The sequence below is a fragment of the Meleagris gallopavo genome, chromosome 6 (assembly GCF_905368555.1).
Source record: "Meleagris gallopavo chromosome 6, MGAL_WU_HG_1.1, whole genome shotgun sequence".
Classification (NCBI taxonomy): domain Eukaryota; kingdom Metazoa; phylum Chordata; class Aves; order Galliformes; family Phasianidae; genus Meleagris; species Meleagris gallopavo.
The window spans coordinates 14100563-14222458 of record NC_139409.1 but is presented as its reverse complement, the minus strand read 5'-3'; the positions used below and the strand labels follow the sequence as shown (position 1 = coordinate 14222458).

At 39.9% G+C, this 121896-nt stretch overlaps 2 protein-coding genes across 18 annotated transcripts in view; both read right to left on the bottom strand.

Annotated features, from left to right (window-relative positions):
- Positions 1-1422: 1422 nt before the first annotated feature.
- ARHGAP12 (Rho GTPase activating protein 12) lies at positions 1423-73502 on the bottom strand. Of its 15 annotated transcripts, none has more exons than XM_085227111.1 (19): positions 73343-73502; positions 65721-66475; positions 41310-41573; positions 37217-37357; positions 35572-35652; positions 27474-27599; positions 24025-24099; positions 21768-21829; positions 20487-20568; positions 18339-18461; positions 13822-13926; positions 13404-13502; positions 11677-11779; positions 10692-10811; positions 7728-7826; positions 5901-5978; positions 4652-4786; positions 4283-4385; positions 1423-3880 (listed from the first exon to the last, which is right to left on the bottom strand). In XM_085227111.1, the coding sequence occupies exons 2-19, from the start codon at positions 66387-66389 to the stop codon at positions 3706-3708; spliced, it is 2640 nt and encodes an 879-aa protein (XP_085083237.1). In that variant the 5' UTR covers positions 66390-66475; positions 73343-73502; the 3' UTR covers positions 1423-3705. The 15 variants fall into 15 exon arrangements, with proteins under 15 accessions (XP_085083237.1, XP_085083239.1, XP_085083232.1 ...); XM_085227113.1 differs by lacking the exon at positions 73343-73502 and adding an exon at positions 67200-70344; XM_085227106.1 differs by lacking the exon at positions 73343-73502 and adding an exon at positions 66887-67094 and having other exon boundaries at positions 10692-10808.
- A 7927-nt stretch (positions 73503-81429) lies between these two features.
- The window catches only part of KIF5B (kinesin family member 5B), a 45102-nt gene continuing 4635 nt past the window's right edge, over positions 81430-121896 (bottom strand). The window contains exons 2-26 of one of the 3 annotated variants that reach the window (XM_085227096.1): positions 118324-118411; positions 116656-116729; positions 115951-116055; positions 115585-115633; positions 115242-115297; positions 115071-115158; positions 113505-113629; positions 112796-112900; positions 112211-112356; positions 110580-110728; positions 109079-109272; positions 108221-108289; positions 106868-107074; positions 106002-106145; positions 105064-105252; positions 104221-104338; positions 103825-103886; positions 103620-103729; positions 103166-103267; positions 101567-101627; positions 101401-101472; positions 101126-101230; positions 100419-100635; positions 99218-99350; positions 81430-81756 (exon numbers count right to left, since the gene is read on the bottom strand). In XM_085227096.1, coding sequence (XP_085083222.1) covers positions 81750-81756; positions 99218-99350; positions 100419-100635; positions 101126-101230; positions 101401-101472; positions 101567-101627; positions 103166-103267; positions 103620-103729; positions 103825-103886; positions 104221-104338; positions 105064-105252; positions 106002-106145; positions 106868-107074; positions 108221-108289; positions 109079-109272; positions 110580-110728; positions 112211-112356; positions 112796-112900; positions 113505-113629; positions 115071-115158; positions 115242-115297; positions 115585-115633; positions 115951-116055; positions 116656-116729; positions 118324-118411 — 2775 coding nt within the window. In that variant the 3' untranslated portion in view covers positions 81430-81749. Of the gene's footprint in view, positions 81757-93983; positions 96874-99217; positions 99351-100418; positions 100636-101125; positions 101231-101400; positions 101473-101566; positions 101628-103165; positions 103268-103619; positions 103730-103824; positions 103887-104220; positions 104339-105063; positions 105253-106001; positions 106146-106867; positions 107075-108220; positions 108290-109078; positions 109273-110579; positions 110729-112210; positions 112357-112795; positions 112901-113504; positions 113630-115070; positions 115159-115241; positions 115298-115584; positions 115634-115950; positions 116056-116655; positions 116730-118323; positions 118412-121896 lie in introns of those variants that run through there. The other 2 variants (XM_085227097.1, XM_085227095.1) reach the window with 2 other exon arrangements.

Genomic DNA, 121896 nt, shown 5'->3' with positions numbered 1-121896 from the left:
TCTATCACACCTGCTTTGTCCTGTTGCCTGCCCTGCTTTGCATTTGCCCATTCCCACACTCGGGACCTGCTCTCCCCTTCCCTGTGAGTGACAACTGAGTGCAGTAAGCCGCAAGATTCAATAACCCCGGTGCTATCCCATAACTGTTCCCATTTGCCGCTCTGTGTGCTGAACACAACGTAAATTTCTTCTTTTGAAAGAGAGCAGCAGCTAAGTACCTTAACAAACAGTGCATCTGGGGAAGTCCGAGGAAACTCTAATATTAGAGCTGCCATTTAAGTCTCGAGGAAATAAAAAGGACCAGGAGGCCAAGCTCCCTCTGCACGTCTTTCATGTTGGTTTGCTACACAGCATGATCTTGTTTTACAAGTGCTCTGTTTACAAGAATGCTATGGAAAAAAAAAAAGAAAAAAAAAAACACGTTCATTTAAGTCACACAATCACATAGGGCTACTTTTGAGAAAGGGCTGATCCAGCCCTACCAGCTGCTGGCCCACAGAACTTGGCAATTGTGGAGGCTAATTAAGATTCCTCAGAGCTGCTCTCCGCTCCTCATCAGACATGCTGAGCCTCCCCCTGCGCCCCAGCAGAACGGCCACTGCGCGGCCCGCTCATGAATTCACCAATTGATTCTGAAAATATCATTACTTCGGGGCTAAATAAAGCCGTTCCCTTTAAGAGGAAAACATCAGCGCTCTGCATAAGAATGAAGCAACGGTACAGCCTGCACCCACAGCCTGCCTTCTCTCTTACGCTGCCAGAACCAAGGATTGCCAGAGGGTTCGGTGCACAGGGAAGCCGTGCTGGCTGTCTGTGAGGGGGGGTGTCAGCAGTGAGCACAACCAGCAGTGAGCACTGAGGGGACCAACTTACACGCATCTTTGATTGAAAAACGTATTTGTCTTGTCTGTGTGCTCACCTCTAGCTTTAAAGACAAGAAACTCCTACCTGGTATGGATCAAGGCTGAGAGTGGGTAACAACACCATGTAGCTGAACTGCAGAGGCATGCAGCTGTTACTGCAACATGACTTGAACTGGCAGCAAAGCATGAGACCTCCAGTCCCTTTGTGACTGCAAAGGTTTATATTGCTGTAAAACAGGTTTTACGCTAGAATCCAATCTGCTTCATATATTCCTCAGTTCAGGCTCTGTTTCATCTAACACAAATTGCTTTCCCACCCCACGTTTGTACAGAACTCCGGGTTTGATTTTTACAGGAAATAACAGCTAACTGTGGGAAGAAGACAACACAGTCCAGGTAGTGAGGAATCCCAGTATGCTGCCATGCAGAATCTCAAGCACACCCTCAGTTTGGGCAGCCACCTCTTCCTGTTTAGCTGCACCGCTGTCAGTTAAGGAGTACTTTCCCAAATGAGACAATTAAAACTCAGGACAATTTCATTGCACAAAACCGTACTATGTATTGTAATAACAAAATGCTTTATTTTCTGGGAATACAAGGAAAAATATGATGTTCATCCTGGTTATCAAATGGTTCTAAGGAGGAATTCTTTCTCTGAATACAGAAACACTCATACAGCTTCTATCTCCTTTAGCAATGGGAATTCTTTATTTTACAGCTGAAGTTGGGATTTCAATGATCTACAACAACAGATTTCAAGTTTCTCTACTAGATGGGGCACATCTGCCACTCAGCACTGCTCTTGTTTGAAAGCCTAACAGAAGGCTGAAAAGACAACACAGATGTAGCTATCACAATTCTCACTCAGGTTGCTTTGCAACAAACCACAAGACTTCACCATTACCACAACAAAACAGTGAGAAAGCCGCAAGGTAGGTTGCTTTCTCCTATCTATGAAGACTTCTCATTCAAGCTTTATGCTTGTGAAATTCTCATACCATTCATCTGACTACATCTCAGTACTTCACCACACATTCCCTTTGAGGAATCTGGAACTCCATCGTGAGAAGAATACAACAGGTTAAAAGTGAAAGTGAGTTATTTCCCAATGTATCTGCTATCTGTAAGTTAGGTTGAGAGCTGAGATGTTTAAAAGACTGCAAACTTATATCCATAAATTACTTCTGTCTTCTACAAATCTTAAAGTAAGAGATTAGCTTGTTAAAGAAAGGGGATGGGAGGTTCCTAAAATTGTCAGGTTATAAAGTAAGCTTTCATCTTTTAACGTGGCACAACTTCTTGCTGCAAGCAGTGTCCATGCTAAGCAACAAGAGGTGTCAGTCTTACTGTGTAAAGAGGGTTCACGATGTCTGAAGCGGGAATGGCAAACTCCAAAATAACTAATGGTTTTCTTTATTCAGGTTAGACATAACAAACGTCAGATACAGCAGTTAGTCTAGAAAAATACATTAAAAAAAATCTGCAGCAGACCGTGCTCCCTGTAACAAAATCTTTCAAAACCAATTTTACAAATTATTCTACATTAATGTAAAAAGAAACTCTTAAATTTAGCATCATGGATTCCATCAAAGTTCTCTCTATCAGAACATGAGTTTCACTTTTTGTAGATGTTAGAATTTGTAATATATTTTTCTAACGTATCCTGTACATATTAAATAACCTGAAAGGCTCCTCTTGTAGTGCATTAATTCAGCAAGCACACTCAGTATTTTTCCAGTACCATTCGTATTACAGTTATTTGCCCGCAAATGTAATTAATATCTAAAAGTGCACACAGTTAGGCCCCCCCTCCCTCTCCATAACCTGTTTCAATGCTGAAACCCAGACATAGACTGGAAACGTTATGCTACTGCAGCTACTCTACCCATCGTTAGAAATGTGTGACTAGAACGTTCTTAAACTATACAAGAACTGAATTATATACAAGAACCAAAAGGACAGGCTGTATTTACATAAGAAACTTCCACTACCACAGCATTATACCAAGAGCTCAAAACAGTGTTACAGTCGGTATTTACTTAGGTTTTAGCTGTAAATCAGTATAACACAAAACCTAGCTCAGGAAACAACCTGAAAAAATGAACATATGTATTAAATATGACTTTGTTATGCCACAAGACAAATATCCATTGCTGGATACACTTACAAGTTCAGTGTTTGCAATAGTATGCTGCTCTATAAAGCAACTAAGAAGTTCCAGAAAGGTCACTGGGGGAAAAAAAGAGAAAAAAAAAAAAAAAAAAAGGAAAAAGGACAGCAGATGTCATGTGAGGAATTAGACCTGAATAACTAAACCAAACTGTTACATGAGACAGTCACTGCATGCAGAAACCCCTCGGAAAAGCATCATACCAACCTGCATAGCGTGCTTTCTTGTAATACACATGCCTAAGATGGAACTTCACTGATTATTTTTTTCACAGAACTTTTCCATACCAAGTGGGAATATTTTAAGGTTAAATTTCAGATTATCCAGTTTGAGATTAAGAACTTTACTCTCCAAGAAATCCAGTGTATGAACCTATACTGTAATTTTCAAATGCTACTGTAAAAAAAAAAAAAAAAAAAAAGGCAAACTATAAACTTTTTAATTCACTTTTTTTACAATGAATTTTTCAAGAAATCCAAACAAGGAAAGTGTTGTGTCTAATTTGCTTTAAAGTGGTAAAACACTTCTCCTGTTTTTTCCCTCCCCCAAAAGTGCAAAAATCAAGTTGCTTCTTGGTCCACAAACATAATACATCATATACAGTGAGAGATTTTCCTCCTGATGGAATACTGCTTCCAATCCATCACTTCCAGTTTCCACTCCATGAAAATGTCAGCGTCCAAAGACGGCATTCAATTCCAGTAGAATTAATTCTACAATCTGGTTCTGGTACACTGTATGGACTGCTATGTTACCAGTCTCTTTCTCTGGCTTTAATAAGGTTGGACCAAAAACTATTGCTACGCTCTGATAGGTCATTCGGTTCTTTTCTCCATTTTCTACAACTCTGAAAAAGAAAAAAATAAACACAAAGAAGATATATCAGTGCTAGAGTAATGGGATGACAGAAAAGTCCAAAGCAAATGACTATTCATGATATTTAATGATTACTAGTCTTGTTACTAGCACAAAGCTGCTGCGATTCCCTTCTCTACAAAAAAAGTTTTGTTCTGTGATACTATTCTTGAAATCCTCACAATTTCATTAACATAGGACAGTAAGCACCACAATTATGCCACATACCGTCCTCTTGATGCTCTGCAACCTTGTACAAATACAGACTGATACTCTGCTTTTATCAATATACGCAAGAAAAGCACAGTGGGCAGTGCCACCTCCTTTTTTTAAACTTGATTACTTAGTTTTAAGAGAGTATTGGCAATACAAAGCCTTTCCCTCTGATTCTTACCTCTTCAGGTGCCTGAAGAGTACTTGCATAGTGTCCTGATTTGGTTTTGGCAACTGTTTGATTAGATCTTTAACAGCATTGACACGCTGTCTCGGTTCTTGCTCTGCAGAAGGAAGAAGTGTAGAAACAAAACCTCAGTAATTCTGTACAAAACTTCATGATAAAAATTAACAGACTGAGGCTAAAAGCTTTGATTTCGCAGGGCTGATATCAGAGAGTATGCTGCCACCTCCTGGGCAGCCTGTATTTTACTGACAGAACTTCAGGTAAGCCTTGCAAACTTTCATAACCAAAACATTCTGCAATAACCAAATTGCTCCTATTGATCAGAACTTGTATCAAAAGTACAGAACTGCTTTCCATACTTACTAATCGCATTGACAAAGTCATTGAAGTGGTTATAAGTGAACAGCGGCTCTGGCAGTTCTCTGAAAAACATCTTTAGAGCTCCTGTGATGACGTGTATATCTTCCCATTTGCTGTCATTCAAGTCAAGTTTCTCATCTGAGAGAGAAAAATGAATAATTAATGTTAATAATTTAACTATAAGGGCGTAGTTAAAAAATATTAATTCCTTTTCTTTCCTGCATTTATTGCTTTTAACATATGGAAGACCGGTATCCTGCTTCAGCCTCTTCACTGCTGGGTACTGAGCTCCAACAGTATGAAATCTTTTACATTTATAGGTGGCTGGGAGAATACTTTTCAGAACAAATACTGTGTGAGATGCTCATAAGGCTGCATTACAGCAACCTTGCATGCTCTCTTAGAAGGGTTAAAACACTGTCAACAATCCAGTCCTTGGGAGAGCTACAGCAATGCAAAGTGTCCCGAACTACCCCAAAAGGAACCAACAAGATGAAATTCAACAGTAATTCCACCCCAACTTGGAAGCAGGTTCTCTTCAGAACCTGTATGAAAAGAGGCAGCCAAACTCTGCCTACTGCACTACATGCAGCTGTCCTACCAAGGAGGCTTTCCAGAGAAGAATCCCAACTCTGGAGGTAACACAGAATTTACTTTAAGAACTGATTTATCAGGAAATGACTGATCAAACCATAGTGCTCAGATGAGCTACTGTTCTTCTTCCCAGCTGCAGGCTACCTATTGATTCCCACTGAACCAAACACTAAAGTACAGATACATAAAGAGGTTTTATACACGAGAGTACTGTCAAGCTAACAATCCCCATTCTAATCTTGCTAAAAAACGTTAACTTACAAGTTTAACATTAGTAGAAGCTTGGCATTCTGTTTTCCCATAAGGTATGCAGTTTGGGGTTCTTTAGCCATTTTTTCCTTCTTGAATTCTATTACCACCTTTCTTCAGAAAAATGCTCTAGCAATGCCTCCACGTAAGATCAAACCTCCAGGCTGTTAGGGTGGTGGTTTTTTGTTTATTTTGATAGGGATTGGTGGTTTCATTGTTGTTTGTGTGTGTGTGTGTGTGTGTGTGTTTACACACTAAATTCTGCAATTTTGAAATAACCTTAAGGATAGCAACCGTTTCTCAAGAAAAGCTGCAGTTACACACTAAGAAATCATTTCTCATGAGTTCGCTACAAACTTCAAGCAATCTGAAAAGCTAAGCAACTGTAATGTAGTTGATGAAAACTTACCATGATTGACTGCAAATCTTAGCTTCTGTATCACTGCAAGATTACCACTAACTCGGTATAAGCCATCAACATCTAATCCTAAAATAAAGGGATAAACCAGTTTTAATCTTTCATGCATACAGGTTCTGAAATCACTAGGCTCCTTACTCAGGTCTACTCTGTAAAATCAAAACCTAAAGCTGCCCAGTTAATCTTGTGCTAACGATCACTTGGTTTGGCAATAAACATTTCTCTAGATTTTTTGACGGGCAGGGCACATCAGAGAAGGTTTAGTTTGCTGAAAAAGGTTTTGTAGTATCAAGCTCAAAGTAATCTTTAAAGCTTCCTGTGCAGAAGAATAGTAGTAAATGAGGTAATGGCTTCAAGTTTTCCCAGTAAGACTGGAGATGCCATTTAAAATGCTTTTAGTAGGTGGAGGGAGGGATATATGCAGAGTCCAACGTGCAAGAACCAAGTATTTTGTGGAGGTTCCATTTTTTAATTTATGGTTAAGAAATATCAAATCAGGCGTAAGAGAGCACCTTGAAGTTGTCAAGTGACCAGGTTTGCAAGAAGGAACAACGTGCCTGCATACTCACTATCCAACAGCCTTTAGAAGTAAACAGGTAGCCCTTGCTTTTACAGTACCGTAATGCTCAGCAGGGAAAGAAGAAAACTGTCTCTGTGGATGCTACTGCAATTAGTCAGAATTGATTAGAAGGTAAAGAATTAAATTGAAATGCTACTTGACTCATGTGCTGTGTTCAGTGCCCCTGAGAGGGTGAGTGTTGCCAGAATACCTTCAGTCCCTGTAGCTCATAGAGTAGTCTGATGCAATACAGCACAGTTATCAGCACCATTTAACATATCCCTTTTCCCCATAATCCACTAGCCACTTCTTTACAAAAAGAATATATTTGATGTGTGTTGGAAATAAGAAGAGTTGAAGTAGGAAAAAAAGCTGCTCATTTCGGTCAGCTTCCCCTCAGGTATTTAAAAAGGGAAAACTTCACCACCATCTTCACTGCAGTGCTGTCTTAAAATATAAAAAAATTAAAAAAAAAGAAAAAAGAAAAAAGAAAAAAAGGAAAAATAGCCTCTCTCTATCAAACTGTGGATCTTCTCAAATGGGAATAAAGTCTGCTGTTACAAACAAGAAGGCAGTTTGTTCAGTTTGTTGACCTACAGTATCACAATGGAAGCAGTTATTTTGTCCCTTCCAGGACACAAGTCAACAATACTGAAAAAGAAGACAACATGCTGCAAAAAATCCTAAGAAGTTCCCATGGAAAATGCTTTAAAATTCACTTCTGGTATTCCCTTGTAAACACCCTGATCTCAAGATTATATTCTCAAATTAACAGACCATCTGAGCAATAGCAAGAGACAAGCAAGAAGCCCAACCTAGAGTACAGACAAGTCAGGAATTACAACCAAGAAATTTCCAAAAAAAACTGGATAAGTCCTTGGTATCAGACAGCCCACAGTGTCACATGTAACTTCTGAAAGTCTCTCTTCACCTGCAGTAAAACTTTGATGAGATAAGCTCTTCTATGACTTCTTGTAATTTCTCCTCCTTTAGACCCTTATTGCCAAAAAGCTGTTCAGCATTCTCCTCATCTCGAAAGATACTGAAGATGATCAATTCCTCTGACGTAAGACTTCCTTCCCTCTCCCCACACTGGATTCCACTGGATATCTTTCCCACCCTCAAAAACTCATTACCTACAGACACATCTCAGATTATTTTCTGTAACACATCAAGAGCATATTAAGGATTAAAACATTCAAAATTAGACAGCGTGGTGAGCAAGAGGGGTTTAAAGACAAACATAAAATTCACCATACCATGTTCCTCAACATGCTCAATGCACAGCTTCACGAACTTTGGCACCGTGCTGTTTTCTCTTTGACACAAGCTGGTGAGATTGGAACCAAACACTTGATCTGGAACCAAGTAAAGAGACTGATTTACAGTGGAACAGGACTCGAGTGACAGAACTAGTTCAGGTTAAAACAAACCTCTACAAAGGGCAAAAAGTACTGGATACAATTGTTGCATTATTAGAGTGAAAGGGAGTAAAGTTCTGAAAAGAGTTCTCAACAGCTCCCAGAAAGAAAAAGTGTCAGCAGTCACCCAAACATGAGTCTTGGAGGGAGGAACTTTGGTACTGAAATCATTTTAATCCATCAGAAGAAAACTTAGAAGAATCACACAGTCATTACTGCAGTGAGAAATTTAATGGATTCAAATGTTCTGTTGTACTTCATTCCCCTCTGGAGTTCAAAATACATTTACCGTAATCTTTGATTAAAAAAAAAATCTGAACTGAAAAATTTTAACCCAAATGAAAGCATTCGGGGAGAAAAAAATGTTATTCTCCATTACACCTACTGTTTAATTCGGCATTACATATTCATTTACAGAGAAAGGTTTCAATATAGAGCTTAATTTCTAACACATTTAAGTTGTGAAGCGACTACATAAAAGATAGACCTTTACACAGCTCTGGCTGCATGTGTGACTGCGCACAGGCAACGTGGCCACAAGGTTGCAATTCAAATACAAGTCCTTATGGACAAGGTCCATCTTTTCAGACACTTTGTGTCTTGCCCTCAAAGTTACACAAAAGGCAGTGGGACTAATTCTCTGTCATAAAATAGAGCAAAAATGAAAATCAGCTTTGGCAGAGAACATGTTATAAAGTCTTAGTGTGTTTCATGGACATGTTAATTCCTCTTGTTCAGATCAGATGGTAGCACTGAAACGTTCCCCAGACTCATGTGGTTTCATCATATGCCCAAATAACAGATGACATCCCAAGTTCAGATGCACGAGACTGAAACAAGGTCTTGAAATAGAGAAGCAAAGCTCAGACTCAAAAGGAAGAAAGTTTTATTTTATCTTTTAAAGGCAGCATGTAAGTGACCATCTTTGCAGTATTTAATACATTTTACTTCAGAGCTTACGCAAGAGAGAAACTGCTCTTGCATTTGAACCATGCATAGCATCTAGCCCATTTTTCATGTTTAGTAACAACATTCACATTTGATAACTGCTTTGGGAAATCCAAACAGCACACCAAACCAATTATACAGTAAGAAAATTGGTATTATTAGCTGTATGCATAAAGGCCAGTGCCCCAAAACATCTCATTCTTGCTGCTCCTACTCACACAGCCAGCTGTATAAGCAGAATCAGTAGCAAAGGATTGAAAAAGGCCACGCAGCAGAAAGGCAGACTAGCAAGCAGCTGTAGCAGGTAAAACAATGCAGATTAGAGAGGACAAGAAAATACTGGTATGTAACAAAATTATTTGCTGCAACTGCTTCTGATCGTAACAATTTCCACACACAGGAGAACCGTATTTGTTTCCCCCATTTTAAAGCAGCTTTTGTAATTCTGTTTTTCCATGTAAAAAATGTTTAGCACAGCTACTTCTCAGTTTGATGCATGCTGTTTCAAGGGTGTTTTATAAAATTTTTTCATTTTTTCAACTCATATTCCATTTGCCAAGCTTTCATTTACTAAGCTTAATAGCAGCCACAAAGTACACTGGGCTTCAGATAAACTTCTGTATTTTTCACTCATACAGTAAATGTAAAACTATACAGCACAGATCCAACTTTTAAAGTTTACATCATGCTTTTAAATAAAAACAAACTCTTTGTTCCTTAGTGTCTTTATTTAAAAATCCAATCATTAGCATGCACGTGTACAAGTTAAACTTGGCTTAGCATTTACTGTTGCTCATGTCAGAAGTTATGTCATTGAGAATTCACATGAATTCTAAGCTGTAAAGCATGGCAAAACATCAAAGTCTGGGAAAAATGCCTTCTTACTTCAAACAAAAAATTCATAACTTACAGTTAAATTATATTTGCAGATACACAAATATATCAAATGCTACATGCAATAGAAGCACATCTGTTAAAGTATGCAGTTAGGCAAATCACAGTCAGATTTGCTCTGATATTTGCCTACCCATCTGCTATTTTGACCTAGTAGAGCACCACCTACGAGTCCTGCTAAAGCATACAAACAAATAAATTAAGTTTTACAGTGAGTACCAGGAATTACCAAGAAGAAATTTACACAATCACATTAATTTAGATCTGTGCAAAAACTGTTCTCTTTCAGAGTTTTTACAAATGTGATAGATGGAAGTATATATTAAGCTATCAATCATTTCATAAGTTGGATTCAAGAATATCTGTAAAACTCATTCTTTGTGAAAAAAAAAATCCAAAAAAAAATGTATACATTAAAAAAAAAAAAGGTTAGGGAAAAAGGATGTTGGAGTTGAGATTCCTTTAGCCTCATCCTTTTTCTGCCTAAACATTTCATTTCTAATGAGATGGCACATACTTCTCTGGTTCCATCCAGACTAAAAACACCCCTGTAAAACATAAGCATGTGTTCAGCTCTGTAACAAAAGGACAATCTTCCTTTCCCTTGTTTGCACAAACAATTATTTGGCTATACAAAATTCCCAGCTGAGAGCAGCAGACCAAATGGACTTCCTAGCTCAGAAGCACTGCGACTCCATAGAGGTTCCTGGGCTCTCATTTTCCACTTCAGTTTTGCCAATAATGGGATGGAAAGGACATCCTTGACAAAGTTTAGTAGCTAACAGCTTTGCTCAGAAGACTCAGAAGAACAACAAAATCACCAGTTTCACTATCCAAGACTTGTTAGGCAAGCTACATTCATGTTTTACTCTAAAACTAGATAACAGGAACCCCATTTTACACGTGAATTATCAAATTCAGTTTCTCAAATTATTTCCTTTGTTAAAAAGGTTCATTTACCCTTAATGTAGCCTTTTTCACGGACAGCTTGTAATGTAGGTCGTCGTGTGAGAAACTTCTTGAGCTTCGTTTTGGTCTTTTTCTGATCTGTGGCATCTATATTGCTAGGTATTTTCACTGCTGGAAATAAAAATACACTCAGTATGAATATTCACAAAAACAACTTTTTTTTTTAACATTGGTTCCTTGGAAATTTGACAACAAATACAGAGCATAGAAAAGAAGAAAATAAAGTATTCAAATTCACGTCGCATTCACATTTTCCTTTTTTTTTTTTTTAATTTCTTGTACATAGCATCTATTTTTCAAACTGCCAAGAGGCTAACCTGTCACCAAGTGCTGTCTGTGAAAATAACTAAATAGTAACTAAAAATGAACATGGAATTTAAAACTTATTGCTATGTTTCAAAACTAGCCCTGTCTCTCACCAACCATTTTAAATGAAATAAATACTTCCTTGCAATTTACATACGGCCTAGAAGTAAAGGACAAAACAGACTGCCTGATTAATATATTTCTTTGCAAAGAAAAATTTCTGTGGCTAGAAGAAATTTCTTTCAAATTCTGAAAGTGTGATTAAAATTTTTTCATTTCTGTAAATGATCCAATATAGGGTTAGCAACTTAGTGAAACTGAAGTGTAAGTGAAAATATTTACAGATGCTGTACCATGGACAAAAAAGTAAAACTATCCAAATCTGTTTTGAACAAGGACAAAGAGATTCTTATGTGAAACAATTTATGTCAGAGAAAACACCCAATTACTTCTATACATTTGACAAAAGTGAGTGTACCTTGAGAATAGATTATTTCTTTACTGCCTGTTTTATTCTACTTTTTAAGTATGATTAGAAAAACACAGATAAAAGTCAGTAACCAAATGGAAAAAGGCCTCTTGAATTCTTTTCCATTTATACACGAGTGAAGATGAGGTAATTATTTTCTTTGCATTCCTAAAATCAATTATTGGAAAGTTTTCTACTCACAACGAAGTTTCTTAGAGTCTTTATTCTCTTTTTCTTTGTCTTGTTTTTCCACCCCAGGAGAATCTGGTACCTCATCTTCTAATGCTTCATCAGATTCTACTACCTATTACATTTAAGAAGATAAAGGTAAATTTACCAATTCACAGAATACACCATTAAAAAACTCATTTCATGTAGACTGCTCAACAACATACTTTTATTTTCCCTTTCACTTAATTCTTTCCAGAATTCTAGATGCTAAAATTATCTTCAGAGATGATACCATTCTCGCTGGCAGTAACTTTGAGAAGTATTTGGTCGTAAGACCCAGTACAGTACAGACAAAAGCTTAATTACATTAACTTTTTTCTTCCTCCCAAATTCAGTAGACATCAGCTGTTTCATTCACATGACCTGCAACAGAAGCACCTGACTGATAAAGTCAAAATCAATTTCTACAACATTTATCCTGTTGCTAATCTCCCTAGTTTAAGTTTTCTGTGATAGAAACAAACTGCCAGTTGGAGAATTAGACCTCTGTCAAAGTACACTCTGAATTCAGTCCAACAGAGTAACTGTACCAGGGTCCAAAAGCCTTGCTCTGTGGATTAATGTTCTTTCAGCATATTCTCAAAAAGAATAAAAAACCCACAGTTAAATGGAAATGCAAATTATATTGCTGTATGATGGCAGATGCTGAAGTTTAAGAAATTGTCCGCTGCCTCACACCTATGTTGCATTCCATCAGGAAATGAGAAGAAAGCTTCCTTTGGTCTCAATATATAACATCAGTTAATTTGCATTTAACTTGCACAGCAGATGTGAGCTTTAAACAGCCCTCATTCCTCATTGTTTTTCAAAAGCTTCAGATAGACTTTTCAAAATGTCAACAGTCAGTATATTCAAACATTCAATTAATGTCCCTGCCAAGGATCCAACTGCCACTGACATCATGTGAACAGGATTCTCTTCCTCAAAGCTTTTTAGGACTGTTAAATTTCAGATCTCCTAGATTTGAATATATCACCTAGAATTTAGGTTTGTAAAATGGACCAATTCTAATCTAACAACTTCAAAATTTGTGTGTGTAAAAATAGAGCAGATATCCTTCACAGATATTCCTTCTATATAACATACTGACATAACAGCTCCCTGAGGGAGGACAGAGACATGAATCTAAGCTGTAGCCTTCGTTTGGGCTTCAGATCTGAGCAAGCCACAGCCATCATAGGAAAAACATTCACAGCTAGTATTACAATAGAGAGTTTTTCTTCAAACTTAAGTTTGCTTCAGATCTGATTGATTTTTGTACCCAAAACTTTCAGTGCTTCAAATTATCAGATGGTCTAAATAAGGTATATTTTTCCCTGTGCAGTATTAGGTCTCTTGGCTTTTGATTCACACTTTAATTTAGTCTGAAGGGAATAGCAATAGCAGATGCTAAAGCAAGCATTCTTTTGTTGGTCGCCCTCCCTTTCACTCCCCATCTCTTTTCTTGAGAGAAAAAAGCAGCTCATTTCTGAGGAGATCAGTCCACACCTCCCAGTTCTTAATCCAGCGGATCACCGCTCTTTTCTTGACACAATTTAATTTTATTTCTTATCACTGGGAATCATCATATCCCCATCCCATTCCCAAGAAAACGACAAAATGAAGATGTATATGAACTACTTGGAGTAATTACATGAATTATTTTGCTAAAAAAAATACTACCTTGAAATCACAGCCTTCATGATTCAAATACCTACCTGATTGTTGATGGTGTAGTTAAGGACTTTATACCATTCATTAATGAAGCTGTCATTATCAGACTGAATTAAGAGCTCAGTTCCCTGGCGGGTTTTTAGCTTTAAAGAAACAAAAACAGATGTCATCAGAACTGATAAACATACTAAGCTGAACTCCAAAATCAAATTACATGAAGTTAAACTTCGCTCTGGCACAACTTTCAGATGATAAATAGCTACTCTAAAATCAGTAAAAGCACAAAGTAAGTCGTCTTAAAATTGAAAAGTATATCCTGTGCAAATATATTACGAAAGGACATCTCTTGCAGATACATATATTTAAAGAGAAGAAATGCAAAAATCCTGAACTAAGTTTTTAGAGATGATTTTTGAAGTTGCTTGAATGCTTAGAGTTTTGCATTTAAGTAAAATAATTTACCTCAATAACATTCTTTTTGCTGGATTTGTCCTTTGAAGCCCAGTCAATCAATGCCCCTTTGAGATCCACTGTAAATTCTGGCTTGGACTGATTCACACCAAACTTCTGGAAAAAAAAGGAACAATGATGATGAACTTTTAAAAAAATACAAATAACAAAAGCTTCCAAGATATATAGACTTGCAATTCCTAAATGTAACACACTATCACTTGATTCACAGCCTACACGACTTAAAGCAAACACAGTATCCTGCCAACAAAAAAAACTAACATAATACCAGGAAAACTGAAACAAACAAAAAGCACCAAAAGCTCTTTATTCATTCCTATTATGAACAGCTCAGCCTAAAGATTTTAAAATTCCAGTAGTTTTAAATTCTGATCAGATTTCAGCAGACTTGTTCCTACTGAAAGTGGTAGAAGTCTACAGAGAATTTGATCATAGCTTGATTCTTGTAGAAAGTCTCAAGCATCTTCAGTTTTTACATTCTCAGAACAAAATTTCTTTTTAAATGTTCCCAGTGCCACTTTCATACTAAAGCTATTCAGTATTTTCCTTTAATGTTCCCTTAGTACGTTTCCTTTAACATATCCTAGTAAGTAAACAGAAATCAATTTCACTGTCTAGCTTCTAAAAAACAAGTAACCAAAGCAATTAAGAGGCATTTAACTCATTATCAACCCTTCAACCAGTTTGGAGGAACACAGCACGAATAAGAGCTATCTTTACCTCCTACTTTTACTATTATGCTAGGTATAGCCAAGTACTTCTACCAGGGTCACAGTCTACATCCCATAGCTTTAAAATATAATTTCTCAAGAAAGACAGTTCTCAAAAAAAAAGCTAATTGTTAGTAAGTTTTGTTTGTTTTTAATGTATAGAGAAAGTATTAAGTCAATTGGCTGCAGAACAAAAAAATTTATGTACATTTGGGGACAGTCTGCAGCATCAAATCCATCACAAAGGTTCTTTTCTAGTTATTAAATAATAATAATTTAAATCTATAAAATCTATATATTTTGTGCTCATGTGACAACACTCAGGCTGACCCGAGTCTCAGGACAGCCTCCTTGCTGCAAACATCACAAGGCTTCCAGTCGGTACCACAACAACCATACCTGAGGTATATGAGAAAACACAGTTCAGAAAACAGAACTAATCTGCTGCTTCTGATTAAATTCACAGCAAGGATGTTAATTAATGCCAGCAGTGTTTTAGAAAGGCTGTTTACAGCTAGAAAATATTCCTGCCTGATTCATAAAGGCAATTAAATGATGATCAGAATGAAACAACCTAACCTGTGAAATATCAGAATGAAAAAATACTTCCAATTTACACAATGTCAACTAACATCTGAAAAAACCGCCTGCTTTCTATCTTGATTCTCAGATTTCTCATCTAAGGATGTTTCTTAATAGCTTTTGGTTGAGTCCCAGCTCGTAAATGGAGTTCACAACAACCTTGGTGCATGTTGGAAAACATTTAGGGTTTGCCACTGGAGAGAGATGAGACTAGAGCTGAAGTCCTCTGCAAGATGAGGGATTTGTTACCAATGACTTCCTCATGATGCTGAGCAGCAAAGGAGATGACCTGCAATAGGTGAAGTCAGTTAACAACAGCCACAGGTGTTTAGACCACAAGGAGTGGTTCCCTGCTGCCTCTGGTATGCCCCGGTATGCAGAACTCCAGGTGGCAGCTCCCACTGCTACCTCAAACACCGCTGTACTTTTTTTTTTTTTTTAAGCCTGACTACCTTAAGCACATCTGAAAAATACAGGACAATCCCCCTCAAAAAAAAGAAGAAAAAGAGCCAGCTATTGCTAATGGTGGGAGGGAACAGCCAAGCAAACACTCTAAGCCTCTCTACAAAGCACCTGTGATATACCAGTGTATCACAGACTCATCACAAACTTAGAATTTCCTTGAAGAAAGAAGTTTAACCTTCACTCTCCTACGAGCTTCCCTGCCACAGCTCTTATCTGTTTCTGCCTGCGTGGAAATCAGAGACCAGCCACCATTTTCCTCCTCAAAAGCTTCCAGGAGCAAATCCTGTAAAGGCTGCCAAGATGCTCAGCTTACGAGGGTTAGCTAGAGGCAACTGAATCCTCCCGAAGCACACAGGTTTTCCTGAGTGCAATAATAAGAAAAGTTGTCCCTTTAGCATCCTGGAAACAGAGCACATTGCTAGGCCAGCACTGGTCAAGCTACATTCAGTCCTTACTCCCGATTCTGACTGCAGTTCTCTTTTCCGCTGTTCAGGGAAGCTGCAGAGAGCAGAAATGAAAGAGGGAAGAGGTCTAGAACATGGTGCTGAGAAAAGCCCTAACATAGTAAGTTGTCCTAGAGTCTCTTCTGACAGATTTTTCTAGGAGAAAGAAGTCATGGGATGTGTTTATTCAAGGCAGAGATAATTTCCCCTTTTTGGAAAGCGTAACAGCTTTTTTCTTTTTTTTTTTTCCTTCGGACAAAGATGCTGAGTTGCATGAGGACTGCCTTGGAGATACGTGCTGACATCAGAATCACGCTTTTCCTTGTTTTCAGGAGTTGTCTCCACATCATGGGAGCATGCATAGGACAAACCACGCAGCCCGTAGTGGGATATATTTCAGCTTTTTTTGGAAAGTGAACTGGCTTTTATGTATAGGAAGACATTGGGAGACACAAATGACATCAGCCAGTCTAATAATTCTGTTCCTAATCAGTTTCATACAACTTTCTAATTCCATGTCTTCTTCAGAAACAGTGCCAAGGGACAGATGCTTCTTTGGGACTGGTAACAGAACTTCAGAACTTACAGCTCAGATGAGAAAAAGAAAAAATGTGAAGACATTCTATTTTACCATAGCAGAATTAGAGAGATTTTCTGAAATCTAGTAGAAGTATTTACATTTCAAACATTTCTCATTATTATCAGCTGAGCCCTGTATACTCAGCTGTGCAATACTGATGAACTACAGCAATGTACATACAGCACTCTTGTCTGCTGTAAGGAGCGGTATGACACAGTACACAGAGCTTGCCCACATGAACTGTGAAGAGCTTATTTCCTTGATCTTTCAGTGGGAAGTTTACTCACTTCTGGTTTACCACCAGCACACCCGACACTGAAGAAATGCAGCTATGAAATAAGGTTGACAAACAAATCCTTCTAGCAATTACTATTTGCTGCAGTTGTTTTTCTTTTTGAAGCCTCATCACTAATATCCATCAATAGCTATTACATCTCATTCACAACAGAAGAGAAAAGCTTTCAACATACTGAAAGAATTGAAAGAGAGATGAGTGAAATCCACTATTTCCCTTACAGAAAACAGCATCTTAAAGAATATAATAATACATAAAAATTATATGGCTTCCACACACACAGGTTCATTGGACAGAAATAAAAAAAGCTGCATCATTTTTAGCACAAGTTTAATTGAAAAAGCCTACAGTTACTACCTCCTTACAAAAAAAAAAAATAATAATAGAGCTATGGTAATCAAAAAGTCTCACATTTTCAAGGATCTTAATGGAATCCAAAATATTTAGCACTCTCTCCACTCTGCAGGGAACACAGGAGAGATACCAATGTAGTTATAGTGACCACCAGATTATAGTCCTCAAAAAGTCAAGTGATACATTGCTTTTAATGTCATATGAGATTTATATATATATATATATATATATATATATATATATATATATATATATATATATATATATATATATATATATATATATATATATATCTTTCTTTACTGTGAAAGTTTTAGTTTGATTCTGGTTAAATTAATAATCAGCACTAAGACATTAAAAACTGCTTATATAGCCAGTCAAGCCTGTTTCTTTCTTCTAACAAGAGTCTTAACTATTTTCTTCCTTTCCACCATGAAACTACCATATTAGCTACCAACATTTTTTCAGTTTCCAACAAAGAGTACATCCAAGCTTGGCAGCTACACTTCAAAATATGACTAATACAGATGCTTAAATTATACATAAGGAGTTCTACAAATTTATATCAGCTTTCTGTATGCAGCATGTAGCCAGAACACCATTGAGCTCTTTTTTTTTTTTTTGAATACATAACATTTTTATTTCAGTTATAGCTGAAATTAACCAATATCATATACATCAGTGTATCAAAGGCACCACAGGAGCCTTAAAAACAGTCTGAATTAGTTCTGTTAGAAAGAATTAGACATAGTACCTGTTAAAAAGAAACAAAATGTGACCACATCATGCTGTTTATTAGTTAAGACACTAGTGGTTCAAACGTTAGGCAAATCTGGGATTATAATTCAGGCGCTGATGAACCAGACAATCTTTGTTCCATTAAAACAACTGCAGCATTATTGCAATAAACTTGTTAATTTGCATCTTAAAAAAGGAAAAAACTTTGAAAAATAGCAAACAGGATACATAAGGTGTTATTTGAAGTGATAAAACTTAACCTTTGGAATGTTTAAATTTACTTTCAAGATTAGTGGCAAATGGCCTTAGAGTGACAAGAGGCATGCAACAAGAACACATACACTGATAGCTGAAACTTGGGCAGAGTTTACATAGGTGACAGCAGGTCGACGACTGAGAGCATTTTTCCAAGAAGAAAGCAGCGAGAGCAAGAGCTCAGGGATTGAGCCCCCTTGGCAAAATGACTTGATGAGAAAAAGGAAGAAAAGTGATGAAGTCACAAAACAATGCACAAAAGATGATATGGTTACATCAATGACTAGACACAGCTAAAAAATATTCTTCTGCTAGATGAAGAAGCGAAGAGGAAATTCTTCTCTCATGTCACATAGACTTGACTTTACTCAATTAAAACATTGATAAAGATCAAAGCTTCTGACAAGAGAGGTGGAATTTTTAATATCCCCCCCAAAAATCTTGTGTGCAAAGATCAAAAAGAGCACGTGTTGAGTAAGCCAAATGCGAACATGCACACAGTTGATGCTCTCCCTTGACATTCTCAATTTAATTATAAATATGACTAGTACCAACAGAATAAACTTGTGCATACTGTCAGTATTTCACTGTTTCATGCAGAAATATTCTTACTATACATATAGTGATCACAATACTTTTGCTGCACTTAAGTTATCAAAAGAATTGGTAACTTGTTTTTTCCACTAAATGGCTGTTTGAAAGATGTAACATTGGTCTCCCCAGCCAAGCAGAGTTACACGACTATTATTATTATTATTTTTTTTTTGAACAGATCATTCAGTCTGGCATACATTTATTCATTTATAACTGTATCATACAATCAGGAACAGTGATATAGTAAACAGTTAAAATTACTGTGCTGTGTTTTTGTTTTGCTTTTTTCCATCAATTGTTAAATTTGGATTAAGAGATTAAATTTTTTTAGAATAAAAAAGTAATAGTATTCTTTGTACACAGAGACCAAATATCAAACCTCATCCCTGTATGGCTGGGAATTTTCCAGTTCATGAAGTAGGATGATGAAAATGGACTTGACTGAACAACAGACAGTGACTAAAGGGCATGAAAGAAGATGAGAGCAAGTTTTAAAGCTTTCCAAATCCTAACACTTCCTGCTTTAGAATTCACCTTTTAAGATTCTCCAATATTTCTTCAATATATTTTGTCAGTGAAGTTAATGTATGAAAAAGTAGTTCACCAGTTTTTTTATTATTATTATTATTATTATTATTATTTCTCTCACTTGTGAATAATACTAACTATATACCAACATTTACAGGTGGGAAAGCCATTAACTTTCCAGGTGTACATGTTTCTGTTCATTTTTCTGTGCTTGACCCTCTGATGTGCATCATACCCTCTTCCCCTTCTCACACTCAGTATGGGCAGATCTCCTTAGGTTACAAAGTCCACTTTCTAAAACAAACAGTGCAGTTCACCTTATCTTATGCTTCTAATCCATATTCTTTCTTCCTTCCCTACTGTTTTCCACCTGTTTGACCACCCTGTCCAACTTCACCATTTCCATTCTCTGCTACTCCCAGTGTTTTTATTCAAGCAAGTTTACCCACTTTTGTGCAACCACCCCTTCTGCAGCAACAAAATGGCAGAAAAAAAAACCAAACTCAGAGCTTTGGGAAAGAACAGTCAATAACAATTTGCTGCCCAAAAAGAACTGTAGCAGCAGAAAGTGAGAAAGATCAGCAAAGCACAGCAGCATAACTTACGTCAGTAAGATGAAATTTTGTTGGGCAAGATGCAATTTTGTTGTTATCAGTGTGACAACATCCTGGAATAACTAACACTGTATATGACTTCTCCTTAGCTATTATAGGAGATCTACATTTATTTTTAATATCAAACTTCCAAAGTAAGTAGGTAAGCCATAGGTAACAAACCATTTTTATACTGATTCATGTAGGAATGTAGCAGGATTATAGCCAGTTTAACTACAACGTTATTAAACTAGAAATGATATCAATATTGAAGAATCATTGCCATCTCTTCAGTGTGAAATTTTTCTTTCAAAATAGATGCAAATACTTATCAGACATTATGTGGATATAAAACAAAAGTTCAAAGCCATCACTAACAGTAAGACAACAATGCAATTTTTTTCTTTCTAATTGTGCATACATATTGGTATTTAAGACCAATAAACAACAGGGCTGTAATTTGTTGTGCTTTATGATATCAACACTTAAAAGAAAGTGAGGCCTTGTTGCAGAGCTTACCCAGCCAGTTCCACTTCCTTGGGTTTTAGTGAACAGCAGTGATGAACCTTGTAATACCGCCCAGGATGACATCCAATTCTTTCTGTAAATATTTGTAAACAAAACATAATAAATTGACTTTAAAAGCAGATACTAAAGCCGTGTGTCACTGCTGCCCAGCTAACCTGCATGTTAATATACTTAACCATATATTGTCATTAGTGCCATCAGTAAGTCTTAATTGCTTGCATATTTGCAGAAGTGAACATATGTTAATTGTCCCAACCTGACCATCAAAATCTAAATCAAACAAACCTAATTAGTAGTGGGAGCAGTTCACCAGAAGGAATGCCATACAATTATAATTTCAAAAGGGCTAATCTGGAATGCTCAGCCTACTGTGTACTAAGGAGATTATGCCAAAGCACTGCATAATTCTGAAATTGACTGATCACATCTTACTGGGATGTACGTGTCCCACTTTTATGCAATAAGCTCATTTACACCAGGAACAAAATATTTGTACACATCCAAAAAAATACAGAAAAGGAACAAATCAGTTCTTCAGCTGTCTGACAATTTTTGTGCCTGAATATCTGCCCTGAGGTTAAAAATAAAATAAAATAGAAAGCTTTACAAGCTCTAACAATCCATTCCCACTATCTAAATATTACTTATTATTGAACAGCTCTCAAAGTGACAGAAGGGTCACGTTGCATTCTGGTAAAGCAGCCCAATAATCCAGATCAATGATTCCAAACAGATTTGACCTACGTGTTGAGGGTATAGTGCACCAGCAGCAGCTTTTATGAGCCACCATCTACCTCTTCCTACTAGGCTCTTAGGAGCAGCTCTGGGGAACCAAGTTGGAGATCAGACCTGCTGCCCACCTGCCCTGGACTAGGTCAGAGGGTCTCTAGAAGATCAGCTGTGTGCTAACAATTTAATCCTTAAAAAAAATAATGCTTCATGTTTCAGAAATTTGGGAATGTTGATATGGATGTATACAATAGTAGACCTAAGAAAATCCCTTTCAAAAAATTACAGGTAAAAAAGTAAAGCTAAATTAAATCTGAGGAAAAACCACATTTAGACACTATTTGGAACTGACTGCAAACACTAGAATTAGGTTAGACAGTATTAGTTGGTTTTACATTAGTATTTATAATGCAGGTGCCCGCCTCTGAAGCAAAAAAAGGAAACTAAAAATGAGGCCATTCATCACAGGTAGATCAGCACTGATAAACATGAAATATCTTGCCCACTCGTATGTACACGTACTTCTAAATGTTCAAGACCTACCGAACTTTCTTTCCATTTTCTGTAATTTTTGTCACATTCAATAATCCATACTTCTCTTGACCCTGCAAGATGGAATAAGACAAATTAAAAAGAAAATTCACTTTTATTGCCATCACATCACTGAATTCAATCCCCTCAAACAATCAGTATCTGGCAACAAGCCATCTTTGCCAATGTAGTAATTTAAGAAACTACTGTTAAGTATATTTAAACATGCAGCATCAGTAAAATCAAGATTTTTCATGGGAAAATATTACAGTATACCAATTATCATTAAGAAGGTATAATGCTTTCCTTCTATAGGGCCAAGGTTCTTTAAAAGAAAAAAGCTTAGAACTTTTGTGGTATAATACAGTGGAAATTTTAAACAAGAATATATTGATTTGTACAATAGTAATTTTGTGTTTGTGTCTTTCACTAAAAAAGGAGATATCTGACAAACAACCTAAATTCTTCAACAGAATTCTTCAACTCAAGTTAAGTAATTGTATATTTTAAACAAATCATTCCTGAACTGCATAAAAATATTAATATATCAGTTTTCAAAACAGATGAGCAAAGCATTCCATGTCCTACTTTTTCCTAACCCCAAGTGAAAGATTAGAATTTTAAGCTACTTAATTATGCACTGTGGATGAAAATCATTTATATTTGTATGCCACTGTAAAACTCTGGAGATCAAGCAGTGAAAAGCAGAAAAAGAACAACAATGAAGAAAAAGGGTATGTTTAAGTTACAAAGGGGTGAATATTTCTAGCCTTTGTGTAAGAATAAGAAAATAAGGCATATTTTTTAAAAAATATTTCAGGATAAAAAGGAAACAGTCAATTTGCACCATTCTCAAAATGAATAAACAAATTCTACCATTTCTAGTCACTCCAGCTTTGTCCCAACAGTTCTGTGTTTTTCTTAATTCCTTTCAGTTACAGCTCTTAACAATTCCCAATTTAAGAAATAATCTATTAGTTGAAATAATCAACTAGGGAAAAGATCTAAATAAGCTTTATCATAACAAAAACATCCTCTATTTTAGATCCATTGAAAATACAAGATATTTAGAGGAGAATGTTAGAGAGAACGTCTCAAATTTAAGCAGACCGCAGAATAATCACAGAATACAGAAGAGGAAAACTTGACTCTGACATTGTCTTTATCAGAGACAGAGCTGTATTTCATGAATCTTACACATTTTTTTGCATGTTTTTGTGGTTTGCATTAAACAAGAGATGTGTTTTCAAAGATAGCATTTATCTGGTGATTCATGTTGTTATGGTCCATTAGTAATTGCTCGTCTTAATCTAATATCTCTACTGAGTCAGAGTACTTTCCCAAGCCAGTGAAAATAATATATATTTTCCAAAAATAGGATCTCACTGACTGGGTAACCCATGCTCTCTTTCTCAAATATTCTGTAGTATTAAAAAATTGCACATGGAATCATTAGTAATGTTCCAAAAAAAAACTACTTGGAAAGCATATCATCATGCCTTACTTAACAGCAACACTAGAGGGTACTCAGGAGAAAACTGTGGTAATATTTAACTGAGGGGAAGAAAAGCCTAAATGGCAAAACACAAAAATACAACTTTTTTTTGTAATATTAAGTTCCAGAGACAGCTAAAAAGAACAGACTTTTTTTTCCCCTTTTGTTTAAAACCAGTAGCAAGTTCTGCTACAAAAATCTAACATCGCAAGATCAAACAAATGTTCACTTTTAAAACTTCAACTCAGGCAATAAAAAAAAATCTGTTTAACATTCGTAACAAGTCTTTAGCAAGTTGAAGTTTTCCTCCCATTATTCTGTGGAAGCAAAAAGACAAGCTTATTTATATAAGGCTCTCAAGATTACTACATCTTTTCAAGGAGGGGAAAACACAAGTGAAAAATAAAGGCATCACATCGTACCAGCTACTAGTGACTGATGATGATGATAAACACAGAGGATACAGAAAGTTTATTTCTGCTTGTAAACGACCAGGTTGCTAGGTATAAAGTCATGACTTGGAGGAAAAAGTCAATCCTATATAATTTGACACAACTAAGCTACACATTCACCACTCTTACAAAGTTGTTTTTAAATCAAATATCCTTTTTTCTTTTTTTGAAAGCACAGTTGGATGCAATACGTTCCTTTTATAGTGTCATTAGTTCTTTCCCATTCTTTTCTCTCAATAACAAGAAAGTTTACTGACAACTACCTAACCACAAATAGCACATTTCTACAACATCTATTTATTTAAACAATTTCCATACTGACTGTGGCTTGATGCTTCGGTGAAGAAGGAGAGGACTCATTTTCAGGAAAACTGGCCTTAGAAGAACTTGATGATTCCTATAGAATTTAAATAATCAGTATAAATTATTCTTTTTCACAATTTTTTTAATTAAAAAATAAAACCTTTTTCACCCCCTAAAGGCACACTTTCCGATTTCCCCCCCGCTCTCACAAAAATAGGTTGTTCTGAGGATTCATGATATTCTGAGGTACTTGTATTATAAACCTTCTTAACTAAACAGTGTTCTTACAATACTTACGGCCCAATCAAACCAGATTATTAAGCATGTACCCATTTGAAAAAAAAAAAGTTAATACATACTTTATCAGCTTAAAGCAAAGCTTTCATCCATATTAAGGAGCAGATTTCTTTGTATGACTGCAATCACATTATGAAGCATGTTTGTAATACAAACATATTACAAGGCACCACGTGTAAAATGAAATTTGAAGAACAGAATATGCTTCTGTATGGACAATAATTTTAAGACCAGCATAAAAAATAGCTATACATACAGAAAAGTATATACCAGCTCTATTAACTTTTGTGAGTCGTGGCAGTTAATTTCATTATAGTAAAGGACCAAAACTTCCTAGAGATTTGCATTCTTCTTCTAAACTAGACATTAATGATGGAGCAAAAGAAAACGTCTGAAAACCAGAAAAATGCTGGAACCAAAAAGGCACGTGTGTTTCCTCTGAGGTACTGACTGATTCGCACAGATGTATCCCATAAAAATCTGGTAAAGAATTTCAAATAGAAGAAAACCAGCATATGGTCTCTGTTACTTCTCATGCATTTCTCCTCCACCCCCCTTTTAATTCTCTTGACAGTTCTCCCAAATTCTGTGCTTCCATTTGAATAGAAGTGTTTGTTTTTTTTCCCTGCGCACCTGCACTTTAAAATTCACTTAATACATCTGCCTACAGAAGTGGCACTTGGACTCTACCATTATCTCTTTGACTAAAACTTTACCATTACCTCTTTGAAACAATAATAGCATTCCTATGGATAGACTAAGTTTTCCACATTTTCAGATGTTCACAGGACAAAAATGACCAAATTCAGGAAAGCAACAGGGAGAACACTAAAAAAGTAGCTTCCCCAGGAGTCAACTAAAAAGCTAAGTTGGGGTTGGTGAAACCACCCATCTGAAAACCAGTTGCTATTTTTATACTTATTTAATTCCATAGTTCTCATGCACTAAGCAGCTCTGGAAGAAGACAACTAGTACACATGGTCATTAACTAATCCTTTATCACACACTGCCTCTAAGCAACACGTGTAACAGCGTGTCTACCACTGATAATAAAATGGTTGCATCGCTGCACTAAACAAATGAACTGTCTCCCTGTCCTTCCACAAAACACTCATGGTACATTTTTAATTTTCTTGAAGCAGGAACATTGTGCGTTACATGAAGTTACATACAGACACCTTGTCAATAACAAATGCATGATGCCTGTTTATTTTAAAGCTGTTGGAACTGCAGTAACTTTAAGCTACTGACTTAAGACTTTCCAGATGTGGTTTATACACAATTTCTCCTGGTTACTATACTAGACATTTGTACAGTTGCACACTTGTTTCACTGGGCTTAAGGTCTTGGTACTAGACTATTGGGTCTTGAAGTAAGCAGCTCCACCTAATCAGTGCTTTACATGAGCATCTTTATTTGATACTGAGCTACATAAAAGCCAGTCCAAAGCAAATTTAAGTCTTGTAAAAAAAAAAAAAAATTATTTTAAAAGCATTGCCAAAATTTTAATTTATTGCCAACAAAAGAGTTTATACCCGTGAAATGTAAACTTTACATGAAGCTAGAGGACTCCCTTCAGCTTTGATTTTGCAGAACTCCATCTGGCCATTCAAACACAGGTGACAACATTTGATAGATAAAGATGCTTAAGAGGAACAGTAAGTACGAAGAAGGGCAAAGAAACCTTGAAACTGCTAAAGCTAAACTGATGCAGAGTGGGCGGTTGTCAGCCAAGCATGATCCCTGGGTCCTCTGCACTACAAATGACATTCTAAACTGACAGCTCCAACACTTAAAATCAAATTCAATAAATTCTGTTCTGAAGAACTAAGTCAACTCATGGTAACTCACTTGCCTCCTTTTCCACAACAATCCATTCCAACACAAACTACTGGGATATTCCAGAAATAACATGTCAGGCATGTAACATTCTGAGCCGTAGATCCATTTTCATTACTACTACTGTGTTTTGTCCACTTGTCTTGGACACGGGCATGTGTAATTGCACACTTACTGGTCATTCTCCATACTGCCAGAAATACACTGACGTCATTTCATTTCTCCATGTATCTTTACAAAATGGAAGTTTACAAGACAGTTTGCTGGCATCTTATTGTTAGTAGCCTGCGCTAACACTTCAGCATTAAGATGCATTTCTGTTTCCATGAATCTCGGGTCAGACTGCTGTGAAGTTACAAAAATCAGCAAGCAATTCATTACCCCTACAACACCAATTTCAGTTCCTCTCTGCTTACATCAGCTCTCCACTTGCACTGGCAGAATGGCACAGTGCAGTAGAAATGGCTGTGACAGAAATCAGACAAAAAAGAGATGGGCGGAGGAAGAACAACGGAGAGGCTCTGTCCCCTTGTTTGCTCAAACAGCATCTGTTAGTTGATAGTCCCGAACAGACTACCAAGAACATGCCACAAAGAATGCAGAGAAAACAGCTTCTGTTATTACTGACTCAGCTCTGTCCTGACTAAACTCCCAGCTCAGCTCTGGAGGCGAATTAAAACCAAGCATTTTAGCACTTTCAGTACTGTGCTCTGCCCTTAAACAACATTACAACCCTGCTGTAATCAAGCATAACTTTTCCTCTTTGCATATTACAAAGGAGATTAGCAGAACTGTCATTAAAGAGATTAGCTCACTACATAACACCACTATTTGTATCTTTAATTTAGAATTTTTGGTTTAGTAAGCAAAAGTTTTATTTCAACTCTATGAATACTTCAGCTACTCATCTGCCATGTTTAAAGCGGATTCATGCTTAGCATCTCCTACAACTAAAATATTCAGGCATGAAATATCAATATACCTTATATGGGAACCTTGCCCACATTCACAATTATTGAATTTAAAACCTAACTACTTTCCAAAGCCTGAACTGAATTACAGGAAATTCCTAATTATAAGTAAAATGACTATAAACATCAAACTCTGAATTAACGCTAGTTAAGATATTTCAAGGCTAAAAAGAATAAGACTACCACTGACAAAGAAACAACAACAAAATTATCAAACAGTCCTTGGATTCTCTGAATGTTATCAAACAGTGATACAAAACATAAAAACAAGATTCAGAAATTCATACATGGCAGTTTCTTTTCAATACTTCACAAATCGAAAACAGTTCACATTGCAGCATGCTGTTTAACTTGCTCCTACCTTATCGTTGGTGTCCAACACAATTGTGCTGTGCCTCCATTTTGTTAAAACTATTGGTTCTTGTAGCCTCCTGTCCAGACTCCTACTCTTTATTATATCTCTTTGCTGCTGTGGTGAAGCATTATACTAAAGAAAAGAAAAATCAAACTATAAGTAGGCTCTAATTCACACAAAAAAGGTCTGCATCTTTACAGTACAAACTTTCAGATTCCTGATTTCATTCTGGTGTGTGAAAATAGCCTTTTTTAAATTTTGTTTTTAGTTTTCAGAACCATCCTGTCTACTGCAGTCCTCTTGACAGATAGATGTTTGATTTCCTGGACAAAAGCTTACTGCAACCAACATTCAAGTCTTCATATTGCACTGACAGTAAAAAACACCTGTCATGACATAAGATGAGGATAACCCTGCTATTCTACAATAAACCATGCAGATTAAGAGTGTTTAACTGAATATAATTTTATTTGGCTCCAAGATTTCCTATGCTTAAGAGAATAGATACTAAGAAGTGAGGTGAGCACTTCCTTTTTCAGAATAACTATATCAACTACTGCTAAGGGGATTTGTTATTGTGCAACACATCTAAGTGCAGAAAACAAGTATTTAGCAGGAAATAATTTTAAGACTTGGCAGAGCATTAAAAGCAAAGGAGACAAAATCTATGTTCTGATAAACTCAACTCAACAGCATTCAGAGATGAACAGGTTGAGAAAATATAAAGGCTATGAGAAAAATCCAGCATTTAACTTCAATTCAGCTTCGCAGCATACATATAATTAGCAGAGCCATTTAAAATCATTACGTTATTAAGAACTATAAAAATATTTCAAGCAAAGTTTAACACTGAAAGTACAAACAAGAAAAGACTAAGGATTTATTTGCTTTTTATAAAGTCAGTAACAATCTCATTCTCTATTCAGAGCTAGGAGACTGAAATCTATAGACAGAAACAGAAGGAAATAAGTGTGACGCATAACGGACTACAATTCAAATGTAGCACAGGAAACTCAAATGCTCATTTTACTGAAAAAAGGCAAAAACTATCTTTGACATCACATTGAATTCTACAGTTTTGCTACCAATTTACTACTATAAAATCAGAGCCTCAGGTCTTCAAAGATGATAACACACACTGACAAAGTACAGCAAAATTAAAGTTCAATAACATAACTGCCAACTTCAAGCTGAATAACGTAATGAAGTTAAAGTTAGCGCCAAAATAACAACTACTAACACCATGGCAGAGACCGAGATAGAAGCTTTGTATTTTAAAAGGAATGGAGTTCATGTTCCAATAAGTCAACAGATACTAAGAAGCATTTAAATTATTTCAACATGCAGGGAAGTGTTAAATTACTCCCAGTTGAATAAATGCTGTAGTACGAAGAAGAAAATTCAGTACATCATGTACAAACAGAGGTGTGCTGGTTGGTACGGTAGAGATTCGCATTTGAGACTGCACTGACTTCATGGGAGGATTGGGAGGATTGGCTGACACGCCTGAAGGCTGTGCTGCCATTCAGCGAGACCTGGACAGGCTGGAGAGCTGGGCAGTAAGAAACCGGATGAGGTTCAACAAAAGCAAGTGTAGGGTCTTACACCTAGGGAGGAATAATTGCATGCACCAATACAGGCTGCGGGATGAGCTGCTGGAGAGGAGCTCTGCAAAGAGGGACCTGGGCGTCCTGGTGGACGACAGGTTGGCCATGAGCCAGCAGTGTGCCCTCGTGGCCAAAAAGGCCAATGGCATTCTGGGGTGCATTAAAAAGAGCGTGTCCAGCAGGTCGAGGGAGGTGATCCTCCCCCTCTACTCTGCCCTGGTAAGGCCTCATCTGGAGTACTGTGTCCAGTTCTGGGCTCCCCTGTACAAAAAAGACAGGGATCTCTTGGAGAGACTCCAGCGGAGGGCCACTAAGATGGTGAAGGGCCTGGAGCATCTCCCCTATGAAGAAAGGCTGAGTGAACTGGGTCTGTTTAGCCTTGAGAAAAGACGACTGAGAGGAGACCTGATCCAGGTTTATAAATATCTGAGGTGTGGCGGCCATAGTGGTGAGGCCAGTCTCTTTTCAGTGGTACGTGGAGACAGGACGAGGGGAAACGGACATAAGCTGCAGCATAGGAAGTTTCGCACAAATGTGCGTAAGAACTTCTTCACGGTGAGGGTGACGGAGCACTGGAACAGGCTGCCCAGGGAGGTTGTGGAGTCTCCTTCTCTGGAGATATTCAAGTCTCGCCTGGACGCCTACCTGTGCAACCTGGTGTAGGAACCTGCTTTGGCAGGGGGGTTGGTCTCAATGATCTCTAGAGGTCCCTTCCAACCCCTACAATTCTGTGATTCTGTGCTATTGGTTTCAGCACATTTACACTCATATGTCAACTGCCGCCTTACAGTGGTGAGGTTGAAGTAACTTTCATTTGTTCTTATGTTAAATCAAAGATGAACCACCATTCACACTGCAAGAAATCTAATGCCAGCTTACTTTCTTATAATACAAGTATCCATCCGGACGCTCCTACAAAAGCAATCTGCGACAGCAGTCTAAGCAAGATGCAGCAAAACTGCCAACGTTACAACTAAAACCTAAGCAAGTTTCAACAATACTATGCTTAAAGAGCAGAAGGCTGCTACAGTATTCCTCACAACAGTTTTTGCTATAAAATGAACCGTTTATTTAATATACATATGTTATTTTATACACACACACACACACACACCTATACTTCAGTGACACTAATGAATATTATTTATGGAAACCTTCCATGCACACTCCATTTGAGTATTTTGAAGAACTCAAGTTGCAACCACAGTCAAAGACAGACTTAAAAGTATCGTGAATTAAAATCTACCTTAAGAGCTAGAATATAGTCACAGTCTATTTACAGGTGATCTATATTTAAAAGGTGTCTTTGACACCATCACGAACCACTGGGAGTCTGTTTACCTAGCAGGTAACTCCATCCCAAAGGAAAAAGGGCCTGTAAGGCAAGGCTGACACTCCAGTTTTACAAAATATACTGCACAAGAAAGCAACAGTATATAGAGCTAACAAAGTACTGCTAACGTTTCAGGAACACTGTGCTGTGCGTCTTTGCAGCGTCAGTACTTTGTGCTGGTGATACAACCAGTGTTAATAAACTGACAAAGTCCTTAAAAAGAACATTTGACATCTTTCTCACATTTTCTCACAACATAGGTGTCAAGTAAACTATTTTCACTCAAATGTTCATTGTCAGGTATATTTTCCTCTCTGTGAACAGCAAAATAAACTACTAGAGGAAAAAAGAGAAAGCTAAGTATTTCTGGGCTCAAGACAAGCTTCTGCTTCTAAAATGAAGGGAGTGACTTGTGATTTCCAAAAAGAATTACAGTGAGATACAGATACTGCTTTGGACTCTGGATTCTCCAGGCAAACTAACCATGAACTACAATGGATAGATGCTACCATTTAGAGAGAAGCAGCCAGGGTGCCAGTGATGCAGTCAGATTCCTCCTTCACATCTCTGGTGTCATGTTGAAAACTAAGGCTAGGTAAGGGCCATACAGAAGTCATTCTATGACACCACATGCCTTAGCATCACACCTTAAAAAGTTGCTATCATTTTCTTAATTCTGTAATTTCTAATAATGCAGCAGAGAACTCCAAATACGTAGACTACTGCACCTTGAAAAATGACTCCAGAACTCCAGCTTGTCCCACTCAGTTACCCCTCCCTAACACTCCCAGTTTGATCCTCATTTCACGGCCAGTTCCTCTTATCAACAAGTGAGGACAACAGCAAACTGTTCATACTCCTACTGCATACACCAAGTAACCCTGACTTCTTGTTACACTGGCTCTTAGTACAGGGTGGAGACACTGCTGATACTGATTTAGGTAGCACAGGGTTATTTTCATCGTTGAAGTCATTCAGTGCTTTCATTTGCTACTTGAAAGCTTTCTATGCCTCACAGTAAATTTTTCTAACTCTCTCAACTGGCTGAATAACTTATATTTAATTTTAACCTGAAATGGAGTATGGCTCAAGGCTCTGTCCTAGCCTAATTGTGACTGAAATAAATACAACACCTCCAAGCTATTTGTAGCAGTTGTCCTCATTCTTTGGGAGATGACACAGATCTGTCAGCTTCAAGACAGAGAACAAAGATTCCTCTTTGTTTGCGCTAATAACAGACACGGTCAAAGACAAGGAATTGGGCGGGTGAAGGGAGAAAAGGGTGGGAAGCAGCTGACAGTGAAACTTGGTAAAGATCCAATGTTAAAAGCAGGTCAGGAATTAAAACAGGAACATATAAGAATATTCTGACATCCCATTATCCTTTATCACCTTGCCTACTCCACTATATTATTTTCAGTTTTCCCAGTAAATAGTCTGAAATTATTTTCTTTTCTTTGAATGATTGCTTCACAACAAAAGGATTTCTCCAGTGCTGCAACTGTGTTTGGCTTTGAATAAACTTTTCAGTTCTGTGACTGAACTAATATCAATGCAAATGTTTTGCTATTTCTTATGAACTACATAAAATGCTTTTCTTACCTTCATAAATAGAAATAAAACATTTCTTTGCTGACTGTAAAGGACCCTGCCCCACACCTTCCTTTCTTTCCCTGGAGGATTAAGGCTCCTCATGTTCCATCTGTACAGCAGCAAAGTTTGAGGCAACAGCTGCACTGAAGGAACAGTGACTGTGCAGGGCAGGAGGCTGCTGCAGAAGACAGCTCCAATTGGAGCAGAAGTGATCCAAAACCCCTCTGGACCCACTCTACTGACTTGACTGCCCTGGATGTTCTTTGCTTCACCTTCTATCTCACTGGGTTGTTTGATTTTTGATTTGTTTGTTGTTTTTATTTATTTATTTATTTTAATACTCTGGAAGAGCAAACAATTGAATATAGCAGAATCCACAGCAGGAAAGGCAAAGTCTTCTGGAAAATGTATTACAAGTTATAAGTAAAGATTAGTATCCAGTTCAAATGATAAGTCAGCTGTCAGTGAACTTAGGGCAGAAAATAGGAAAGGTCTGGGGTGTGCATCACCTGGGTGAGGCAAGGGAAGGGACTGTCCTGCTCTGCTCAGCGCTGTGCAGCCTTACCTTGAGTGCTGTGTGTAGTTTGGCCACCACAATATCAGAAGGACTTAAAACTATTAGAAAGTAACTGTCTACAGGAGGGCTGTGAAGATATAGAACAGTGAAGAAGGCAACACGTATAACTAAGTGGCTGAGGTGCCTGGATGTGCCCTGCCCAGAGCAGAGGAGCTGAGGGGAGGCCTGATGGCGGCTGCAGCTCCTCACAGGGAGTGTAGAGGCAGCGCTGAGCTCTGCTCTGTGTGACAGCGACAGGGCCCGAGGGAACGGCATGGAGCTGTGTCAGGGGAGGGGCAGCTGGGGTCAGGGAATGGTTCTGCACCAGAGAGTGGTGGGCATGGAACAGGGTGCCCAGGGCAGTGGGCACGGCCCTGAGTGCTGGAGTTGAAGTAGCATTTGGACACTGCTCCCAGACACTGGGTTTGATAGTATGGAGTCAGGAGTTGGATTTGATGATTCTTCTTGGGTCCCTTCCAACTCATGCTACCTTATGATTCTGTGTTTTTCTGTTACACTACAAAAAGTTGGGTCACGTACATCATGAGTGTTAACAGAATTTTTCAGCAGTTGTCAAAGCTACTCCATCCAGATGTTAGTTCAGCCAGAGGCATTCCGCTATTCCTAGATGTTACATAAATGTATATGACTGGAGGCTTTTTTTTTTTTTTAAGACTGTCTGAAGTAATTTGTGTTGTGACTCACCCTCCTCCCTTAACACCATCAGATATTTGTTTTTATATACACATACAATACTGAAGCACTAATACAGAGCACGTTCACATTTACAGCCAATGCTATAAAAGCAAAACTTTTTAATGTTACAGTACTATCGCAGTACTGTATCTTGGTTCTAGTTCTAATGATGTGCAGATTACCAAGAATAATCTAAAATAAAAAAGCATTATCTTTTTTTTTTTCTTTCCTGGTTTAACAGCATCACATAACCATACTTTTCATACATTTATTTTGCAATTAATTTTGAATAAGAACACAGGATCTACATATGCCGAGGGGAAAAAAACTGATACTGAGTACTACTGTAGATTACACCTAATTTCTTTTTAAAGATCTTTTTCCAAGTAACTTAATTTTCATTTAAACAAGAGTGGCAATGCTGAAGTTTTTCTCTGGCCTTTTCTCTAAGCATTCATGAGAGTTTTCAACAGAGATAATTTTTCTTCAAAGCCATTCTGCAGTCTATGCTGTGTTTCCAGTTCATTTGTCCCAAAGCACTTTTGGAACCTGCCTCAGCAAGCTTTTCGGGAGACTGATCTTCAATCACGCCTCAACTACTCACATCGTTGTAACGTTTTCACTGTCTGTTCATCAGATACAGTTATACAGACTAGCTAAATATTTTGCTGAAATGTTTAATATATTCCACACCATTTAAAGCTAAAGGTAGGAACTTCTGTCAATACATAGGACTGTGAATTGAGAACTAAATTGCTAACTCACTTCTGTTAATCATATATTTGCTGCCACCAAAGTACTTTCAAAGATTACTCCGTAGGTATTAGTAATAGAATCTAGTCAGCTCAAGATAAATAATTTAAGGAAAGTTCCTAACAGCAATATTTGATAATTTTGATATAAACAAGAGATAAAGCAGATCAGACCACAAATTGTGAAAAACAGAGGCTAGTTTTCATTCTGTACGTGGTTACTAATAGGAGGGATCTCAGAGGCTTACACAGAACCACTAGAATATCATTACAAACACACTAAACCTCCTCTCTGTGTATTTATGTCTCACACAACAGATCTGGATTATCTTTGCAACTTTTTACAGTCGAATTAGAGCCAACTCAATGTATTTCTTGGTTCAAAGCCAACCTATTTTAGTAGAAAGCAACTTCTTCACTGTCAACTTTGTGCAGGAAGCAAAGAACAAAGCACCAAAGAAATTATTGCCCTTAATTACTTCAAACTATAAACACCTAACTATCAATCGTTTCCACCAAAACCTCTTCAAGCAGATTTTCACACTTCTACTTAATCTAATAGCTGATCAATGGCTAAGTAGCTTTTAAAAACAATAGTTACCGATTCATTATATATATTAGAAAATGTTAAATATTTAACACATCAGATCAACACTGGAGAATTCGTAAAGATAACTCAGCTCTCCAATAACACAAATTCTTCAGCTGATCTACCAAAAGAGCCAAGCATTTAGCTACATTCCAAAAGCACTATCTATTAAGGTTGCTCCTTTCTAAGTAGAAAGGACACAGGCTTTAGGGAAATAATAGCTGAGAAACACACTCTTTGAAATACTTATGCATGCAATTCTCTGAATATTTATTATGATCACCTTAATATGAAAGACTGAACAAACATCCTAACAGCCAGAAGGACACATACAAAAACATAATTATGACAAACGTTCTGAAAATGAGAATTATATGTTATTAGGTATATCCTCCGACTACCTAAATCTGTCAATTTTCCATAAAATTTTATTTTTACTCCAATATTAAGTACCAGAATATACTTCAGTTGAAATTCTTAAGGGTCATTCTCCAAGACACCTTGAACTGTTGAACCTTCTGTTTTTCACTAATTCTGGGTATAAAATCAGAATCATCAAGTGTACAAATACATGGCAAAATTAATGCTTTTTGGAGTGTACTAAGAAGAAAGTACAGTTTTTCAGGAATATTCTGTAGTTTAGAAAATTTACCTTTCTTCCCCAAAAAATGCTTTCTATTTCATGAGAATAAATCACAAATACTACTTTGCAGCCTTACATGAAAAGGTAGGTTCAGCAAAGACATCGCATCTTTTTTGATATTTGAATAGCTACATCATCTACATCATCTATTTTTATTATGTCTGTCAGTGTGCTTTTCTTCTTCATGATTTGAAATTCCACAAAAGTGACAGAAATAATGAAGTGAAACCCTTAAGTCCTCTTGTTGTGTCTAACTCCCACTAAAGGCCTCATAGAACACCTCCTAGGGAGGAGGGGAACAGTCCAAGTCAAAGTTTCTTTTTCAGGTCACTCACCTTTGGTAACTCCCATTCTGATCGGGAGCCATCAGCACTGTAGTAGTATGGTCTACCTTGTTCATCTGCATGTTTTAACCACTGTAGAAAGAAGCATGATGACAGGAAATGTAATTAGTGTGACAGTCATAACATAGCTAGACTCTGATAATTAGGATTTAAAGTGAATTTTTAATAAAGTTCCATCCACTTCAGCAGGGTGTGCTGAGTAACCTCCGTTAACTAAGTTTAGTCAGTAATGAGAACACAACAGTTTTCAGCTTCCTGCATTCAGCTCACTATCACTTTTTCCTTCTGCAACTCCTCAGGCAAAACTCCTGCAGTAACACAGATACTGAATTCCTGATGACTCACATAATCTACCACGAGATTGTGATAAACAGATATTTTGAAGATTACACATCTCACTCTTATCATAATTATGATGTCATTTTAAGGAGGTACGATCTTTACACCGGATCCGTGTAAGGATTTTATACATAAGATTACAAAACTTCAAGTAGCTCATCTAGCAACTGTTGATAATTTAAGAGATTATTAAACAACCTGAACTCTATTTTCACAGCATCAACAGGAGCATAAGTTGTAGTCTAAGATGATAATACAGGTTCTATAACCTCTAACAGCAACTCCCAGAATCAAAGAGCTAAAACCGTGGTGACTATGACTAATGGTTCAGAACAAACAGAACTGTAAAGAGCAAAGTTCTACAGGACTTTTGCACAATAACATACATGGAAAAATTCACGCCTCAGGTCAAATAGGTTTCACAAAATTATGCATCAATAAGTTGTTTTCTGTCAGTCCCAATGTATTTTTTTTTTTTTTAATGTTTGCCTATTTGCCAAAACAGAGCACGCACTATAGATTTTTAGCAGAAATAGATCTAAGAAGGACAAAAATGCATAACAGACATAAAACTCAACTATTCAAAAGCTTATTTAAAAGCACTTGGATACGTTAAGTGGAGAACAAGTGATGCTACAATAAACACTTCTTGAAAGTCAAAGAAATCAAAACAACTTCAGTGGACAAGTAGAAAAATGGACTGCTTTACAAATATAAACAAATATTGTCATTTTTTCTGCATGGGAGAAAATTCTAGGATACGTCCAGAATCATGCTAAGTTGTCAGAAGCAATTCAGTAATTAGAATAGAACATAAATCTATCGATACAGCTATGGTGTAAGTACAAAGTTTGTCTACATCTGAAAGCAGCACTAAAAACTTTTTAAAAAGGATGAAACTGAAAAGGAAGAATTTTCAGTTTGAAAGCATCCCATCTGGGAGACATCTGTAGACAAGAGCAACACTTAAAAGATAATAAGAAGAACATTATATTGGTATGAAGTTCATTCCTGAAGCACAACCAAGAGGATAGAAGGTGGGGGAAAAAAACATACACATTATGTATTCATTTAAAATAATGTGACACCAATGAAAATAAGAAAACCTCCCCTGAATGTTGAAGTACATACGTGAGAAAAAAAAAATAGTTCATTTGAGAAAGTTTCATGCATATTTAAAAACAAAGGTAGATACCACTAAGGAATGCTATTCACTTCTAGAAATGAAATCTGCATTTCTATTAGTGAATTAGCTGAAGAGATTTAGAACACGTGATGAGAAGAAGGAAAAAAGTACCTTTTCATTAGTATAGTCATTGGTATATAAGGTTTGACCATGTTCATCCAACTCTTCTGACCAACCCTTTGGAGGAGAACCGTACTGACTATCTGACTGGCTGTAACAAGAACTGTGGTCGTTTTCTTCTGATGAAAGATGCTACAAGTAGTCAGAAACATACAAGGCAGTTTTGAGAATGAAAATGCTTTAAAATCTGAAAGATCAAAGATTATTTGACTAGAAAGAGAATAGTAATAAGAGCAGGAAGTTCACATTTTTATACCTTACATGAGAAAATGAGCTCATAAATAATCAATAATTGCTAGGTAATTAAAAAAATTCAGAACACAATTTATACTTTTTCTTTACTAACTCAGATTCTGACTACTCAAATTCAAGCAGTATCATATGACAGATTCAAACCTAATTAACACTCTGAATCTGTTGCCAATGTAAACTTTATTCCCACCAATTTGTATTACTGAATGATGAAGGAAGCTAGCTTTCATTACCTCTATTGCCCCAGAACACCCACAAGACATACTACACCTTGTGTTTCTGGCATCATCCCAGCTTTCATACTTAAATTCCCTTGTTCTCTTCCCAAATAGTACACGGAAACCAAATGATCATTTAGGATAACTTGAAACTTCAGCTGAATATGTCTATGTGTATGATGCATCTTACAATGTTAGCAATTTTCAGTCTTTACCTTCCAGTGTTGGCAAGTGACAATTTAAAAGCAAGACATTTTTACCTGCTAAAGACACAGCTAACTGAGTTGTAAGATTATCTCCTGAAGAGTGAATATAACATGGAGAACAAGTTTGATGCGTGAAATTGAAGAAAGGTTTTGCACACACATCAAAACTTCTGGTAACTCACCACGTGCATGACAGAAACTCCCTAAGCTGACACAAACTGACTACTAAGCACAGCAAAATCCATAGATCACTTCTGGTCATTCATAAAGCAACACAAATTTCCCCTACAGCCTACAGAATGTGAGCATTTAAACTATGCATTAAACAATCTCATCTCTCTCATATAACACAAAAATCTGAACTGCCAATTTTTATCACCTGGGGCAAAAAGTCTTCAGTCACATTTTTACACTTGGACTTGAGACTAACGAGTTGAAAATGCTGCTACAGGCTCCTCTTGAATAATTGTTTTATAACATAGCTGCAGTGTGTACACATATTTAAGTTTACATTATATTTTAATGTTCAAATACTGATTAGAGAAATGTCAATGCACTTAAGGTAGCAGACTTTGGAAATTCTTGTTTTTTTTTAATAAGAATTACGACCAAACAAGATAACGTTTCTTCCAAATAATTCCTGATGCTGAGGAAAGCAACATTCAAATGAAAACTAAATATTCTCCTAGAAGAAAAAACAGAAACCAGCCTGTTGCTCATTAAGAATGACTTAACATGTCTGTCTGTAATATACGTGTAACAATAGTTCTGATGTTCCAAGGCTCAGCTAATCTCATCAGCACACTGTCTAGAAGTTTAACTTTGGCTGATAAACTTAAATGAAATTCCAGAGATGTTACAAAGTTTATCAAGCCAAAGTCATTTTTTAATGCATAAAAACAAATGCTGAAGTTGCTTAAATGGGAATTAAAAATAACACTGGACAAACCTTCCTCCAACACCTTTCCAGTACTAACTGCCTCTATGCTTCCTACTTCACATCTTCATGTAGCCTACATTTCTACTTAAGAGTCCCAGCCCCAATCATCTACCTCAATCAACTAAAAACATCTAAAGCAGACAGCTACGAAATCTGTCACCTCATTTTACTGTAGCTCAGCCTGGTATCTCAACCTTTACATATTTTGGTAAAAGTATTAAATGTCATAAATGAAATGCCGAACACCAATAGTGGACTGTGAAACACTCACAAATGAAGGACTGAAGAGAAGAAAAAAATGGTTTCAAAACCAACAACTAGTAACATAGCCATAGAGGATGAATTACGTAAGAATCTTGCATTATTTGACATTTTTCAACTAGACAAGTTTATATTAATCAAAACACATATCGTCCATTGACCTTACAAAAAAAGAAACGGAGATGGATAAGATTGTTTGATGGATAGAACTGGTAAAGTTATAACAGATTGGCCTTCAAACATCATAAATAAGTGAACGAACTGAGGTATCTGATATAACAGTAAAAACAAAACAGTAAAGAAGTTAAGCTTCTGAACATGCAACTATGTGGTGAAATGGTGGTACAGAGGTTTGAGTCAGAGGAATCATCTGCAGATGGTGGGGAAAAGAATTTTTGAAAGTACTTCCATGAGAAGAAGGAATAATGATGACATTAGGAAACCAGTTACACTTATTGCTAGGTGAGTTACTACTCAAAAATAAATAAATAAAAGCAGTCATTTCTTCACAGAAGAGCACTCCGGAAGAACAAAATTGTACCTAGCAAAAGAACAGCCAAGTGTGAAATTAACAGATAATTGTCAGAGACTGGCAAACTGAGTTTTGCCAGTTTACCTGTTGCAGCCACTAGCTGGTGGCGAGAAGATAAGACTCTTTAAATGCTTGCAAACACCACTGCTGCTCAGAAGGCCATTCCCAGTGGCAATGAGAGGGCTCCCTTTTCCTGTCCGTCCCATTTCTGGCACTAATGGCCCAGAGGCAGACTTCCACAACAGGACACTTAGCAATCTAAAATTTCTGAGCAGTATACAATTAAATTTTAAAACTAAACAACACAATAGCTCATGTGTGGTTCAGGTAGATTTCCTCATATCTGAAAAAGGTATATGAAAATGGAAGATTTCTTGACAAATGTTTGCTTTTTCTTTCAAGCTTGATACTGATTAATCTCAGTACTGTTTGAATACAAGAGCACTATTTTAAGCATATTTAAACAGTAATATTCATCTTCCAATTATTCCTTTTCTTTATCTGAATCATAGCAAATTGAGATAGATTAACACCACTTGTTTGGTTCTCCCTAGCAATCAGCTGCACATAACATATTAGCAACTCAAATATTATCCTTAACTATTTTTTAATGCAAATAACTTCTGTGGGAAAGTCTAACAACAGTAAACAGCTTTAGAAGGTGAAGGATTTGCATTATGTGAAAAAAATAACCTTTATAGCTGGAATATAACTAAGTCAAAAGTTCCTATAGCCTTCCCCAAGCACTTGCCACCATGAGACTCAGACACTTGTTTAGACACACCTCCCAGCACTGTTACTTATGTTCTATTCTTATCTAGGACATCCAGTTATCATTCACAGAATTAAGAAAATGATTTCCTCAAAATTCACAATTTTCCCTAACAAAGTATTACTCTTTTAATTGTCTTTTTCCCTAGTTTTTCTCTACAGATATCCAAGGCCCCACAAAGAAATCACTGACAAGTGCGTAAATTCATTTCTCCTAAGCAAACAGCTAGATAAAATGAATGGAATTGAATAAAAGCCTGCATTTCATCAGTGTTTTTGATGCTGTTGGAAAGTGCTACAAAATATCACTAAGTCTAGTTTTAGCTCCAAAACTCTCCTAGGTAGACTTACTGCCACAGGATTAACCAAGCATGAACAAATACCTGCACGTCCCTTTCCTTTGTTTTACTGTGTATTTAACTTACACTGATAACTCCCCTTATATTTGATCTCCCTTCCCTGTTTCTAGAAACTGCCTCACTTCTTCTCTTTCCCCCATTCTCTTTACCACCCCAGAGATGTGCAGAATACACTGAAAAAGAGAACATATTCCACGTCAGAAAAGCTCCAATGGTTTCCTTACTCTGTTGTCATTTAAATTGTTAGTTTCAAGTTCTCCTTTATTTTCAAAAGGAAACCTGCAACACCTGATGAGGGACTGCCAGGTACTTTCACAACTAGTACTCAGGCTCATGACCCATCTTGTACACATTTCATGTACACATTTTCATATACAAAATTGACTGAAGTCAATGGTTGATGGTTACTACATCCCATGAAGCCACATGACTGAAAAGACAAACGAAGACAGTCCTTGATACCTCAAAATTCAGAGATATCAAGTTCCATAACAAAACAGTATTCATATGCATTACAATCTCATTGTGATCTCAGAACAAACTACCTCATGATCTGCATGGCTCTGGGAATCCCCTTTATTAATGCTTGCATCTCGGGCCCAACGTGGAGGTTTCCAGGTTCGTTCCTGTGATCCTCTGTTGTAGTAATAACAGCGTCCTGTTGTATCTTTATGGGTTTCCCATTCCCCATTTATTTGGACTGGAGCACTTGTAGGTAGTGGTGGAAGTGCAGACTGAGATATTTTCAGTTCTTGTAAATTAGCATAAACTGGTGAATCAGGCCTCCCTTGGCTTGGTGGAGTAGTTGGCTATTGAGAGAAGAGATGTATTATTAAAGAGCAAATTAATTTTATAATGCTCCCTTACAAATCAGCATATATTACAAGAGTAAAATTAACCAACAAACTCCTCTTTTTTTTTTTTTTTTTGTTAATTATAAAAGCACAAAGGAAAGCCACAAGATGCCGAAAATATTAGATTTTTTCAATATTAAACAGATATTGTTGGTGATATTAACTTTATAGTTCACATTTCAGCATTTCTCCAAATGATAGTTGATAATTGCCTTGCAATGGATTTGAAATGCACTAAAATCTTCATCAGATAATTATATGATTTAAAACATCAGCTATACAGTTCAGTAGCTGTAAGTAATATGATCTTGTTTAAGACAAAACATAGTATTTCTTACATGTTACTTAATCAATTAAAGATGGTTTCCCAGTCTTTTTCCTCCCCTAATACTATATAAATGATGGTGAATATAACACAGTGCTTTTGTTTCCCAACGAGAACTAAACAGACCATTGAATTTGAAAAACAAATACAATGTTGTGATGCGGAAACTCCAGAAAACACTTGGGTGGTTTACCTGTAAGCCTTTCCAAATAAATGCTTACTTAAACTCTTTTATGTAATAACACTGTGAGCATTCTGATTACTACTCCCTTCTTACAGAAATTATGTGGATACTTATTTAAAGTGCCCAATTTTATTCATATATATGCAAATAAGGAGAACAACAATTGTCCACAAGGAAATAAAAAAATAAGGACAATTTCACTTTCATAGCTTGTGGATATGAAGACCTGTGAAAAGCATAGTTAAAAGTCTGTGGTACTTACTGAAACCATGAGTACTTTCAAATAAGCCACAGAAGTGGTTAGAAGAAAAATATACTTTTTGATGTTCGATTTCTGAAGTGCAATAGAAGCACATAAAACACACCATGCGAAGGATAAGTGTGTGTTTTCATGAGGACTGTGACCAGGAAACTGTGGAAGCAGCTTGCCATTAAGCCAAATTGAATGCCTGTTAATGCAGAGACAACTCTCTACATCACGGCATTTATTCAGACACTCTAAAGAAAGTAAAAATATCATGCAAACCATCCTCTCCCCTCCCCCTTGCTTTTAATTTAGAAGCTTTGCTGTAGGCAAGCCCTTGTGCCTCTTGCTGCATCTTTCAAAGTAAAAAATGAACATATTGCATTACATAAAAGATCGTTTACGATGTACTTTTAAACATTACAATCTTAGACTGCTAATCATGGCCACATCTAATCATAAATTATTGGGGTTTGCTCAGACAAGACAGGATATTGTACCACACAATCAGATATCAACTGCTTGCACCACAGCTGGAACCAAATATGGGCAATATCCACAACCAGAAAGGGAAACAGCTAGAGAGGAACTTAATGAGATTAAAACAAGCACAGACCTGTTTTGTGAATCTTTAAAAGTGAAAAGACAACTTACTGGATACAGCAAGTACAGTGTGTTCAACGGGAAAATACAGCAAACCTGGGGGAAAAGGGCATCTGCAGCACTTGCAAAATCAGCTGAAAACAATTAGCATCTCCTCCATCAATTCAAAGGAAAAAAAAACTACTACAAAACTTTATGAAAACACTACTTTTCTACTACCCAAGTCTCTCCTTTTAGAGGGGCGGGGAGGAAGGGTGGAACAGCTGGATTTGGTAAAGTACTGTTTCTTGAGGACATTAATAGCATAAGGAGCACTGCCATAAATGTTCTCAGAAACGTCCCTCGACTCCACTGAACGCCGAGAGCGCCTGTTGTCAGCTTCCATGCAGACAGCCCCCAAGCTGCAGCAGGTCCTCTCACTCCAAACTGTCCTTCCTCCTATGTCCTGGCATGCCCGGGGAACGAGGTGCCCCATCCCATGTAACTCACTGCCAGCCTGTGCAAAGAGCACTAGCAGCAGCCCCAGGTGGCAGCACAAGAGCTCCAGGCACTGCCTCCCCTCCAGGCAGCAGTCCCTCAAAGTGCCCTGCCTGCTGTCGCACAGGCCTCAGCCTTGCACAGCAGTCCTCAATTTTTGCTTCCACAAAAGACCAGAACTAATTTCGGCACTGTAACTAGAAAAGCTCTGGAGCTGGATGAAGCTGCAGAACCCATGTCACATTAGAATGATATTGGAAACTCAAGGCCAATGTACTGCCATGCAGCTCAAGCAATACATGAGTTACACTTCATACACTAATGTGTGATGAAATTGTAATGTGTGTTTTTCTTCTGACTGCTTAATACTTCTAAACTAAAATTTCTGGTTTACAAGTGGAGAAGTCAGAATTTCCGCCCAGAACAGCAAACAAGGCAGCTAAGAGCTCTGCCAGCCAGTCACCTTCGCTCTCTCCTGAGAGACCTTTTTGGTAGAATTACAAGATTTAAGAGACGCCCTTTAAGTTATTGTTTTCAGCAAAGCATGAAAAATGCAAACTCATAAATCTACTTTCAGCAGCTTAGCTTTAAGTGTATCCATGGGGATCCAACATTCTTATCAGGAACTGCTCTGAACAACCACACGGCACGCAGCAGCACTTCCCCATACCTCTGGTCACGCAGTGAGGTGTGCTGCTGCCTGCAGTGCTGAGTTCCACAGCACCCAACATTACCAATGTTAATTTTATCTGTTTAAAATTTGTTTATTAATAAAGCAACTTATAAAAGCCCCATGAAGCAACCTCTGTGCACTGCCCTGGGGATGCCAGCAGGAAGGCCTGTCCCTTCCCAGGCAGCTCCCACCAGGTGGCCCTGCCGAGCTCCCAGGCCTCCCCACACCCTTGCCATTGTGATGAAGGTGACTGCTTCTAGTTCAAGTCTGCTCTGGAAAAACTGCCACTAGTTTAAAGTCAAAAAGCATATTAAAATAATTTAACTGTGTTCCTTTCATTTACTAAGCTCATTGCTAATGTGCAAATAGGAGTAAATAAAGCATTACCTAAATCAAAATCGTTTATAACAATTTCCATGGCTGTTTTCCCAAATGCAGATAAATACAGGTTTGCTAAACACCAAACATTTCTGTAAGTACACATGGGCTTCCAGTTAGAACTTCCCTCTCTACCTCTTTTTTTGCCCTACAGATCTTCCAATGCTCACACAGGCAGAATTAAATCTACTGAAAGCGACTACTTGTTCTTGCAACTCTGATAGTGAGAAAATATGTAAAACACGTCCTTCAGCATGCACACGCACGTACACAGAAAGTGCATTTCAAGCTTCATCTGCCTCTTGGTATGATTTCAAGCTTCTTCCTGCTACTTTCTCTGACTGAAAGCAGTGAAGAACTCCTGCTAGGTAGAGAGTGAGAAGGAAAAATGAGAAAGGAGAAGTACTTCTGCAGTGTCACAATGAGCGAAAATCACACAGCCCTGTAAGCACAAAGTCAGCCTTATGAATATAAAGGACCTCCCCTTACCTCAGTAATGCTCAACAGTTTAATACATTTGAGGACTGCTGTATTTAACTCAGTTAAGCTGCAGTGTCAGCAAACAAACTCCTTGCAAACTGATAATGAAGACTTACACACTGGAAGAAGTTTCCAGGATCAACTCAAAACGTTCTTCAAAAACAGACAGAATGTGTGGTTTTTCTGGAACTTAGCTATTACACTGGCACAGTAGGAAGCAAACACATGCCTTTAAATAAAACAACTTGTTAATCATTCATTGCATGAATGAGCAGTCAACATTTTCAAATGCCAGATATGCTATCAGGCCTCTGAACACACACTTGAACTCAGTGCAGTGGAAAGCAATCTAACTATACTTCACGAGGTACTTTTTCATTATCAAAATGCATAGAAGCTTCTCAAAGAATACCCTGAGTTTTAAAGTCACTTTAAACAAATGGCTTTCTTCAGACAGCAGTATTTGTTCAAGCATCCAGTATTAAAGCAAACAAACAAAGAGGTTCAATGCACTGCAGCAGCCTAAGACTGCAGTTCTAGTAAAAGCAAGGACAAAAGATCTCTTCCGATCCGCTAAAAATATGTTGTTGGTTTTGGTGTTGTTTGTTTTAAAAGCAATGAGAACATACTGTATCAAGGACACAAGTAATTCAGAGATGAAAAAATATGCTGAATCTGACAGTCACACAAATCCAGCACTCAAATTTTACAGCACTCAAATCCAATACAACAGCTTTTAGTGCATAACTGCTTCCAGAACAAATCATAAATGATTTTCCCTCCATTACAAATGATTGCTTTGTCCTGCTTCTGTTCACGGCTTTTCTGAACGTTATAACCTTGAAATTAAGGGCCTCCATTTCAGTAACAGCATTCAGATCGCTAAAATTCACTGTTAATGAGACAAAAAAGGTCAGGTAAACTTTATCATGATGCACTAGATTACACTCAGCAGATCACCCATACTTGTATGTAAGGTCAGCAGAAGGAAAATGAAGAATCCCAGTTCCCCCAACAACCAAGCTTCTTGCCAAGGAATTGCCACTGATTGCCACTGTCCTTTCAGCAAGGCCTGAGACTTCAATACCAGCTTCATTCCACAAGAATGATATCAAAGTAATCTCAGAACCTCTACATTTTCATTTTCAAGAAGTGACAGCTTCAATTGGAATCATCAGCTTATCTCCTCCTTCCTCTTCCTGCTCAAGGCCTGGGTTTCTACAAACATGCTCAGGATTTTACTTTCTAACATGTTTAGGCACATCCAAAACTTCTTACATTCTTGGGTGTTACATGAGAGAGTTTTTCGACAAGTTCCGACTTCACAGGTAAAGATAAACTCATTTAAATAGCAAAGTTAAAACGGGAACGCAAACAATTCTGTGTGCGCTGACTTTCCCTGGCCAGATACTGAACTATGTAGTGCCTTAGACTGTAAGCCTATGATATGCATTGAAAGAAAAATTATTACAGGCCTGTTAATACCTGATCATGGATTTACAGCCAGACACAGTAGTGTAAATATTATTTAACAGTACTAAATTTCGTCCATTGATTTATCATTATAAAGTGATAAAAAAATAAAGGATTTAGTGAAGCAATACAGAATTAAAAACATCCTGTAAAAAAACCTCAAATATATTTGGTAATTAAAGGCCGTTCAATAATTAATAAAATAGTTCAATGTTTAAAGCGTCACACTCACATTGCAAGTGCCCCAAGCACTCTCAAGAAAGTCATTTTTATAAATGGCTGGCCAGTAGCTTCACATCAAATTGATAATAAAAAGAAAGCATGTAATTTATTTTTCCTAATTACATTTTTATCAACTTTTGTATTTTAATACAAACATCTATATCTGAAACTAGGTTATGAAATAAAGCATTGTGTTCTGCCAAAAATATTTTGCTATTTAAGCCATTTGAAAGATATGTTTCTCCCAAAGTTGCTAAAAATATAATTTATCCAGTGATAACATAATTCCTTTCAGCAAAAATTCCAACGTTCTGAGAACAGTAGTAAATAGAAAATAGAATTTTATACATATACATATTTCACACTTGATGGGGATTATTTATGCATTAATATCAAAATACATGCACCCCCTTCACTTGGTAGCCTAAAATAACTTTTTTTTCTTCCCCTCATTAAATTGTACAGCAAAAGCACTGCAGTGCAGGCAGGCAGGAGGCCCATTCCCAGCACACTCACACCCCGCTGGGAGCAGAAGCACAGAGCCTCTGCAGCAGGGCAGCTCTGGCATGACTCGGGCTGCTCCCAGTCCATCCGTCATCATTGACTGATCAAAGAAAACTGATGGAAAACCAGCCCCCCTCCCCCTTTACATTGTACAGATTTATCATTCGCATTTCTATAGCGTTCATGTGTTCCTCACTGAGACGGGCATATGTAAGCTTATGAATTCCGTAGCAAGAAAAGACAGTATATAATTGACCAAAGGACTGCGACAGTGATGTCAAATATTTTATAAAAAAACGGAAATAGGATTTTACAATGGGATCCTTTGTACAATAGGGACAAAGATGACAGTGTTTACCGTACTTGTTCTCTGCAACTTGCACAATCTAGCTTGTCCCTTTTATAAAAAAGCTTTTGTCCCAGGCTACTGCAAAGCTGCTTCTCCTATAGTAGGAAATTTAAATACCATACGAAACACTTTACTTCACACATGCTTGCAGAGAAAGTTAACACCAATTAGGCTAGAGCTGGGAAATGTAAAGTTACAGAGTCAGCTAGTAACTCTCCTTCTAATTGGCAGGGGTGGTGGGGAAGTCTTTTTCTTTTTCTTTTTCTTTTTCTTTCTTTTTTTTTTTTATTCTGTTCATCCACCACAACAAACTATCAAAAGACAAAATGTAATATCTGTAACATAATTCAGAAATTCAGCGTCTTCAACAACCTGGACACGTCATGCAGCAGTAACTTTACATGTTTATTTTTCTTCCAAGTTTCATAAAAGTGATAAAGTTGGTTCTATAAGAAGGATGTTTCAACAACTCTAGCAGAAAGACAAAATACTTTCTGTTGTAGTTTCACTGCTGCCAATTCTTGATCTCTGGGGAACCTAAAGTGCATGGCTGAAAGCTGGTTTGTGAAGAACAAAGCTGTTGGGAACCATTTGTGATGTCTCCTGAGGACCACTTTCTATGAAATCAAATCACACAGAGAACCCCACAGAAACCCAAATCCAGCGGAACACTGGCATGTACCATGCTGACAGCTACTGCTTTTTCAACTGGGGAGGATCACAAGAGCTCACGTTTAGAAGTGCTACAGCAAAGCAATTGATACAGTAGAACAATCTCTAAACAATGGGTTCAGGAGTACCGGAAAGTTCTCCTTCCTTTCACATGTCATTTACTATTTTGCTTAATGAATTTAATGTATAGCCCTATTTCTTACTTGCTTTATAGAGGTCAAAGTTTACCGATTATCAACTTCCCTGGACTTCTTCTCTTTGCCACTGTTGCAATACCACAGCAACTCTAAAGAGTTACCTCATATGAAATATAAATGGGGTCAGGAATGGTGTTACTTGAACTCATGGTAGCTTAATTGTAAAAAAAAAAAAAAAAAAAAAAAAAAAGATCCCATTAGTTTACATCACTTTATATTGAGTAGCAGTATTTCCTACACCTTACATTTTTCAGAAGCACAGATCCCATAGCATGCAAGCGTACTTTTGAGGGTTCTGTGCTTACACAAGGCAGCATAAGGCTGCTCACCCATAGGAAGGGCAGATGGGAAAGCAAACATCACCTCTAGTAAGGTGCCCGAGGTGCTGAAGTTGTATTAGTGGGCATGCTCAGAAAGCCAGAAAGATCACCCAAGTATCACTTGACAAACATACAGTGAAATCCAACACCAGGCAGAATACCAAAGAACAGACTTTTTGTTCAAATGAACCATATCTTACTATTTTTAAGAGAAAGAAAAAGCCAGAGGCATTAAAACTTTCTTAAATATATTTCTTGATGGCTTGGTTATCAACTTTAATGAACAATCTGCAAGACACTGTTCTAGAACGTAACAGTCATCAAATCTGTGTTCTTCAAAAAGAGTATTCATTTCCAAAGGCTTTACAAGAAAATGCAGAACTCCCACACAATTTATTTACAGCTGTTGGCCTTTTACACTGCTTTTGCAGCAGATTTCACTTGTGTGAAACTACTTCAGAGAATGTTGCTTGTAGCAGCAAATTCTGCAAGCACTTGTTAAGCCAATATTCCTTTGTTAGGTGCTGGAATAATTTCAAAATATCTTGTTGAGCTTATGAACTGCAGCAGCTATAAGTTTCTAAATAACATACACAGCTGCAGGACACCACCAGTATTCAAACATCACGAAAAATGCTGCAGTATCAGTACATTAGTGGTACAAAGAAAGCAAAACCCCATTAGAAACACAGCTAACCAGACTAGAAAGCAAACAGTACAGTATGAAATCAGACACTAGGATAAATCCATTGGCTTACCTTCCTAATACATTAACAAGAGTATATTCTGTTGGGTAAGCAGCAGGCTTGATCCCTTCCTGAACAAGCAGGCAGCTGCCCCCTGCACGGCTTCACACAGCTGCTGTTCCCAGCTCCCCAGCAGGCAGGTGACTTGGGCAGGGTCCCACTTGGGAAGGAATGGAGGAAGTCACTTCAAAAAACAGCTACTGGGAGTACTTGCATTAACTTCCATTAATAGTTACATCAAAAACTTGAGGGACAAGTTTGAGTACTGCACAATTTGTTAGCTGAGAGCAATGCCCAAGCAGCATGCTCTGAGTGTTTTGCAGGACTATCCAATTTCAGATGTATGGTGACACACCACGTTTTACATGCTGCCATGCTAGGTCTGTATCCTAACCTAAACATCAAGTTTCACACTCAAAGTCTGGAAAAGTTAAAATGAATCCTCTTCATCAAGTAATTAAGCCATAGTTTAACATAAAACAGAGCCACAGTATGGAGGTGGGAATCCTAGGATACAACTGTTCTCAAGTCTGTACACTGTATATGCAAAGTCCTGACTGCTTCCACGCTTCCATTTACAAGCAAATTTTTCAGCTGGCCTTTTAAACTCATCAGAACATCCACTACCAGAAAAAAATTGTTTTCTGCCCTTTTTTCCTTTTTAAAAACTGGGGTTTTTTTGTTCATCTTAACAGAAAGGGAAGCCACAAGAAGAGTAATTTGCTGTTTTAAATGAGCGAGTTACCCTAACTCCCCATGCACGCACAAGAAGAATTTCCTTTGTGCATAAAGGCAGAAGCCACGCTGACACTTCTGCTTATACCGAGAGCTCAGCAAATACTTTTGCTAATTCAGTTTGTGCCACCAGATTAACACAGTTCACAGCTCAGAGGGCTCAGCCAACATTTTAAAGTTTAGAAAACAAGAAAAAAAAAACAATTAATTTATAATCAGAAAATAAAAGACAAACAGTAAATAAGGTTCCAGAAAGAGCCAGGCAGGCTGGCTGGCTCACAGCTACCAGGCACGAGCCCCTCCCAGCCCAGGAGCCAATGCCCACATGCCCCAGCAAGATGGGGGCAGGAACCAGCCTGGCAAATGGCTGCCCCTCCGCTGATTGCTCCCTGCCCAAAGAAATGGGTACAGGGTAGCTGAAGGAGTTGCTGAAGGGCTGGTTGGATGGGGCCCTGGGCAGCCTGAGCTGCTGGGTAGGAACCAGCGTATGGCATGGGGACGGAACCGATGGTTTTTAAGGTCCCTTCCAATGCAAACCATTGATCCCTTATTTTTAGCTCTGAAGAACCAAGCTGCTCAGATTTCAGACAAATAACGATGTCTGCTCAGTCAGCCACACCAACCCCACAATGGCTCCTGTTCTGCTCACCAATGTAATGAAAAAAAAATAGTAAGATGGTAGCAAAACAAATCAAACAGGAAAATAAACACAACACTGTACTTTGGAATTGATAAGCAGGTTCTTTTAGAGATCAGCCATGGACAAAGCCATTTCTGTGCTCAAAGATCACAAAATCACTACAATCACATATATTAGAATGTTTTTTAGCATAGAATTTAAGTCACCTATAGTGATATCCCGTAATATGCCAAACAACTGGAAGCTCAAGGTACTCATAACTACAAATTATCACATCACAGCCATCAGATACAGAAGTAGTAAGACAATCTCCAGATACAATTAGAAAAAAATTCTTAGAGGTTAGATGGCCAAACCACCCATTTCAGGAACAGGAGCCTCCCTGAGACCTGCAGGATCTCATTTCCCCTCTGCTGACTCTCACAGCTGCAGTGCTGACAGGAAGCTTCAAATGGCTGTTCTTCCTCAAGATGTTACAAAACACAACTTGTTTCATCATTTGCTTATTTGTAATACAAATAGAGGTCTTGCAAACAAAATGAACTTGGGGCTTTTAGAGTGCAGGGGAGTCTAGACTTAAATATTTATCTTTTCAGAAGCAGTTAGTCATTTTTCTAGTTCCTATATAATTTTAGTGTATTCATCACGATAAACTAGTTTGAAAATTGTATACTACAATAATCAAGAAAGAATCACAAAACATAAAGCCTGTAGTATGTCTACAGCATCCTAACTACAAGAACTGATGAGGGGACAAGGCAAAACCACATAGTCTAGACACTTGTTAAAAATAAAAAGGCATACGCTGAAATACTCAAAGAATAACATCTGTTTACTCTGCTAACCTTAACATTCAGCTAAACTTCATGACCAAAACAGACCGCTGAAAATAGTATGCCAGTATGACGATTGTTGAATGTGCCACACGGTTTGGTGGTCAAGCACCACAAGAATCAAGACATTAGAAGCCTGCTCCACAAAAATGCTAGTTGCCTTTACAAAAATGAAGTGCTCTGAGAATTGGCATTTCATTGAGTTCTCAGTAATCAAATCAAAATGCTGATTTTCTACTCCTCAGATCTACTGTAACAGGAAGGAGCTCTGCTTCGCTATTTCCAACTGCATGCTAGAAAGAAAACTGAAACGGAAGTTCAAAAGCACGATGTCAGCTAAGTTTCTCATAGCATCCCACTTTATACTCTTTTTTTTTTAAGTACCATCTTAAAGGGTATATGAAGGCGAAAATAGATTAGATGTACAACTAACAGTCAACAAAAATATTCTGTTTCGCTGTGACTATCTGTACAACGTTAGTGTACACAAATCAGACTACAATGTTAATACAAGCATTACTGACTGCTATCTTTGAGTTATTTAATAATTTAAAGAAAATAAAAAACCCTAAGGTTTTTATTTCCTATACTGAACCTTCGCATTTAAAGGCTCAGAGCTATCTATTCAACAACTGCTGCATTTGCTACAGAAGCAAACCATTGGGTATCAACACCCAAAAGTAGAATAATATTTTTGAAATTTGTATCTTTCTGTGCTGATTTCATTTCCTCATAAGAGTATCAGCAACTATTCATAGTTAAATGTTTTACCAAATCCCCTTGTCAGCAGGTCCTTCTCAAGCACAGCTTTCATACAATGAAACATCTCTTAAGAAATCAGTAACAGACAGATAGCCTGCCAGAAATAGTAAAGCAAAGGAAAAAAGTTAAAAACCCACAGCTATTTTGATATTTCTAGTAAAAGCCCCATCTCCAAAGTCCTGCTGTGCCAGCTGGATCTGCCCAGAAAGGGTCTGTTATTGATGCATGGATCAGAAAGATGGCACTTTGTCCTCCCACTTCTGCTGCTGCATTCACACTGGGGAACCGCACTGCAGGATTCTGATTGTAAAACTCTCTCAATGTCTGGCTCCACAAGCTAAATAAAATTCAAATTCAAGATATAAATGGGTTAATGCAGCTGTAAATGAAGCAGCTCTTGCAATAAAAATAGGAAGCTTCATTCCTTGCCACACTTCTGACCACAACACAAGAGTCACGGCGCATATATCCAGAACTAAGCTGGCAAGTGCGGGGAAAAACGTGGCCTTTCCAGTCCTGCCATGATTACAAGCAATCGATTTCACAAATTATTAAAAGAAACAAAATAAACTAACATAATTAAATTGGCTGTCTGACGTAACAGTTTTTCCACTGTTGACAACTAGAACAAAAAACTGATCCTAATCTCTAAATGTCAGAGATCCATTCTGATCAATCAGTAAGAAGAAGCCAGGATTGAACTGCCACCAAACCTAAAAATGAATGCTGTCTCTACAGCAAAAGGCAGAGCAGAGGTAAAAGACAAAGACAGATCAAGACAAGTGGCACGAGCCCTCTCCGAAACTGCTGACGTTGGGAGTGGAAGAGGCCACACCAGAGCCAGGCACTTTGCACCCCAGCTTACAGAGAACTGCCCTAAATACTGGGGGTGGGAGGGAGCACCACTGAAAATAAAATTCCCAAATTTCATCTTCTGATGAATCGTGTCAAAATTAAGAGAGTGCTTTAAAATGAACTAATTATGTTTTTGCTACCAAGAAGCTATCCTATGTATTACATTATAAATTATATAGATAGATTTTTAGTAACTTGTATCTTTTCCTAATAAAAGTCCCATCAGCATTTTGTATACCAAGAGTACGAGAAATGCATTTCATGCATTAAGTGAGGGAGTTCCAAAAATGCTGTCAGAAGTCATCAAGTGGCATGTTGTTGCTATTTCACATTACTAAAACATTCCAGACTTTTTTTTTTAAACTGTACCACACAATAATGCAAACCTATTAGCACTGCATTATGGCTGAGATAGCAAGAATTTGCTAACAGTTTCATGCTGATTAAGCAACAGGCCGCAAACGTAGCCCTCCCCCAGGTGAGCAAATGGCAGCCCTGTGCTTAGCAGTGGCATCAGCAGAATGCTCCCATTGAAAGTGTGAAGGTAGCAGAGCACTGTGGCATAGTTTGCCAAGCTACAAGGAAAAATGCTGCTAAGGAAGGCATGCAGTCCAATCCATACACACCACAGAGCTCAGAACGTCAGCTTTCAAGAGAAGTTGTACAGAAAGCAGCTGGCCAGTTGCAGAGAACAGGTTAAATGAAGGCTGAACTTTCTGGGAGTCTCCAGGAAAAACAGGCAGCAATGTAAGGGGCACAGTTGTTCTCTCCTACATTCTTCAGTGTATTTAAAACTCTTGAATGTAAAACTATTGTATGTAAGTTTTCACAATAGCACCTTGCCATTGATTTCAGCACTGTTTTCTTGAGACGTTTTCAGTATTTCCATGGAACTCCCCTCGAAAGGCAAACTCCAGCAGCAGCAGGCACTGCAGGAGGCCACAGCTCCCTCTGGGTACAAGGGGTGTGCAAAAGTAGCAGTGGTGCTGTGTGCTGGTGAGCCAGAATGCTTCCAGAACTGCTGTCATTCCATAATGCTCGGCTTGCTGGTCAGTCACATTCAGTACAACAGCTGTATTGGAATACATGGCTTACTGGAAAACGTTAAAAACCTGAGCATGCTTTAGGTCAGCACTGCCCCAAAGTCTGTCATCTTCATAAGAGCAACTGAATATATACGGTGGTCAGCCGCGTATGTTAAGGATTCTTAATGAGATCCAATCACCAAGATCTAATTGCAGTTCAATCACTGGCAACAACCAAATCCAGCACGATGACAGCACAGCAGTCCTAAAAAAAGCTGCAGGCTGTTCTGTTGATCCTGGGGTACCTCTCAGCCTCCGCTCCTCCTGCATTTCTCTGTGCTACAAGAGTCAGAGGAAGGCTTTATAGACTGCTCATCACTGCCAAGAACATCCTTCACACTGGCCTATCAACTCATCTAGGAGTGAAAGTAATATTACCTGCTGCCTTCAGCCAAGGCAGCACAGAGGCTTTGGCCCCTCTGGCAAAATAATCTTGGAGCCGCAATGTTGCAAATAGCAATTGAAAAAACATACACAACACATTCTCATCTCTACTGGAAAGCACACCTTTATTGAGAAGATTAATACAACTAGTTACTATCAGGAGACTTCTCTACTTGAGAAGATTTGGGAACATGAAGTTGCTGGACATGTTTGTGACTGCCTGTTTCCATCAGCTTCTCCCCCCACATACACCTTCTGCCAAGAACCAGTGAAGTACACAGCTGATATTTACACACTTCATTTTTCACGTGTGTAAATGGTATTTCAACAACAGTTTAATTTGTCATGTCATCATAAATATCAATTTAAAATTAGATGATGAGCTCCCCTTTAAACACATCGTATTTCTGTATTTTAACATCAAAATTAATTTTTATTAGCAGGTCCCACCCAACAGCAAACAGGTTGGACTCGGTCTTTAAGCACCACTTGCTTTATGCCAGTCCCTGTCCCAAATCATCCTTTACCAAGCATGCATTCTTACACAACAATCTCTCACATTTTTACTGGGTAACACTGAGTGCAATTAGTGGGTTCCGTGACAGACAGCCAAATTTTAGATGGTACAAGACAGAAAACACCATGCAACTAAGAGCAGAGATTAACTTTCAAAGGAGCTTAGCACTGAATGTCATTTGTCATCTGTGGTGCCTTGGAGCACTTAAGAGTGGAACACCTATCAGCCTGCCTGAAGCAAACTTTAAGGCAGAAAAGCAAACGATGGCAAGAATGTTTGGCATTGAAACAAGTTTTAGATGGGTTTTCTGCTTAAAACCCTCCCTGACCAGGAAGGATACTTCTCATTTTGACGTGTGCAGAAATGAAGTTCTCAATAAACCATAAAAACCCCACATGTATCAGCACACTCATCAGGAAGAAGGGGGAAGGAAGGAAAACTATGAATGAAGAGCTGATTTAAGGCAAAGTGCCACAACCCTCCTAAATCCAGCAGGCGCTGCCTACGCAGCATATTTGCTCCAGCACACAACTGAAACTGCAGTTTTGTTCGGGCTGCTGGAACCCCCCCTCAAACTCATTTATTTGAGAGGCTCAAGACAAAGAACATCTGCTGTTACAGCAGGCAGAACTTTTTTTCAGTTTATGAGGTAGGAAGGCAAATCTCATGACAGACATGACATGCGCACAACATTTCATGTCAAGATTTCAGTTTCAAATTCTTAAGAGACAGCAGAATGAATAGAAGCTGTTTAAAATCACACAAAAAAGCCTGTGGGAAATGCCACACTTCTTGTATTTTTCTAATTCTTCATTTTTAATTAAGCAAGAACGGACTCTGCTTTTAGTATTCTGACTCTGTTCCACAGAAGCATACAAAAGAGGATGAATATTTTCATAAGGACATCCAACATACAGCGCACAGCTTCCAACATCTTCAGAGATTTCTAAGATCCATTTTTAAGTGTTTAAGTGCTAAAATAAGGCACACAACTGCACTATCAAAAGCCACCTTGAAATCCCAGCAAGCACTCAGCAACAGCCCACAATTACAGCAAAACGAAGAACAGGAGGAACATTCTCACGGGAACCACAACCAGGTTGCAGCTTTCTCTCTCTCGCAACAACTAAAAATACACATATTTGTGCCTTGACTGTATTTCTGACTGCTTCGCTCTACTTGCGGACAGTTTGTTGGCACTTGGATTTGGGGCAGAAATGTAACGCTCTGCCACGCTTTTCTATACTCCTTCTTCCCTTTTATTTTTCTTGTACCAGCAAGAATTTATTTCATTTTTAAAAAGGGTCGTTTCTGTAATTCATCTTTCAGAATAAATATACTTTTCGACATTCCATTGTTTGTTCCAACTTTTAAAGACTTTCAAATAAGCCAAGTCTGGAGCTACCACATTTCTTGGAATGAAAAGATATATTTCTTAATGAAATTAGGTATTAAGGCAGCTTCTTCCCCCTCCTCCACCCCTCAACAGCTGCAGACCAAAAGAAATTTATATTTGCAGAATTTTGTTAGCATCACAACAACTCTGAGGCTGCACTGGAGTTCAGATCCAACCATAACAAGGGTGACACAGAACCCTGGCACTGAGAGCACAAATCACAGCTTACAAGTGGTAAAAGCAGAGCAACATTCCCTGTGAGAAGATGAAGTGAGAGGAGGAGAAGAGGATGTGATTGCCTGAATCATCTATGAACAGAGTTCTTAAATACACCTCCTCAGGCTGCAGGGATTGGTTCATCATCCGGGTTCTCATTGGCTTCGGCATCTGCCTTTATCATCCAGTTGGCTTTGAGACTGAACACCAGAAAGATGCTTTGCAATTTTCAGCAAATGACCAGCAGGTATAGGAGGCAGGTAAATTTCTAATCCAAAAGAAATCTTACCAACCAATAACAGTCTCAATAGATAGGTGAGAATGAGACTGGCACTGCAGGACTTGGAGCTGCAGCATCACACTGCAGTACTGTAACTGGATCCTTTGAGCACAGCCATGACCAGGCAAGTCCAAAGAGAAAGCTGATGGAAGCGAGAAGAGCAGCATGATTTTGCTGTCCTTGCTACTATGACTGTACGTATAGTGTAAGTATATGCAGAACTCAAGATGTGAAGTCATCCATCTTTTTCTCCCACTAGGAAATTCAAGACGTGCCACAAAGAAGCACATAAGTTATTGCTTGGCCCACTACACAATGCTGAAAAAATGAAGTTGGAAATACCTTACTGATGTTATTCTGTTTGTTACAGGAAGCAATCATGTTACAAGAAGGCAAAGGAGGTGCCATAAAATGGACAGCAAAAGGAGCAAGACGGCCACAGGGAAAGTTACAGGGAGAGTTAACTGAAGACTTAACCAAAGAATTAACTGAACAGTAGGAGAAGAGAAAAAAAAAAATCTTTCCTTTTCAATCAATTGGAAAAAAAAAAAAGTGTACCATCTTTCTCCATAATGTTCCTATTATTTGTTTTAACAAACATTAGACCAAAGACCAGCAGCTTCTGAATAGCACTGTCTTGCAGCCTTCATCCATACCAAATGGAGTTTCATCAGACCCTACGTTTGGGAAAAGCCTGCTGAGGCTTCAGAGCTTTACAAAGCAAGACAGAAGATTCTAGCAGAGCACTTGGGATTTTCTGGTTCTCTACAAAGGACAGAAAACTTGAGCTCCAGTTTTGTTCAATTGATGGCTACAACAGCAACTTGTAAACTTGGAATAAGGGATACAATATGGTTTTAACACACAGTTAACTGAAAGCAAAATTAAAGGAAAATATTCCACTCTTGTACATCACACCCACATCCTGCGACATGAACAAGTACTCTTGTTGTACACAGCTTGGGGAGAGAAGGAACGGAGACAGGTGTCTGCCAGGCAGAGGGACACAGAAGAAGAAAAATCCTCTCCTAAGTTTTATTTTCCCCATACTAAACATTCTCTGTTTTCAGAGAGGACTCATAAAGAACAGCTCTCCAAGCTGGCAGAGACAAGAGGACAAAGCAGGGAAGGCTGGAGCTCTGAAGGCAGCAGTGGGTGGCTGCCAAGGACCTTCCCTGGCACAAGCACAAGCAGCAGAGTGCTGATGGGCTGAAGGACCACTCTATGTGACAGCTGTGCCACAGTCCTGTCATGCTGCTCTTCGCAAGGCACATTGGGCTCCAGCTCCCAGCAGCCTGCTGCTGGAGCCCAGCTATGGGAAGCTGGCTGGGAGGAGGTGGTTAAGAGGTCCTGACAGCATCAGCATGGGCACGAGCACAGAGACCAAAGAGCAGTACAGGTTGTGTGCAACATGGTAGGACAGCATCCTGGCAATCTATCAAGCTGCCTAGAAAAGAAGTCTGTATACTGCATTATTAGATACATGGAACAACCAGCTGAGAAAGTTTGCTGCGAGTAGTATTTTTTTAACCAGTGTTTTGTTAAGATATCCTTTTACATTAGTCCACTAGTTGCAGAAGTCAGAAATCTCATCCCATAAGCCATACTGAATCAGCAAATATGCCCTTCATCCACCAGACCTGCAAACTTTGCACAAGGCACTTTGTAGCTATTCAAGCTGCCATAGAGGAACACGCACGGCCTTTGGTATTGCTGCACCAGTATTTACACACAAGATCACAGCACTCAGCCAGCACCACTCCATCTCTGTGCTATTCAAGCTATAAATATTGATAGAACCACGCAGTTCCTAGAGCAGCCAAGTCCTCCAGCTGAATGGTAATCCACAAATCTGCTTACACCACCACACCAAGAAACATGCATAGCACTCCGATCTGTAGCACTGCTTTGAAAGAGAACACAGGGAAGCTGCTCAATTTAACCAGGTGGTGTGAAGACCATCTGGAAGCCTCAGGCAAGCAAGGCTTCCATTTAAAAAAGAATTGAACTATTAAATTCATAAGTCATGTAATTTCAGATTAATGAGGGATGCCAGTAAATCGTATTCAAGAACTTTGTTACATTATCTGACTTCAGTTTCTCTTTGTAAGCATAAAAAACCAACAGAAGCAACAAGCTCATTCTATTCAGACAGGTCCCTAACTTTCAGATTTCTTTCACAAAGCTATTTATCAGGAGAGCTAGAATTCATTGATATTTAGACTCAGAATACTCACAGCAATCTTCAGAACATCACTGTACACAATCTTTCATCTGTACAGAGCTTACAACAGAAGACTAGTGAAAGAAAAAAACAATCAAAATTAAGGTTACTTTTCTTCTCAACCATCTTTCAGCACTAATAGCAATACCTACTCAAAAACAAGACATGCTCTGCATGCAATGCTAAATGTACACCTGGAGGGAAAAAGTTTTGTCATGGCAGCTACTCCATACCCCTGCTTACACCCTTCCGTATACTGTTTTCTGCAGTACTCACTTTCAGGAAGAAAGACCTTCAAATTGCACAGTATCTAAGATCCAGAAATACCATGGAATTACCTACAAACCTCTGCATTTTTGTTCTGCTCTGTCTCCTACAACTGACATTCTCCACACTAGTTTGATTGCTTCTTTGCACTAACCTAACATCATCTAAAAAGTTCTTTCTTTCCCCAGAGCAACACATTAACATAGAGCAAACACAAAATCGATTCCTGTAGTCTAACAGCATTCTGCCCAAATCACTCACCATCACAAGGCTTTTGAAATTCATCATCAATTCTTATTACTCTGTTTTGCTTAAGGGTATTGTCCTTCAGTATTAGAAGGAAAATCCATATAAGAACAAAACACATTTCTCTACATTATTTTTAATCCCACACCTCTGCCAAGAGGCAGAGAAATAGCAGCTGCCTGGGTACCAGATACGCTTAGACTTTGCTTTTGTTTTTAAAGCACAAATGCCTACTATTCCAGAGAGGGCTGCCTATCTGAAAATAAGTGTTCTGCATTTTATTCTATCCAGTCATACGTTCCCTACTGTTTTGTCACACTGCTGTGAAACAAGCAGTACTTTCTTTAGAATTCTACGAAATAACAGCACATTTATTTAATACATGAGCCCTGCAGTATTAAACAGCTGTCTAGATAGCAGCTAGGTAAAGATACACAGAATGCAATTGTTTATCCTGAGAGTTATGCAGTGTGCAAGAACAAGATATGATCAAACATTCTCAAGTAAGGTTTGTTTATTACAAAGCAGTTTGAAGTTTGTTCTGTGTCTGGAAGTTCCTAAGTTAAAAACCGACAGAAGCACTGCCAATGGAGAAGCAGCAAGGCCCCAGTATTGCCTGATGCTTTAGGTTTATGCAGAGCAGACAAAACATCAGTTTGTTTTCCTATGCTGCTTCTTCACATCAGCACTTACTCTATCATCCGCAAAGATTCTGCTGTCTCCGTGCTGAGGGCAACATTCTGTGCTGCTTAACAGAAAAGGCACCCAAACTCATATTGCATGCTAGGAATGGCTTCTCTAGATGAAAAGCAGAAAACAATTCCATATTATGATTATCATTCCTTGAGCAGCGCAGCTTGAGCTTCATTTGTGCTAGTAAGTAGTTACACCGGTATCAAAGGCATAGGAAGAAGGTTGATGCCTTAGAAGTTTACTTCATCATATGTGTGAAATTAAGGAAAACAAGCGTAGAAACTCAGAAGACTAGGCTGGCATGTGTAGAAATATAGGAGTGCTCCAGATCTTTGTTTAAACTCTGAAAGTACAAAAACAGAACCACATGTACCTTACTCAGCTGAGCACTCAGCCACCACTGTTGGTGTAAGCCAGTCAGCTAAACACAGCTAGTCCCCCAGGCTATGACTTTTCCACAGTTGCCTCCTATGGTTTGTTTTGTTTTGTTTGTTTGTTTTTAATATTATAATTTATTTTATTTTATTTTAAATGAAGGCCACCCCAATTTGCAGCAGAGAGGTTCAGAAGGGTACAAGGGCTATCAGTAGCATCAGAGGCACATGGCATCCACTCATCCTAAGGCACCCAAATCCTGAACTGCTCACACAAAGAGCCACAGCTATCTGCTAGTTGACTTACACTGCTGTTGCACGTTAACACCATTCACACAGGGCTGCTCACAAACAGCCCTTGGAAAGTCACATTAGCATAGGATAGGAAAAAGAAACAGAAAGTTTCTTTTGTAGACTCTTGAAGGGTGTGTACAGACAACATTCAGAGCTACTGCTACAACATGAGACCATTTCAGGCTGGTTACAAACTTCTAACAGCAGTTACTGCAATAGCACTAAAAAAATGTTCTGATGCTTTTCAAAATGCCTCCCCTTGCAAAGCTTTTAGTTCCTCATCATAAGAAGCTGTTCTTCATCTCATTGTATCAGTATAGCTCAGTATATTCTAACTTAGAGTAACCAACACTCATTTTTAGAAGAGATGATGAAGACGGTACTCAGAACCTAATTGAAAATGCTACATTATAAATGCTGTTATGAATCTGAAGAGATGTGCAGTTGCACCACAAGTAATTTGTGTTTAGTGTAATTTGTGTAAAGTGTGCTTTCTTCATCCTGGCAACTTTCTTAATTTGCATAAGCAATGAATAAGTGAAAAAGCATCAAACTTCTAACCACAGAAGCAAACTGAATTGAGTCCACAAAGCCAGTAACAGCCCCCTACTTAGAGGGTTCATATCTGCCCCATGCAGACACTACTAGTGTGCCACCAGCCCTTCACTAAAGTGACAAAGTAGTTGAAAGTGGTATGATCTGCTTTCACACTGCCTATGGAGACATATAAAACTTTACAATCTCAGTTTAAAGAGTTACAGCAATTTCCACAGAAGCAGCAGAGGTAAAACAGATTTCTTCACGAGATTTTTACTACTTAGAATCAATCAAAGCAAAACAGCCATCCTAGTGATAATCCCCTTTAGCACTTGACAGTTTATGCAATAGTCAATTACTAAAGAGGATGAAAGACAGAACAGTCTTTACAAATGGGTCACTGTCTATATTTATAAATGATTAAAAACAGCCTGCTACTAAAATAACTTTAACGAGCATGCAAAGTAACATTAAGTGGGAACAAATCTCCTCATGCACATATATATTCCACGTCTCCCATGACAGAAGAGAAGGTAACACTAACACTCATCCTCATCAGAGAAAGTATTTCAAGTAGGTTATGCATTAGCATGGCTGAAAGCAGATTTTAATTTGTCTGCAACTATTTTATCCCAAAGTTGCATCTGCATACAAAGATAATCCCGAACCATCCTCAGGGTGAGCTCTGAACACACCCACCCTTCCACGTCTGCACATTTTATACCAAAACTTGTTAGCAGAACTTACCTGCAAACACTAACCAAAATGCCTTTTCAAAACCACTTTTAAATTTCTTCCCCTTTTGCTTCAACTCTTTGTTCCTAAGAAATTAGGTGTGCCTATATATGTATGTTTTAGATAGGTCATTTCCTTTCCCCACCTCGCTTCAGAAGAATTATTCAAGATTAAGGCACATCACTCAGTCCTTTCAGTTGTTCAAGTACTGTGCATCCTCTGCTACAAAATCTCCCTCTTTCCCCTTGCTAACCTCTCAAAGGATTATTTTCAGCCCTTCTGCTGGGATCATGACATCACACTTGATACGACTGTCCTAAAACTTCATTGAGAAATCTCACTGATTCTCCCTTAAGCACCATTAGCACACCTGTGACTCTATCTGTGCCCTTCTGATCCAGTTCATTCAATTCCAATTCTGCTGGCAGTTATCATCTCCACCAGAGATTTAAATCTGGTGCAGCTGAAGTGTTTCCTCTCAGGCCCTGCTTTCTCTAATTACCTCCAGCCTTCCTTCAGCTCAAGCCCATAAGCAAAATGAATGACACCCAGTACTGGGGATTTCTTTGTATAAGGGGTCAAAATGCACAAGATCCTTGTGCAAAGGATCAAGAGCATTCCATTGCCCAATTATTTTTTTCTTCTCTTGATGAGATCATTTGCCCACATCTTCAGTAGCAAACTTTTCTGTTCACATTGTCACCACTCCATCCTTTACCTCCTATCAGATTGCAGACGTTCAAAAAATCCTTCCTTTATACAGTTCATAGGAGACTGGATCTTCTGGCATTTCCACAGCCCACAAATGTTTGAGTAGAAGACTGTTCAGTTACAAAACCTGCACTTTACTGGAAAGGACAAGTAGGACTATCTTGTGAGAATGAGGAACTTATCTCTTAGAAGAATCTCATTATAAGCAACTCCTCTGCATCTCATACATTTGTACTCAGTGTACTGAGAAAACACTGAAGGTTGGGCTAGAAACAAGTAATTGCCACCATCTCCAGCTAAACCATCTCTCATTCCCACAGCTGGATGGAAAGCCTGAGCTCATGAAGCCAAGGATAAAAAAATCTCTCCCCCCCCAAAAAAAAGTATTATCATTAAGACCAATCTAGTCTCTAACCTTACAAATTAAGAAGAAAAAAACCTGTAGTTTAGAATTTACTGTAACTGAGACAGCATAAAACTGCATTTCATAGCAGCAGAGGGAAGGAAGAGCCCCAGTCACAGTGCCTCGGGAAGCAGTACCCTGTTTGTGCGTGAAAACTGGGAACTTGATGTTCTCACTAAAGACTAAAAGCAATAAAAACAGCTTTCTGAGCCATTAATTTCTGCACAGCTGATTTCTACTTAACAATGTTCATTATTGAAAGAATTATTAAAAAAAAAAAAAAACGAGGCTGATCCAGAAGAGAAGGCTGGCACTCATATCTAAACTGAGCTAATAGTGACATCAGCATTACTACTGCTTTCATCTCTATGGCTACTAAATATCTAATATTTTTCACTGCATTTCAAGAGCCTGTGATTGCACAAGATGAAGTGACTCTACAGTTGTAAAATACGATGGCTGCATGGTCTATCAAGCTCCCAAGACAGTGACCACAACAAGCTCTCCACTGACAGGAGTCAAACACTACATGATTTTCCTACAGCTGGAACTTAACATTTTCATGATTTCTAACTTTAAGCATTGGGAAAACTTCCCTCTTCAGACCTTCCATGTAACTCAGTGAAGGCTGTACATGCATGCATACCTGCTCTGCTGAAGGCCACGCTCAAAGAGGTTTTCATGTTGAGGCAACATATTTGCAGGGTGGGATGGAGGCGGAAGATGAAGAGATTATGTGTCACCACATCAATAGCCACAAAAATCACACGGAAACTGAACAGCTGGCCTGGATGGTTATTACTATTTGCCAGAAGACACCCATGTAAAGTGAATTTCACCTACTTTAATTACAGAAGGTGACACACATTCAACACAGTCGAGGAGACTGTCCTAATGCACCATGTAAATTTATGGTAATCTATTTGAAGTAAAATGTATTTTCAAAGTATTCCTTAGTATTTTGTTATTCACCTGGAAATCAACTAATATGACAGCAGATGAGCTACTACAGATGATTCTGAAGTAAATGTCTAAGCATTATTTTATCCTTACAAGTTCTAAGCAGCTTTTACCACCTACAGTGAACATTTGTTTGTTTTCTCTACTTTCTTTACAACAACCTTTACATTAATGGAGAAATGTTTTTATAAATGAAGAAATTAAATTCAGTAATCTCACTTATTCCTTATTGTTTGCAGAAAAAAAGGAACAAGTGAAAGTAAAATTGTTTTAAGAGTAACAAATATTAGAGGCATGAAAATCCATAACTATAGAAAACCTGACTTTCAAGAAAGAGGTGAAGACTAGAATAGGATATTTAAGAACTACTGATTCTGGCTACGTCAACCATATAAATGTATGCAAGTTCATGACTGCATAAGTCACTCAATCTTGTATCTTTGGGATTTTCCCATACCCAATCATACTGGCTAAGCAGTCTTAATTTGTCTTGTGTCTTATTAGTAAGTTGGTACTGAAGCACAACTCTCTGTAGGAAGATTTTTATTTCTAAAGTTAGCATCTTTCATGTGCATACCACCCTAAAGTGAGTTCTGATTGTGGCAAATGAGTGACCAGTTTGTACTCAAGCTACCTAAACACAGACTAAGGAAAAAGCTGACAGTAACTAGCACAGTTACCTTCCTCTGGTTTAAAAAAAACAAACAAAAAACAAAAAACAAAACAAAACAAAAAAAACAAGAAGTGAGCTACTGCAGTATGTTCCCTTCATCTCGACCACAATATAACCCAAATTCAGTCTTATCTCAAAACAATAAGACAATGTTTCTGTAACATTCAATCACAGGACGATGTGAATGGAAACAATCCCCAAACCTCTGGGACATCAGAGCCATTCACACCAACGGTTTAGACTTCAATAGCCAGCTGATGCTGAGACAAGACAGTGGTACTTACAACCTCTGTTTATTAGGAGAAAATAAGAAAAAGAAAACTTAAGACAAATAGTTATGGTAATAAGGAGAAGGAAGAATTAAAAAAATAAAAAAATAAAAAAATAAAAAAAATAAAAACCCACAAATCTACAGAAACTGTTTTTTAAGCTTACCTGCGCTTGTTCAGTGGAGCTGCTACTGAGTTCATCTCCAGATTCTGAATCCTGGTGAATTTTTTCTGAGCCTTCTCCTGCTGAATCACAAGACTGTTCATGCAAAAAGCTGGTCTTCTCTATTTCCAAGAACTCTGGACATGGGAAATGACCCATGGAGATGGTTCGAAACTGATTGGAAACCTTGGGAGATTGCAACTCGTTGTTAAGTTTTCCATTGTTCTGAGTAAGGTCCAGACTCAAACCAAGAGTTTGACCAGGGCTACTGTTTGGTCCCAGATTTTGATTGGCATCTCGAACTAAGCAAGACACTTGAACTGGAGAAGATTTCCCAAAACTAGAAAGCTCTGGTGACTTATTCACATTTTCTGTCGATCTCTGTAATCCATGCGTCAGCTTTAAAGCATTATTTGGCAGCATGCCTGCTTGCTTAACAGGTGGCATCAGTGCTTTCCGTGGTATTTCCTTCACATACTGTGCTGGCACGTAAAAGGGTTTGGAATTTTCATCCTTCTTCACTTGCCACCAATCGTCATTAGTCTTCTTCACTAATATATATTTCTCCCCCTGTTTAATTACAATTTTCTTGTCCTTGGCCTCATACTCATAGTCATACTCCACTTCAATGTACAATTGTCCTGGAAGGATCTTCGCACTCCTATCAGCCATCTCCACCCAAAAAAATTTCACCTTTTCCAGCAAACACTTTGCCACATTCTGCTTAGGAAGCGTTTGTTTCCTGTGCACAATCAGAGCTGCAATAAAAAAAGGAAAATGATGTCTATACGATGAAGTAACTGTCTGAGAGCACTTCAGAGGAAAATAATTTCAAAAATAATGTTGTAGACTCCACTTACGTCAACCTCAGTCAAACACATTAATAAATTAAAGACTCTCAGATACTTTTCACAGCAATAAAGCAAAGTCAACACTACAACAGAATCTCTGATTTAAGTCCCATATTCTCACAAGCCTCTTGCTATCAAGCTACTCGCTAAGCCTGTTGCTACAACTAAGTGATGTTAGTCATCATTGAGGGCTTGGTGGGAGGACTAGTTTGAGTCTCTCTTGCTTATGTACAGGCTTAATTTCTTAAGAAACTGCCATTATTCTGGTTTTAATCAAAATATTTAAAAGGAGATTATGATTTGTTTACTTTGCATTACCCTTCGGTTCAAGAGTCGCTTCAGAGCACTGAGAATTCCTTACAAAATCCTTCATTCTTCCTCCGGTGCCGCATCCCAGCCTAGCACAAGCTGGCTATCCTGGACCCACACATTGTATGTAGCCCCTGCCAACCTGTGCTGAGATGCAAGAGCTTGGGAGCAGTGCAGTATGTGGGCTTTGCTGCCCCTGCATCTGCCCAGGCGTTAGGACTTCTGAATTGCTTCTAGAAATTGCTAGCATAATATAATATTAAAAAGCATTTCAAGTTTCCAAAATGCTGCGTCTTCTGTGGTTTAAATTCTAAATGTTTACCTTGCTCTTAAGAGACCTTTGAGCAATATTTACGTCACAGAAAACCTGATAAGCACCTGGTAAGTGTTAAAAATAAAAAAAAAATACATTAGAAAGAATAATAACTATTAAGGACGATGAATCAATCAAACCATATTATACAGAATCACAGAAACATTTAAAGGTCCCTTCTACCTCAAATGACACTATGATTCTTAAAAGGCCATCTGGTCCAACTCCCCTGCAGAGAACAGGGACACGCACAGCCAGATCAGGGTGCTCAGAGCCCTATCCAGCCTGGCTTTCAGCATCTCCAAGGATTGGGCTTCACCACATCCCGGTGGCCTGTTCCAGTGCTTCTCTACCCTTATTGTTAAAAAAATATCTTCCCTATATCCAATCTAAACATTCCCTCTTTTAGTTTGAAGCCATTTCCTCTCGTCCTGTCACAGCAGGCCCTGCTAAAGGATACCTTTCTTTTTACAGCCCCCTGCAGATTTGACAGGCCACTCTCAGCTCTCCAGGCTGCACAGCCCCAGCTCTCCCAGCCCATCCTCGCAGGGGAGGTGTTCTATCCCTTGGATCATTTTGGTTGCCCTTCCCTGGATGCACTCTAACAGGTCCATGTCTCTCCTGCACTGAGGACTCCACACCTGGACACAGTGCTCCAGGTGAGGTCTCAAAACAAGAATATATGAAAATGTAGCATTTAGACTTACAGCCCCTTCTAGCATAGCCAACTACCACTGTTCCCATATCCACAAGATACAGTTTCTCCTCTATTTAATCACCTAACACCACAATTGGTGAGTTGGTGAACACCAGTCTTAGCAACTTACAATAAAAACAGCTTAATAAAGGAATATGAAAAAATACAATTTCTTAACCTTGAAAGAAAAAAAAAAATCAAAGCTGATAAGGGTGAGATCTCTAACATTCAAAAAGCATTTAGAAGAATCCATGTAAATGCTGCTGTATTGACCTCAAAGACTAACAAATAAGTAAAAAAAAAAATAACCAACACATGAATGACAAAAACAATTCAGAAATTTGCTGCTCTGCGAGTTGAGACTTCATGATGAGACCTACAGCATTTTCCCTATAACTCAGTGGAACAAATGCAATTCCATGCAAGCATACAGATGCAGACCATAATAGGGACTAAGTGCAAAAACAACAACAAAGGAGAACTTGTGAAGAGAACTGAAGCAAAAATGCCTAACAGTTCTGCAATTTTCCTTCCACCATTTCGGCTATTCGAGCTGATCCTTGAACACATTATATTTCCCACTTAACTCTGTTGAAGACAGCACCTGAAAGTCCAACTACAAAGCTAAGAAACAATCGCCTTGTTTAAATCATGTCTTTCTTTCTCCCATAGACCATTTCCACACCCAGGACGCATTCCCTACAGGTAGCCTTAAAGCCACAGTTGTTTACAAGACTCTAAATGGAATCACAAGATCAGGCTTAGAATATTATTAAAGGACTTGGCAGAAAGAAAGATGGTGCCACATGCAAACAAAGCTGGCAGTAAGAGGAACGCAAAGAGTAGAAAATAATGCTCAGATTGTCTGCAATGGGTTTCCTCCCCCTTTTTATTTTCTCCCCCATAAAACAGCACCCTGACATTTGCAGCACTGGAGCTAATTTACAGTCTCAGCACAAACCACCCAGCCCACCTGCCGTTCAGCACAAACAGGTATTTTTATGTGCAGCCCTGCATGTGTTAGCAATTCCAGCAGCAGGTAAACATGCCCACATTGCGGCCTTCCCCCCTCCCATACAAAATGATATTTTCTTCCTTGTAACCATATCCAACTCCTCCCAACAGTTCCCCAGTGCTGCTACCAATCACGGTCTCAAGGTCACAGACCAGAAAAACATAAGTGACCCTGAGCTACAAGCTGCCATGAAGGTATGCTGCCTTGGAAATGAAAATTTAGGAAGACAGCCCACTCACACTGCCTTTCCTTCTCCCATACAGATGCAAAACAAAAGAACACATAGCCATGGTTTCCCACAGGGCTACCAAGCGTTTAAAGGCTTGACATTTTCATTCTCTTGCCTATTTCATGTAACTATTTAGTGAAAAAACGCATGCTAAATGTCTTTTCAAGATAGATATGCCCAGTATAAGCCATATTTTATGCTTTAAAAAGTTAACAGGATTTTAAGAAACAGAAGTTAAATAAAATACAATAGCTACAAAAATAGTTTTGTTAGCTCAGCCCTTTGCCACTAAGAGAAAAGACACACATTTCTGTTCTTCCAGCCAAGCTGCAAAATTATCAGGTAAATAGCAAACATTTGGTAACATCAAACACATACCCAAAAAGAAATCAGTTGTGTTCTGTGGCAGGCCAGAACACTAAGACAGTTGTATAAACAGCTCATCATCAGGATCAAGCAAGGCTCTGCTCCTCCGCCTCCACAAAGCTAGACACCAAAGGCACAGGTGGGAAAGCTTCTTCACTGCTCAGTTAACACTTCAGGTTTGCAGCCTGTGGTCCTGCAGCCCAGGGTCAGCACTTAGGCTGTCCTCCCATAGGCTCAGTGCCAACCTGCAGCAGGCACACAGAAACTGGGACAAGAGTGCACACAAATGCCATGGGGTGACTTTGGTGTTACAAATCAACAACTGCAGTCACACAGTGGGCCAGGCCTTGTAGAGCCTTTGTGCTTTCCCTTTAACTATTACTGGTAAGGCTGGATGACACCCACTTTGGTAAAAAGGTTGAAATACTGTTAACTGAAGGATGATGGGCACAAAAATGAGATTAACTCCACAGAGGACATCTGCAATCTTCAATATCTTGATCAATAATCAGTATCTTAAATGAAGCCTTCATACCTGGACAGGATTGAAAAGTGGGCCCACACAAACCTAAGAAGTTCAACAAGGCCAAGAGCAAGACTCTATAGCCAGGTCAGAGCAATCCCAGATTATGTGTGCAGACTGGGAGAAAAACTCACTGAGAGCAACCCTGTGGAGAAGGACTTGGGGGTTCTGGTGGACAAAAAGCTGGACATGAGCCAGTAGCGTGCGCTTGCAGCCTAGAATGTCCACTGCATCCTGGGCTGCATCAAAAGAGGGGTGGCCAGCAGGGTGAGGGAAGGGACCATCCCTTCTGCTCTGCACTTGTGAGGCCCCATCTGCAGTACTGTGCCCGGGTTTGGGGCCCTCAGCACAAGGACATGGAGCTGCTGGAGCAGGTCCAAAGGTTGGCCACAAAGATGATCAGAGGGCTGCAGCATCCCTCCTATGGAGAAAGGTTGAAGGAGCTGGAGTTGTTTAGTTTGGAGAACAGTCCACAGGAACCTCACTGCGGCCTTCCAGCACCTGAAGGGAGCTTATGTGCAGGAAGGAAATAAACTTTTTACATGGTATGATAGTGACAACAAACAGGGAAATGGCTTTAAACTATAAGAGAGGAGATTTAGTTTAGATGTTAGGAACAAATTCTTTACTCAAAGGGTGGAGCGGCGCTGGCATTGCTGCCCAGAGAAGCTGTGGGTGCCCCATCCCTGAAGGGGCACAAGGCCAGGTTGCACAGGGCCCTGGGCAGCCTGAGCTGCTGGTTGGGAACCAACCCATGACACGGGGATAGAAGTGATGGCCCTTAAGGTCCCTTCCAGCCCAAGCTGTTCTATGATTCCAAGAATATCTGCTTAACAGATAAATAACAATGAATGAACCCCAGTGACAACAAAAACATGGGAAAATGTTTTCATGAATACAAAAAAAAAAAAAAAAAAAAAAAAAGAAGATTCAGACCACATTTTCCACATTTTTAGAAGTGAAACCCAAATGGTACAGGGTAACTAATTTAAGGAGGACCACATGCCTATGAGGAAACACATTCATAGAATCACAGAATGGCCATCTAGTTTCAACCCCCTGCTATGTGCCGGGTTGCCAACCACCAGACCAGGCTGCCCAGAGCCACATCCAGCCTGGCCTTGAATGCCTCCAGGGATGGGGCATCCACAACCTCCTTGGGCAACCTGTTCCAGTGCGTCACCACCCTGTATGAAAGACTTTCTCCTACTATCTAACCCAAACTTCCCCTATCTTAGTTTAAAACCATTCCCCCTTGCCCTATCACTATCCACCCTCGTAAACATTCACACAGAACACATTTCACATTTGCCGTAACACACACGCTCCCACTAGCTGCCTATCAGCACAGAGATCAGCACCAGCCCAGCCCCAGCCATGCTGACAGAGGCTCTGGGTCAGGGATCTCACAGATCTCCTCTGGCACAGAGCTCCCAGGCTCCGCTTCCGATGGGACCTGCTCCCGATGGAACTGTTCCCAGCCCTTACTCAGCAAAGGCTGCACAGGGCCAGCACCCACTGTTTGCTGAGGTCAGCCCCACCCTGCCTGCTGCCCGCACCCCTCCGACACTTCCTCGGGGTGGGAGCTACGTGCAAAGCTCAGCAGTCTTCCACGCCAGCCCGAGCCTAGCTTTGTTACTAATACAAGATTGTATTTGCACACTTCCAAACAAATGGGGATCTTTTCTAATCAAACCTGAATAACTGCAACAGCAACTTCAGCCCTTCTTGGAGTGGTTTGTTCAGGTATCTCCTTACTTCAGCAGTTGGCCTTAATGCAGCTGAAACCCTACAGCATCACCCACTAAAAGTGCTCAGCCCTCACTTATCCCAAAGTGCATGTGACTAGGAAGGGAGGGAAGTGTGGTCCATGGATGGGAGCCTATAAAATCATAGTATGTACATAATGTATCAGCTATGGTCCCTCCCCATTTCAGCATTATCTCAGAATGCAATAGGAAATATAAATCAGGAGGTATACAGCAGGAATTCACCTCCCTTCAGTTTATCATCCACAGTATTTTCTTCTGATCTTCTATAACCAGGTAATTAAGGCAAAAAGTCTTTTGGGTTTATCTCTTTTTCTTTATATTTCTCCTGATGAAAAAAAAAAAAAAAAAAAAAAAAAAAAAAAACCCTTACTGTGATTCAGGATTTATTTACTTCATAATACAAACAGATCTCAGTTACTAAATGCAGAGCGCTGTGGATCTCAGCTCTCTCCTGTGACCTTGTTCCCATGTCCTACCAAGGAGCAGCAGTTGACTCGTACAGCCTTTTTTCCATTTTCAGCATCAAACTTCACCCCTTACTGACACGGAGCCTTCTGCGGTGCTGCCACAGAAACAAACTCAATCGCCAGCGCTAGATCGGGATAATTTCCTATTAATTCGGGCCGACAGTCCGCCGGGCTCCGTGAGCGCTCCCCTGGGGCAGCGTTCTCAGCAGCTCGGCGCACAGCCGTCGCAGCTCGCGCCGTTCCGTCACGCCCGGCGCACCTCCATGTCGCCCTGCGGCCGCCGCGCTGCCCTCGCCGAGCCGCTGCCCGGCCGCCCCCGTAGGCACCGCGTGTGCGTGCGGCGCTCGGACGGAAAGAGGCGCAAAGATGCAAACGCGAACAACAAATCGGCCCCACCGGGCGAGTTAGAAGCTTTTAAAAGCGAGCTTAATCCCCGTTTGCTCGAGTTAGCAATCCGCTGCTAGTGCAACGTAAAGTGGCTTCCCCGAGCTCGGACTTCCTTAAAAACTAAAGGCTTAATCAGTAACCACGCAGCGCTGCTCGCTGCTCGCTGCTCCCTGACTCACGGCAGGCGATGCCCGGCCAGCAACTGTCAGTGCACCTCGCGGGGCTCCGCTCCCGTCCCGCGTTTCACGCCCAGCCACGCCGCCCCCCGCAAACGGCCCCGCCGCCCGGGCCGCCCATCGGCGCCGCTCGACTTATTCAAAGGCAGCCGCAGCCCCGAAGTGGAGGGGGTGGGCGGGTGGGGGACGAGGTGGCGGCGGCCCCGGCAGCGCTGCCCGGAGCCCCTTTGTTCGCGGAGCGGCCGCCCAGGTGAGGCGGTTGCATAAGGCGCTCGGCCCGACTCGGGCCGCCCTCGGCGCCGCGCGGCCCCCGGCAGCGCTCAGGTGCGCGGCCGCCCCGTGCCCGCCCCGCCCGGTGGATGGCGGCGGGGGCCAGGGAGGGGGCGCGGCCGCGATCTCGGCCCGCCTCGAGGCAGCCGCCCGGGACGCCGCCCGGGACGCCGCCGGCGCCGCGCCGCGCCGCCCCCCGCCCCCCAGCTGCCCGCCGGCCCGAGAGGCGCGGCCCCGCGGCTCCCCTCACCTGTCCCGGCGGCGCGGCCCCGCTGCGGTGGCCGCGGCGGCGGCGGCGGCTGCGCGCGTGCCCTGCCCGCCGCTCGCGGCGCGACCCCTGCGTCGAGTGTCAGCTCCCGGGCACGGCGGCGTCACCCCGCGTCACGTGCCGGGGGCGGGGCCGGAGCGGAGGTGGGGGCGGAGCTCCGCCCCCCGCGCGAGGCCGCCGCGAGGCCGGGCCCGGGAGCGCCGCAGGTGGCGGGGCTGGGGCGAGGCCGGGGAGGGCGTCGGGGCCGGGGGAGCCGCCGTGCTGCCGGGTAACCGGCGCTGCCCCGCGGGGTTACGGTCACAGAATCCCAGAATCACGGCCGTTTCGTGCTCTGAGCGCAACGTGAAGTCGCTCTGTTATGGCGCGGACAGGTGGAGCACGGAATCTTTCCTCGCAGCGAGTAGAGACCCGAGTGCCGGTGAACAGGTGAACTAACCGCGACACTTGAGCAGCTCGACCAAAAATAAGTGAAGAGCAACAGGCAAATTCACTTATTCCGTTCTGGGAACGTCCCTTACTATAGCAGACAAAACTGCTACGCATCCCGGCTGGGAACATCTGTGTGACCTTCACAGTGTTTTCAAGCTGTCGGCAATCTTATCTCCAAAGAAACAGTGCCTGCTCCTCGGGGTGGCAAAGGGAGCCTTGGAAGCACGAGCCGACTGTGAGCACAGGTGTCCGGCTGAGCGTGAGGACAGCCTAAAGCAGTGCTCGGGGATGTGAGTGCTCTCTGTGCACTCTAACTAACTCGATCAGGGCTAATGCTGGCTCTGTGTTGATTATTTTAGCACCTGGAGTAAGGAAGGAGGTGGTAAAATCCTCAAAAAGTTGGGAAAGGGGTGTGAAAGGGAAGGAGAGAAGTTGCAAAAATACCTTCAAATGAGCGTGTGGGTACATTGTCGTACAAAATAACATTTCTAATACTGATACTTTCTTGGTATTTTGTATCTGGTGATGCATGACAACATGCAAGACAGGTGGCAAGCTGTACAAAGGTCTTAAAGTTTTGCTTCTGTGTATCTTGGCCTGAATACTTGTGCCTGTGTCCTCCCTGCTCAAGGATTGGGGCTGCCCATAGAACACCCTCATTGAATTCTATGGGATCCGTAAATGCAGCTGGTTCTGTCCCAGCTCCTTGTTCAAGCTCATCACAGAGTTCAGAGAAACAGCAGATTGGTATCTCTAATGTAAGGGAAACATATATATATATATATATATATATTTTTTTTTTAATATAGATGTTCACTAGGCTAAAAACTCCGAAACAACTTGTAGTTTTCCATCCAGAGAATGATAGAACCATAGAATATCCCGAGTTGGAAGGATCATCCATTCCAACACAAGGATCATCAACTCCAGCTCCTAGCTCAACACAGGACCACCCAAAAATCCAACCACTTGTACTCCAATTTGTGTAAATATGCATGTGTGAATGAGCAATTCAGGATGCTGTGTTCAGTTGGATGTTTTTGTCTAATAGAATTCTGCTCGCATGCCCAGTTTTGTGGTAGAAAATAATATACTTAAGGCACTCGGGAGTTTCTAAGCAAGCTGACTATGTTTTACCTATTGACATGCCTGAGGTATGCATAAAAGCATCTAAAAAATCAGTCATAGTAACCACACTGTAATTAGCCCTTCTTACTGCCAAAGCTGCAGCAGAGTGCTGCAGGATATGGCATTAGTGATTCACTATGAGGCACTCTTCCCTCTGAGTCAGTGCTGAACCTCTGGTCCCACACCATGTCAGTGTGCATAATAGAGCCGAAGGTGCCAGAAGATATGTAATTTTGAGTCCCTGCCCAAGTGCAGTCATCCCACAACACTGCACACATACTGTCCAGCTTAACTTCCAGTTTTAGTGCATTACGTATCCTGCCTATGAAGGATTTCTCCATAAATTTGCTGGGATAAGAAGAGCTGGAGGTCACAGCCTGTGCCCACTGCAACTCGTTTTCCCTGGAGACGTGCAAGTGTGGGATGACTGTCACACCAATACTTGGGGTAAGGCTGTATGTATCTGTAGTGACCTCATGAATTTCAGATGGAAAGAACTGCCAAATACGACTGCTCCATGTACTGCGGCAGAAACTATAGGGCTATTAATTTTTATACTTATTGATTTGGAAAGTTTATATATCATAACTCACACATAAAACATCAATTTCCACATTTGTAAATCAACGCCTTAAATGAAGCCATCAAGCAGTCAGTGTCTGTCTGTCCTGCTGCCCCATATCTCCATATCTCTCCATACCATTGTCCAAGTGTAACTGTTTGCCAAAAGGGAGTTGTCTCTAAGGCAGTTAATTAAGTTCCTGGCAGTTTTGTGAAAAAGGACAGCCATGTAGAAGGGCAGGGGCAGACACAGACACATGAGAAAATGACATTAGGGGTGCCACAGACCCTGTGGAGAAAAAGGTTGACCTGATATTTCATCTTGTCATAAAACACAAATCCACAGAAAAAGAAAAAAGAAAAAGAAAGTGTCATAGTCCTGAAAATCCAGTCCTGGAATAAACATTTTTTGCTGTTCGAATTAGGCATGGAAAGAATACTCATTCTCCTTAGTTTGAGAGCTCTGAAATAGCAGGGTTGTTAGTATAGAAGTCTGAGTCTACTAAATCTGAAGGGCAAAATCTCTTTTTCTTGTCTGAGTCTGCTAATTACACTCTCTACAAGTTCAGCTGTCCATTCTTTCGGGCATGACTCAGTTGCAGTAATTCTGGATGAACATCATGTTTTAATTCATTTGAAATGCGTGTCTGAGACTGGACGCTGCCACGCTGCTGCTCACAGTGCCAGAACTGCTGTTAGATAACCAACCGAAATGTGCTGCCTAAAACATGATCAGTCTGAGATCCGGGCTGTTTATTCTTTATTTGCCCTCCCCCTCACCAAACAGCCTAATCTCATTATGAACTATACTGATTCCTTCTTTCGGAAGCACACAAAGCTTTCTTACAACTACAGGCAGGTACTGCAAATATTCACCTTATTCTTTCTGCTTTCTCCTTGGATTTTCAATCAATTTTCCCATCACTCTGTGTTTGGAACTGTAACCTCAATAGCAACGTGCAGTAGGGAAATCAGTCCAAATTTAGATTTTAAAAAATCTACTTAAATGAACGAACTGTTCTTACGTAGATAGAATTTTTTATTTTTGCTTCCAATACTACTTACAAATTTGTTTTATGAAGTAGTTCAACTTGCCTCATATGAAATACATCACCTGGGGCATCTCCTGTCTACTCTGCTCCTACTCTCTGTTTATCTGACAGCTTCTACCCTCTCACCTCTAGCTAAAGATACTTCTGCCACCTACACACGTCCATACAATCAATCTCCCCTTTCTGTTCCTTCTAGAGACTACAAAAGCACTTTTAACAATGTGCAAATGCTGTGGGTTTTTTGCACGAACTTGTCAATTTACTCCCCATCTCCTGCCTCAGCTCATGGATGAGCCATCTTTATTTATATAACTGTATTATAGGGAAAATCAATTGAAAAGGGAACAAAGAAAGTCAGGAATATAGAAAAGGAAGGCAGATTTCTCAGTTCAGCAAAGAACTTCTTTTGCTGTGGCACTGCAGAGGAATGTTCTTTGCCTTAAGGAGGAGCTTCTGTTCACAGTTCAGAGAAATTAATTTCATTATAGTGAAAATGTAGGGAGAAATGTGTGTGATTCTTCTGCCCTTCCAGGGGATTTTGTAAAAATAATGTTAGAGTGTACTGTGGGCTGCACATCCTTCTTCTGCTCATCTGCCACTCAGTCGTTGTGTGGTGTTTAATGGTTGGATTTCTCTCTGGAACCATCTGGTGGGAGCTGTGACAAAAATTCCAATATGGCCATTGTTTGTGTTAGCAGTCTATCAACTATCCGATTATCAGCATTACTAAAAACAAAGTAGCACTTGTTTTGGTCAAAAGGACCATTTAGGTTTGCTCCTGCCATGAACAGCCTCACTGGGTACCTGTGATCTAATACTGTTTGCTGCTTTTATCTTCTTGGGCACCTAGTGCCAAGGTATCACTTCTATGCTGAGCATGAAAACGCATCTCTGAGGCACAGCATGGGATTAAAAATGAGGAAAGAAACCAAATCCTTCTCTGGCACACTCTCAAGAGCAAGCAAGTGGATGAAGGAGTGCATTCCTTCCTTCTGCCTTTGCTCAAGCACAGAAATACAACGCTGGGTCTTAGCCTGGCACAAACATTGCGTCCTGGTCTCACAGCGGCCTTAGCTAACAGATAGACAATACAAAAGGCACAGATAATCCTTTAATAACAGCTCTTTCCTGAGATAAAATTGTAATGAAGGATATGACTCCGGTACTCAACAGCAATCACTCTTGCAAATCACAGTCTAAAATTGTCAGTGCTGATAGGCAGACAGGGCCTCCTGCAATGTAGTTAATGTGGTCCTGGTCAAGGCTTTGGGATGTGGTTTGGCCAGGTGATGAGATGCTTTCTAACCAAAATTAGAAATAAGAACTGAAATAAGCTGTAGGAACAAAAGTAAAAGATACTTATATTTTTCATACTCATCATGGTGGCTTGAAACAGGCGAGTCATGCACTTGTTTTTAGGAGGCCCCAAACATTTACATGCTCTCATATTTAGCTGAGCACTGCAAAGAGAGTGGAGATTTTCAATGGCTTCAGAAGGAGCGCTGGAGTCAGGAAAAGTGTAACACTTTTCAAGATGCTACTGAATGCATTTGGAGAAATACCTATATGACTTGGCTGCTTCTGTGAAAGGAAGAAGATATTAGATATCCATGTGTCCTCTGTGGCTGCGGCTATACCTCCGTGATAAATACAGCTTGCACAGTGAGGCCAACTGTCCTGGGAGGGCCTGCAGCCACATTGCTCAGTGCTCTGGTTCCTCATGATCTGGTGTTCCCACATCCAAACTGGCTGGTGGGAAAAGCCTCCTAGCAGAAGGTGTGTGGGATCCTCCAACCAAACCATGGGAAGGACAGCTCTAACAAAATAAATGAACTCATTCCAGCATCTGTGTGCACATTCTGTTTGCCAGTATAGATGTTACCTTCTATTCTTCCTCCTCCAGACACTTTGTTCTGTTTTAGCTCCTGCACCAGCCCTTGTCTATTTAATTCTCTATTTCATAGAAGACGAAAGCAAATTTCTGTGCTGACAGCGACTGCAGAAAGAGTTAGGTAGAAGGTTATGACATTTCCATGGCTTGCTGTGTTTCTTTCTCTCAATTTTGTATTTTGTTTCTGACAAAAAAGTTATTTCAAGTCCCTGAGTGGGCTGGTATGAAGGAAACTATGTGCTGGCTCAGAGTTCCCAGTAATTTCAGAACATCATAGCCATTCCTGAGGAGTCACTGGAGTTCAGGGAACAAACTCGTTCCAATTATGTTGCTCCTTCTTCAAGAACAGAGATCTTCAGGAATCCAAATCTTCATTTTGTCTCATGTTTGCTTTCATGCAAGTGTTTCTGCAGCTCTTTGTTGCTCTTCCTGCTTGCCCAGTTATTTTCCACTGCGAAGAGAAAAGAAACCCTTACAAAATATTTCATTGCTCCAAGGCTGGTGCAGCAATAGTGCTGGAGGTGATGGCAGTCAGTGCTGCCATCTCCTCTGTTGTCTCAGCTGGCTTCAGCCAGAAATGAGTCATTCACATTTTTCACTAGAGAGCAAACCACGAAAAATACTCATAAAAAGGGATTGGCCAGGTCTGCCTTATTTGTGTATGTTTTTTATTAGTAAAACCAATTTGTCATTAGAAAGAATGGAAAACTACAGTACTTTGGCCAGACCAGCATTGGTTTACACCCCGAGCTGTTGTGAAGGATTCCCTGGTGTGTTTGGGGTGGACCATATCTTGACCATATGATTGCTTCATCCTAAATAAAGGGAGAAAGGAGCGGCTGAATGAGGTGTGACCCTGCACTGCACATCATCACTGCAGCCCCTGCCCAACTCCTTTCCCCCAGCCACAGCAGTTCACTGCTGGCACACCCCAAAGCCTTCGTGGAAACGCCTGACTTGTATCACTGTCATCAAGTTGCTCCGCGGTGCCTCCTCGTCAGAACCATCAGCGGGTGTCATTGCTGCACGTCAGAAGTCAAGCTTCAATTTAATAATTGCTAGACCTTTTTGTGAAAATGTTGATGGTGAATATAAACCCTGTTGGTTTGTATCTCATTTGGAACCTGTTCAATAAAATCAATGTCCAAAATACATTTTAGCCGGTTTCAATCAGCTCAGTCTCAGTGAATGTTGTGCCTAGCGGGCTGTGGCTTTGGCAGCATGTAACATGTGAGCTCGACTGCTGTGTTACACACAGAGGTCATGATTTTCTCTCAGAGTGGAAGGAAGCCCGGCAGCACCCGCCTGGCCCATCCCACAACTTGCTGTGCTGTGGGTGCTGTGCTGGTTTCGGTCGTGGTGACACCGTGGATGGAAGAGTCCCAGAGCTGCAATCAGCTGGGCCCAGATAAAGGCAGGCAGCACCACCACAGCACAGGGAAGTGAGAGTAGGGCTGCAGGGATCTATTATCCTGCTGATAAAAGAATACCTAGAAGGTGTGCTTGGTGATGAAATAATTGCACCTTAGGGATGAATAAACTCCAAAGCCAGGTGAGAGGTGTTCTCTGGCCTAGAGCTTTGTTAGCATTATGTTTGCAATGAAAGAGAATGGAGGGAGGGCTCTCAGGCATCCTGCTGAGATAAAAAACTAAGGGGGAAAACAAAATTAAAAACAGGCCCCAGTTTGGGTGAGAACAAAGTTAAATGTGAGAGTTTTCATGGCAAAACAAAGAGCTTGTTGTTTGGCTCAAATGCAGCAGAAGATGCCAACTCCCCCACACTGGTTCCTGTTGGAAGGGACCCATGTGGATCATCCAGTCAAATTTCCAGCTCCACACAGCACCCAAACCCAGTGTCTGAGAGCAGTGTCCAAATGCTACTCAACTCCAGCACTCAGGGCTGTGCCCACTGCCCTGGGCACCCTGTTCCATGCCCACCGCTCTCTGGTGCAGAACCATTCCCTGACCCCAGCTGCCCCTCCCCTGACACAGCTCCATGCCGTTCCCTCGGGCCCTGTCGCTGTCACACAGAGCAGAGCTCAGCGCTGCCTCTACGCTCCCTGTGAGGAGCTGCAGCCGCCATCAGGCCTCCCCTCAGCTCCTCTGCTCTGGGCTGAGCACACCCAGACACCTCAGCTGCTCCTCATCCGTGCCGTCTTCTAGACCCTTCCCCATCCTTGTGGGGCAGAAGTTAAAACAGGCTCCCTGATGCGGTGGTGGGTGAATAACACAAAGTCACCATTCTTTAACACGGAGAGGTCTTCAGCTGTTGTGCTTTTGGTTATTTTGCTGTTAGGATCCCAATCATATCGCCACCCAAGCACTTCCCTTTCTCAGCACATTTAGTTTCATTTTTGGAAGAGGGCAAGGGAGGCATGAAAAGGGAAAAAACAGCTTTTCTTATAAAGATGATTCAGGATTGTTCTGTTGTTTTATGAGTGGGCATTATTCATTTTCCCCACTTTATTATACCTTTTTTTTGAGAGACAAAAGAAATTAGTATGCTTTCCTTCTGGGAGAGACCAGTACAGTGATAAGAAAAAAATATAATGTCATGGTCAGAAGAGAGCAGATCAAAAGTCTCCAATTGCTCTCTTTCAAAAGAAGGAAAGAAAAAAGAAGGGAACATTCAGTGACAGTGAAATGTTACAAATCAGAAACAGAGACCATTTTTCACACAGAAGAGGCACTCATTACCAGAACCTTCTGCCGCAGCCCCGAGTGCAGGAGCAGGAAACAAAGGAGCCTTGCACAGGTAGAACTGCAAGGGCTGTAAACCCCCTGGTTTTACAGCATGAACTGGACTGCTGGACCTCCCGCAGTGAATAAGAAACCAGGGCAGGTCGCCTCCTAAAGAACTTGAATGCTTTAGCTTTTAGAGAAGGGATTTTGGCACAAGCTCCTGCACCGCGTGTCTCTGTTTGTGTGGCCCTATGTAAAGCCAGTGAGATTTTCAGAAACTGAATTCGTCTTATACGGAGTATGGGTTTATCACATAAAATCATTGCTTCAGGACACCAACACACTTTATTGCCAAGGAAATAATAATAATGTATAGGCTGCAGGTTAGTCAGTCTGTGGTATACCCTCTTTGTTCCTTGTTTATTCCAGAGAAGCACAAAGCAGGTAAATAGGTCTCTATTTGTTGTGACAAAGAACAATCTGGCATTAAGTAGATGGTTTGCAAAGTGAACAGGATGATCAGCAGTGAATCACAGGACAGGAATCCCTCAGCAGAGCTTCCAGTTGCTGGGAACAAGGTAGCAGCAGCATTCTGTCCTGGAGGCACACCCCAGCTCTCACCATGCTTTCGGCACACTCCCAGCTCTTACAGCCTAGAAAAGAAACAAAGACAATGTGCGACTTGTCTCTCCTCCTTATTTAAAATTTCCCCCAAAGCAATTACTAATGAATTATGTACTCTTCCCCTCTCCTGTGTATATGCTCACTGGCTGGCTGGATGGATGCTAGCCATCTATTATTCATGGGCTCTCTCTCTCCAGCCTTGCCCAGCAGCCCCATTGCTGTCCACTGTGGATTATTGCCATCTGCTGGAAAAACGTGATAGACTGCCAGATAACCTCACCCCAATTCCTGAAAATGGAGTCAAGCCACATAAATTGTTAACAGCAGGCACTGGCCGGTATCAACACAGCTGCGAAATGTGAATGCTTCACTTTCACATGCTTCAGTGGAACCAAGCAACCCAGGGGGTGAGCTGGGAGTGGGGTTTATGGCAGCACAAAGTGGCACCTTCAGGGCTTTCCTGGGCATGGGTTGCCCCCATGGCTCTGAGAGAATCATAAAGCCACTTCCGTGCTGCAGTGACCAGGTTATCACATGGAGCGAGGCTGTTCTGCAGCTGGGAGGCTTTCTCTTAGATACGGATCATTTGAGGGTATTCAGTTAGATGTATAAGAAGGCAGGCTGAATATTAGGAAAAATTTCTTCTCAGAAAAAGTGATGAGGCACTGGCACAGGCTGCCCAGGGAGGTGGTGGAGTCGCCGTCCCTGAAATGTTCAAGAACCGTGTGGATGTGGCACTGAGTGGCACAGTTAGTGTGCATGATGTTGGGTTGATGGTTGGACATGATGGTCTTAGGGGTGTTTTCCAACCTTAACGATACTATGCTTCTACCAGACTTTTTTCCTTCCAGATATAAATTAATTTCAAGCACAATGAGAAGACTCTCATTTAAAATTCTCCTAAGCAACCAGATCTTTTATGAGTAATAACATCTTCAACATCTTTCAAAAACAAAAGAGTGCTGTAGAAATGAGGATGCACTCTGGAAATGGGGATGGGCTTTGATCCCCAGGGCTGCTGGGCTCCAGCAGCAGCACTGGTGTTGCCTCTTTGTGGCCTCTGACAAACCATCCCATGGTCCTACAAAGAAAAATGTGAAAAAAGGCCTCGTAACATCCCAAGCAGATGACTACCAACATATACTTTTAAAAGGAGTTTTATGTTCTTGTGTCATGCACCTTTATGTTGAAGCTCAACATAACTGTCTATACTGATATAACTGTCAGAGGAAAATTAATTAATCTCGTACTGGAAGGTGAAATGATAGCTTCAATTTGCTGTATTACCTTTTTTTCCTGACTATGTGCCACAGACAGTTCATATCCCAGAAATAGGTCCTTTTATAGAAGCAAGCAGGTTACTTTTTCTAGGTTTAAAGTCTTCAGTTACTTTCAGCTTCATACAACTTTTTGATTGGGCTGTCAGACAGCAAAAGGCTGAGTAGGGCATCCAAGGAAGCAATGATCTTAACCAAAGAAAATACAGCGTGATGGGAGACAACTGACATTACTAGACAAGCTTATGATGTATCACAAACGTTTTGTTCATATTACAGGTAAAACTGCAAAATAATTCTGGATGATACCTTAAAAGAAAATGGATTGATCAAAATCATGTTTGAACATCCTCAGTCTAATATTCAGAATATTCGGTTGATGTGAATGCTGGCAGGCTCAGTAAAATTGCTTGGACACAGACAGTGCCCCAATCAGCTTCTGAGGCTGAGGGAATCTGACAGGTATACGTCCCCAGACAGATAAGTCTGACAAGATGACGTGCTGATGACTGTCTATTTTCTGTGAATTCTGCAATTTTTGACCCTGTGATTGCACAGCAAGAGTAAGACAAATCAGCTGCTTAAAATCAATGCTCCCCAAAGCAAAAGAGCCTTTGATTTACTCAAGGTGTTCTGTTATTATCTGACACTTACGTGTGATGGGCACTGAAGATCTACATTGATTTTTGAGATTCAGAAACTGAAAGAAGAAATGGGTTCTGCTGAGCCTTGCCACAATGGGATTTTGTCATATTTTTTGGTGATAATAAATTCATCCATAGATCTATTATTCTTAGTTGGCTCTAAAATGCAGATTGGTGCTTTATTATCTGCCTGTGTGCTGGAGGGTATGTCAGGAGCTCATAGAGATATTCAAAATTGTTAGCACTACAGTCTGTACTGCTGTGAGCAAGCAGCAGGTATAGCACAGTGAGCAGGTGGATCCTATGCTGTAGAATTTAGAGTAAATAAAAGAAAAAAGCAGTATGGGGAGAGAAGGTGATGCTGTGGGAGCCCCATAGCCTTGCTGTTGCAGCCCTATTGCATGGCAAGGAAATGTGGTGAAGGGATGGGAGCTGCAGCAGTGCGCAGAACTTCCCCATTCCCTTCGCTGCTGTGCTGTGAAGCTGCAGCTGTGGGTGAAACACAAAGCACTGCGGCTGCCTGACGGCATTGGTCTCACTGCTTGATCCACTATTGAATTTGGTGAGGATGAATGACAAAATCACGGCATGGCTGAAGTAGAACTGGACATCTGGGTCCATATGGCTCCTCAAGCAGGGACACCCAGAGCTGAGAGCCCAGGCTCATGCCCAGGCAGCATCTGAACATCTCCAAGGAGAGACCCCACTGCCTCTGGGCAGCCTGTTCCTCTCCAAGCCACCTCCCCTGCTGCTATTCTACTTAGAGCTGCACTTTGGTTTAACTTTGAGTTAATGGATTTAGAAATGCTTTGGGGTAGCAAGTGGGAGGGTTTAACCACCGTGGCTGATTCTCATAGTGGTATCGGTGCTCAGCCAATGAAGTGGTTGGCTTGGTCTGTTGGATCCACCCCAGCTGGATACAGGTGGTTCCTCCCTTGATGCCAGGCCAGGCTGCAACCACCTCCCTGCAGGATGAGGCAGCAGCCTGTGGGGCCACAGTCACCTCCTGCTGGAACTGCAGTCACCTGCTGTGGGACCATGGTCACCTCTTATTGGAGTTTCTCTGCCTCCAAACCAGGAGACCACACAGGTTTCAATTCACTCAGCATCAGGAGAACCTCACACCACTTTAGCAGCAAAAGGCTGATGCAGGACACAGTGTTACAGCAGGGAAGAACTTTTACTTAACACATTTCTATTCCCAAACCCGAAATACTTTATACAGCAGGACAGAGATTTTTCTGTTGAGTTTAATCCATGCCAGGCAGTAATCTCCTAATTACACTGTGCAGCAGGATCAGTCTTGCTAATCCTTAATTAGATCTTTGCTTGGAAAACATTTTGTCTCACTGCTGTCTCTTGCACATGGTCTCCACCTGCCCAAAGGCTCCCGCCTCTGGCCCCACGTGTGTTAAATTCATTGTTTCCATCTTCTCCAGCAGTGATGCTGGGGTTGTGCACCCCAGGACCCCCCCTCCAGTGGCACCAGTGGCCCACATCCACTCCCACTCCCTCTGGGCTGGCCAAACCCAGGGCAAACCCTGAAGCACACAATCCCGCATGTCCTGTGTGGTCCTGGGTCCCACTGACCTGTGCAGTTACAGAAGCAGAAGTGAGCTACTCACAGGTATATTGAGTTATGGATCTAAGCTTCCACAGGGGGACAGGAAAATGCAACCTGCCTTTTCCCCCTGCAGCTGTGTGAGGCACTGATGTTGGTATAGATTTGTGTAGGAATCCATTTTTCCTTTTTGAGAATAAATGTAGAAAAAAAGAGTTCTCTGGATCAGATGAATGATTTTAGTGAACAAAGGATTTTTAATATAAAAGAAACACGACTCACTCTGACCTCATTTTCAAGCCACAGTAACCCTATCTGGTGTGATGTGAACCCTTAGTGGTCTTTCACTATTAGATGATACCCCCAGATATGAATCCAGGCTTTAGCTACCAACACTTGTACTATACCATACATTAAGTACTCCTTTCAGCTGTGCTTTTTCCTCTGATTTGTCCCTTTCAACTTGGTATACTCTATTGTTCTACAAATTCATTAAAAAAACACACTGATGAAACCATAGATATTGACGTAAAGGCAGGTTTAATACTTCAAAGGTGACTGCATTTGCTTCCGTGATGAATTATTTGATAACAGTGGGAAATAATTTCTCAAGCAAAGATGAAGATGCTTCAACCACCTGCACACATTATGCCTGAGAATAAACCAACATAGGGAAATGCCAGCTTTCTTCCCAAGTTGAGCCCATCTGGCAGTGTCCTGGTGATACCCAAAGCCTTCAATGGGATCAGAGTTCAGAGTTGGTGGTAGCAGCCAGGCATCTCAGGGATGGCTTTTACAATGGCAAACACTGCTGGTGGGTGGCTCACACGAGCTTAGTCGTCGCTCTGGTGCCTCAGATAGGGATCACTGTTTTGGATGTGAGCTGAGAAAAGCAGGAAACCCACAGACAAGCTGTATGACCTGGTGATTTCTGCCACAGTGTCTCCTCCTCACAGACAGCTGGTGTGGCCAGGCAGGTCAGTCCTGCATGCACAGCTCTGGTGGCACAGGCAAGCCTCAGATGTTCCTCAAAGGAGTAGGATAAAAGCTCTAGAATCTGTTAAATTGGCTCATAGAGCATGAACAATTGGTTTAGTGAAGCAGCCAGGCTGTCTCTCCAGCATGGCAAAGCAAAGAGAGATTTCAGGCCAGGAAGAGTGGGCAAGAAGACCTGCAGTGTTTAGTGCTTGAATTCTGCAGAAAAATGACTGCTCTGACTTGGGCTCAGCACTGACTTGGTCACCCACAGACATGCTCCAGTGTGGGTGAATTTCGTTCTCTTTGAAGATCGAGTTGCCAGAGAGTTACAGAGAGATGTGAACCGTCCCTCTGCCTGATTATGTGCCATGGATTATAATTGCTTGGGGATTGTTTGTACAAGCAGGATTTGGGGAATAGCAAATTCTGTAAAACTGCATTTCCTAATTACTGTCACAACCCTCTCATTGCACGGCTGACTCTTGGCATGTGAAATAGCAATAATGGTGCATTCCAATTCCAAAGCTGCGACTAATTGCTGCTGTGCTTCCTCCTGCTCACGCACACAGGCCAACAGGAATGTGCCACATACTTGCCACGTCCAACTCCATCATCCAAGAGGTGTGATGTTACAGGAATCTGAGGCAGCAAGCAGGCCAGGGCCGGTATCCACTGCGGGAGTGAAATTCACCCGCACTTCTGCCAAAAGAGAAGGTTTCACCCCCAGCCTTGCTAACCTCACACCTTCCTGGGCACCACCCAGCCTGGAGGCCTGCCTGGCAAAGCAGGGCTGTGAGCACGCCGCTCCATTTCACAAGGGGTGGGCCACAGTGGGTGAGACGGCAGGCACGTGCTGATGTTGCTCTGGCACAGAGCCCCAGCAGCCACTGCCTCCACACCGGGCCAGCTAGTCGGTGAGTGTAATAGTAATAATGCACATTACATAATATATTGTATAGCAAGAATATATATTAGTAATATAGGACAGGAGGGTGCCTGCCCCTCTGCTCAGGGAGAGACAGGCGGTGAGAGGCCTCCACAAGCAGAGGCAAAGCTGCATGCCGGGACTGAGTGGACTCAAGTTCGTCTTGAGCTCCCAGGAAAGCAGCTTAACAGGCAGACACAGAGCAAAGTGCTCCCGTCTAAACACGGCCCTGCTGCCCTACGGCCTCCACCAGATCTGAGCTGGTTATTAGCATTAATTATTTAATATCTAATTAATAAAGTACTCTATCTCTGCTGCTAATGTATGAAGAATGGTTTTAAACTAAAAGAAGGAGATTTAGGCTAGGTTTTAGGAGGAAATTCTTTACTCAGAGGGCAGTGAGGCCCCTAGCACTGCTACCCAGAGAAGCTGTGTGTGACCCATCTGTGGAGACACCCAAGGCCGGATTGAATGGGACACTGGGCAGCCTGAGCTGCTGGGTGGGAACCCTGCCCACAGCACGGGGATGGAAATGATGGTCTTTAATATCCCTTTCAGCCCAAGCCATTATGTGTAACTATGATTCTATGATTTCAGAAAATCTTTCTGTACCAACATATGTGATCTTTAAACAGAAAAAGTTCTGACCTCTGTGAAGAGTTTCATGAACAGAGAGCAATAAATACGTTTTCTCCCAGGAACTGTTTTCCCCACCACAAACAAAACTTTCCCAATATTGGCTTGTTTGCTTTTCACTTTGAACAAAGAGATCGCCTAAAATTTGTAATATCACAAAGCACCATTATAGAAACAAATGGTACAGAGTCTCTCCAGCATGTGACATTCTTGGGTAATCTCAGTGACAGTATTGCACACCCATTACCACACACATCAAATGAAAATAACATTTCAGAAGGGAACATACTCCACATCACTCCCCCACAATAATATTTTAGAGGGTGGGAGAAACCTGCAGCTGTTTGGAAAGCATGAGTCTCACTGCAGGGTGAGTCAATATGGAGCGACGTTTCTCTTTTCAAAGAAGTCAGAGGTCAGACAAGACGTCTGGCCATACTGATGCTGTGCACTGATTGCCCACCCTGGACTGGGCCCTCTCGGCCAGAGGGCACCTGCAGGGCTGCTTCTGCCCCAAAGGGTCAGCTGGGCAGTCTCAAAGAATAAGAAATGCAATTGTACATCCACACTGATGTATGTCTACAGTGATATAAGTAGAGCTAAACCTGCGCATGTAGAACCTGGATAAATGCTGCCTAGTGCTCACTCAGAGCTTGAGTTATTTGGGGTTTTATACAGCAGCCAACTTCTGTCTAACATTACTGAATGTTTGCTGGTGAATGTGTGAGTGAGCACTCACAGTGTCAAATACAAATGACTCGGTCAGAAATACATATATGAACGTGAACCAAACTCCTCTGGTAAATGCACCGCCCTGCTCTCTTTCCTCTCTATCAGTTTCAGGCTCCAAGCCTAGAAATCAATCCCACACACGTGGCTGGCCATGAATGCAGGCTAGTCACAGACACCTGTGGTATGTGACTCAGGCTGGTGTTCATTGCACCCCAGTCACCCAATGGCTGCACAAGGCAGGTACTGCTCGCAGGAGCAGAAGTCAGCATGGTGAGATCCCAGCCCACCCCACCTGAGGTGTCAAAGACTCTTTGCAAACACTCCTTCTAAACCTGTCTTTAAAAACAAAACAAAACCAAACAGGGCGGTTTTTCCACTCACTGATGGCATAAAGGAAGTGGGAGCAGGGAATCCTCTCTGCAGACCCATGCATGAGTCATGACTTTCTGTTTTGGTTCACTTTGGTGCTGGGCTTTGTTTTCTTTGCTGCTATTTCTACCCTTGGCTTAGTGGTTTTCTTCCTTCCAGCCAAACACTACTTCTCTATATAAGGTCCCCTTAAGTTTCCCTTGCCACTGAACTGGGAGCAGAGCATCTCCCACCCTCTCCCCTTTGCCAGGAACAGTCCTCACCTTGTTCTCACTTAAAGTCCCTGTGGGGACCCACACACCTGAGCACCTTTCCCATTCGTGTGGGAAAGCACTGCTGGCCAAGCTGCTTTCTCCCCAACACTTATGCCTGCCCACAACACTCTGCTAGGGTAGAAGGAGACTCAATGTAATAGTAATAATAAATGGTTCTTGGGGTGTTGTGATGGACCTTCTTGGGTGGAACAGACACCTGCAGGGAAAGCCATATACCAGTCAGTGGGTCTCCGAGGATTACATTAGGAAAAAATATTTTTAGGAAGAGTAGTGAGGCACTGGCACAGGCTGCTCAGGGAGGTGGTGGAGTCACCATCCCTGGAAGTGTTTAAGAACAGTGTGGATGTGGCACTGAGGGACATGGGAGTGGTGGCAATGGGTTGATGGTTGGATTTAGAGGTCTTCTCCAACCATAATGATTCTATAATTCTGTATATGGAAGTGATGGCCAAATAGCTGATGACTGGGTGTAGTTAGAGCAGCGGTGCCCCTGGGTGATTTGTGTTCCAGCTGCCAGCTTGATTTCACTAACAACAACATGGGCCCATTGTGGGAGGCATCCAATAAGCTCAGCAGGAGCCTGACGTGATTCTATGACACAATACTACTGATTTTCTTGGCCTATGGTCTGCAACACTTCCTAAGGGCTCCATCACACCTCTCCTGCACTCCCCCATCTCAACACAATAGGGGAAGAAAATATGGTGAAAAAAGCTCATAGGTTAAGGTAAGGACAAGGAGATCGCTCATCAATTACTGTCATGGGCAGAACAGACTCAGCACAAAGGAGAATAATGTAATTTATTGCCTGTTGCTAACAGAACAGAGCACTGAGAACTAAAGCAAACTAAAGCAAACTGAAGCCACCTTCCCCCCCCATCCTCTGCCACCTCCTCCCCCCAGGCGGTGCAGGGGAAGGGGGTCTGCAGTCAGTCCACAACTCTTCATCTCTGTCACTCCTCCACGGTCACTCCGCTCCGTGTGGGGCCTCTCTCATGGTCACCATCCTTCCAAAACCCACCCTGCATGGGATTCCCACAGGCTGCAGCTCTCCAAGCACATCTCCAGCACGGCTCCATACATCAAGCCTATCCTTCAGAAACTGCTCCAGCAGCCCCCCCAGCAGCAGCTCTGCCCAACACACAGGGTCCATGTGCTCATCCTCCACGTTTGCAGCCCAGCAGAGGAAGGGAGCACCACGCTCAGCAGAAAGGACTCATGAGACACTGCAACGTGCACTTACGTTACCCTCTCCCACAGCATGGATGGCTGTTAGAAGATTTTGTCCCTATTTATTATTCAGTGCATAAAATTAGAAAGCTCTAAACCAGTTACAGAAAGAGGACTTATTAGCTGCTCAGCAATTTAAATGGCCTGCTCCTCCTTACTCTGTGTGCAGTTATGGCGACATTAGAAAAAAAGTTCTGTTTCTATAGCTACCAAGATCAGCTCCGAGCCATGAGATTATGATCAATAAAACATTCCAGATGTGGCTCCAAGATCTTTCATTAATAATAATATTTTAAAAAGGGAAAGAAGTATGATGAGAATCTTCAGAATCATTCCAAGGGACAGAAACGAGATGCTTTTGATCTAATCAGATGAGAAGCAAAACAGCAGCTAGCATCCACAAGCCTTTATCCCCAGCAGAAGCAGAGGTGTGGCTCTCCTTGGGAGCAGGCGCTAGGAAGCAGCTTCTCAGAACTACACAGCACGCAGCTGAGCAGAAAGGGAAGAACCCTGTCTGTCCCCACTTTCCCAACACACTGTTGACCTGCAGAACAGAACCGTGGGGCAAGGTGAGATAGAGAAGGCTGAATTCCCTGTCCTGCATGTCTCTCCTTACTCACAGGTAGTCTCAAGATCTTGATATCTTGTTCCCTCCCGAGTAGCTACCTATGTATATCATAAAACCTAAAGAAAGGTTGTGTTACTGTTGGGACTGATGAGATCCCATCACCAGCCATAGTTGATCTGTGTCCAACAGAAGGGGAGAAATACAGCCAAGGAAAAGTGGAGGGGGAACCTCAGAGCCAGGCCTGCCCTTGCAGCAGCCTGGCAGGGTCTGAAGGGCTCAGGGTACTCTCCTGTCTTCAACCACCCCCAAGTGCCTCTGCGTGCTGTGTCTATACAAGCTCTTTTTCCCAACAGTTCCCAAACTCCTCTGGCTCTGCACAGCCCTGCCTTGTCCCATGTTGCCGAAGGAGCCGAGGCAGGGATCTGTCTGACCAAAGAATCCAACACAGCCAAGCTGCGGGTCACTGCTCCACTAGCAGCTACAAAGGCCTGATCTCTGCCGGCTCCACTGACTACGTACCCTCTTGTTCACCTGCACACACACTCCTGCCCCTGCACTCAGGGGGATACAGTTCTCTCCTGACAGCTTCCGGTTACAGCTCAGCTGGGTGAAAACTAGAAGGCAATATTTTATTAAAATATATGCCTATTTTCATGTGCTAAGTTCATTTGTTATGCATGTTCCTGCTCCCCAGCTCATTTTCACCAGTGTGTCTCCAGGTTAATAAACTCAACTGGAGCTACGTGGATCATTTTAGTGCAAGTCATGTGCTCTGCATCCCTGATGAGCCCATAACAGAAGGGCTCATTTGCTGCCACGTTGTCATTGACCTATCCTGCGCTGGAACTGGATGCTGCTGTTTGTCACCCTGGGAATGAAACATTAATTTAATGCTATCTACATTTATTACACAGCCCATTGTACAGGCTGCCAAGGGAAACTGACAGTCCTCTAAAATAACGAGCGTGGGGGGAAAAATCCATTTCTCACCAGGAATGACTCCTCCTGCCTCTCTCCTGGATCAGTGGAGATGGGAGAAAAACACTGAAATGTTTCTGAGCATCACCTGTGAGTGCATTTGACAGTGACTCACAGCGCCAAGGGGAGCTCTGACTTTCTGCATCTTGCATCGCAGTTTTACAGTTCAAAAAGATCCCAAATTTTGTGACATTTCCAAGTATCTTCCTGCAAGAAAAAACCTGCTTAAATAAAGAGCATACAACGCCCAGAAGAACATTAAGAAACACCATACGTAGCTTCTCACAGTATTTTAAGGTCAAGATTCAGTTCTGTGCGACTCTGTGAGGTTGAAAAGTTTTCCAGTAACAGCACTGAACGGTGCACGCTGCTCCTGGAGCGTTCCTTAGCGACAAACAGCTTGACCCGCGTGACAGCAGCAGAGTTAGATGAATAGAAGCCAGGCTAAGCACGGATCGCGCAGGTTTGGGTGGCTCTAAGCGGCTCCGCGCCTCCGGGACTTCTCTGCGCTGTGCGGCGGAGGCCCCGGGGCGGCCGCGACCCGGGAGGAGGCGTGGGCAACGAGAGAAACGCAGCTTCTGTGGGAGGGGGAAGCAAAAGCAAAAGGAAGGACGCTCATTCTCGAGGCGCTTCGGCAGCCCCGCGCTCTCAAGCGAGCGCTCCGCAGCCAGACACCGCGCGTCCCCTGGCGGCCCGGGCTGCCGCTCCCTCGGCTTCCAGCCTCGTGCCGGGCCCTGAGGGAAGCGGCGGCTCCGCGTCCCACGCGAGAGGTGTGGATTTCCGACGAAAGCAGAAATGAGGTTCACGCCGAGGGCAGAGCGGATGGTTGGCTAACGGACCGCCGCGTTCAGCCCGGCCTCCGCGGGGCGGCAGCTCCGCTGCGCTCCCTCACAGCCCCGGCCTCCCAGTTAGCGAGGCAGCCCCAGAAGCGGGTTAGGAATCCCTTGGCCTTCAGCTGCAACGGAAGTGGTTCGAGTTGCTCAGCCGTAGCACACACCTGGATCAAGCACTGTGCCAGGGTGACCGAACTGCCGTCCTTCAACAGAAGGCACTATCAAATCTTCGATAGTATAGGATTAGCTCAGTCCTGCGCAGCTTTACAGACAGTGTCTTTTCTGAGATCATCTTCGATGTATCAGCACAGTTAAATCTAGAACTCTTGCGCGTGCTTCTATACGTTTGAAATATATTAGCTCTACAAATTTAGCTGCAAGTTTTTCCAGGAAAATCACCCTGCAGGTGATAATAGAGCTTCCATGTAAATTATATCAGTTCAGTAGCACACACCAAAAGCAGGAACAAGTGTCATAAATTACAGTAAAAGAAAAATTAGCCTTCAAGGAGAGAACACCCACCAGAGAGATAAGAGGTCTACAAAACATTAGAAAGGGATTGAGCTCTCAAAGGAATGAGCAGCCACCAGATACCAAGTTGAAAACAAGACATTCTTGAAGCACATAGACAGGAGCAGCTCTTTTCTACAGGAAAGGAGGACAAGTCCACATGGATTTGGAAGACACTCCCAGCACTGCAAGCACCAGCAGAGAGACAGCCCACAGCAGAGTGCAGAAAGCCCAAGTGTGCACACTGTGAGAAGATAATGAGGGGAAGCATTGCATCTGGCTGTTTTTAATGAGGCACATCTTCATCCTTAAAAGTCTTTAAAATTTCACTTCCACTTGCTCAGAACTTGATCAGAATACACATCATTTGCCCACATCTCCAATTTGTTTCCACACAAGGCTTTATTTTGAGGAACACATATAATCCAAGAGCAATGGTTCCCCGATTGCCAATAAGCCCAAACTAAGGACATGTCTACCCCTACTGCCTTCTGCTCCCAGAAATTTCTTTCACAAGGCATTCACTGTAGGGTTTTTTTGTTTTTCAATCATGAACAATCATTTGAAGCCCAAGATCAAACATTTACGGTGGGGCATAAGAAAAACTTGCAAACAGTGGAACAAAAGGCTAGGGACATGATCACAGATTACATAACTGGCCAGGAAACCTGTAAAGTAAAAAAAAAAAAATACACCCTGACCCTTTGACATACAGGTGTAGATACAATAAACGCACAAAGTTCAAAGATTTTTCTTCTCTTTATTTAAAGACAAATACATTTACAGCATGCAAGTTAAAACTATATGGCGTCTTCCCCAAACCAATTGTTTTAATGCATCTTAAGTGTACTGAAGTTAAATCATCTTATTCCACAGGTAGAATTGTCCTCTCATGTCAAATTTAGAATTACACACAGCAGTGAGTCAGCATTTAAGCTATGCAAATAATTTAGTCATTCGCCTGAAATAAATATTATTTCACCAAGTTCCTATCCTAAACCATCCTGTAAAAAATGTGATCTAGAGGAACGTAAAAATAAGAACCATTCAAAGACTGCAAGTTTAAATAGCAGTGCTGAACATTCCCTGTAGAGACTGAAGATTAATTTACAAAAATTGTCCTGTCCAGCTGACCTATGACAGCTGTACAATCAATGAATATACAGATGATACAGTATATCCAGAAGTTTGGCTGATGTAATTATTATACTGAAGTAGGAAAAAAAGGACACACTATCCTGGGCTCACATAATAGACTCCGGTGGAGCGGATTTCCAGAAGAGATCCTTCCCCACTGGCAGTCAGCTCTTAAATGGGTCTAGGAGAGGTGCAGCCAGGCTCCACCCCTTCCTGCAGCACAGGAGAATTGCCTTCACCTGTGCTCCCATGGCTGACTCATTGCTCACCTCAGGTGATCAATCAGAGGTTCAGGCCGTGATTCAGCAGCCCCATACAGTAGCCAAACCTAAAAACAAAAAGGTTTTTTGTTCTGTTTTTTTTTTTCCTTTTTACATTTTAAGAGGCAGTTCTTGGTAAACCTCCATAAAAGGTTTAAAATAAAAAAGTTTAAATATAGAAAGGTGACGTACGCTGAGCTACAGATTAGTTACCATTGATTTATTTTTTTAAATACAGCAATTTTCAGCACCAAAACCCACGATGATCACCTACAGAAATGAAACCCCCATTCACAGGCACGAGAAAAAAAAGATCCTGCTTCATTTGAATGCATTTTAAAAAAGTGGGGTTTTGCTTTTACGATTGCAAATCAATAAATGAAAGCCTGAACAACTGGAGTTAACATGAAGAAATAACAGACAATGCTGTTTCCATTATGAGAAATCTCAGGTGAACTGTTTGCTGTTCCTTTTCTTTCCTCAGTGTGCTGTATTTGAACACGCTCTGAAACAACAAGCAAGTCTGGAGTGTTGGGTAGCCTTCACCAACAGAAGCCTTAAAAGCTGAAAACTCCAAAACAAGTGACATTTCTGACCGATGCACTCAACCTTTCAAAAATCAAATTATTAAAAACTCAGACTAATGTAGATATAGAAAACTAGTGGTTCAAGGTCTAAAGTCTGACTACACTCCATCATAATATAAATATTTTCTCTTTTTATTATATAAAAGTTGAACATGAATTGCTGTCTGAACAGCCGCAGATCTCTGTCTCCACAATAATTGTGGAATACCCATCAAGAAAACTCCAACTCACACTCAAAGTGGTATTAATTGGGCATGGAAAGCCATGCAAATTCTTTCCATGACATTCAGTTCCTTCTTCCTCAAAGACCTGAAAACTAATTACTATCCAGAAGCTGTTCTAAGAATTACAGTGGCTAAACCCTATGAATAAGTTAGGCAAGTTACACTAGAAGAGTTTAAAACCCAGATTCAGCTCAGTGGGAATATCAGAGCTCAAAAAACCCAAGCAATCAAAAAAACCCATGTTTCATTTCATTAGCCACTTTACAGGACTTTATTGCAAAGAGAAGAAAAAAGATTCAACAACTACTACTTTGGACATTTCATATACCTACTTACAAACGGATTACAAATACAACTCAGTGTAGTGCTTTATTTTTATTTTTAAACACATCTCTGGGACTTCCAGATACATCCATTTTAAGAAGTCATCCATTTTAAGAACTCTTGATTAGGCGTATCTGAAATCATTGCTCAAATTTACTGTAATTGGAAGTTAAAATTTTAGCCCAAAGTTCAGTACTGTGTATGCAGTGGAATATGGAGTTACATTTTAGATTGTGCTCATTTCACTGTTATAAACAGTGAAAGTGAACCGCCACAGACAGAGACAAATGGATAAACAAGCTCATCAGAATGAAGCAGAACGTTTTCACTCCACCAGACTGTACTGTGTGTAGAATCAGGAACAGGACAGATGAGACAATCCATTGCCAAAGTCTTTTTTGTAAACTTCGGTTTACTCTTAGTACTGTACAGTATTTAATTCTGAAGCACCCGATAAACGGGCATCGAATCAGATAACAGTGAAACAGCCTCGTTCATATTGAACTCTTTAGTTCTGTGGTGCAGCGCTCGCAGTGCCTTATGGCAGTTGTTGTAAGCACACTTCAGTATTCTTATGCTGTACAAAGAAGTTTAGTTCCAATGCTCTATGCAGCATTCCAAAAGAAAACCGTAACGCTATGCAGAGTGCCGTTCTAGTTCAGTGGGACACGTAGTGTTATGTGAAGTGATGGAAATGGAAATATACTTCAACACTGTTGCACATTCCCTAAGACAATAAAATGTACACGAAAGAAGCTAGAAAATTTGAACTAAGGTTTTCTTAATGTACATTCAGCTTGGCACAGTGCAGACTAAATTTAAGACATGAAAGACAAACTGTGTAATGAGCAGAGCTACACTTTAACTAACATGTCATTTTTCAAGACGCCAAAATTGCACTCTAGTTTGTTTGTTTGGAGGGGAAGGGGGAATTAGTTAGCAGAATTTGTAGAAGGGAAGAGAGCTGTACAGGCCAGGTATAATTTATACATTTTCAAAAAATAATCCTACAGTCCCCAAGGGGAGAGATTATTGTCATGGAATGACTCCCTCTATACGATATCCAATCCTCCTCATGCTGCATTAACCTTTCAGCAACTGTAAATGAGAAAAATAAAGGAGTTAAAGATTTGTACTTGATAAGCCAAAAAAGCCATGCTATTTACGCTTACAGTAGAACACATTCACTATTTATACAGCTCTTAAGAGCTCAATTCTTAAACCACTTAAATAAATGCTAATACAACATCTGCTTTAGAATGAGAAATTACGCAACACAAAGCATTTAAGCAATGCTGGCTGTTACCAATACAAATTTACAGCAAGATAAGCTGACTAATACTATCAAGACCAGATACTCAAAGCCGCAAACATTACAATCCAGCCAATCCTATCTCATCTCCATTTCCCAAAGCTATTGCTACTTTTCCAGGGAAGTGAGACCTGTCTGGGTACCACCTACCCACCTAACAGCTGCTGCTCTTTTGGAAGGACGAGGTGGGAATGAAGAGATTATTTAGCACTAATGGAGTTTGATTTTTGTAGGGAAGTAACAACTGACTGACTCTCTTCATTTAACAGAGAATACCTAGAATAATTTGTTAAATGCCAGTCTCCAGATATGAAACAGCATATAATGTTTCTACTGTACCAGAAGTTTTAATCTAACCAGAAATCCAGATGCCTGCTATCTTAGTATTAACCCTCATTAGAAGAAAAAAAAAAAAAAAAGACCATTATTCTGCTCTTAAGTGTTAAACTCAGCACTATTATATAGCAACAGGTAACAGGCCTACACTGAAAGATATCTATGAAAGCTTTACCACTGCCTAAAGAAACTCTGTGAGCATATTATGTCATTGGTTTCTTTTGTCATTTGGTTGTTCTTTTGTTGTTTTTTTGTTTGTTTGTTTAAACTTATCTATTTTGCTCTCCCTGATGATTTATCTACAAATATATATACATATATACACACAAATATATATACACACACACAAATATTATCTACAAATAGTCCAAAAGTCAAAGTGCTAAGTCTCCCACTTAAATTCCCCACGACCAACAGTGAAAGTTCCTTCTTCAAAGCAAGATAAAAGCTCAAAATTCAGTCCCTTATTGCTGATAAGGGTACTTAAGCTACTTGATAAAGACATATGACATTCAGTAGTCTCTCTCTCTCTTTACAGATCTAGACAGCACTATTTTACCATGAATATCCACATGTTCAAAGCATCTAAAATAAATTAGGTCAATCACACCTCCAGATGCTTTTGCATTGGACAGCTAAACTAGACTGCCTTCACTGTCAAAATAGCTGCAAGATAAGCTTCATCACTCCAAAATAATAATCAAACATCCATGAATTGCCAGCTCCTTGGTCACTGAAGGATGTTATTCCAAACAAAGTTACATTCCACTTCATCCTCTACCTTAAGAAAGACTACTGAACAGAACCAGTTCTACAGTTCTAACTAGTTTTACAGCCTAAGTTTCTTCCCTCCATTACAGTAAAAGACTTGAAAAGACATTCAGCTAACAACAATAAATGAACAAAAACAAGATTAATATAAGCCACTCTGGAGCCATTCAACAGAGGAAAGGCCAAGGAGTTAAGCATCACCCAATCATATTGGAAGTATTTTCCAACTGAAGATACAGATAATCTCAACTAAGAATTCCTAGAAGATATTCCTATTAGAACACTCAGAAGTGAGGACCATGACAGAGGAAGCAGCAAAGCTTTTCTGTTCAGTGGTCAATAAACGAACTACAGTGCAGATGTTAATGAAAGAGACTTAATGCAGTGAATAACTTACATATGAGCACCTGACTCAGTTTAATGACTTACGAGATTAGAGATGTAGCCTCAATTTTAAAAGTGCACATACTGATTTCAAGTACTATAGCTGTATTTTAATTAGTAAATTTAAAGTTACCGGACAGAGACATTACTTTTTTCATTAAACACCTGCAAATTTCCAACACATGAAACAGTACATAATTGGTAAAAACAGCAAGGAAACAATGTATAAGAATAGGGTCTTTTTTATTTTATTGGCCAATGCTTTCTGAAGGGACCTACAAAAGGAAATACTAGCAAGCCAAAAGAACATGACATGTCCACTCCCTTCCCAAATATTAGCTATTTGCTGTGGCTGGTAACAATATCCTATTGACTTTATTTTTTTTTTGTTTTTTATTTTGCTCTACTGCAACAGAACTCCAGTACAGCATTATTGTTGGACAATAAATGTTAGTTGCAAAACAAAAGCAATTGCATTAATCAGATGCACATAAATACTGATTTTCTAACTATAAATTCTGGGCAAAAAAAAGTTTATGACTATTCACGTGACTTTATGCAGAAGAATGGACAGCAATGAAGCTAACACAAAAGCAGTCCAGTTGCACGTTTAAAACAAATCCTTCGAGCCAAACTTACACTTTGTCCTGCCGTCCTCCACCTCCGCGCACTGCAACCGGCTGGCTGTTCTGAGTGAACGCACCTCCCCCACGAATTGCACTTGGATGAGTTGGAGAAGCTGCTGGATGTTGGCCAGGACGGATGGGCTTAGCTGTATGAAGACAGACATGACTTGCAAGTCTGTATGTAACACTTGTAACATCCAAATTTACTAATGCTTTATTTTACTGAGTCCTAGGAGTAATGATAAAAATTGAATGCATTTTGAATTAAATGAAAACAAATTTAAGAGATGGTATTTTCAGAACTTGTCAGATTAGTACTGAGCACTGAAAAATAGTGTTCCTTTTTTTGTCCCTACTAGAATTAAAGATAACAAAGTTTTGATAATTATCATCCTCACATGTACTATCTGCTCCACCTAATGGATGCCCTTGTAAGAGCACCATCTCTTGTCAGGAAGAACTCAGTTCATCACTTAAGTTTCATTATGTTCCTGTAAAGAATTCTACCCCACTGCCCACCTCACACCTACCACTAGTTACACTGCTCTGCTAGCAGTTCTGCATATGGGTTACTCCATAAATAACACTGCTCTATGCACTACTTACCAGCACACATTATAATACTTGCTATATTTTGGAACTCAAAACGAAGCAGTTTTGACAGGCAATTCACATGCTTTATGTGCTTTCATAAGCAAATACTGTTTGCACTGAGCACTGTACCAGCTCCTAATACTTCATACAGAACTATACAGCCTTATCAAGTTCCGCCATATTAGAATCATAAAGGTTGGAAAAAACCTTTAAGATCCAGTCCAACTGCACACTTACCACTAATAATGCCTATTAAACCCCACACCACATCTACGTGCTTCTTGAACATCTTGAAATGTTGTTAATAAAACTAAGATGTGCATTCAGTGTATTGTTTAGTTCTAGAAGCCAGAACACACATTCAGAGTAGAATTCTAGGTAAAACTTTCCCAGCTTACACAATGGATCACAGAAATGACCCATTTGATACAAAACATAACAAAACACACACACACACACACACACACACACACAGTTCAACTGTTAACCACAACAGAACTTGTAGAACAACACACCATGTTCATGTGAGTGGATCCAACTATGGCTGAAAAATACACGCAGAGAAAAAGAGTGCATCAGGAGAGATGGGAGTTTTAGAAGCCAACAGATTCTTTACTAACCAATTTGTGCAGAATGTCCTCGTCTGGCCATATTTTTGGATCTTACAGCTTCCTTTATACGGTCTACTTCCTGCTGATACCGCTTGCGATCACGAGATGCATTCTCTTTGGCTTCCTTCAGTGCAGACTCCAAAGCTTTAACTCTTTCAGCTGTAGCCCTAAGTCGCTTCTCCAGTTTTGGAAGCTCACAGCGAAGATCTGCGTTATCACGTACCAGCTACAGAAATTGAATCCATTAGTTTCTTGGTTTCTTTTTATGGGTAGAACCAACCAACACAAAATCCCCTGAACAGGCATATTGTCTAGTATGTACAGTACAGCACCTATCCTAGCGTGCTTAAACTTCCAGTAAATCTAGTAGTTCAGCACTCAGCACTAAGATTGTCATCTGTTACTGTAAAAGAATATGCTACCCAACATAGACACTCACAGCCTACGTGCTGTCAGGGACAAGCAGGCATCCCCCCAGATTGAGACACTGATTCTTAACACCAGCTTCAGTCTTCTCTGGTTTAAACAACTATTTTGCTGGTATCCACTGAATTATTTTATAGGAAAACTTTAACCTACTGTTTTATATAAAGAAATACATTCAAGACATCAAAATACTTTCAAAACAGTTACTTCGTGAACAACATGTCCAATAATAATGCAGCTTAAGTAGTCTGTCTGCTTTTGATTGAACTTGAAATTAGGTCTCATTGTACCTGCTTGTGAACCTTTGTAAGCTGTTCAAGATTATTCTCAAGGAAAGAAATCTTCTGTTTTTGCGCAGCGCTGCCTCCTGTATCATCCGAGTCAATCTCAGCACTCTGCAGTAACAAAGGCATGGGAAGGGAAAAAAAGATACCGAGTACAAATCTGAATTTACATGTTACAATCAAACCAGAAAAAACACACAGATCAATTTCAGTTTAGAACTGAGTTTGAAATGTACACAACAATCCCAGAGACACCAAGTATCATCACAGCACCACATTACCTTTTTCACTCTAGTAGCCAGATCCTGAACAAATAGCTTCCGAAGATTGTGGAGAGTCTGAAGTTCTTTAGCCTGCAGTTGAGGAGGAAAAAAAAAAAAAGAATTATTTCTAAAGGAAAAAAACAAGTCATTCAATTTCCTATGGAACATATTTTGATAAGCTTACCACAGTCTCTTCCAAGCCCTTTAAATCTTGCCTTGCTTGCTCCCGTCTGTCCTGCATAACCCTAAAAGAGAATAAATTCATCTTAAAGCATCTGAACAAAGCTGGAAATGCTTTAAGGAGACTACAATGGTAAATCATATGGTTCAAATGAAAAACATCTATTTTTCAGCTGAAGCCCTCACGATTATGGATATAACTAACTGATGACACAACAACTCAAATTCACATGGAACAAGGGAGAAAGCTGCAAACAACAAAGAGGTAGAGCTCCTAAAACTGAAAGGATACAAACAAGTACTTTCAGCTATCTAAATTATAAATTTATAAAATGAATGAAGGAAGATTTTTCAGAATCAAGTTCAGTAACACCAGTGAAAATCTTATTCTGCAAATGCTCTTCTCTTCAATCATCTGTGAATGCGTTGAGTATCTAGCAATGGATTTGGGATTTTCTCTTTTTGTTCCACCACCTCACCTCCACTACATTTGCCAAAGCTTACACCACAAGCAACGGAATCTGTTTCCAGGAATATAACCCAACAAGTACTGCTCTGCACAGCTCCTGTCTTCCTACTTAATGTGAAAGCAGTGACTGCACTGCTAACACTCTTGAAAGTTCTCCTCATCCAGTTACATTACTAGATCGCAACTAAGTGATTAAACATCTGAGATGATGAAATATGCTAAAGAATCTGTCAGCATTCTATCAATTTTCCAGACCTCACTGGAAAAGTAGTTGTAGACACCTTATACAACTATTTAGATCAATAAAATGTGAATAATCAGCACTAATTCTGGTCTGTCCTTTGCCAGCACATTTCTGACGTGCAATGGAAAATAACTGGATTGAAGGAGGAGGACATAATATCAAATGAATTTTAATGTTTCTTGCAGATCCTTGGAAGGGCAAAGCTTCTAACATAGCAAGTCCCTTTAAGAGATCAATGCCATGTATTTCTTTTACTAGCCTGCAAAATATGAAACAAACATGTGGTATGGTTAAACATGTGGTATTAAATCTTCTATGACAAGAAAATCTATTGTGACTGACTGTGAGAGGTATATGAAATAAATAAGGTGGACTCACACACTACTATTCAAATTTCAGTCAACTTAACCAACAACGTATTTCACAGTAAAAGTCCTGAAAAAGCATGTGCTGATTATTGCTTACTCATACAGATCAATCGAGTCTGATCATTGAAACTTCTACAGTTTAAATCAGAACTACCTAACTAGTTAAACCACGCAAGAACTAGAAAGAGTAAGGATCTGTTCTAATATTAATGCAAGTCTCTTCTAGACTTACAGCATGCAAGAAGTTAACTGCTCCATCCCATAGCACACTAACACTGAAAAATACCAGGTCTTTTGTCACATGAAACTACGACATCTTTGCATCCTTCACGATTTTACTTCCAGCTTTATATACTAAGGCAGTGAAAAAGGTTCTAAAAAATTAAATTCAAAGTGGCTCTGGAGCCTCCCTTTATTAAGCGTATCTATTAAACAGTGAAAGCAACTTCATCATCATATCACATCTCTAGTTTAAAAAAAAAGTTCCTCCACACACTTGTTTTACATGAGATTATCACTTACGTGAGCTCATGTAGTTTTCTACTTTTCTCCTGATCGGTTGCTTTCAACTTCTCATGCTCAACTCTAAGACGTTCTTGTTCAAGCATCATCTTCTGATTTTGGCTGAAGACAAAGTAAATAATCAGATGTATTTTTAAAAGGATGGGAAAGGAATATGTCTTTGATATCTATTTAAATTAAGTTAAAGCAGAAAAGACCTTTGTTGTATCACACTGTCATGATAAGCATCCAGAAATCCATTAAATTGCAGTCCAGTTCATGTTACTAATAATCAGAAGCCTTAGTTTCTAATATGTTGTTGCAGTCAAGTGCATCTATCATAAACGGCATCCAGTAAAGCAACAGAAATATGAAGAAAAACCTCTGCCACTTCCCTCCCATCCTCCCATCCGTCCTTCTGTACTTGCACAATCTAGAGGCATTTGCCGTTACCAAAGTGATGGTAATCACTTACTCTTGGAGTTCAGTGATAAGTTTCTCCTTTGCATCAACTTCATCTCGTAGGCTACTGATTTGCTTCTGATGTGTCTCACGATGGCTCTGAATCTGCTGTTCCACAGCTTGCTGTTATAAAAAAAAAAAAACAAACAGCATGTATCTTGCTTTGAGTTGTTATAATTTGTGCTGTTTAAAAAAAAGAAAAAAGCAAATTAGCTTACCTTGACTTCATTTGCAGTTTGAACCTTATTTAAGTGCTCTTTCTCCATCTCATGGACTTTTTCTAGAAATGGAAGAAAAGAGAAGACTTTTCAGCCAGGTATGCAGACTACCACAAGGAGGATGAAGGTAGTTCCCCTTTCCTCCTCTCCCACTCCTTAAAATACGGAAGTTGTACATCTATTTATACCAATTACAATTATTAACATCTTTAATCCTACTCTTAGCAGTTGAACACAACAAGTATGCATTCCCATTGACTAATTCTGTAAATTCAGTAGCAAGAAGCTACCTTATAGCTCTGTCCTTCAATCTAGACTGACCAATTTCATATTTATTGTTACATATTTCAATTGGGGTGGGGGATGGAAGGACAGACTACCAAGAACTGTTCTTACCTTGTGCTCGGAGTTGAACTAGTTCTTCATTAAGAGAATCCACAGACTCTTCCAGTTGCCTCTTTTTCTGTTCTACATTCTGAAGATACTCAGTCAACGACTTGATCTTGGCTTCATGCTTGTAGAATGAAAATATTCATTTACTTCAGAACCAGGTATCATGGAATTACATCTATATAAACACACTGTACTTATTTCTTTAAGCAAGCAACCTGGTCTCAAAATAAAAATGGTACAAACTGAATCTCTAAGAAGAATATGACTACACAAGTAGATCTGTAACACAGCCTGTTAGAACACCTTGCATTCACGTTGCTCAATTGAGTGAAGTACATTTTTTGGCAGGGAGAAGAGATGTGTTTGAATATTAAATATATCAGATCAGAAAGAGGCTCACTGCATTTAGAAAACTGCATAGAAACACATCATCTTATTAAAAAAAGATGATCTGTATGTAAATCAAAATAAAGAAATTAAGAACTGCACATGTAATCACAGTTTTGGTGGTAGTTAGAAGTTGCATTGCTTATCTTCTGTAACAACCACAATAAAACGGCCAGTTGTGCATGTAGAACTACTGCAATATCACTGTGCCTATGTTACCTCTTCCACTTCAAACTTGACACATTAGAGCAGAGCACAAGATTTGTGAGATCTGTATTTGTAAATGATCCCATGACAGAGAACATAAAGATCCTAGTAATTAATACAAATGTTACAGAAGTACTATCAGGCTGCAAACATACTGTGGAAATTCTAACATCCTGTCACACAATTACTCAAAAGCACCCAAACTTCAGAGAATACTAAGGATACAGCTGAGTCCTGTAAAAAAACACTTACCTGGGAGATACGGAGTTGACAGGCAGCCAACTCCTTCTCGTTCTCTTCCATTTTCTTATTGCTTTCAGCCTGTGTGCCTTCCAACTGTTTGCATCGTTTTACCATTGTTTTTACTTCTGATTTCATTTTGCTGATGTACAGCCTTGCAACTGTGAATTCTTCATCTATCATGCCAGTTCCCTCAGGCTGCTGAAAATTGTGGAATCACATTTAGAAAGCTTAAGTACAGAAACAGAATTCAAGATGAGGTAAGGCAACTTAGTGCCTACCATCCTGGCGCTCACCCAAACCAGTAATCACAGCACTCAGGCATCAAAATGAACTTAAATGAATAACCTGGAAGTGTAACATACTTAAAAGGTAACCTTTAATATCCCTTACAAGCTTAACTCTAATGAATCTGACTGAGGTATTTGCGACTTGCATCTGCAGGTTAACAACAAAAAAGCATTAACTGATCTAACCTAGACTCTTGAAAATAATTATTACTTCTGTTTGTTTTTATTTCCCTTTCCTGAGTTATTCTGTTTGCACAAAGGTAATATGTCACTTACAGCACTGCTTAAATTCCTGTCCTATGGTCATCCTCTAAATTATACTTTATTTCAGAAATATGTTCCATTTTTAAGGGAAGTAACCTCCCTGCAGCCAGTGTAGGTCCAAGTCAATGCCTTTGAAACTGTCACGGTCCCAATAACAGTATGAATGAAAACACTATTTCAAATATCATACCTGCTCTCTCTCACCTTTGCATAATCAATTTCTTTTTGGGACCTGGTAAATCACAGAAAAGGCAAGAAATAACCTAATTCTGAATTTATTAATACATAAGGCTTCCTATGGTGGTTATTTTTACTGTACTATGAAACCTTACCCTACCCATCCAGAGTGTATGTGTGCAACACATGGCACTAAAAACTGCATTGACTAATTCTTACCTTGACATCATTATTTCCAACTGCAATTCCTATTTCTGCAAGATCTTTTAGTAAGGAGGCCATCATCTCTGTTGCTCGTTTCTTCTGATGGTTAGTCATTTCTTTAAGTTTTTGAAGCTCTGCATCTATACTAGCTAAAGTAACCTGCAGTAAGAATAATTACATTTTAATAAACAATACGTATGTTTAGAACTACTTTTATATTAAATAATATTGCAACATCAAAACACAGCACCCAGTTCTGGGAGTCTGTAAGCACCATTACTCCAGAGCAGATTTGCAGTTTGAACTGCTGTGGTTGCAGCAGCTGCAATTCAGCAGTCTATATGCTCTAAACTTGTCTGCTCTTTGTTTGCCAGCTTTAAAAGAGAAGTCTGATGTTTCACAGCAGAAACATTCCAGTGGTGCCAAAGGATAGTTACTGCATGGGTTTGCTGCAACAGACAGAGTGACAACGTCATAATTTTACTTCTGTATCCATCCCTCAGTTCTGTCAACACACATCAGTACCAAAACTGTAGTGCAGTAGTCTTTGAATGCTACTGAGAAGACTAACAGTTTCCACAGATAGTTTCACTAAACATATAAAGAAATTTTGACACAGGAAGAAATCTTTCAGGACACATCCACCATGAAAGAATTCCTGAATTTTCATGCAAAAGAGAGGAAGGAGAGAACAAAAGCCATATAAAGAGTGTATCAGCCATTTAGGTTATCAAATCAGGAGTGTTCTGGTATTAAGCAAGCTCTAGACGTAAACTATCATTTTCTCCTTGAGAAAAACCTTTGGCTTCAAGAAGGACACACAGTTAAGGCAAGAAAATGTATATGTTGAAGATTCTCAGTAATTCAATCCATTTTCCTACCGATTTTTGATTGAGTTCATCACTAAGCAGTTCATATTCCTTCGCCTTATCTTCTACTTCCTGAGACTTCTGATCATAATTGACAGCTAATTCTTCAAGAGCTTGTAGCACCTCTTTCACTTCCTCTTTAGAGGCATCATTTTCAGCCTGAAGGCGATTCAGCTCAGCTTGCAGATTGTCTTGGTCCCTTCTAGTTGATGCCAGAAGCTACAACATTAATAGAGATTTAAATTAACAACAAATCATTAATAAAACAATACATTAATAAGTGAAACCTTCACATCTTCATGTATCTACTGAAACTGCCTTTTTTTTTTTTTTTTTTTTAAATAGTGCCTAGCATAACAAAGTAAGGACATTAAGCACAGGTACAATGAGATGCATCTATTCCCAGAATTCAACTTCTATAGTCTTTGAAAATGGAAATGACTGCAGACCAAGGCATTTAAGGTTAGCAAATGAAAACACACAAAATATTGCAAGTCCTCAAAAGAGTTGCTGAATACTTCTCATGAATCTAAAGCTGTCAACAAATTAGCGATTAAACTTTCAGCACTTCAACACAGTTGGCTGCTGCAGAACAGCTAGATAAAAGGAAGAGCTGGAAAAGATGCAATTTAAGTAAAGAGTAAATAACAGCTCCAACTTTCTGCATTCTCAATTCATTTCCTTTTTGGCCAACATATATCAAGTTGTTTTTTTTTTTTAAATTATTATTTTAAAAACAAGTAAGTAACATTTGTCATCTTTGTTAAATGAAATTGATAGGTGTTTGCCCATGCAATTAAGTTATACTTGTATTCACATGTTGTCATTGATATTTTGAATGTTTCAGTAAGTAGAAACAACAGAGATCTCCCTTTTTATATTGAGGGCCATAATACTCCACACACACTCCCTGCCCAACTTCTCTGCCAGTACAGCAATACTGACTAAAGTAAACAGTAGAAAAGATTTCTTACAGTAAATCAAAATACTTTCAGTTTTGACAAACTACTGATTTTGTACGAAGAAGACAACAGCCTACATCTTTGCATAAAATACTTTGCAGAACTGCAGAGGTTGAAAAGGACCATCGAGTCCAACACCCCTGCTAAAGCAGGATCCCTACAGTGGGTCACACAGGTTCCTTCTGTCCTCATGGATACTTAAGGTTCAAGTAGACTGGCTCAGATGTAGCCAAAAGCACAGTGTAAGTGGAAAGAATGAATATGCAGAGCATTTCAATTCAAGTTAAAAAGAACATTGTACAGTAATAAGCCACGACTCTACTTCCTAATCATAAACTTTGGCCCATTAAGAATATCTCAGAGTCAGAGAAAAGCAAAATAAATGTACAAAAGCAAAACTCACCTCTTCCTGATCCAACATTTGTGTTTTCAGTTTTTCTACCAGCTGGCTCTGCTGATTTATTTCTTCATCCTGCAGTTGAAGAAAGACTGTGTTCAATAAACTGACAAACACCACCGAGAAAAAAAAACAATCTAAGAGAAGGTAGCATCAGATATATAATCTTTCCATGTTCTGAGATGACTGGACAACTCAAGGCAGTAAAAGCAAAAAAACACACACACAACAGATGTATACAACGCTGTGCTCTAAAGCCAGCATTTCTCTAACTGCTTTTGCAAATCTTCCTCAGTCTGTTTTGAACTTCCAAAACCAATTCAGATTTAATGAGAAGTTTTTTCTTCTCCAGATTTAGTAGATCTGTTTCAATTTTAGATTATATTCAATGAGTGCATATTTTACTTGAAAACAGCAGTTTTTCCCTCCAGTTAACCTTTTTCTACTTACTTGTTATTTTCCTTCTTCTGGTGCAGAATTAATCCAAATAATCAGCTAAGAATGGTCACCATCCAAGAAGCACAAATGCTAGTTGAGATTCTCATGAGCTCTTCCTTCTCAACTTCTATTTTCCCTCTTTCTTCCACCCCACCTCACCCCTCCCCACAAAGTACCTTTGCATTCAGTACAATTTTCTTGTAGTTTCAGCGAAGGGACAAGAGCAACCTAAGAAAGGATGCTCATTTTGGATAGAATAAAGCAATCTGAACATCACTTAATTAGAACTTTAGAATTAGAGTAGCTCCTTCTGGCAAAAGTTTAAATAAGCTGCAGTAACAAATGAAGACTGGCAAATTAAGCATTACACAATGCATTTCAAGATGCATTTCAAAGAGGTCTTATGTTAAATAAAAAAAGGCATACCTTGTCATCCAGCTGTTTGTATAATTTGGCAATTTCTTCCTCACATTTTCTTCTCTCAGCATCAGTGAAATTGCCAGTTACTCCAATCGTGGTAGCTGGTTTATCATTAATAACAGTAATATCCTTGTCTACTGCAAAAGCTTCTAAGTTGGCCTTCTCCTTGTCAAACTGCTCATCAACAGGTACAGTCTCCCCTTAAATAAAGGAATACACTTATGAAGTATTTTTAGCAGAGTTGGTCATGAAGCATCTTCCACCAAGTATTATCTATTCCCTAATTAAGTACAGCTCCATGGTTAATAAGCAATCGAGTTCATAGCTTCCATGGCAAAAATGACTACTCCATCACCCAGACTACCTCCTGCTTACCACTGAACATTACATTTCACCTAGTTACTCTGCTGTAGGCTGTAAATCTTACATCAAAATATTTTTCAGAACAGCATCTAATTGGAACTGCAGACAGAAACCCCTTTTTCCCCCCCCTTTGGCAGTCTGTCATGACATGTAGCCATATTTACTGCTAAACTGATTTGCTTATTTAAAAATATTCCCACAGTTATACTTTTATGTTTCTATGTCCATCAACACTTTCCTGAGAACACTTTACTACCTTCACATTAAAAAAAATGTACCACATACAAATTTAGCTACTTCTCTGGTAAATTCAAAGTAAATTCCTTGGTGTCTTATTACAAAGCATTTTATGCAGCCCCTGAATGATATGGGCTCTTTCCAACATTCCTGTATGGTGTGTGAATATTCTGGAAGAATTGCACTCAACATTCCAGGTGTGGTCTCTACATAAGACAGGGAGGAGAAAAAACAAAGAAATCCTATCCCACCCAACTTAAGTGAGGCCATTCATTTTTTCCCTCAGATTTATACTAGAATGCAGTGCACAGATTGTCTGATTTGTATGACGTATAGCTTTATGATGGCAAAATCATCTTCTAAAACTGAAAACTCCAGAAAACATTCATATCTTAAATCTTAAGTTTACAGTTTCATATTTATCTTGCATTTTGCCAGTAGCTTCAGTTCAAAAGAATTCAATTGTTCAGAGAGAACAGACACATTCTGTACTGTTAGCACTTTTTTTTTTTTGCCAATAGAAACACTTGAATTATAAATGAGGACAAAATCTTACAATACTGGCTTGAATTTGAAGTTTTTGCACAGTTTCTGCAATTATTATTGTTAGTATCATTCTTTACTTCCAGATAAATTTTTTAGAATGTACCTGAATCTAGTTCTGCTAGTAAATCAGGCACTGAAGAACCTAACACCAACACACTTGCAGACATTTCTGTCAGTATGTGATTACTGAAGTTGTTCCAATTCGAATGAACAATAGTAAGCTTCAACATCAGCCTAATATCACTGCACTGATATTCTTTGTACTGTTTGGCATAGCATTCTACATTAGTTTTGGAATCCTGAAGGGTAATTCAGTATCTCCTTGTCTAAAGTCTGCACAACAAAGAAAAGTGTTTCTCACCATTCCTCCATCTGTTGAGTTCATTTTCTAGCCACTGTATGGTGTTACGCAGCGTCTTGTTTTTCTCTTTTTCTTTCTCATACTTTTTCTTCCACTGTTCTGCAGTGAGCTCAACATTGACACAGACTGTGTTCTTAATGGTCTTTGCTCTACACAAAAAGAAAAACCTCTGAAACCCATTCTATTTTTTTTAAAAGAAAATAATGTTGAAAGCATAAATAACTCCAACCCCTTCCCTAAGCTCATCTCTACACCCTGCCAACTTACTGTTTGTTCAGTTGGATTGATACAATTGTTAATGGACTCAGTAATGTCAGGCATAGAGAAGACTGAAAAAAAAAAACTCTCAAGCCAGTTGTTGGAAAGAAGCAGCTGTATACTTGCACTTGAATTGGGATGGTGTACAGATTTAAAAAAGACTAGCATTTACCACACCCAACAAACATTTCTCTAGTGGACAGCACGATACTTTCAGGATGTACATCACTTAGCTTAAGGAACAGCTCCAAAGTCCAGTGACTAGATCTGCATTAACTGAAGAGGTGTATGAGCTACAAAGTACAGATGCATTTAATTCAGGTGATATATTCAGCCAAGCAAATCTCATCCAAATGCATTAACTTCAGAGACAAAATATCAAGGACTAACATGCTTTGACAAAGTTAACATGCAGTTGTTGCATGATGTACCCGACTCAGTAACTCACACATTATTTCCAACCAAGAATTATCCCCTCCAAAAGATGAAAACAAAAAAAGCTAATTGGCATACAGAAACCCATCCCTGACAACATCATGACTCCTGTACATTTCTGCAAAGTCTCACTGGGAGTGACTACTACCAAAAGGCACATCGTTTCCTACTAATTACGTAATATTTACTTAACCTTCAGTTCCTACAGCTGAAGGTTTCAGTGGAAACTTAACAACCCCAGAAAGCTGAGTTAATACCAGACCAACTATGGTTACCTGAGCAATTCCTGAAGATATCAAGAGCAAGGGACATTGAATCTACACAGCTACAGTTGGAAGACACTCCCTCATACCTGAACGCTAGAAATATTGCAAGGAAAGAATCTCCTAGATCCTAAAAGGAGATCAAACTAGAATTCCACTGCTGCAGAGCACAGTTATGATTCCACACCTATTAACTACTCATATTCTACCAGATTTTTAACAAGTTCTGAAGTCATGTAGTCTACCTTCCGTAATAAAAATCACTGAAATAAATAAAACTGAAAATTATGTTGTTGAACTAAAATGGAAGAGACACAGAAAAACAGATTAAGTAAGAGAAATGTTGATGGCTTTCATAATGGCAGAACTAAAGGAAGAAAGTAAATACTCTAAATAATTTGGTTTAGGAATCCTGACTGGGTAGCTTATTTCTGACTCTGCCTTTATTTCTGAGTTTAGTAACAGCAAAATATTAAGGTACGTTTACTTTCACAATCAGCATTAGTTTAAGATCTCAAACCACATACTTGAAGAACAGCTTCATTGCTTTGCTTATTGTAGAAGGTTTGTTTTATCATTCATTGTTATGCACGCAAGTGCAGTGCATACACAGCACTTAGATTCTCTTAGGAAATTCTGTTTCTCGTCTCTCTCATCATTTAAGATGATACTCACCTCTGGCCAAACAGAAGAGTAGATTTTGTTTCAGATTCATTGTATGAAGATGGAGAGCAGCAAATAACAATAGTGGTTCTACAGTTACCCCCTAGTGAATCTTGAAGGATTCTGGTCATTTTGCTATCACGATATGGAACGTAAGTCTACCAAGAAAATGATTAAAAGAATTGGTCAGTTTTGGTGTGTTTTTTTTTTTCCCGTATTATTTACACTGTTGAAGAGCTATGCTTTCCTTAGGAAAAACTTCATTAGGAAAGGAGATTAAATTCTACTTTAATTAATATAACACTCAGTTGAACACACACTGATTGATCTAAAATCTTGTTTCTATGCTTGGTAACTTCCAAAGCTTTCCATTTGTTTAGGCCTCTTACTACTACATGCAACTTTATCATTTATCAATGACACCACAGTACAAGAAAACCTTATTACTGCAATGTGTTGATGTAATTGGATTACTTTAGAAGACTCCTTCACATCACTATGACCAATAAAGAATTTGTCTATAATATATTGTACAGAAATACAAGCCCTTAATCTTGAAGTACGAAAAAAAGTCAAAAAAAAACGTGGAACACTTACACTGCTTTCAGCCAAAGCTGAGATGACATTTCCAAGAGCAGACAAAGACTTGTTGATGTTCTTAGCCTCATCCAGCACAGCACCTTCTGCTCCAGTTTTGCTAACCTAAAGTATTTCAGTAAATTATTAAAATGTTACATCAGAAAAATCAACTTTCACATTTAATACAAAACTCGGATACCAGGTCGTAAAATGTGTAAATTACAGTGTGAAAGAAGACAGTAATAACATAACATAAAATAACAGTAATATAGAATAAGCAGCATGGCACGTTTCCTCCTCTTCTTCCATCCACTAACACAGCAAGCTGAGCAGTCATTTTAACAATGTTAATCAGTACTTCAAAATAAGAAATTTGATAGCAGCATCAAGTGAAAATCTAGATATTCCACATCCATAAATAGAATCTTGATTCCAGTACCTGGCTAGTCAACACCCCCTTTTTTTTTTCTGCTCAGATACTGAGCCTGAACTCTAGCCTACTTCCCAACCTCCTCCATATTTACAAACCCTCAGTGAAGAAATGCAAAGCAGCTTAGAGATAATATATAACAGCCAATAAAGACTGGATTGAGAAATCACAATTCAAAATCTAAGTTAAAACACTTCACAGATAAGAACTGAGAAGTCATTATTATATTACTGTAAGAGGTTTGATTGTAGAGAACGATTTTTGTTTTTCAGAGCTGGAAGAAGAATGTAATGTTACCTTTTCACTACCTGCCAAGTCCACAAGATAGAGTTTTCCACTTAGTTTCTGTTCTGTTTGAGTATTCTCTTGCTTTACATTAATAAGAAAAATACTATGACTTCGAGAGCTGTGTTCATTCATATCTGCAATCAAAAAAAAAAAAACAACTCATCAAAAATAACGGTACAACCCATCTAACTTGGCTAAACAATATCTTGCTAACAGCCAGAGATGCAAAGCTAATGAATAGTATACAGTTGTATCACTCTGACACAGTAAAACTAAAAGGCAGTAACCAACAGTACCATCTAATTAAAGAATTAGACTCCATCACCTTTGTGTTTCTGTTAATACCATAAATTCACAGATAACATTTGGTAGCTGTCAACTATGGATTTCACACATTTAATTTACTACATTAGAAAAGAAAGCTCATTTACATTTACCAGAGTACTTTTTTTTTTTTGTTTGTTTACAGCACATCCTTCTGTGCAAATGTCAAGTAGATAGCCAAAATTCCTCACCACCCTTTCTGGTTTAAATACTTATTCTGCACATCTCATTGCAGAGATGAGCAGTAAAAGAGATTCATGTCAAACCTTAAAGATGATTTTAATGAATTAACAAAAATCTGATCCGACTGCAATCTGAATGACAATGTCTGCCTACTTTCTTCTTTTTATCTATAAATCTCTCACAGGCTTAAAAGCTAACCAGCACCACAGAAATAGATCAACATGAAAGAATACCCTTCTACCCAAATTTCTGCTACTTTTCTGTTTATTAGTCTGGTCCCTGTTTCAGAACCTTACTACCTCAGAGCACTGAAGTAGAAAGGCAGGACTTTCCTTAATGGAAACATTTTCTTATGCCCAATTCTTAACCAAAGAATATAAATATATTTTTCTTTATTATTGTATGCCTGTTTTTTTTTTCCCCTTTCCAAATAAATATCTGGACAAAATTCACAAACAATTTGGTTCTCAAAAGATTTCAGAGAGTCGCTTCAAATAGAAAAAATGTTTTGCATGCATCTCACCTTTCCTCTTCTTTATTTTGCCAGCATTTCAAAAACAAACACACACAACTCCTAATCCTAATCCTTGGGGGAATTCAGAGGCCTATGACATGACTCCTTGCAACTCATTTGCACACCTCAGGCCAAAACAAATGGGATGCTACTCATATCTGAAGTGTATCTGAAAACATAGCCCAATCAGCTTTTCTTACAGACTACAATAAAATGGACAAACAGTAGATGAGTCACAGTGTCTTGCTTACACATTCATAGGGTAACTGGAACAAACTCCACAAACCAGAATTCTGCACTACCCCCTACTGAAGAGCCCCAACAATTCAAAGCTCTTCTCTGGTCACTTAATTCCTCTTTCCAGTCAAAGCCTAATTAACAACATTAACAAAAAATACATTGAAAAACTTGGTACTTAAAGACATGTTACAACTGCTTGTACAAAACCTTTTCAACAACATGGATTTAGTTCACCATCCTTGTTCTTATGGTATGTTTTAAAAAGTCAGGAAGGCAACTGACAAAGCACTAAAGCAGGTAGGGATAGTACTTACTTGTAACTGCTACATGTCGGTTCGATTTTCCTTCATCTATAGTATCCATAACTTCTTCTGGACTACATACAAAACGTTCTGTGCAACCCTTTAAGACAAAACACCAATAAGCCAGAAGAAAACGAGTACATTGGAATCAAAAGATCAAAACAATATCAGAATGACACTTACCTTTACATAGGGAACTCTATTTTTGTCTTCATGAACAGAAAGATTGGTCTTTGAAACTGGAAGAGAAAAAGTTCTAAAGCTAAAGTATGTGTGATTTCTTTACAGAATGAGACATTTGCAACAGATCCAAGTAAAAATGGAACTACATCAAACAACCACTACAGCAGTCACAGCTGCATTGTATAGATTAGCTATGTGCTGTCTCATTTTGATGTATCCATATCAGAGATGGCTTACTTATTAACATGACACATTTATCTCAGTATCATTCTAAAGCATTTGTTCTTTAAATCTCTCTACCAAGCAGTTTACTTCCTATGCTCAAAGTAAATAAGAGACTTACCATCCAAAAGGTCCCTTATTTTATCCAAGTATATTTCAAAATACGACACCTAGAAGTGTGAAACAAATAGCATTAGAAAGCAAGAACGTTTAGCTCTTCACATACTGCCTCTAGTTCACAAACTTGAGGATGAACTAAAATACACAGCACTGCCACAAGTTATCAAGATAGTTACCATCTATGTTTAATGGAAACAAGATTCAAGTATTTATGTAATTATTCTTTGAGAAGAGCCAGTTACATCTGAAATAACTTTTTATATTTTCCAATTCACAAGCATTTATAACAGCTATGGAACACCCATTCAGCAACAGAGTACTTCCATTTTTAATAAAGATTAAATATAGGAAATAAAGAAAAGGTTACCTTAATATGAAACTCAAGATTCTCATCCATAGAGTAAATATAATTAAAGATATCTTGTACTATTCTTGGAATAATCCCCATTCCATCTGGGTCGTGAAGCTTCCCCTTATTAGAAAAGGGAACAAAAAAACATACTGAATTACTGAATTCAACAGCACAAAGCATTTGAAGGCAGAATAAAAAGTCAGACAAGCTAGCTTTAAAACACTGGTGAGTAAATGCACTTTTTTTTATCTGCAAAGGAAGCTCTTGACCATCCACTTAGGGCCAGCACTTGCTAGGATCAAGAAGAACAGCCTCAAAAACCTCACACAAAACGATGAGAAATCTACCATGAACAACATTGTGTTTTCCATCCTGCTTTTGATAGCTGAATAAATTCAGTAATTGCCATTCTTACATCTGAAAAACAATGTGGGTATCCAAAGTTTGTAATAGAAAGGAAAATGAAAGATGCAGATGCTTCATTTCTGGAAGTGTTCAAATTTAGGGTGGATGGGGGCTTTGGGCAACTTAATCTAATGAATGATGTCCATGCCCACTGCAGAGTAGTTGGAACTACTGATCTTTAAAGATCCTTTCCAACCTAAACCATTCTACGATTTCATGAAAACAAGCCAACATCTTATCTGTAGAAATTTAACACTACTTTGGTGAAAAGAGATGAATGGGGTATTAAAAGAAAATAATTTTAAGTTGCCTTACTTCCATAGTGTGCGTCTTTCCAGATGATGTCTGCCCGTAAGCAAATATTGTACCGTTGTATCCCTCAAGTACATCTAAAGGGAAAGAGTATTTTGTTAGGACTGATTTCCTTCTCCTAAAGGAAAGTCAAATAAAATAGAACGGCAAGCAATTCCTAAAATGTTTAGCAAGTTAAACCATTCAGTAACTGAAAAGTAAGTGCTATAATAGTAGGTGCTCGGAGAGGATGGCAGCAGTGTCCTTCCTTACTACTTTTAATGCAGTCACTAGATTGCATTTTCAGAGGCTGTATTAGAAGTAGCTGCTCCTTCAGCCAGCAAAACACAGCTTTAGAGTCAGGAATAAGAAGGAAATCAATACAACTGCCACGTTGAACAGACAGCCTTTGACTATTTAGACAAATCATATTATGTGCTATGCTATTTGCTGCCTTCACAGTAAAGCTGGAGTATCTGATTATTAAGAGAATGAGTTATTCTACAAGTTTCAAGCATCTTACGCCTCGGCCATAAGCTTACGTTCTAAATTATGAACAAATCAATTCTAAGTTTCAGGTTGAAGGGTAAGGGCCTGGTGGTTTTGTTTGCAAGTCAATTAACATGAAATGACATTCTGCAAACTTCTTTTCCAAAAGGAAGTATGAGAGACTCCAAACAGTGAGGTCTACTTCCCATTGCACCCATAATCCAACTGTACCACCACTACTGCTCCTCAGCGTCTTGATCTACTTCAGAACAGAAAATCCACCCAGAGAAACAAAGAGAAAATCAGCTGGAAGAAGCAGGATGAGGAGGAAAGGGACAAGATTACACACAAGTCTTAGCTCGTTCTTAAGGAACAAACTTCTGATCTAATCCCGATTACTCTTTAAGTCTTCAAGAGTTAAATACTTGCAGCAGTACAGACTTGTAACAGCAATTCACTTTTCTATTTACTAAAAACCATCAACACTTCACTAACCTTCTTGCTTCTAATTGTTGATAGTTTATGAACTCCTAAGAAGGCTTTGATAAGGTTGTTTTAAAAGCTGTGTCAGTTAGAACTTGTACTGATCTCCTTAAGAAATGAATCAATTTTATTTTGAGGTAATTACCAAACTTCTTGCTACCATGCTTTACTGTGGTATAACCCTCTTTGTTAGAACACTTTATCCCCAGAAGCCACAAGACACTAGGACAGTTCAAATTTAGAGAGCCAGTACACCCTGAGAAGCACTGAAATAAGGTAACCCATAATCACAAAGTTAAACAAAACAAACATCAGGTTTCCCAAATTTCCTTTCACCTTACATTCCTCTAAACAAAAGTAACTGCAGGATGTTTTCTGACACCAATAAAAACAACCCACTCATAAGAGTTGTTTTCAAACAGACAGAAACCTATCTTTTATTTATTTATGAGCAATTGTTTTAACCTTCAGCAAAGATATGAAAAAAAGAAAACAACAAACTAACAGGTAAATATCATCAAATGTTCCAAACAACTGGAGAAGCAGGTTTAGTATTGACATAATATCACCTCAAGTACAGGATGATTTTATACTCTGAACCATGATGACTGTTATTAAACTTTCAGAAGGTAAAAGGGAGCAACAGAAGTACCAATTTTCAACATTAAAACCCATACAAAAAAGGTATTTCCCGAAAATTAAGAGTTTGTTCCACCTTACCTTTGACAATCTTCTTAGCACAATCGTTGTATACTTGCTCCTGGGATGTGTTTGACTGGAATACACGGTCAAATATATATGGCTTGGACTGTAAGAAGAATCAGAAAAACTATTAAAAAAAAGACGACCCTGGAAGCACCACTGAAAGGTGTTTGCTCACATAGCTTAGAAGCAGCCTACATGGTCTCAGTCCGATCTTATGTTTTATTTTAAGCACTTGAAGGACGCAGTGAGGAAATCGGCTTATGTATGTGTCTAAATCTTTACATGTTTGCTTACAAATAAAGCCTTGAATTAAATATATTTGGTTTTTAAGTGCAACCCAAACTGCTTTCCATAACTACTCTGCTACATGACCTCTACTTACTTGATTTACACTGTAAACCAGTGCCTAGCGTCTGAGAACCCATTATTCTTCTCCACTGCCTTGGTAAAACCAAATTATTAAAATCAACTTACATCGCATCACACACAACATGCTTTCATAATATTTGTTAAAAACCTCAAACCAAAGGAAACATCCAGGTCACCTACAGTCAGCACAAGAAACATTTCCCCATGCATGATATCCCTACAACAAGGCTCTGCAAGCAGAAGGAAAAGGCCACTCTGGAGGAAGAGAACTTTTCATAGATTTCTTTAGGAAAGCACAGAAAGAGGAAGCTCTGACACAGCTTTCAGAAAAGAATGTGGGATTTGGTAACAGCTGTAACAAGCTGACAATCCACAAAGATATGAGTTATTATGCTCATCTTATTAAGCTGAAATTCTCCTAGCACTTCTGGAGCTTGATTTATTATCTTTGCAGACAGCTGAGGTTTACAAGGGCCTTAAGTCAGTTTCTACCACTAAACTTACTGCAACTGTTAATGCTCCATTTGGCCTATGTTTAATTCATTATCATCCTCCCCTCCCCCAAGGATATTGTGGGACTGCCTCCCTGGCAGCAGAACAAGTTTGGCTTCCATCTTTTACCCACCCACTCACCATATTACCTTTCTTACCCTGACCTTCCATTTGCCTTTCAATAACATCTAGCATAACACCAAACAAAGCTTTTCAGAGCCAGTGCATATCCCTCTGCTTAGAGGGCCTGAAATTCAGATAGATGAGCTCCCTCTTGGAAAAAAAGAAAATAATTACACATTTCACTGTGTAAATATGCTCAAGAAACCACAAGACTTAGTAGGCAGAAACTATCCCTAAGGTGCTGAAGTCTGCCAGAACATTTGTTTCACGGTAGGGAAATCACAGGCTTTCTCAATTACTCATTCTAGCTTCAAATACACCTCAAACTCGTATGCACTATAGGTGGAACTGGTCTCTATGTACACCAGAAGACAAACAAGCAAGTCCAAGTATCCCCAAGGTAAGAAAATGAAGGCTGAGAACTTGTTACGTAACAAGTCTAAGTCACCACAGAAAATACTCATTTATAAGTTTTCTTTCTAACTAACATCTAAAACTTCAAAAAGCCTCCCTCCTCACCATTACCAGGCAGCTACACTACACACTGCAAGCCATCCACATCGCAAACATGAGGCACACTTGTTGCGCGTTGCACGTTTGAGTTTGTCCGCATATTTGTACACACTGAAATAATACCCATTACCCATAATAATACCCATGGAGGATCACGTTCACCACTGCACATTGGAAAAATCCAGAGGGACAAGTGAATGTCCAAGAGGAGGGTGCAGCTGATACACCAGTGAGAAGGGATGCCCCTCAGGCAGTCACTGCCAGGCTTCAGACGTAGATCCATGTGGAACACATTAAGTTCAACAAGGCTGAGTGCAAGGTGCTGTACCTGGGCTGGGGCAACCCCCAGTATCTGTCCAGATTGAGAGAGGCCCTGCAGAAAAGAATCTGGGAACAGAGGATGGAAAATAAGATACAGGCCAACAATGTGTGCTTGCAGCCCAGAAAGCACTTTGCTGGCTTTTACGTATGCTGGGCTGCAGAATGACAAGTATGACCAGCAGGTCAAGGGAGTCAATTTCATCTCTCTACTCCAGCTGTGTGAGACCCCATCTGCAGTACTGCATCCAGGCCTACGACACCCACACAAGAAAGATGTGGAGCTGTAGGAGCAGGTCCAGAGGAGGCCATGAGGACGTTTAGAGGGCTACGGCACCTCTCCTATAAGGAAAGGCTGAGGAAGCTGGGACCATTCAGCTTAGAGAAGAGCGGGCTCTAGGGAAACCACACTGCAGCCTTCCAGTATTAGGAGGGGGCTCATAAAAAAAAGACAGGGAAAGACTCTTTACCAGGGTGTGCAGCAACAGCACAAGGGGTGATGGTTTTAAACACGGAAGAGATTGGATACAACAAAAATTCTTCGTGAGGGTGGTGAAGCGCTGGAACCGGTTGCACAAAGAAGTTGTGGATGCTCTATCACTGGAAGTCAGGCTGGATGCAGCTTTGAGAAACATGCCCTTGCCCATGGCAAGGAGTCAGAATAGATGGTCTGGAAAGGTCCCTTCCAAGCCATTCTGTGATTCTACAATCACTGCAAATAATCAGTGTAACATTAGCAAGCCGGTAAAACTCAAACTCTTCGAATTATTATTCCAGAAAATATTTAAATAATTATTCCAATTAAATTACAACTTCCTAAAATTACAAACAATTTAGTTTACATTAGGAAAGGTCTGTGGGCAGAATCTTCTGACAGTTTACACAGCAACCATTAACAACATTCACTGTTTTCACACAGGTTTACAACATCTCATCTTTGCTGTTCCCAACAGAGCACTGACAGCTACAAGAACAGGAAAGTATACAGTAGTGCAAACATTTTGCACACTATGTGTACTTCAATATCCACACTTACTCTATAGTCTATCTATATACTACTACAAAAGTAGTAGTATATACTCCACCACCTAGTAGCAAATCTTTATTCCCCTCAAAGAAATCCAACCAAAAAAAAAAAAAAAATCAACCAATCAATCCAGCCTGGTTTCCAGTACAGGAGGACACCTTGTTCAGAAGGCACAGCAGGCAGAACCTGGGCTAGGTACCCTGCAGTCCATAGGTATCTGCAGCACACTCTGGCAATGCTCTCCTTCTGCATGTTTTTAAATGCTGTTTCGAAGATGGGTGGTTTTCCTCACCTACTCTTCAGGCAAGCAAATGAAAGCTGACTAAACTACACTACTCTATCTGTTTAAAGGGAAAATTATGTTTATTAATTCAATAGCAATCCCTAGACGTAGAATACTTCTAGATTATTTACTTGCAAATAGCCATTTAGATGCTCTCATAAAAGAACAGAGATAAAGCACGTTGTATAATTACTGACTTTTTTTTGTTTACAAAGCGTTGATTTGAAGAACAGCACACATGATGATTGCCATAGATTAGTAAGAACAGAGAGCCAAACTGCAAAGACTTCACTAAGGCAATACTGCCCTTAATTGGAATTTGTCACATGCCCAGCAGCTGTCACTGTATAAATAAACAAGATCAATTCCCTTCAACAACTGCTACCAGTAAGTACAAAATGCAGTAATTCCAACCAAAAGAACCCCTATGAATGATGCTGCTTACACCACTTGTTACTTCCCG

Excerpts from the sequence above, each read along its gene's own strand:
- ARHGAP12 (XM_085227104.1), bottom strand. The coding sequence starts at position 66,941 with ATGAAGGATTTTGTAAGGAATTCTCAGTGCTCTGAAGCGACTCTTGAA. Across the intron at positions 66,476-66,886 it reads AGCGACTCTTGAACCGAAGG|CTCTGATTGTGCACAGGAAA; the intron begins GTAATGCAAAGT and ends TTTTTATTGCAG. Across the intron at positions 37,358-41,309 it reads AGAGCCATGCAGATCATGAG|CATCTTTCATCAGAAGAAAA; the intron begins GTAGTTTGTTCT and ends GACTACTTGTAG.